Here is a 136,542-nt window from a genome sequence, read left to right as displayed (position 1 = left end):
CTATAATCCTTCCTACTGGGAGCAACAGCCATGTTAATAAAAGACAATGGTCTCCGGTGACATTGCTCCCCATAACTGAACTCCAACAGGGAGGCATTAACCTTTGCAGTGTGAGTCACCATTTCCCATTTAGCTGAGAGTTTTATGTGCTCTCAGCATGAACCACTGGCGATTTCCACAATGAGTGATTGCACATGCCTCCTTCAGTGCCATGCGCAACGTTATTCACAGAAAAGGCAATCATTCTCTTTAAAAATATATATATATAAGGCCAGGAGGAAGAAATATTATTCCGTGTCTGTGAGTGGGGGCATTGTGGGGAGCAGCTCCTGCAAAATGGAAGGTTTCACCAGGGTGTCAAAGGCGGGAGGGAAATGCTTCTCCCTCTTTTTGCTCGGGGAGCTTGTGCTTTGTTTGAGACAATGACGACGAAAGCTGAAATTTAATGGGTAAAGCCTGGATGTTGCTGTATGAGCTCTCAATCTGAACTCCAGACATAATTCAGAGAGCAAAAACGCCATAACCCATGAGACAGAAAGTGGTAGGATGGGGTGTTATGGGAAATGACAGCTCTGAAGACCAAAAATGGGCTCCATCTCATTCTGTTTGTTTCTGAGAATGTTCTATTTCTCAGATCAGTCTCTTTGCTTTTGAAAACGATCCCTTGGATTGAACTGGGGCTATTTTATGTCTTGACCAAAATAAAAACAAAAAATAGAGTTAGTCTATTGAGAAATCATACGAACAACCAAAAACCACCCAGCTCCCCTGCTTTGCACATTGCTGGACACGTGAGCTGTAGTTCCATGGTAAAGCAACAGCATTGCATGCAGAAAGCCCCTGGCTCAGTTCTCAGCATCTCCAGATAGGGCAGGGAGAGATCCCTGCCTGAAACCCTAGAGAGCCACTGTCAGTCAGTGTAGACAATACTTAGCTGGGTGGCCCAATGATCTAACTTGCATAAGGCAGCTCCCTATGTTCCTATGTGTGGGGAATCTGTGCTAGCAAGCCCAAAGAAATGAACAGAACTGGTGGGTGGCCCTCTCCCATTTTTTCTGTGTTGGTGCTTGCATTGAAGATGTACAAAGCAGCAGGAGGAGGAGGTGAAGTGGTGCACACTTTTTTATTACCATTGGGTGATAGTAAACTAAATTGTTGTCACAGTGAAAGGATTGGCACTAGTGCAATGGGATTTCCCCCCTTCCCTTTCCCCTTGTGCATACCCTCAACCCAGCCACAAAATTTCCTTTTGAGGCTGGGGGCGGGGGGCGAACCCAGAATAGGTTTAGGAGGTGTGCACAGGGGAGGAGAGAGGGAGATCATTCCATTGCACAAGGAAAAATCCTTGCACCAATGGAACAATCTGCTTAATGCTATGTTGAACACAACCCATTATCCTTAAAATCCTTCCTTCCTTCCTTCCTTTCTTCCTCCTTATAAACACCTAACCCTCCATTTTGTCCACTGTGAAGCACGCTTGAGGCATTTGCTTTGGCGGAAGTTTGTTATTACACAATTCCAATGGCAAAACATCCCCACAATGGAGTTTGGGTTTCTAGAATTGCTGGATACTCATTTTTAAATGAATGAATGAAGGTGTGCAGAAAAGGAATTGGAAGGTGGGGAAGTAATAATTGATGGGACAGGACAAGATTATACCATGTGAATACATCCCATCAAGCCCTATCCCCTAGTATAGACACAAAACATCAAGATGGATATAAAATTGAATGTTAACGTGGGTGGACAAAAGTGCAGAAGAGTCTACAGAAAAAATGGATCTGTGTACATACATATTAGCGCCCCATTATGGTCCCAGCTAGACAGACCTTCTGCACCAGTAAGAGTTGAATCAAAGAAAAAAACCCTGCCTAATATGGCTTATCCTATCATTGCAAAAGCTACACCTGGTGAAATTTTTCATTTCTGTGCAAAACTTTAAAAGACACACAAATCAACTTTGGGTCCAGAGCAAGGAACCTCACATGTTGACATCCAGACACTATTGTGCCAGGAGCTTTAAGAAAAGGAAGTTCAGGTCCTTCAACTTTGTAATTTTTAGGCTGTTAACGGTCAGCTGCAGGGAAACACACTATTGCGGGAGAGACCATAGACTGAAGTGGCTGAATTGTTTAAAGCCTTCAGCAGCAAAAACATTTTTGAAATACACACAGCTTCATTTTATGCGTCACCGATCGTGAGAAATGTGTGTGAGTCTCAGGCGCTGCTATGCACACAAGAGCGCGAGGCCAACATCTTCACAATCCAGAGGGCAGGACCTCATACGTAAATGCCTCCACTGTAACATTTAAACAGATGGATTAAAATTTCACACACCAGATGGTTTCAGATAGTCATTGTTAGGGAATAACGCTAACAGCCCTGTATCAGGTTTTTAACGTAATCTCTGTGCTAGGATAGATATTTAGCCATAAAGAAATCTACAAAGTTCACACCAGAAAAAATGTACCCTAGAACATTTACCCAGCAAGCAGAATTTCCTCTTATTTAATTGGTTTTAGTTTTGCTCTAATCATCCCTTAAGGATCCACTTACCTGGGAGTAACTCCCATTGAACTTAAGGGAGCTTACTTTTGAACAGACGTGTGTTAGATTGAGCAATGCAGTTCCAACTTCAGTTCTTGTAGTTTTCTATGTGAGGATACAAGAATATGAGGAATTGCTATTAATTTTTGTATCGCTTGTTGAAAAGCAACCCTATACATGAGTACCCCATCTTCCTTTGTTTATTGGGATCAGCAGCCTATCTAAAAAGAAACTTACCTGTGTAGGGTTACCTGTTAAATGGGTGTCATGTCCTAGTTCCCACACATGCAGCATTAAATATAATGTCTTAATATGATGCATTACACATTAATTATACCAGCAGAGGATGCACCCTGAGTATGGGTTCATAGTGTTCTAATCACTTTTTTTTTTTGCAAACCATACTCGCCTATCAATCAGATACAATGGGCTAGTGACAGCTGGTGTGCAGGACTTGGGGACTTCAAAGCATCATATCATCTGGTGTCATTGAGCTGCCAGGTGATTGACAGGTGAACAGCCCTGCCCACCTCTCAAATTTGGCCCACAAGGCCAATTCTGATAAGGTTCTTGGCCGTGGAGTCATCCCTGCTGTATGCACAGGGACCAATTTAAGTAGGATCATCTGACATTTTAATTCATGGAGTGTAAAATGTGTCTCCTGTAAAGGCTAGAACTACTGGGAATGGTATTCATGCAGACTAAGTCAAGGTGCAGTCAGAAAGCTCAGTGTCAGGACCATGGAAAGCTCCCTTGTAGAATAAGGTTCTGAATTTGGCTGAATGTAGATTCATCAGATGGTAACTAGGAATGTTGCTCCAGCACTAGTCAGGAGCTGACCCAACTTCATGAAGTCCTACAGACCTTGATGGATGTAAATTATAACCCGCTCTTATTGTTCACACAATCCCAGAGCAAGAAACAACATAAAAAATAAAACAAAACAAAATTTAATGTAATGCAACTTCATACAAAATCAAACAATGCGCTAACAACATAAGCCATGTGAGGGACACCCCTTAGGCCAAATACTTGGGTGAACAGCCATGTTTTTAATCTGGCATCAGAACCCTATTAGTATTGGTGCTGGTCACAGCTGAGAAAGGAGTTGAGGGGCCACTGTTGAGAATGCCCTCTGGCTAGTCACTACATGCTACATCTCAGAGAACTCCAGAACTGTGGGAATGGCATCCCCCAGTGACATCAAAGCCTGGGCAGACATATAAGGAAGCAGGCAATCTTTCAGCTACATGGGTTCCAAGCACTATTTCCCTTATAGGTGTTATAGCCTGGGATTCGGACTCGGAGGCTGAACCTGAGGAATCCCAGCCTGCACAGGATTCCCCGCCTCCAGAACCAGCTGAGCCGGGGCTGGGGCTTCAGCCTGAAGGGTCCTCACCTGTGCTGGATCCTCAGGTGCAGGCACCAGCTGAGTCTGCTCTGGCTCCTGAGGAGATGGAGGACCCATTGCCTGCAGGTGCTCCACTCTCAGCCCCGTCAGAGGAAGCTGAGGTTGCCTCTGGGTCCAGCCTTTCCTGAGCTGCAGAGACTCAGGGCAGAGAAGTGGAGGGAACTAAGTTGCAGGAGCAACATTGTTGGTAGCCAGTTCCTGCTTGCACCCTGTTCTGCCTTTCTGCTGGAGCTCCTGACCTCACCCGACTCCCTGCCTTGGACCCAGCTTCAGCTTTGATGGACTGCCTCCATACTGCACCCTTGACCTTGGACTGGACTCGGACCTTGCCTCACGGTTAACCCACAGGACCAGCACAATAGGCGAATACTCTGACAGTGCTGAAGTGCCTCCTGCAGCTTGTACATGGCAAGGTAAAGGAGGAAGCCATTCTGCTGCAGAAGGTGGTTCTGGGTCCAAGGACAGAGCTACATTATTGGGAGCCAGGGAAGGAGTTCTTCCCGACTACTAGGCCTTTACCTCCATTGAAGCCTCTATTGGGGTCATCATTTTGGAGCCTCCCTACTGGGGAGTTTCAGGGATCCAATCAAGTCCACCAAGGGAGTCTTTGGAGCTCTCCTCTGACCAAGAGTGGTCAGGATCTTACACCATGAAACTATGGATCTGGCTTCTACTGCCAGCTATGACAGATGGAGTTCCACACAGAGAATAATAAGAGTTGGAGTGGTTCTTGGAGGCCACCTAAGTCAACCTGAGATCTTGCAAGAAGCTCTTCCCCCCACCCCTGTGAAAGTCAGCAATGGGGGGGGTGTCCTTGCTTGGATTTAGCTATGATAATATATTTAAAGTTTTTCCTTTTTTAAAAAAGATACAGTGCAATAAATGAGAAGCTGTATATGCAGAACTAGGCCTAGAAGCTGTATATTAATTAACAGTGCAATTTGATTATCTGTGCAACAGAATGAAATTATGGCTCTTGTTAATGACATAAGGCTCTTGCTAATGGGATAATTCCAGATAAGTGAATCAGTATGCTCATCAAATTAACGCAGTGATGGACGACCTGTCCTTTCCCACAGCATGTTGTGAAACGTAGCACTGGCCTACAAACAAAGTGGCAAGGAAAAGAATGAATTATTATTATTATTATTATTATTATTAATTGAATTTACCTACCGCCCTATACCCGGGGGTCTCGGAGCAGTTCACAGAATAAAATCAAGATATAAAACCACAAAATACATAATAAAAACAAAAAAGCCCAATAGCCCCCCTATTGCAACACCAATTAACAACAATACCTGCTCACCTCAGTTCCCCTAGCGGTGAGAGGTTCCAGGGCAACCCTGCAAGGTTTGTTGATTGATTTGATTGATTGATTGATTGATTGATTCTACATATTATTTTTTCTTTTACAATCCTGGCAAATAGAAGGGGAAGAAATGGAGGCAGTGAGATATTTTACTTTCTTAGGCTCCATGATCACTGCAGATGGTGACAGCAGCCACAAAATTAAAAGGCGCCTGCTTCTTGGGAGAAAAGCAATGACAAACCTAGACAGCATCTTAAAAAGTAGAGACATCACTTTGCCAACAAAAGTCCGTATAGTAAAAGCTATGGTTTTCCCAGTAGTGATGTATGGAAGTGAGAGCTGGACCATAAAGAAGGCTGATAACCGAAGAATTGATGCTTTTGAATTATGGTGCTGGAGGAGACTCTTGAGAGTCCCATGGACTGCAAGAATATCAAACCTATCCATTCTTAAGGAAATCAGCCTTGAGTGCTCACTGGAAAGACAGATCCTGAAGCTGAGGCTCCAATACTTTGGCCACCTCATAAGAAGAGAAGTCTCCCTGGAAAAGACCCTGATGTTGGCAAAGATGGAGGGCACAAGGAGAAGGGGATGATAGAGGACGAGATGGTTGGATAGTGTTCTCAAAGCTACCAGCATGAGTTTGACCAAACTGCGGGAGGCAGTGGAAGACAGGAGTGCCTGGCATGCTCTGGTCCATGGGGTCACGAAGAGTCGGACATGACTAAACGACTAAACAACAACAACACAACAACAATCTCACAGCAACTTGCAATAGAACACATTCAAAACCAATGCTGTACCACTGTACCACTGACTGCTTTTCAAGCAAGAACACCAGCAAGGGAAAAGATAGACCTGGCCTAAAACTGGGGATAAATGCCCTCTTTATAGGTGATTGCAGCATAAGAGCATCCTGCCGGACCAGGTCAATGGTCCATCTAGTCCAGCATCCTGTTCTAAAATTGGCCAGCCAGATGCCTGTGAGAAGCTCTCAAGCAGGATCTGAACCCAACAGTACACTTTCACCTCCTGGGGTTTCCAGCAGTGAAGATGTCTTTGTCTTTGTCCTGAATGTTCCAATATCCAGGTTCACTGGATGGTCCCAGGTTCTAGTATTACGTAAGAGGGAGCAAAACGTATTTGTTCATTTTCTCCAAACCATGCATTGCTTTACACCCTTCTATTGTGTGTCCTTCCCCTTCCCCACCTTGCCTTTCTTCTAAACTAAAATGTCACGAATGTTGCAACCTTTCTGTTCATTTTGGCGGCTCCTTTCTGCAACTTTCTCAGTTTTGGAAGATTTCCAGGAGGTGCGTTTGACAATATATAGACCCTCCCCTCCCCACAGAAGCTGGCTGGATTCCTCTGGAACCTACCACCAATAGGGGTCTTGATGTTCTACAGATCCTCCCCACCAATCCTGCCTGGCTGTGAAGAAGGCTGTACCACTGTAGACTGTAGGTGATTAGAACTGTCTTTCTGAATGCTCCTCTTTGTTAATAATATTAAAAGAGGAGGAGGAGGAGGAGACAAAAAAGAAAATGAGCACAGCAGGGTGTGCCAGCTCTCTTGTTGCAGGAAACTTTAGCTTATACAGGAGAATTAGATGTGTGGTTTCCCCCTGCAGCCTGAAGTGTCTCTCCACCACCTCATTTCGCTGCATGTGTGACAATGAACTTTGCGAGCAATACTGTCGTAATGAACCACCACTATCATTTTGCTTTTGTTACATTAGAAAGGTCATCCCAGAATTCATAAACAAGCTGCACCATTTATCTGAATTTCAGCTAATCCAAATGTTGCCCTTCTTACTTCATATTTCAGAGTTTGCTTGGCAGAGTACTTTATCTAAATTTTTGACTGCTTAGGCCTTATTCATGCCAACCTGAACCTTTTAATGGGATCCACAGTCAGAGGCAGCAATGCTCCTGAATACTAGTTGCTGGAAACCACAGGAGGGCAGAGTGCTCTTGTCTTCGGGTTCTGCCTGAGCGTTTTCCATAGGCCACTGTGAGAACAGGATGCCAGACTAGATGGGCCATTGGCCTGATCCAGCAGGTGGTTCTTAGGTTCTTATGCTTTATTTTTTACTTCTGTTATCTTGTCTGGCTGTTATATGGGGCTGACTACTTCTCAGCTGGTGGGACATGGGTGGCGCTGTGGGTTAAACCACAGAGCCTAGGACTTGCCGATCAGAAGGTCGGCGGTTCGAATCCCCACGACGGGGTGAGCTCAGTCCCTGCTCCTGCCAACCTAGCAGTTTGAAAGCACATCAAAGTACAAGTAGATAAATAGGTACCGCTCCAGCGGGAAGGTAAATGGCATTTCCGTGCGCTGCTCTGGTTCGCCAGAAGCGGCTTAGTCATGCTGGCCACATGACCCAGAAGCTGTACGCCGGCTCTGTCGGCCAGTAAAGCGAGATGAGCGCCGCAACCCCAGAGTCGGCCACAACTGGACCTAATGGTCAGGGGTCCCTTTACCTTTACCTTACTTCTCAGCTGACTTCTACTGTTGTGCCTTTAATCTAGCAACCCCTGTAGCCAAGCTGGTGCCAAACGTATTGCTTTCCTTTCCTTTGGACCAGATCAATGAGGCCGAAAGGGGGGTGGGTAGGTCTTGTCGTCAAGGCAGCCCAGGACTTCCATGCACACTGCCCAAGGCTTGCGCCCTGGGGAGGTCACTTTTGTGCTGCTAACACAGCAAAAGTAATATGGGAGGCAGCAGTTGCAAGTTTCTGGTCTCTGCAGCCACAGCAGGAGCTGTGATTCTCCAGTGGTTTGACTTCACCCCCAGAGGTGCATGCCATTGTCTCTCGAGGCAGACAGAGGCCAACAACAGTAAATGTAGATAGCAACAAGCGGGATCTCCAATAAAATCCTGCTGTGCGGGGTGCTCCTATACACCGACAGATCAGATCAGCCATTGAGCCACTTTCGCTGTCTCCGCCACACCTATGCACCCTTAGGAGTTTTTCCCCTTAAGATTTTTCAGACTTCTGCTAATCTTGAAGATCTCCCAAGTCTACTGATGCATAATACAAAAAACAGTCTTGCAGTCAGGAGCCCCAAGTAAATCTCCTTTCAGCAAAGACATGGGGGGGGGTCACTCCATCCTCAGATGAACCTACGAGAGCTTAATGGGTCTGGCCAATGGCCCGTCTAGTCCAGCATCCTGTTCTCACAGTGGCCAATCAGGTGCCTACTGGATACCCACAAGCAGAACCTGAGAGCAACTGACCTTTGCCCTCCTATGGTCTCCAGCCACTAGCATTCAGAAACTTCTGACAATGGAGGCAGAACATAGCCATTGTGGTTAGTAGTCACAGGTAGCCTCATCTGCCATGAATTTTCTGATCTGAATTTAACAGCCATCCAAGTTGGTGGCCATTGCTGCCTCTCGCGAAAGCGAATTACATAGTTTAACTTTGCCACTGTGTAAATAAGGGCTTTGTCTCCTCTGAATCTTCCGACGTTCAACAAAATCTCTCTTGTGCACAGCCAGGGCTATGTTTTCGCTACTCATGCCAAAACATCGTAAATAAAGGTAACTTATATCTCTGTAAGGACACGGGTGGCGTTGTGGTCTAAACCACAGAGCCTAGGGCTTGCCGATCAGAAGGTCGGCGGTTCGAATCCCCGTAACGGGGTGAGCTCCCATTCCTCGGTCCCTGCTCCCGCGAACCTAGCAGTTTGAAAGCACATCAAAGTGCAAGTAGATAAATAGGTACTGCTCCGGCGGGAAGGTAAACGGCGTTTCCGTGCACTGCTCTGGTTTGCCAGAAGTGGCTTAGTCATGCTGGCCACATGACCCGGAAGCTGTACACTGGCTCCCTCGGCCAGTAAAGCAAGATGAGCCCAGCAACCCCAGAGTCGATCACAACTGGACCTAATGGTCAGTGGTCCCTTTACCTTTACCTTTATATAGCTAACTTTTTTTTTTAAGTTGCACCTGCTTTCTTCTGCATATCAAGCTTCTGTTTGAAGCACAACATCAGACAGCATGAGGGTTTTTTAAATGGTTGATGGGCAACCCTAGTTTGGAGAATGGTGATGTACGTAAACTAAAACCCAGTTTACCCATAGAGTTCCAATTACCATCACAAACTAGTGGGCAATTCTGCATCTTTCCCAGGCAGGGCCAAACTAAATCGTTGATTTTCAGAGTGACACCGGGTTTTGCACAAAGGTGTGCAAGGGTTTTCAGAATCAGTCCCCGATGTCCCTTTTCAGCCTCTAGCTAGAACTTCCATGGACATTTGCAACTGTCTGCTTCTAACCTACTTGAGCAGCCTCTCGGTTTCCCGCTGCCATGCAGAGTGATGGCTGTGCTTCTGCGCTATATTTAATATCTACCATGGTCATTTATTTTAATTGTTCCCATCTCTGTTCCCATTCCACTGGGCTGACTCCATTTAATTGGCTGCCATTTGTCTCAGCTTCCCACTGTCATGCTCATTTATCTGGTGCCATTAACCCACAGCGGCTGCAGCAGCTGCATTAACCCAGTTCTCTCACTTTGGACCTTCTCCTAGCCTGCCAGCTCTTCTGCTGGCTAGTGCCTCACCTTATAATGTGCAGCTCTCTCTTTCCTGGGGAAAAAAGGAAAGGCTATCCAGAGGGATTGTTCTATCTATTTCATTTATTGATATATTAAGGGGCACCCCGGGACGCAGGTGGTGCTGTGGGTTAAACCACAGAGCCTAGGGCTTGCTGATCAGAAGGTCGGTGGTTCGAATCCCCGCAATGGGGTGAGCTCCCGTTGTTCGGTCCCTGCTCCTGCGAACCTAGCAGTTCAAAAGCATGTCAAAGTGCAAGTAGATACATAGGTACCACTCTGGCGGGAAGGTAAAGCAAGATGAGCGCCGCAATCCCAGAGTCGGCCATGACTGGACCTAATGGTCAGGGGTCCCTTTACCTTTTTAAGGGGCACCCCAATAACTCAGACCTGGCAGCAATGTATGAATGATCTTGTACCCTATCCCAGCTTTGTCCCTGTTAAAAGCAAGAATGGTGACCCATGACTTTAGACCATCAACCCAGTTTCTCCTGAAGCCAGTAAGTCGGGGAGCCTGACTACTCCAATGAGGTGTTGTGCAGGCATCACTGAACTCCCAACTCCCATCACCCCTGAGTGTTGGCTATGCTAGCTGGGGCTGCTGGGACTTGTAGTCCAAAACTTCTGGAGGATACCAGGTTGGGAGAAGCTGACCTAAAAACTTGGAGGAACCTGGCATATGACTCAGATTCCCAGTACATGTTTAGCATCTGGGTGAAGAAGTTTCATTTTCAGCCAAGTGAAATAAGCTTATACAGTTTGCAAAATAAGAGCTCACAGCCTCCACTCCCGAACTCTTCAGGTTCTCTTCGAGTGCTTAAGAAAAGCTGAAGACAATCAAGCAAACAGTTTGGTTAATTCACATTAGCCCATCGTTTGCTTCACATCAGGGGAAAGCTGCCCAATGGAAATCAATGTCTGCATTTTAAAAACTGTTATTGCAAAGCTTTGTAAATATTATAAATTACAATAGTCACTATCCTCTGTTTGAACTCCTTAAATGATGTGCAATGATCAAGGAACATATTTCATGCATTACTTTTATTTTCATTTCTTGTCAGTAAAAAACACATATAATTTGTTCAAAAAGCTAAAAAAAATGCAATTAAAGAAGAGAAACCACAGAAAAATATTATAAACAATGCAGCTTTATTGCTGTTTTATCATTGCTTTCTTCCTGGAGGTACCTAACTGATCTATCTCTTCCCCTTCGTTCCTCCTTAGCTATCAACTGCACTTTCCTTGGGAGACCCCGCACAACATAAGTCCACTGACATTGCAGGGTAGGAAATACTTTTCATCCCTAGGGCATCTTACCTTTTTGGGCAAGGGACCCAAAAGGGGCCAAGGGCAGAGGGATCATGGTAAATTTTACCTTTTCACAGCTGCTTAGTTCCTGCACACCCTTACACAACTCTCTTATTCCCCAATGCAGACAAGCAAGTGGCATTATCGGAGTTCAAGGACAATATTCACCCAGTCAAAAACTAATACTCTACAGTCGTAACTCGCCATGAAAGCCTCCCTTGTTCTCTTAGAATGGCAATGGCGCCCACCTGAGAGGTGGCAGAATTGAGTTTCGGCAAGTTCCAGCTGGAAAAAAAGCCCTGTTTACTTGTGGTTTTACCTTATATTTTTATCCTGGGAACTGCCCCAAGGCAGTATATAAATCTAATAACAACAACCAACCCCAACACTAAATTAGGACTGGCACGAGGGTTGATTGGATGCATCTGGCCTGCAGAGACCCCCAAGGGCCTGATGGAAAGACCTAGGAGGCTGCATTTGGGCCTCAAATCTGAGGCTCCCCACTTCCGCCTGATTCCTCAGATGTGACAATAGTAAGGAGAAACAGCAGTGGGGCCAGGAGATTGTGGGGGTGCCCTGTGGGCCTTAGCAGATGCCTCATAAAGCTGACCCCTGATGGCAAGTCCTGAGGCTGTTCATTCTCGTGGATGAAATCAGTATTTCCTGAGATAAGGCAATACCTCACGATTCTAGGCCATTTGTGTTTGTTTGTTTGTTTGTTTGTTTGTTTGTTTGTTTGACTGACTGGATGTGTCCCTTCTCCCCCTGCCCCCCCGGCACATGCCTCCTTGAATTCTTTCATTTTTGGTGGCTCACGAGAGTGGAAACTTTCAAGGTGCTGAGAAGGCCGAAAGGTATTTTATTAGTCCCATATATATATATATATATATAATGATTTGTGTGTGTGTATCTACACAATTCCACATTACAGGCAAACTTAATGAGGATTCTGTGTGGCTACATTTGAAATTCAAACTATGCAGTGTCAGCAGCAGGGCCCTAATTTATTTCTGTTTTCTCAGAGAGACAAAACATGCAAGCATAATCTGTAGATAATTAGGGGGAAAGCATTATAGGAATTCTAGCAGGAGACATATATTTCTGAAATGCATGGTTGGCGCCGCCAGTTTCACCCTTTCTCCCTTCCCCTTTCATCCTGCCTATAAAGCCATTGTTTCGGCACCTGCAACCAAAAAGACCCACATAGATTATGATCCTTCGACCTGTGAAATCACGTCTTCTGGTTTAAGTTTCCACAGCATCCAAAAAACGTATTCTTAAGACCGCTCGCTGAAGAAATTTGCAAAAATTAAGTTTCACCCCGTAAAATGACACACCATATTATGTATTGGGATTGTGTTATCCATTGATACAACTTCGTTGGCTCCTTGGGGGGGCACCATGTGGGTGTCACCACCAACATGGCACCTGATTGGTGGACTTTGGTGGTGTTTCTGTGAAAGTTCCCCCACTGATTGAGGATTTTCCAGTTGTGTGTTTTTCCCCTCCCCTCCCAGAGTAGATATTGGATAGGCAGGCCATTCCACTGGTGTAGCAGCTGAGTATCTCCAGTGTGCCTACAGGATTGCTTGACCAGTGTGCTTTATATTGTCATTTGCATTGTGTTGTGGTTGAGTTGTCTGCTATGTCATTCTGGCAGTCTCGCTGGGCCTTGCAAATGCATTTGCAATAATGAAAGCAAATGCAAAGGAAAGTAATTGGTTATTGATTTACCCTCAGGGCTATAAGCGTGCAGTCTTAAAGCCAATGAGAATTCCTATCCACCCACGCATTCTCAGGGTTAAGAGAGAAAAAAATATTCTCCTCACCCCAACGTGAGACAGCATCAAAGAGCTGAGCTGAGGATTCTCAAGGTAGTTCAAGCTATCACATATTTCCTGCCAAGCGCTGGACATCTCCAAGACATCAGTTTCTCTTACTTTGGCACACAGATGTGTTTACACCTACACTTACAAACCTTAGCAGTTTATTCCCGTGTTAATGTCAGCAATAAAGCATCTGTTCGTTCACTTTAATTGGCAAGAGCCTGTGAGAATCATGGCAAAGAGATCCCCCAAGAGCACCACACATACCTCAGATGAGCCTTGTCAAGTAGTCTAAGAAGCTGTTAGGTGTTGACCTACTTTTGAGATGGGCTGCAGCTGGGGGTCCAGTTAGCTCCATGTAAAGGAAGACTAGAAAGCCAGCAGCTGGGGTAGAGGTCAGGCAGACGCGAGGAGCAAAGGGATCGGAGACAAGAAATGTGTTTGTAGAACAGCTAGAGGTCAGGTGCCAGAAGAGGTAGACCAAGACTGAAGGGTCAGAGTCAAGGACAGAGACATGCAAAAGGCTGAGTTTCAAGGAAGGATGACAGCACTAAAGGGACCAGAAGTGGATGTGAGGCCTCAGGCAGGCATTCGTCACAGTCTCAGCGAACTGTCAGGAAGAGGAAGCGGCAACATCTTTACAGTCAAGATGCTTAGGCTGAGGAGCTGGCTTTATAGCAACAGATGTGTCTAAGTGGACTTGGGAGGATCGGCTGACAGCATCTGGGCTAAAACTGCAGCCTAGAGGGCGCACGGGGACGCGGGTGGCGCTGTGGGTTAAACCACAGAGCCTAGGACTTGCTGATCAGAAGGTCGGCGGTTCAAATCCCCACGACGGGGTGAGCTCCCGTTGCTCGGTCCCTGCTCCTGCCAACCTAGCAGTTCGAAAGCACATCAAAGTGCAAGTAGATAAATAGGTACCGCTCCGGCGGGAAGGTAAACGGCATTTCCATGTGCTGCTCTGGTGCGCCAGAAGCGGCTTAGTCATGCTGGCCACATGACCCAGAAGCCAATAAAGCGAGATGAGCGCCGCAACCCCAGAGTCAGTCACGACTGGACCTAATGGTCAGGGGTCCCTTTACCTTTACCTTTAGAGGGCGCGCGCACACACAGCCTACTCTGCCTGGCCTCAGGAGGACTGGTGGTGCAAGAAGTAAGGAGCTGGAGAGCAGGGGCTGAAAATCATGGTTCGAGACCTGCTTGGTGCCTTACAGAAACCTTAGACCCCTGCCTCTTTTAACCCAGCCCTCAATCCATTGCGTTCCATCTAAAAAATAAAATGTCAGGCTTACAAAGAATGTGGAAGGTAATGGGAACATTGCTGAGGACCAGAGATGAAAATTAAATCACTGTAAAGAGTTGGGGAACATTTGTACATAAGGAAACTGAGGAAATGAGCCAATGACTGTGCTGAACATTATGGTCTCTTGTGATTCTGGATTAGTTTAAAGTTTATAAGTCTCTGCTTATATTGCCTTTTTAAATGGGTTCTTCTGTTTGTTTGTTTTCTACTTGCCAACGCTACTTAACTTTATATAATAAACTTTTACGTTCAGGACAAATATTTGCTCTTATGCTCTTAATTGTTCTTTCCATGTAACTTCACGATCCATTCTCTTCAACCTCCTCTAATTTCTTGAGCACCCATTCATTTATTTATGCAGTTCCAAAACCACCATTTTACTTTATTTTATTTTTACTGTCCTAGACAATCCTTCACTTTAGGCCCGTTTACTGTTATTCAGCATCTTGTCTTACTCCGCTGGTTGACTCAAGTTGCAGGTGCTGCATTTAGTGACAAGTCCTGATTCAACTGTGTGTCCATGCAGCCGCTGGGGCTGTCCTTGTTAAGGGGTGTAAACTACCTTGAGTACCTCAGTGTAGAAAGGCAGAATACCAAATTTAACAAGAGAAATGAAATATACTTGGTTGGTAAAGCCAGAGCTGGTAAGTAAAATAATCCCAGCAACACTGTAAAAACAATATTTATTTTATAAACATAAAGCCACGGCTAAAAGCCAGATGCCGCCCAAATACCATTTTGCAACCAAATATTTATGTCAAATACATTCCCGTTCCACTTTGGCAGCCTGCAAGGTTTTGTTGATAAGTTACCGCTTTTCAAGAACTACACACCAGTTCCCTTGGTCATAGTAACTCTCTTGCACCTCTACGCAATCTAGCCTCTTGCAGAGCGCTTCCAGTTCTCCTTTGGAGAAGACATGGTAATAACGGTGAAATATGGGACTAAGTTCCTGCGAGTCTGCAGAGCATCCCACAGGTCGGTGAGACTGGACATGCCTGGATTTCTTCTTCATGCCATCTTTCAGGTGCCAAGGGACCAGCAAGTCTTGGGAGCCAAAGGATGTTCTGTTGGTATGAACAGGCAGTTTAGCATGAACGGCCTGGTTTGCATTGCAACACCTGCTCTTGGGGTGCACTGAACTTTGGCAGTCACTGTCGACCGTTTCCTCTACTGGGTCACTGCCGAGCTCTTCCGACACACCACCACTGGCTCTTTTTTCTTTCAGGTATTTAGACTTCTGGTTCTTGTATTCCTGTTCCATAGCCCAGACATAAATGAGGGCTCTTCCACCTGACCTCAGCAGCCGGACTAATTCGCAGAGAGCAGCCAGCCTTCTCTCCTGGTCAAGGGGAAAGCAGATCAAGTCAGTCCGAAGGTTAACAGCAGCAGGACTGCAAGTGAGAGCAACGCCTCGAGTGCAGCAAAGGAAAACTGATGTGCTCTAGTGGTTTATATAATCAGGAACACCTGTACTGCTCTTTATCTGTTTATTTGGTAAAATAATTTTTTCCCTGCTCTGTAATACCCACGGCAATTATCAAGCTCCATTTAAACGTTGTTGTTTTTCTCTTAAAAGACTGCTTATGCTTGCCATTTTTATGATTGCTTGCTCAAATGAAAAAGGAGCAACCAACGTCACAGATGTAAGCACATTGTTGTAAGGTGTGCCCAAGTAAGAAAAAAAAGATAACAATTGGTGCCTAAATCTGGATGTTTCATAACAAGACAATCCATAATCTGGGCTCTGGCTCTTCTATGCAAGAAGGGTTTGCTCCTTCCACCTACCAATGGCATCTCAGATGGTGGTAGGATACAGAACAGGGCCTCCTCCGCTAAGAACTGGAGTGTGTGCACAGGTTCATATGGGCAGAAGTAGCCCTTCGGGTATCCAGCACCAAGCCTTGGGCACCATAGCTTTTCGTACACTAAACGTGTGTCTGTTGCAACCCTAGACACAAGACGCTGGAGTAAAGCAAGCTGGCATAAATTAAGCAGCTGTGACGTATGCCAGATTCAAATTCCTGCTTAGGAGTGGGACTACTGTTGAATGAGCCAGCCTAAGCCTGGCAGAGGGAAAACAAGTACTTAAGACAGTATTTGAGTGACACCACCTTTTCTGCTGGTTTAATTTATGCTAGGTGGCCGGGTCACATGACCATTCTGAACAGGCTTAGGAGTTAGGGCTGGGCAATCCAAAACTGGTTTGAAGTCCGTATCGGCTTCATAGTTTTTGACCTGGCAATATATCACAAATTATGGTGTGTGTGTGTGTGTGTGTGTGCTATGCAAAAATCACAATGTGGAAAAAACCTTGAAGCCAGCCTAGTGCCTCTACATAGTTCCATCCTTATTTCAGACGTTGTAATATATCAGTATATCACAATGTTTAGCTGGTGATATATTGTGATGTTGAAAACCAGATATCGCCCAGCCCTACTTAAGATCCAGCCTGAGTCGCCCCCTCCAGACATCCTTTTTAGGACTTACAATGGCTTAAGATCCAGCAGGCTCAACTCAGCCAGCTGGGCCCTAGCTAAGCCTGGATGGGGAAGGTACTCTGGCTGAGCGAAGAATGGGGTGTTATGCCAATGTAGCCTGGCTGCACCAGAAACCTCCCAGCTCAGCCAGAGACCCATTGGATGGATCCTAACCCTGCCCACCCTGGTTCAACTGGCTTTAGGATGGCTCTCTTAGCCAGCTAATTGCTGAGAAGTTAAACATGGGTGTCCTGATGGCCTAGCCCCACCCATCATCGGAAATGAAAGTGCAACAGAAACCAGCTCATATCGGCTCAGTCTTAGCCACTGAAAGCCAAAGTGGATGATGGGATTTGGCCCGAGACCCCTGGGAAGCTGCTGTCCTTTGGAAGAAACAATGCTGGGCTAGATGGACAAGCAATCTGACCCAGTACAGTCGTACCTTGGATCTCGAACGTAATCCGTTCCGGAAGTCCATTCGGCTTCCGAAAACATTCAAAAACCAAGGCACAGCTTCCGATTGGCTGCAGGAGCCTCCTGCACCCAATCAGAAGCCATGTCAGACATTTGGTTTCCAAAAAACATTCGCAAACCGGAACACACACTTCCAGGTTTTCAGCATTCGAGAGCCAAAATGTACGAGTACCAAGGCGTTCAAGAACCAAGTTACAACTGTATAAGACATCCAGTGCTGCTGTGTAAAGGATATGGCAACAAATCATAGGGAAGAGTTTTAACTTACCACTGTTGAAAAATGGTGGATGACAGCAATGGAGATACAGGCATCACATGAGCCACTTCGTACTGGTACTCTGAGCGCATCGCACACGAAGGCTTGAAATCCCTTCTCTCCACAAATGTCAACAAGAGTCATGCTACGGTCACAGCCAAACTGCAAGAGAAAATGGGAAGGATTTTGCACTCTTAACAAGATACATACAAAAGTTTCATGCGGATTTTGCAAAAGTCACCTACAGGCAGGAGATCTACTTTCCTTCAGACATTCCCCCCCCCCCCCCAACAAAGCCTGCAAGTATTTTGAATTTCTGGCACATTTTTTTCCTCTGCGGAAGAAATAATTGAGTATCTCAAGGTTGGATCTCACTTCTTCAAAATTTTAACCGCATACTTGCGTAGGAATTTGAAGAAAGGAGGAATAAAAGAGGACTGTCGAGATGTGACACGCTCAAATGGCACCTCTGGATTTCTCCAGCATGTGTGGTAGAAATGCCATCTCCTTTGAAATGCTGCACTGTGATGGCTGTCTTGTCTTCTGAGCCTCCTCTGTCCCACAATGTCCCAGTAAAGTAGTTCGTTATCATTTGGATTTTGCAGAGGGTGTCAAAAGCAAAGTGCTCCTTACTCCCAGAATAAAATAATTTGGTTTCCTTTCCTCAAAATGTCGTTGGCCTTTGGTAGAAGCTAACACCTATTTTTTATTTTTTAAAATGCAATTAAATAAAAAGACTTTAAAAAGCATTGCAAACAAGGCAAATTTTGACCAGCAGCCATTTCTACCAGGAAGCTGCCTTATATAGTCTATTTAGTTCAGAACTGTCTGTGTTGATTGCCAGCTGCTCTCCAGGATTTCAGACAGGGATATTCCATCCCAGGCCCAACTGGAGTTGCTGTGGATTGAAGCTGGTACCTTCTGCATGGACGCTAGATGCTCTACCAATGAGCTAGGACTCCCTCCCTGAAATCTTGAGAAAGATTAAAGAAATTTAAGGCACCACTCAACTTCAAACAGGCATTTTGGCCAATAAAGCCAAAGCAATTAAGAGTCCAATGAGGTTCAAAGGTTTAAGTAGCCTTATGGCTCAGCTGGTTAAAGCATGGTGCTGATAACACCAGGGCTGCAAGTTTGATCCCTGTATGGGACAACTGCCTATTCCTGCATTGCAAGGGCTTGGACTAAATGATGTTCAGGGTCCCTTCCACCTCTAGAAGTCTCTGAACAATTCTGTGAATGGGTCCCACATACAAACAAGCAGCTGAAAAGAGGAAAAAGTTAGTGCTTCATTGACTGTATCTGTATGACCACCTTTCATGATTAAAAAAAGAGGCACAATTCTTATGATTTCAATCACACTCTGTCCCAAATATGTACAGTATAAATTGACTGGGAAGCAGGAATTCAATCAAAAAGACAATACTGGAGTGACCTTGAAAAGAGGCAACACTGTACTCTGCTGAAATGTAATGAGCTGCAGCTAAGCTAACCAAGAGGAAGAAAGCCTACGACCGGCAGAATATGAGGTTCCTAATTTGCATCTAAATTATATCAAATAATTGTGAAGTCGGGCTTACTTGTAACATCCTATGTATTAAAGCGAATCCACTACTGCCCAAAACAAAAGATTAGATCTTGCACTGGGAGAGGGGGGAAGACCCAGGAGCATTGCTTACCTCAATTGAGATGCAGAGAAGAAACTGCAAAGGCTACACAGGCTTCAGATTAAATTTGCATTTGATATAAATAATACGATGGGAGCTGCAGGCATGCCCATAATGACTGGACACAGACAATTACGAGTTGCTAAGAAGGTGTAATGATCTTACTGGATTATCAGAGGCACTTTCATATTATTTTAATTAATTCATTCTCTCTTTCCCCCCATGCTTATGTGAACCAAGGTTTCATCTGGCTCAGCCCATCATCCCGTCTGAAATCCCAACGTTTAGCCTTGCAGCAGGTGAAATAACAAAGATGAACACTCCTGAGCATCTGCAGAGTGCCTTTGCCGCACATCCATAACCATACATTTGAAGCAAAATTTTGTTGATGTTTAGTCGTTTAGTTGTGCCCGACTCTTCGTGACCCCATGGACCAGAGCACGCCAGGCACTCCTGTCTTCCACTGCCTCCCACAGTTTGGTCAAACTCATGCTGGTAGCTTCGAGAACACTGTCCAACCATCTCGTCCTCTGTCATCCCCTTCTTCTTGTGCCCTCAATCTTTCCCAACATCAGGGTCTTTTCCAGGGAGTCTTCTCTTCTCATGAGGTGGCCAAGGTATTGGAGCCTCAGCTTCAGGATCTGTCCTTCCAGTGAGCACTCAGGGCTGATTTCCTTAAGAATGGAGAGGTTTGATCTTCTTGCAGCCCATGGGACTCTCAAGAGTTTCCTCCAGCACTATAATTGAAGAGCATCAATTCTTCGGTGATCAGCCTTCTTTATGGTCCAGCTCTCACTTCCATACATCACTACTGGGAAAACCATAGCTTTTACTATACGGACTTTTGTTGGCAAGGTGATGTCTCTACTTTTTAAGATGCTGAAGCAGTATTAAACAGTCATAGAATCATAGAATTGGAAGGGATCCAGACATGTCCAACCAGCTGACCACAATCAATAGGTAGATCCCCTGGTGATCCTGGTTGATCACGGGCTTAAGTAAACTGCAATCCTCTCCCCCAAAAGCTGAACAACTATTGCCTCTCCCAAAAAACTCTGGTCAATTTTCCCCCAAAAAAGCTCAACAACTCTGGTCAATCCTCAATGGCAATGGGTTGATCACTGTCAGTTTATTCATACTGGGAGTAGATCACAGTCTCTTGGGAGCTGAACGGGCCCGACCTAGTCCAACCCCCTGAGATGCAGGAATCTCAACACATGCTCCCCCATGGCTTTCCCCAAAGAATCTTAGGAGCTGTTCTGTTCTTCCGGTCCACATTTCTTGAGGCTGTGAAGGAAAGAAACCAAAGTGCCATGGTTTCACGCTAGAACAGAGCCTTATTTTTTGCAGTGGCCACATTTATTTCTATTACCAGGTTAGCGACGGAGATAGGAAGATGCAAAATATAATAATTATTAGGGAGCCTGCCATCCACAAGATGCTGATTATCTCCCCAAGCTCAGGGAACAAAAAGAACCACAGGATACTGTGGTCATTTTAGGTTTACCTCACAATAACTAACTCCTCCTGGTGGAATTAGATCATTTAAGTCCATTTGAAACCTGATTGATGCGACTCATCAGAAAGCTGATGGAGAGAGAACTACATCTAATTTTGAAATCCAGCCACCAAATGAAATTATGTGGCTCCCTAGAGAAACATCTCAGCTATAACTAATAGCATGAGAGTCTCGAGGAAGCAAATTAAATTCGGGCAAATTCATACAAACACAGCAAGAAAGATGACAGCATGCAGCCACAGTGCGAGACAGAGAAAGGAGAGAGAAATTCCCTTGCTTCACTTGTTCTGAGTCAGACCTTTAACATTTCTTTCACGTAGTGTTTTGTTTTCCCTCACAGAGAGCTGCTGCGTCACCTTTCAGAGAGAAGGGGCTGCGTCTAAAAACGAGAAGGCCATCTCTCGCCGCCACGAAAAGGAGAATTGTGTCATATACCCAGTGGGCTCCCTATTTTTATTTTTGGCTTTCTTTTCACCTGTCTGCTGTTTTGAGTCCTTCACCTGCAAGATATGTTCCCTTTTCATTAGCTAATAAAGCAATACTTTGACTGAAAGGATGTGCGAGGTTTCCCATCATCCCAAATCCACATTTGCCTTTTGGCCAGTGTAGCAAATCTATCACTCACTTCCAATCCCCAAGAGTCTCTCTCAAAAATCTCTTGGTAATTTCAATACTCCTTTGGCTATTTCTCACACACTCTGTCAAACAATTCAGACCCAAGCTAAAACCACACTAAAATTATGAAGTGAGCCGTTGTGATGTTGCTGGGTATGCTGCAATAATAGTGGAGCAACCTGATGTATGTTTATTATTAGCATCGTTATAACTGGCAGGCATGTTTATCTCCCTTCTTTCTGCTCACTGATAAAAGTTCCTATTATAATTCCCTGTCTGGAATTATAATGCATCTGCTTCAGGCAATTTATTTTTAACCAGAAGGAATCTACTGATTTATAAGTGGGCGTGTTTATGCCTGAATGTTGTAGCCTGAAAATAATTATTAGTTGATTTGGGATATTAACTACATTGCAGACGCCAGTTCCTGAATGAGAGAGCTTGCTGGAGAGACAAATCTTTTGCTGCGAAGAGGGAGAAAGTTAAGCAACAATAAAGCTTCTCTTGGCCTCTTCAGGAGCAAGTCAGCTTGGGGTCTGCTTACTGTCTAAAAGTGGCTTTCAAATTGTGTGCCAGAACATTTTATTACTCGTAGGGAGCAGTCTTAAGGCTAGGGTCTATCAGCTGAGATGTCATAGGATTTGGTAGAAGACCAGCTACACTGGCAGAAGCCAAATATGCCACCATCATAAGAGGTAGGCCAGTGGAAGACTTCAGATATGTCGACTGAACTTCAGAAGAGTCTGATGGATCAGGCCAATGGCCCGTCCAGTCCAGAACTGTATTCTGATAGTGGCTGACCAGATACCTATGAGAAACCCAAAAGCAGGATTCAAGCAGAAGACCTCTTCAAGCACAAGACTCTCTACTCTCTACTCCTGTGGTTTCCAGCAAGAAGCATTCAGAAGCATTGCTGCCTCTAACTGTGGAGGCAGAACACAGTCAAAATGGCAAGTAGCCCATTGATTACCCTTCCCTTCATGCATCTGTCCTTTAAAGCCATCTAGGTTAGTGGTCATCACTGTTTCCTGTGGGAGCAAGTTCCATAGTTTCACTATGTGCTGAGCTGATTAAAGTTCCTGGAATATTCCAAACTAAGGACACCCGAAAGAAGACCACAGAAACACATTTGTGCATGTAGGGTTTGTGCTCTAAAGCAGCGGTGGCCAGCTCACAACCCACAGGGCCATATCTGCCCTACAAAGCATTTTTAACTGGCCCCTGGCAATCTACCTACTTTCAGTCAGTGTGGGGTTAACATTTTGCCCCCAGTGCCGTAATGAAAGTGAGGGATTTTCTTCCACAATGTCATGTTTCACGTCTCTGAACTGTGCATGTAAATTCCTTGGCAATGTCTAAGCTCCTTTTTATTAGAGCTATGAAGCTCTTACCTGCCCACAGACTGTCTTGCCAGAGTGGTGTATGCTCTAGTTATCTCCCACTTGGAGTAGTGCAATGTGCTCTATGTGGGGCTACCTTTGAAGGTGACCCGGAAACTGCAATTAATCCAGAATATGGCAGCTAGACTGGTGACAGCCGAGACCACATAACACCGGTCTTGAAAGACCTACATTGGTTCCCAGTACATTTCCAAGCACAATTCAAAGTGTTGGTGTTGACCTTTAAAGCTCTAAACGGCCTTGGCCCAGTATACCTGAAGGAGCGTCTCCACCCCCCCCCCCATCATTCTGCCTGAGGTCCAGCGCCGAGGGCCTTCTGGCGGTTTCCTCACTGCGAGAAGCAAAGCTATACCCTGTGGAATCCATCCATCCATCCATCAGATGTCAAAGAGATAAACAACTACCTGACATTTAGAAAACAACTGAAGGCAGCCCTGTTCAGGGAAGTTTTTAATGTGTGACATTTTGATGTATTTTTAATCTTTGTTGGAAGCCGCCCAGAGTGGCGGAGTACAAATATTATTATTATTATTATTATTATTATTATTATTATTATTATTATTATTATTATTGTTGTTATTGACTTGACAATGGTTTGGAAGGCAATGTGGTTCCTCTGGTTGAGGTCCCCTGAAGGGCACAGGTTCCCTACCCCTGCTCCCAGAGCAAAGGTGACCAATTTCTGTTTTCTCAACAGAAATTGGTCATCTTTGCTCTGGGAGCAGGGGTAGGGAACCTGTGCCCTTCAGGGGACCTCAACCAGCGGCCAGGGATTATGGGGGTTGAAGTCCATCAAAATGTGAAAGGCCACAGATTGCCTACCCTTGCTCTACTTTGTCTCCCCCCCCCCCTCTGGCTTTGTACTTTGAACAGCAACTGTGAAAAGTACTCTACAGCTGAAGCAGCTCTCCTGGGGTTTTAATCTTCAAGCGCTGCCTGAAAGTGGGGGGATGGAACTTTGCTCTCTGTGTTATCACATTTTCTTGACTTTTCTTGGGAATATTACATATAACCTCAGGTATCATTATATGGTAATATAGCATGAATCCAGGCACAGTCGACCAAACCGGTTAGGCTCGTAATGGCAAAATTTAGTTGTCAAAATACAGACGCAGCAGTTTCAGGACACACTGGAGAGGGAAAACTTCAAGGCAGTGGAAAAGCCAAGATGGGACTTGGGGGCACAATTTCAGGGGGATCCCCAGCTGGAACCAAGAACTGCAGAAGTCTAGGTCTATGGCCAAGCCTAAGAAGCTACAACAATTGTTTCTGCACAGGCTTGATGGGCTTCTACGGAGAGCAGCGATGTGAAACACTGGTGGTAACAGCAGGCAGTATAAGTGTCCTGATCCATATCTCTGTCCCCACCAGGAGGCAAGATGCTACAGCTGCCCCTGCTGGCTTTGTGCTGGTGGACTCTGGACAAGAAAGAGAAGCCAGGAGTTTCAGCACCATGGAAAGCAGCCCTGCAATTCAAAGGAGGAGGAAGGAACGAGTTCACTCAAAGATAAAGGGATACTGTTCATTTTTATTCATCTCAAAAGCGAGTGACAATTTGCCTCTCCACATCCATAATTTGCAACCGAGTGCATTACAGCCAGTGCCAGGAACTGACAGCCAGGATCCCACCATGATGGCAAGCACATGCTCCAGGTTTCAGATTCAGCCACCCACAACCCTGGCCTGGTTCTGACACATGCCACAGTTGTTACAACAGCTTTATTGGGCTTTAGGAACTCTTTATCATTTTGAATGGCCTGTTTGAATATTGGCTCAACTCAGGTGACCTTCCAAAGCCAAATAAAAGTCAGAATCGCCATCTTAGGGATTGGAAACATTAGTCACAGGCTCCTCCCCCTGATTCCAGCCTATGTATTCGAAACTGAACTACTGTGTTGTAAGTCACTTTGTGGGACCTTTTTGGGAGGGAAGGGAAAGGAGGAGAAAGAAAAAGAAAAAGGGAGAGAAAGCTTTCCATGCAGGAAAAATGTCACAGGAGATGCAATTCTGATAGGTTAACTATCCCCTTCAAAGCAAGGAGGACTGAAACCACATAGTTCCTTACCATATGTAAGTCTTTGCGGACTCCTAAATACTTTCCATTGCCACAGCCGACATCAGCCACAACAGCCCCACACGGCAAAGTCCTCAGGAATTCAACGACTCGCGGCCATGGGCTGTGTCTTGTGCTACTGAAGTGCGTGGCAATCCCTTCATACACCTCGTGGACATACTTTTCTTCTAGCTTCGAGGCTTCACTCTCATTATCCGGGAAGGAGGGCTCCGTGTCCTTACGCTGACTGTCACACACAGAAGGATAAGCTACAGGGTAGGAAAGGATAAGGATTTATTTGTCCGTAAACAGAACACAGTGCTCCGAACCAGAGCGGTCCATTTTGGATTAACAGAGAATTCTGAAAACCGCAAACCAAATTGCACATTCTGAGTTTCAGTTTTAAAATTGAATTGAATTGAATTTATAATGGCACATTTATTACCTAGTTACAGATGGGTAGCCGTGTTGGTCTGCCATAGTCAAAATAAAAAAATTCCTTCCTGTAGCACCTTAAAGACCAACTAAGTTAGTTCTTGGTATAAGCTTTCGTGTGCATGCACACTTCTTCAGATACACTGAAACAGAAGTTGCCAGATCCTTCTATATATAGAGAAGGTGGGGAGGGGTATTACTCAGAAGGGTGGTGGGAATCGGAGATTGGCAGATAGCTGAGATGAGCCTGATGAGCCTGTTGACGAATTTCTGGTGAAAGGTGTCCAGGGTCTGTTGACCATGTGTCCAGATGATAAAAATATCGTCAATGTTTTGTAGGTACAAGAGAGGTTTGAGTGGGTAGGAGTTTAGGAAACGTTGTTCTAAATCTGCCATGAAGATGTTGGCATACTGTGGGGCCATGCGGGTGCCCATTGCTGTGCCGGCACAGACCCTGGACACCTTTCACCAGAAATTCAATGATTTTCACCCCACAATCAACCTTACAATGAATAATTCTATGCAAGAAATACATTTTTTGGACACTACTATAAAAATACAGGATGGACGCATAGACACCACCTTATACCGTAAACCAACTGACCGACAAACATATCTACATGCCTCTAGCTACCATCCCAAACATACCAAACAGTCCATTGTATATAGCCAGGCACTACGTTACAGCCGCATCTGTTCCAATTCTACAGACAGAGACTCTCACCTAAGAGATCTACAGCAAACCTTTTCAGAACTAAAATACCCAGCAGATGAAGTTAGACAACAGATCAACAGAGCCAGACTGATACCCAGAGAGAACTTGCTGCAAGACAGACCCAAAAAAGAAAATAACAGAACACCACTAGTCATCACATACAGCTCCCAAGTTAAAACAGTTCAACGCATCATCAGAGATCTACAACCTCTCCTGGACAATGACAGTTCTCTTTCTCAAGCTCTGGGAGGAAGACCTTTCATTGCCTACAGACAGCCACCCAATCTTAAACAACTCCTAACCCACAATAATACTACAACCAGACTTAACACGGACACTGGCACCAGAGCCTGCAATAAACCCAGATGCCAACTTTGCTGCCACATACACCCGGACAACACCATTACTGGCCCCAACAACATCACACATACCATCTCGGGACTATTTAATTGCTCATCGTCTAACATTGTGTATGCCATCAAATGCCAACAGTGTCCTTCAGCTCTCTATATTGGACAAACAGGCCAAACCTTACGCCAAAGAATAAACGGACATAAATCTGACATCAAGAATCACAAAACAGAGAAACCAGTAGGAGAACACTTCAATCTCCCAGGACATTCTATACAAGATCTCAAAGTAGCTGTTTTACTACAAAGGAATTTCAGAAATAGACTGGAAAGAGAAGCTGCTGAATTGCAACTCATTACCAAACTTAAAACAATGGAGAGACCTGGTCTGAACAGAGACATTGGATTCTTATCTCATTATACATGACTAAACCATTTCTCACCTTCCCACCCCTTGCCTTTTCCTGTAAGACCTATTACAGTCGTTAAGAGTCGTCAACAGGCTCATCAGGCTCATCTCAGCTATCTGCCAATCTCCGATTCCCACCACCCTTCTGAGTAATACCCCTCCCCACCTTCTCTATATATAGAAGGATCTGGCAACTTCTGTTTCAGTGTATCTGAAGAAGTGTGCATGCACACGAAAGCTTATACCAAGAACTAACTTAGTTGGTCTTTAAGGTGCTACAGGAAGGAATTTTTTTATTTTGACATTTATTACCTAGTTATTGATCTACACTAATCTATACATTTGATGAACTAAATTAGTGTTTCTCAAACTTGGATCTCCAGCTCTTTTTGGACTACAATGCCCATCATCCACTGGTCTTGCTAGCTAGCTGGAGACTCAAGTCTGGGAAGCACTGAACTAAAAGGTATATCTCTTTGTTTAAACTGTTTAAACAGTTTAAACTGAGATACTCTAAGAGGATCAGGGTACAAGAGTATGGTATGGGCAGAGTAGTTACTAGACCTAGGTTTACAACCTAGGAACTGTATCTGAAAAACACTATGGCTAGGATCCTAAACACTAGAAGTCTTCTACCCATGCATAGGGGCTTTCCAGATCCTACCCCTTGTACTTTGAGCCCCCTGTGCACCCTCCAAAATTCTGGGGATCTTTTGGAGTGCCATCTCTCAAGGCGTAAGGGGCTTCTACTGGAAGGGAAGATTAGCAACCCTATAAGCCTGATTACAAAGACTCACTTTGCATGTCTGCATGTAACTGTCAACATTAACCATGGTTTAAAGTTACATTGCACCGAAGTTAATGGTTCAAATGAAACCATAATACCAAATTCTGGCTCAAAAGAGAACCATGGTTAGAATACACTGTTGCGTAGTTAGCACCAGTGCACAAATAACTCTTCAAAACTTTTCATGTTGAGATAGGAAGGGAAGGAAGACTTCTCTTTGGGGAGAGGAGCAGGGGAGGAGAGTGAGTGTGTGCCCCTAGGCTGGGTCTCAATTTGCAAACCATGGTTTCCATGCTATATCTGCACCACATTGCATGCATAAATGGTACAACTGCATCGTACAAGTTTAAATAAGAGCGAAGACAGGATGCTTCAGGGTGTGGTGTAGCACCAGCAACAAAGAGCCCAAACTTGTATTGGGTGACTACATAGAACCACCCTCCCTAGGTGTGCCGATGTGGCAACAAACCTTAACAGCAATTCCCAAAGTTTACACCATAAGAAGCAAATCAAAAATATTATTTTTCTTTCTCAGAACACATCGATCAGATGGTTTTTGCAAAACTGTCTGAACTACTAGAGCTATGCTCCACTCAAAAGCCTTACTTTGATTAAGGTGCTCGTTCTGTTCTAAAGGGTGTTTTTTGGGCACAGGAATGCTTTCTGGAGGCTAAAAGGTGGGAAATATTGCTTACTTCTGCTGCACTTTCAAAGACAAATTTGTCGCTAGCCGAGAAGAAGGGGTAGTGGTTTGTTTTTAAAAGGAGACAACAAAGAAAAAAGGTTATTTCCGGGTGAAATCAATATTGTGTAGCAGCAGCAGACCAACCAAGGAATAAATGCCCAGACCCAGTCAAAAGGGCAGCAATCTAACTGCTCACCTACTGCTGCTGCTCCACCCATCCAATCAGAGAGGGTGGGCTTTGGAAGGGACAGCATTAAGGTTTGCAGAGGAAATGGATCAGCACTGGATGATCCATGACAAGTTGAAAGAGCCCCAGGAGAGTCCTGGGAGTGGGGAGGAGGATGGGACCAGTAGGAATGTAGTGGTCACCACTGGTCACGCCCTAGGGCATGGTTGGAAAGAATATCCAGAGAAGAGGGAAGAAGTGCCCCTCCTGCATGCAGGCTGTTAGCTCTCATAGACCTTCCACTCAGCCCTAGTTTATTCCTTTGGGGCTCCCATATTGCCAAGACAGCTTGCTCCACAACCGGAGGCCAGGAGAGCCCAGAGATGAGTGCCTGACCCTCCTGGGATACAGGAGGGATAGATTATATGGTGCCCTCCAGATGTTGCCGTACTACAACACCCATCAGCCCGGACAGCAGCATGGTCAATGGCGAGGAAGGCCAGAGTTGCAGTCCGCAATATCTGCAGGGTACCACGTTGGCTACTGCTGCAATACTTGGTAAGCGTCCCAAGATGCTGTAGCCTAAGCAAGGCATGTTGAAGCTTGCTTTTTTAAAATGCATTTCTTCTACAGAATTCACATGTTGCTTAACTGTAAAAACGGTTTGCATAAAATATACATTAATATTATTGATAAAAGTCAGAAGTTGAAAACAAGTTGACCCCAAATAATTTAAAAATTATAAATAAGATCTGCAGTTAAAATACTCACTCTAAAGTAAATCACTCATTAAAATATATGTTGACTTTACATAGCTGGCCAGACTTGCCTGAAGAAAAAGAAATTGTTTAGCAGGTGCCAAAAACAGTATGGTTAAGGTGCTGGTCTGGTATCAATGGGCAGGGAGTTCCACAGAGTCAGAACTGCCATGAGCATTTGATTCCGTACAAGTGTAGAATGAACATGGCACAAGGTTTAATGAGGAGCAGTTAATCCAGCCATGCCTTTAAGAGCTGAGGGCTAAGTGGGGGGAACTATAGCCTTAAAGGAGTGGGACCCAACGAGCTCCATTGTTTACATCTGAATAACTGGAACTTACAGCAATTGCAAGGGCTTCTCCTCACTTTTCTGAAAGTGAAAGATGTCCTTTCCCCTCTCTTATTCAAGGTTAAATCTCCAATGTCAGCAGTGACGGCTCCAATTTTCTGTCCTTCAGATGCTTGAACAATGTCAAACTTCCTAGGTGTGATGCTTTAAAACAAAACAGAAGCTAGGATTATTATTATTATTATTATTATTATTATTATTAACATGAGGAAGAAGAAGAGTTTGGATTTGATATCCCGCTTTATCACTACCCGAAGGAGTCTCAATGTGGCTAACATTCTCCTTTCCCTTCCTCCCCCACAGCAAACACTCTGTGAGGTGAGTGGGGCTGAGAGACTTCAAAGAAGTGTGACTGGCCCAAGGTCACCCAGCAGCTGCATGTGGAGGAGCGGGGACGCGAACCCAGTTCCCCAGATTACGAGACTACCGCTCTTAACCACTACACCACACTGGCTCACCACACATGACAAACATATTAGATGAAATGGTTCATGGAAACCTGTGAAATAATGAGACAAGGGTCTAAACGTCTATGTACCTGGGGGGAACGACCCATCTCAGGCTCTGCAGGTTTCGGGCCACCAGCTCTTGAAACACCAGCATGAGAAGCTTGGCCTGATTGCCCAGTTGGGGGTACAACAGCCCCCCAGAGACAGCTGGTTCCTCCTGCTCTTCAGAGTTCGAGACTATGACATTGCCGGGCTAAATTGAATTACTGTGCACTACAACATACAGTGGTGCCTCGCAAGACGAAAAGAATCTGTTCTGTGATTCTCTTCATCTAGCGGTTTTTTCGTCTTGCGAAGCAAGCCCATTGACGGATTAGTGGATTAGCGCTATTAGCGGCTTTTAGCGGCTTATCTGCTGATCGGATCAGCTGATAAGCGGCTTAGCGGCTTAGAAAAGGGGGGGGAGGGGAAAAACCAGCAGGAACTCGCAAGACATGGTCGTCTTGCAAAGCAAGCCCATAGGAAATTCGTTTTGCGAAGCACCTCTAAAACGGAAAACTCTTTCGTCTAGCGAGTTTTCCGTCTTGCGAGGCATTCGTCTTGCGGGGCACCACTGTATTGCTGCAGGTCCCTCTTGGATCTGCATACCTCATTTGCTGACATTATTTACGGACCTTGATATTGACAAAAGAAATGCCCACAATGCAGACCTTTCAGGGCAAGGGCAATGCCCTGGATAGTACCTCAAAGGAGCCTGGGTTCAAATCCCTGATCAGCCATGATGTTCTCTTTGGGCAAGAGGCTGCCTCTCTATTTAATCTCCCTCACACGGTGGCTGAGAGAATGAAAGTGGGAGGAAAGACCCATAAATACCATTCTCGAGCACCCGGGAGGATTGGTGGGATCGTAACATAATGAATAAATCTGTCTGGTACAGGAAAAGGAATCTTGGGAACTATGTTGCCCAAGTATCCCTCTGTACAGTCTGTTTGAGCTTCCTCAGGGAAAACTCCAAATCTTTCTCATGTCCAGCCTTTTCCCCCCTCAACTTGATAAACAAGCTTCATTAATGCAGAATTTGCCATGGAGAGGTGATATATCTGTCCAGGGGACCAGTTGAGAGCCCCTCAGAATTGCTGACTTGAAAAGTCATCAGCACTTGACTCCCAGCAAGACAAGCGCTCAGCCTGTTATTGACTTCTATGCTGCTGAGCCAAGTTCAGCCGTGGCAGAATAAACTGCAGCAAATCATATCATTGCTTTGCGAGTTTGAACAAAGCAGACCTAAAAACCACATACCCGTGCACACTACCTCACCATTTTTAGTTATCCTATAACATCTAGCCTGGTTTCTAAAGCCAACATAAATGGGCATATCTTCAAAGGGCCCACGTCCCTGCCTATCACCTCTATTCCTCATGAGTGGAGAACTTGTGGTATTCCAGCTGTTGTTGGACTCCGACTCCCATCAGCCCCTGCCAGCATGGCCAATGATCAGGGAGGATGGGAGTTGGAGTCCAGGATCATCTGGAAGACCACAGACTCCCTAGACCTGCTGTAAATAAACAAAAAACGGCAAATGGATTATCATCATTAACTGGTGACTGCTAAAGAAACAAGAAGGGAAGTCTGCCGCCAGTCTGCTCTGCCACTTTTATGCATGTAATATCATTAACTTGTGACTGTCAACACCTACCCATGGGTCCAGAGGTATCTAGATTCTCCAGACATTACCAGCAAGCTACGCTGAGGCAGCATAACTGCTGCGGCATGTCCATCCGGATGTTTGAAATCCATAACAATCTGTGGAAAAGAGGGGGAAATCATCTGTTATTTCTGAGAATTAACTGTAAGTAGGCAAGATTTGTAGTGATGTATGGAAGTGAGAGCTGGACCATAAAGAAGGCTGATCGCCGAAGAACTGATGCTTTTGAATTATGGTGCTGGAGGAGACTCTTGAGAGTCCCATGGACTGCAAGAAGATCAAACCTCTCCGTTCTTACAGAAATCAGCCCCGAGTGCTCACTGGAAGGACAGATCCTGAAGCTGAGGCTCCAATACCTGGCCACCTCATGAGAAGAAAAGACTCCCTGGAAAAGACCCTGATGTTGGCAAAGATGGAGGGAACAAGGAGAAGGGGACGACGGAGGAGGAGATGGTTGGACAGTGTTCTTGAAGCTACCAGCATGAGTTTGACCAAACTGTGGAAGGTAGTGGAAGACAGGAGTGCCTGGTGTGCTCTGGTCCATGGGGTCACAAAGAGTCGGACACGACGAAACAACAACAACAGGCAAGATTTGCCGCAGAAATCAGCATTTTGATTGTGTGTGTACGGACACAGTAGGCATTTGCACTCAGAATCACACAGTCTTTGGGAACACAGAAGCTGCCTTGTACAGAGTCAGGCCATTGGTCCACCAAGTTCAGTACTGCCTATACTGACTGGCAGTGGCTCTCCAGGTATTCAGGAATGGGACATTCCAAGGTGTACCTGGAGATGTTGGAGATTGAACCTGGGAACCTTCTGACTGCAAAGCAAAAGCTCTGCCACTAAGCTACTGCCCTACAATTTTACAAGGGGTTTTGTGATGGACTGGCTGGAGGCACCAGTTGGGAGAAGAGGGAGCAGACTGGAAGGAGGAGGCTGGCAGAAGATGAAGAAGCAACAGGGTTTAGTGAGCAGGAAGAGTCTGTGACAGAGAGCACTCCAGAACCAGAGGCTGGAGAGGAGTGGGGCCAAGAGGCAGCAACGTGTCAGGCTCATGAGGAGGCCGGGCTGTCCCCCACTTCTGCTACGACCAGCTCCCCTCCCCTCCGGTTTCCCAGAATCCAAAGAGGTATGATGATGGTGGAACAAAGACCGGTAAGACGAAGGAGCCTCAGATTGCTTGGGAAGGAATCGGGGAGGAGGAGACTTAGGGAGTAGTGGGAAGGCAGGGACCTTCAGTCCCCACAACTGCCTCATAGGAGCAAGTTTTATCGGGACGAGTTGCTTTGCTCACTAGGCCTGGCCTCCTGAGCTGTCTTGCTTCTTTGAATAAAGAGTTAACTGAAGCCGTGTGAGCTATTGCTGACGTGCTCCTGTCAGGTTTGGACAAATTCATACAACAGAATAAGGCTATCCATGGCTATTAGCCAAGACAATGATATACTACCTCCAGGATCAAAGCCAGTATGATTCTGAATACCAGTAGCTGGGGTACATCATGACAGAGCTATTGCCCTCGTGTCCTGCTTGTGGGCTTCCCAAAGACATCTAGTTGGCCATTCATTGACGTTTAGGGTGGCCTGCCAGGGCCTAGACATCAACCCTGGTTTTGCAGTCCAAGGCAGGCGGGGGGGGGGGGGACTTTAAGGACTTAGTAAAGGACTGCCATATCTGGCTGGTGGGGCTGTGCAAAACCTGGTGGGTTGCAGGTTGTATGGACAACACATGGAGCAAAATAGAAAATGAAATTACTGTATTTTTCCGTGTATAAGACTATATTTCCCCCCAAATTTTTTAAATTTAAAGTTGGGGGTCATTTTATACATGGAATGTTTAAAATACAGTGGTACCTCGGGTTAAGTACTTAATTTGTTCTGGAGGTCCGTTCTTAACCTGAAACTATTCTTAACCTGAGGTACCACTTTAGCTAATGGGGCCTCCTGCTGCCGCCATGCGATTTCTGTTCTCACCCTGAAGCAAAGTTCTTAACCCAAGGTACTATTTCTGGGTTAGTGGAGTCTGTAACCTGAAGCATCTGTAACCCGAGGTACCACTGTACACAGGAAGCTCCTTGATCAGGCCAGTGGCCCATCTAAGTCCAGCATTTTCTTCTCACAGCAGCCAACCAGATGCCTATGGGAAACCTGCAAGTAGGAACTGTGCGTAGTAGCAACTGGTATTTAGAAGCATTGGTGCCTCCAACAGTGGATACTATAGTGGCAATATGTGTAGAAGAATACATGGAAAAACATTGTTGCAAAACAAATTTATTGATATGCATCAACCAAACTTTGTAAAGGCAAAATATGGCTAGATGGCTTATGGGGGAAAATTAAAACCAATATTCACAACACAATAGAAACAGAGTGTTAAACAGAAGAAGCTGTTAGGTGGTGGAGGGAAGTCACAGGGTGAGGAATAAGGAAAAGCTATTTAGATACATACACATAGAATTGAAAATAGCTATAATTCGAAATGTACTGTAAAGTGTGTTATGAAGATGTCATGGAATGAAATAATTTAAAATAAAGAGTATCAAGTATACATCCACATTTTGCAAGAGGGTTTTGCCCTAGTTCCGCCTCCTCAAATGCCATCGTAGAAGCCTTCCAGAAAGTAATTTCTATCCCACTTTTAATAATAATAGCAATAATAATTATGATAATAATCCTTTTGCAGTCTCGAAGGCTTCTGTTCTGACTCCGCCTTGCCGAGGCCACTCACTGAAGGAGCCAGACAGCATCTCCCTGCCTCTTTGTAAGTCTTTATCCCAGCAGTGCAATCTAAGTCGCCACTTCTTTGTCTCGTCCCCCCCCCCACACCCACAGGCACAAAAGGAAAGGGAGGGAGGTGCATTAAGGCTCCTGGTCTTCTTTTTAATTCACTAAGGACTAGCAATCAATAGCGCTACTTCTGCCACTGCCAAATCAATCCGCCTCTCATGACAGCTTTCCTCCACAGGAGCGATTTCCAATTACTATTTTCGCTTCTACCCATTTTCTTTATTCTCGGAGGTGGCAAAGCCAATGAAGATCAAATTTCCAGCTTGCCCATTGTGCACCGCTAAGGACTGCAGTCAATAATACGTGTTATATATACAAATTTTTATATGTGTCTATATTATGGGAGGCAATGCTGGATATTTGATCTCGCACAATGCTTTCCAATGTTTCTTTCAAAGGGGGGGGGGGTCGGAATAGCGTGTCTTCACACCCAGCCCTTCCCTCAAAAGCGTGAGCGATACGCATGAAGCTAAGAATACCACTCTGCAGTGTAAACATGACGCTGGAGCAAGCGTTCGTGACGAGGGAATGCGTTGCAGAGCATGCAAAGATGCCTAGATAGACTTCAGAGCAGGCACTTGCATTCTGAAGGCTGCTCCCACTGCTAAAGGCATGGGCAAAATAATGCAAAGGGGGGGGAGCAGGGGAGGTGGGGTGGGGAGAGAGAATTCAAAGAGAAGAGCAGCTGGGAGAGACAGGGGCATTTCTTAGAGCTAGGAAAGTACCACAAGGCTGCTTGCACAGAGGTCAAATTGCATTTGGCAGGCCAAGTAGACAAAAAAAGAGAGAGAGAGAGGAGGAGGGGGAAATCATTGTTAAAGAGGCTATATAGAAAGTGAGTCATTGTTTGATAATGATAGCTATAACATTGGCATGGAGAATAAGGGATGCAATGTGATTTTTTTAACAAAGAAAGAAAGAAAGAGGAACAAAAGCCCTGCAAAGTGATACCTTTATTTGGATCAAATTCTGCAGCTGTAGGCCAACTTCCAGATTACACTTAACTCTTCATTCGGCAGATCTGAGGGACTCAACAGCTTGCAAACTCCTACCACAGGGGTTGAGCAGCAGCTCACCTATTTTAAACCTTTATTGAAATGGAACCTGCTTATCTATTACATCTCCTATGATAGATAGATGCTGAAGATAGAAGATTGAAGCTGAGGGTCCAATACCGTGGCCACCTCATGAGAAGAGAAGACTCCCTGGAAAAGACCCTGATGTTGGCAAAGATGGAGGGCAGAAGGAGAAGGGGACGACAGAGGACGAGATGGTTGGACAGTGTTCTCAAAGCTACCAGCATGAGTCTGACCAAACTGCGGGAGGCAGTGGAAGACAGAAGTGCCTGGCGTGCTCTGGTCCATGGGGTCACGAAGAGTTGGACACGACTAAACAACAACAACGATAGATAGATAGACAGACAGACAGACAGATAATAGGGAGATAGGTAGGTAGATGATATAGATAGATGTCTCTGCTCTTACACACTTCTTGAACACAGGAAGCTGTCTTATACTGGCATGATTTGTACACTACACTAAGCCAAACCATGACTAAGTGTGAACAAACAAGTGTGAGAGCACACTTAGTGCCTGCTGCTGCATTCTGCTGCATTCTGCACTTGTTAGAGCTTCCAAGTCCTCCTCGAGGGAAGTCTCATGTGCAGTGCATTGCAATAATGCAATACGGAGGTAACCAGGACATGGGACACCGTTGCCTGGTTACCTTTCTCTGCAGTAAGAACTGCAGCAAGTATGAATGAACTTTCAAATCGAAACCAGTGTATCATCCACCCATCAGATGGGAGCGAAGCAAGAGATGGGTCAGTAGCCGGTGTAGATTAGAGCAAGAAAGAGGAAACGGGATCTAAATCGGCTGACGTGCTGATGTCTTTCTTCTTCAGATACCAGGAGAGGGAAAGTGTTTGGGTTGTATCCAACTAAAGTCCTACTCGAAGCAGGCTCATTGAAATTAGTAAAACTTGTGGAGGATGAGGATAAACTATGGCCCAAACTCGAGTCCAACATGACAGATGCAACTACCACTACATGCTCTTTGGTTCTCTAAAAACAAATTTAGACCTTGGCCTAATTTTCAAAACAGATGAGGAGCTGGTGGCCAGCCAATTTGGAAGGCAGGCAAATCCCACCTGATGACATACAAATGACTTGACCTCACATGTCTTCAATACGCAACTTGCCATCTTATTGCTTGTCCGATAACGCCGATAACGATTTGCTTATTTGGAATTAGAGTCTGCCTGCCCTAAGCCACAAAGTATTTGCTGCTGAAAGTTTGCTGCCGGGAACATTTGGCTCCTGAGGCCAAGAGTTTAACAGTTTTCATTGCCTCTTGATCTCTCTCACGCTGACTGGTGTAGCGAGAACTTAATCCCCCCCAGGAAAAGTAATGCAGGCCTTGGGCACCTTGTGCGATTACAAAGCCAAGGATTCAAGCCAGGCTCCCAGCATAGCCTGGTTTATTAAATTTCACCAACTGCCCACGCTCAGCTTCTTACAAAAGGCTCCCACTGTTTCCTCAGCCGCCTTCCTTCTACGAACAAGAAGCATTTAATGCTGTTTAGTCTCTGTATTGTTTGCCTCTTTGAGAGGATTTCGCTACATTGGAATATGCCCGGAACCCATAAATTTAGCACTGATGCAGGCAAGTGCCGCCACCTCTGACGTGATCAAACCCTCTGGATGAATCAGAACATAAGGGCTGCCTTGCCGGATCCAGAGCAAGGTCTGTCTAGTCCACTATTCTCTTCTGAATGTCAGAACAGTGTGCTTACGAGCGGAGCATGACAATTATGTCCTTCTGCTTCTCTTTGTCCCAGCAGCGGGTGTCTACTCCTCCAAATCTACCATATGCACACCTAATCCCCCTCCTCCTTTGGGTACCACTCCTCGCTATACCTGCAGCACCATCCCAGGTGCATGTCCCTTCCGAGGCTCACAGCGGCTGCAGCTCAGGTTCAAAGCCCAGAGAGCTATTGCTAGTCAATGCAGAATCACAGACTTCAACCTTTTCAGACCTGGAATTCACTTTAATCCCAACATACATTTGGGGACCAATTTCTTAATTCCTCCCCCCCCACACACACACACTTTTATGTCCCTTTCAGCTCAGCACATATGCTCTGGAGTTAAGTCCCAGTGAGGGCTTCCTTCCACCTAAGAGCAAACACTTTCTTACATCTATTATTGTAAGGCCCCCAAACAACCACACAAAGTCACAATTGCTATGTTCCCTCTTTTCCTTCCTTCTTTCCTTATGGGTGGAATTTGGGTGTAGCATGAGGGGAAAGATGCTTCCAAGCAGGAATTTCCATGGCTTGGGGGGAAAAACCTAGACTGATAAGGGTCCCTGAAATTCCTGTTTGAAAGTATCATGGAGGATTCTCCAGGCCTGAAATACAAGAATATGTTTAAAGAAAAACTACTCTTTAGCAAGAAGACCCACAGACTTAATGAAAGCCATCACTTCGGTCAACGTTATCGTATAGGAAACATGTGGATTTAATTTCAACACAGCATGGCTTGCTTTTGAAATGGATTTGTAAAAACCCATTTGGGGAAACTGCTCTCTGAGATTGCAACACTCTTACAGTTGTGCTTAACTCCTAATGAAGAAAAATGGGGATTCGCAGAAACATATGAAATACCGCATTCTCAAAGACATACATTCTTATTTTATATGCAAAATAAAAGAAATATATTTAACTCGAAATAGGTAGATGAAACCTTTCGTATCCCTCCTCAGCAGGCTGGGGACAGGTAGCAGCAGTCAAACCAACGCACAGAACTCCTCAGGTTAATAAGCTGTGCCACACCTGCTCAATCCTGGGCCTTGAAGCATCAATGGTAGGTATTATTGAGCATATGGCTAGGCTCATTCGTGAGAAAGGGCCTCTCTCTGGCCCTTGCTCACCAGGCCTCTTTAAACATGCAAGCAGTGACAAGAGAAAGGAGATGCAGCAACACCCTCCATTTGCCTGGCGTACTGGTCGAGTGAACAGATTGCAGAGGCAGCAAAGAAGCCCATTCAGGCTGCGGCCTAGACTGCACCTTGCCCAAGCCCTATTGGAGGTTGCTTAACCACTACACCACACTGGAGAGCCAGTGTGGTGTAGTGGTTAAGAGCGGTAGTCACGTAATCTGGGAAACCGGGTTCGTGTCTCCGCTCCTCCACATGCAGCTGCTGGGTGACCTTGGGCCAGTCACACTTCTGTGAAGTCTCTCAGCCCCACTCACCTCACAGAGTGTTTGTTGTGGGGGAGGAAGGGAAAGGAGAATGTTAGCCGCTTTGAGACTCCTGAAGGGGAGTGAAAGGCGGGATATCAAATCCAAACTCTTCTTCTTCTTCTTCTTCTGCCCACACACTTCTACAGTCATACCTCATGTTACGTTTGATTCATGTTACGTTTTTTCAGGTTGTGTCCCGCGGTGACCCGGAAGTACCGGAAAGGGTTGCTTCCGGGTTTCGCCACTCACGCATGTGCAGACGTGCAAAATGACGTCACAGGCACACACAGAAGCGGTGAATCGCAACCCACACATGCGCAGACGCACTGCTTCGGGTTGCATTCCTTTCATGTTGCGAACGGGCCTCCGAAACAGATCCCGTTCGCAACCAGAGATACCACTGGACTGCGCTTGCTGCTGGTGTGGTGGCTCCTCTAGAAAACTGCTTTAAACAGCTTGTAGCAGAGTTTCTTCCTGGTGGCAGATGACAAGAGACTATAAGACTTGTGCAAAATAGTCATGAGTTACTTTATTTCTTGGCTGGTTCACAAGCGATTATATACAAAACTATTTACATACATCTTTGCACAACAGCATGTGGGTACTCTTTCCTCCTGCAGGCAACTGCAACCTGCAACATCCTTTTTTATTTTTATACCCAGCTGTAACCAATCAACCTAGATTGTCACTCCTAACGATTAATGAAAACTTCTTTAAAGCTACAAACACCTTTTTCTGTTTCTTTGCAGAATGACTTCCTAACAAGCCCCGCACTCAAAATTCCTGGAGCTGCCACTACAAAGAAGAACATCCTACAGAAGGAATTCGTTCTTTGATTGTTAACAGACCTCTAAGGAAAGGAAGTTCACAGTTGTGTTATCGCTGCTCTTCACGTTTGTTGCAACAGGTGGTACGGATCCAAATGATGTCTCCAGTTGCTTTTTAGCAGCTGCAGTGTTACTAAGAGGTCTCTGGAGGTATGTCCAACCCAAGCTTGTTAAGGGCTTTTAAAGATTCAAATCAGTGCTTTGAATTGTGCACCTTGCTCACCCACGTCTCTGTGGGTACACATGTACACACTTGTAGTTAGTGCTTGGCAAAACAGCATTCGCACTCAGCACTGTCCATGCTGAAGAATAACTTGCACATCCCACAGGGGAGATGCCCTAGACGTTGTAAGATAGTGCCCATGTCACCCTGTGGGCTCTACATTCCTTTCTCGGGCAGATATAAACAGATATTACACCGCATCAAAAGCAAAAGCAACGAGAATTTCCATCTGACAAACTATAGCGCTGGTATACAGATTCATAAATGTGGTTTTGCTAGTTATACAAATATTTGACATATTGTTCTAAAACCTCCCCTCAGGGCTCAAAAGGACACTGCTGTATATAGGACATTTTATCCCGGCATAGTAATGGAAGTATAAATCCCCGGGGCTACGGCTTTTGTGTTGAAGATATTATCCAAGTCCATTTTACATCCCGGAGGGACAATACCGCCAAACTAGTGATTGCCAATTTAAGTTCGCTTCGCTGCTCAAAAGACCAATTGTGCCTCCTTCTGGTTTTATCATTCCACAGCCTCCATCTGTATGCAGAAAACTTTTCCGACAAAATTTGCCACAGCCTTAAAATAGACTCTCGTAACAAAGGGGGAATGACGTCACAGGCTCGATGAAATTAGCCCTTCTTAGTCAATCCCTGAGCTGAATACTGCTGAAATGCAACAGCTACTTTCTAATGCTCCACAGTTCAGCTCAGCTGCTGCTCAATTCTGACAGGCATCAGTTGCAGCCAAGTTCATTTCATGCTCTGATCTTCCAAAAATAGCTCTGAAAGTTTGTTTGTTTGTTGTTGTTCTAAGTAGCCACCACTGGTAGAGCTCTTGCAGAAATTAAAACTATTATTGAGTGGGTTGGGGGGTTTAAGTCCTAGTGCGCTTGCAACTCCTTGAGGGTTTAAGGGAGGGAGAAAGAGATATAAATGCTGACCTGCATAATTAAGGATAACAGATACTGAAACCCTTTATAATTCATAATAAGAATGTAGCAAAAAGGGAACAGTAAGAATAGGGATGAGGATAACACAGGTTTAAAATGTCAAATATAATATAATAAAGGAAAGGCAAATGGGGACGGCTGGATGGGCAGAAGCATGCCAACAGCCCAACTGTTCAATTTAGAGGCCAGGTAACCTAGGAAACTGCCCCTCAGTCCCAGCCCTGAAGGCACAAAATGGAGCACTAAGATTGTACGGTCAGACACAAGCCTAGGATGAAAGGGAGAAAAACTGCATGGCGGTTGCTAGGCAACTTCTGCCACCCTCCTATCCTCTAGAAACAACAGTGGTTGCCTAGCAACTGAGACCTGCATTCTCCTACCTCAGTAGAGGCCTTGGTCAAAAAGAGCCTGGAGTCTTTTTGTAAACCTGCACCAACAGAGGCAATGGCAAAACAGGGGGAAGGGGAGGCAGAGTATTAATGTGTGTGAGGAAAAATATCTCAATATAAATAAGAACATAAGAAGAGCCATTGGATAAGGCCAATGGCCCATTCCGTCCTGCATCCTAGTCTCACAATGGCCAACCAGGTTCCTGTGGGAAACTTGAAAGCAGGACTTGAGCAAAAGAGCACGCTCCTCAATATCTGTGGGATTTCCCCTTCCTCCTCACTCCCGGCCTTCTCCGGAGGATGGAGCTTGCTCCAAGAGCCTTGCAGCGTATACACATTACACATAGTGGGCGGTATTTAATAAGAAGATTGTTATCTCACCGCCTAATATTACAAAAAGCTCTCTGTCAGAACAGTGGGGGCTAACCTTTGGCCCTCCAGGTGTCAGGCATAGGTCAGCGGTAAAACACCTGGTGTCAGTGGACTTAGTTCTTTATTCAAAAAAACAAAACAGCGCAGGCCTAGTGATCACAACAACTTTTCTCAGTAGGTCTTGCCCCAATGAGGCAGTTGCAACCACTGCTGCCTAAGGCTCCTCTCCCAGTTCCTTCCCAGGCAATCTGAGGCTCCTTCATCTTGCCTCTTTGTCTTTGCCCTGCTCCACCCTCGTAACTTCTGTGTGTGTTCTGGAATAACAGGGGAGACAGGCTGGTCGCAGGAGGAGGGGGAGACTCCCTGGATTCTTCAGCAGCCTGACTCATCACTGTCTCCTGTTCCCTCTCCTCTCCTGCCTCTGCTTCTGGGCTTCTCTCTGCCATAGACTCTCCCTGCTCACTAAACCCTGTCACCTCTTCAGCTTCCAACACCTCCTTCCTCCCAGTCTGCTCCCTCTTCTTCATCGGACCATTCATTGTCATTCCATCACTAGTCTGAGCCTCCTTCCCCTGGGGGTTCTCCAGTTTGATACCTCCCACCACTCCTCTGCATCCGGCCAGACCATAACTCCCAATATCCCTGATTATTATGGCCAGGGCGGTTTGGGATGTTGGGAGTTGGGAGTCCCACAACACCAGGAGGGCAACAGATTAGCCACTGCTGTGCTAAAGCAATTCCACAGCACGATCCACTGTCTTGTAGTAATGATGAGATTAAAAAAGGAGATACACAACAAAAACAAGACAGAAAGTCGAGAAAACGCAGACCAATTAATCTGGAAATGGTTGCTCTGGTTATGTACCTTGGGAAGGAGACATCCATCTGATTCACTGACTTCAATGGGGTTTACTTCTGGTGGAAGTGTATAGGATTTCACTACAATCTGACAAGTACTTGTATTGATTAGTGAAGTACAGAAGGGCTGAGCCTGATAACAGACAGTAAGAACATAAGGGCCCTGCTGGATCAGCCCATCCTGGCATCCTGTTATCACAGTAACCAACTAGATGCCTACGGGGAGGAACACGCAAGCAAGACCTTAAATTTGTAGCAACACTCTCTCCTCCTGACGTTTCCAGCAGCTGGAATTCAGAAGCATACTGCTCCCAATCATTTTCGCCTTGCAGTAAATGGACAATTGAAGGCGTCTGAAAGATGGACAGTGATTCCCCCATGGAGACACAATTTAAGCAGAAGTAGCATTTCTGGATTTTGCTGTGGCTGCGATTACCCTGCGGCAAAAAATGAACAATGATGTGGCAAAGTCAACAGAAATGTAATTCTGCAACTTTGCATTAAAAAAGAGAGAAAGAGAGCTTAACTCACTCTGCAATTTTCAGGATTTTTTTTTTAATAATAGTACAAAACACCCAATGAGAATCCTTCTACCAGAGTGCCAACTTGAATAAAATATTTTGGGGGGGGGACAGATAAGCCCCACCCTGCATAATCGGTCACATGACCCTCACATCATTTGAATGACAATGTCCATTAACGGGGGGCGGGGGTGGCCCCCTCAAATATTTTATGGGAGGACAAAGAGACCTCAGCCCCTATGAGTTGGTTCTTTGTATGCTTCCTACAAAGAACAAGTATCTGTGTCTCATTGAACATGCAGGTATCCATCAAAACAGAGCCCTTCAAAAGTAACTGCTTTAAAAATGATGGTTCTTTGAGGGGGTTTTTACAATCAACATTTTATGAAATATATAAATAGGCACATTATATTTTTGTCTCTTTGAGCGAAGATACCCGACTCTTTCATTACACAGATTCTAGTCTGTGCCACCCTTCTCACTGGCTGCCTGTAGTTTTAACTCTGGCTTTAAAAGAGAAGCTCACTTAGAAACAGGCATCACCATAGGAAGATGGAGGCAGGTATGTTTTTGTGTGTGAGGCTGATGAGCTGAGAAATTTTACAGCGTGGGGTTCCTTTTGAAGAATCAGAATGAAAGGTGAAACCATACCTTTCCAGGAGCCTTGCAATACATACATACATATGCATACATATATAAATATATACGGTGTGTATATATATACACACACACACACACACACACACACACACACATATATATATATATATATATATATATATATATATATATATATATATTGTAATGGGATGATTAGCTGCTTGTGCGTAAAATCGTGCTCCCTCAGAGTTTGTGCGACTCCACAAACCTCTGTGTGTGACAGAGCTCCACAAACATGTCTGCTCTTAGTCACTCGTAGAGTCTGACAGTGGCTGTCTGCGGAAGCGTTTCCAGCAAAGAAGCTCCTTAACGGAAACGCGTCTCCTGGACTCACGGCGTGACAGTTTCCGGCGAGGTGTGGGTCTCCCTATGGGAGACTCAGATACCTCCCCACTGTGCTCGCTGGAAGCGTCTCTGAGCCCTCCCTCCTGCTCGCATTCCCTCCGAGATTCACTCCTCCCCCTGCTGGTTCCTGCCTCAGCTGTTGAGTCTCTTTCTTCCTCCCTGAGACCCTCCACCGCCTGATGCTCCGATGGCAGTTCCCTGACATCCACCTCCCCTCCAGGGCCCCCCTCACCCCCTCCCATTTCCTCTTCCCTGGGAGGTGAAGGGTTAAAACCCCAAAAAGAATCTTCTTCATCTTCAGACGTCTCGAACAATTCCCTCCATCGATCGCCGTCCTGGCTCGCTGAATCCTCCTCCTCTTCGGAATCTGTGAACCCCTCCAACTCCTCTTCCTCGTCGGTGGTGGCAAAGTATTTCCTTCGGAACCTCGCTACAGGCTGAGGTTTGCGTGGGAACCTCTGATGAAAAGTTTCTATTAAAAATTCGTCATTGACATCCTCTGCCCTAACCCAGGTGTTTTCCGACTCCGGTTCCCCTTCCCACATTACCAAATACTCAACTTGATCTCCCTTCCACCTGGAATCGAGGATCTCCGCTACATGGTAGCTGTGTTCCTTCTCCTCCATTGCTGGTCCCCTAGTGACCCTCCCTTCACTGTTCCCTTTATACGGTGACAGCAATGACCTGTGGAAAACTGGGTGCAGCTTCATGTGGTTCGGTAACCGGAGTCTGAAAGCCACTGGGTTGACCTGCTGCATGACTTCAAATGGTCCCAGCCTTTTGGGTCTTAACTTCTTACAACCCCCTTTGAATGGCAACCCTTGGGTTGACAGCCACACCTGGTCCCCCACCCTGATGCTTTCACCTTCCCTTCTGTTTTTGTCTGCCTGCCTCTTATATTCCTCCTTAGCCCTGTTTAAGTTGAGTTGGAGCTGGCGATGGATCGCTTCCATTTCTTCAACGAACTGTTCTGCAGCTGGAACGCTCCAGTTCTCCCCTTCCCCCCCTGGGAAGGCTCTGGGATGGCACACGTGATTAGCCAAAAAGGGGCTCATCCCCGTGGACACGTTCTCTGCATTGTTGTAGGCAAATTCTGCCAACGCCAGCTTCTCCACCCAATCATTCTCTCTGTCATTCACATAACACCGCAAATATTGCTGGAGAACACCATTAGCTCTTTCCGCCTGCCCGTTGGTTTCTGGATGACGGGCCGTTGAGAAATTAACCTCAACATGCAGTAAGCTCATGAGCTTCCTCCAGAACCTGGAAGTAAATTGTTTCCCTCGGTCTGAAACCACCCTCAAGGGGGCGCCATGCAACCTAAACACATTTTCTACAAACAATTTGGCTGTTTCTTCTGCTGTGACCGCATGTGAGCAGGCTATAAAGTGGGCCATTTTAGTTAACAGGTCTACCACAACCATGATGGCTGTTTTCCCTCTAGACCTTGGCAGATCAGTCATAAAATCTATGGCCACTGCTTCCCACGGTCTTTCAGGTGTGGGTAGTGGTTCTAATAAACCTGCCGGTGCCCGCCTCTCCCCCTTGGCTCGTTGGCATTGTTCACACCCTCTCACATACTCCCGCACATCTTCCCTGACCTTGGGCCACCAAAATTCCCTGGTAACCAGCCACATGGTTTTGTGTTGCCCAAAATGCCCTGCTGTGGGGCTATCGTGCAGTTGCTTGAGTACCTTCTCCCTCAATTCCCCTTCGGGTATATATAACGCTCCCTTGTAGTACAATGCCCCGTTTCTCTCCTCAAAACCCCCGGGTTTGTCTCCCTCCCTCCTGAGACCCCTGAGTTTGTCCTGGGCGTATTCATCATGCACCGTACCCTCTACCAACTCCCTTTGCCCCACCAATGCCGCCCCACACACCCAACGGTCCTCTGGAATGACATGGGTCTCTTCGGGTGCTCCCTCCCCCTCCAAATATTCAGGTTTGCGTGAGAGAGCGTCCGCCCTAACGTTCTCTGGGCCTGGCACGTAACAAATCTCAAAGTTAAATTTGGAGAACTCCTGGGCCCATCTCAACTGCCGTTGGTTGAGCACTCGCGCAGTTCTCCAATACTCTAGATTCTTATGGTCCGTGCACACTTGCACCTTATGCTGTGCACCAATTAGCAGGTGCCTCCATTTCCGGAAAGCCTCATGAATAGCAAGAAGTTCCCGGTCGTACACCGTGTAGTTCCTCTCGGATTTGTTCAGCTTTCGCGAAAAGAAGGCACACGGTCGCCACTCTGACTCCTCCTTCCCCGACTGCAGAAGAAGCACCGCCCCTATGGCTCTGTCAGACGCGTCTGTTTCGACCCTCAGCTTCTTTTGTAAGTCCACATGCAGAAGTTGTTCTTCCGAGGCGAAGGCCCTTTTCAGTTCCTCAAACGCTCGCTCCGCCTCCGCCGTCCATACAAACTTCTTTTTACTGCTGAGACAGTCCGTAATGGGCGCCGTCAGGTGGGCGAAGTTTCGGATGAACTTACGATAAAAGTTTCCAAACCCTAGGAACCTCTGCACATCCTTCTTGGTTTTGGGTGTTTTCCAGTCCAGCACTGCCTGCACCTTACCGGGATCCATGGCCAATCCCTTGTCTGACAGGTGGTACCCCAGGAATTCCACCTCCTTGGTATGAAACTGACACTTCTCCAGTTTCACCCACAGCCTGTTGGCTTGCAGCCTGCTCAACACTTCTCTGACGTCTCTCACATGTTGCTCCTCATTCTCCGAATACACCAACACATCATCTAGGAAGGCAACGCAATTCTTGTAGAGCAAAGGACCCAGTACGTGGTTCATAAAAGATTGAAAGCACGCTGAGCCGGCTTGTAATCCAAAAGGCATAACGAGATATTCAAATGCCCCCAAAGGGGTAAACATGGTGGTTTTCCATTCATCCCCTTTCCTTATACGTATCAGGTTGTACGCCCCCCTTAGATCCAGCTTTGTAAAAATCTTTCCCTTCCTCACCCTGGTCAAAATATCATCAATCCTGGGCATAGGGAAAGTCACTGGTTCAGTCACTGCATTTAACCTCCTAAAATCACATACAAGTCTCGGCTTGTCCGTGTGCTTTTTATCCACAAAAAACACTGGGCTACCCCCCGCTGCTTTGGACTCTCTGATGAAGCCCCTCTTCAGGTTCTTGTCAATAAATTCTCGCAACTCCTGCATTTCTCTGTCTGACATGGCATACAACTTGCCCACAGGAAGCTGTGCTCCAGGGAGTAAATTGATCTGGCAATCAAAGGGCCTATGAGGGGGTAGTTGGTCAGCTTCCTTCTCGCTGAACACGTCGCTGAGATCTGCATACTGTGGTGGTACCTTCACCTTCTCCATTACTTCCGTCCCTGCTAGGGTGGCTTGGGCCCCTGCTGAACCCTTTTCCCCTTTGCAGTGTTCTAAGCAATGTGCTGAACCAAAGGAAACCACTCTTTGATGCCAGCCCACCAGCGGATCATGTAGCGCTAGCCAGCTCATTCCCAAAATAATGGGAGCGCCTCCCAAGGTGGCCACATTAAACGCTATCAGTTCTGTGTGCCTTGCCACCCTCATAATCATTGGGACGGTCTGCAAGCTGACTCCTCCTCCCAACAACTCCCTGCCATCGATCGTGGTCACCTGCAGGGGGTTGCTTAAAGGGATCGTCTGTATCTGGTGTTCAGCAGCAAACTCCTTGCTCATAAAATTGCAGGAGCTGCCTGAGTCCAACAGCGCCTTTATTTTTAGGGGGTGTCCATTTTGCAGCTCTAGCGACACATCAATAACTAGAGCAGGTTGAGGAGCTTCTGGCACGGGCACTTTCACTGCTCTTTGGCCTGGCTGCAGTGCCCCGACTGTGGCAACCAGGCGTTGGCTTTTACCTGCTCCGTTTCTCCCTGCCCTCCTCCCTCAACAGCTCCCACCATCCCTTGCCATTCCTTCCTCTGGGGGCAGACTCTGGCAAAGTGGCCTGGCTGTTGGCAGAGATAGCATTTCCGGGCGCCTTTTCCCTCCTTCTTAACCCCCTCACTGGGTTTTGAAAATGCGCGCGCGCGCGCTGTTCCGATTTCCATCGGCTCTGCCGGCGGGAAAGCTGGCTCAGGAATGTCTGGAATGCGGAACTCCTTCCAACGTTCCCCTCTCCCTTCCCGCCTCTCCAAGGCTCTTGCCTCCTGACGCGCTCCTATGGTCAGCGCAGATTTGGTCAGCTGATCCATAGACACCGCCCTGGGGCTCCGGGACAGCTCGTCTTTCACAGCCGAAGAAAGACCTTCTTCAAATAGCATCTGAATGGGTGCCGCCGATAAATCCCAACCTAATCTGTGAATCAGCATTGTAAACTCAGTCCAGTACTCACGGACAGATCGGCTTCCCTGCTTGCAAGCCATTAGCTGTCTGCGCACCACCCCTTCCTCAATATCGCTGGAAAACATGATATCCATTGCTCTAAAGAACTTCATCGTGTCCTTTAGGACGTCATTGTGCGTTGCCATTAGGGGTCGAACCCAGTCCCGCGCCCCTTTCTCAAGATGCCCAATTACGAAAGCAACTCGCGATTCCTCATCAGGGAACTCATCGAACTGCACATTAATGGCATATTGCATCTCTGTCCTAAAGGCATGGTAATCCTTGGGGTCCCCCCCAAACTTCTGCACCAATCCTGGTATCTTTCTGGGGAACTGAGTGGCTCTCCCCTTCTTGTCTGCATCCTGAGCCCTTCTCTCCTCAAGCCTCGCCGTCTGCAGCGCAAGTTGGACTTCCAACGCTCGGTACCTTTCTTCCAAGCTTGGACCAGCTCCAACTCCTGCTCCTCCGGTTCCGGCCGGTTCGCTCATGATGCTTTCTCCTGCACAGGCAGCGTACAGAGACTGTCAGACTGCTGTAATGGGATGATTAGCTGCTTGTGCGTAAAATCGTGCTCCCTCAGAGTTTGTGCGACTCCACAAACCTCTGTGTGTGACAGAGCTCCACAAACATGTCTGCTCTTAGTCACTCGTAGAGTCTGACAGTGGCTGTCTGCGGAAGCGTTTCCAGCAAAGAAGCTCCTTAACGGAAACGCGTCTCCTGGACTCACGGCGTGACAGTTTCCGGCGAGGTGTGGGTCTCCCTATGGGAGACTCAGATACCTCCCCACTGTGCTCGCTGGAAGCGTCTCTGAGCCCTCCCTCCTGCTCGCATTCCCTCCGAGATTCACTCCTCCCCCTGCTGGTTCCTGCCTCAGCTGTTGAGTATCTTTCTTCCTCCCTGAGACCCTCCACCGCCTGATGCTCCGATGGCAGTTCCCTGACATATATATATATATATATATATATATATATATATATATATATATATGGAAGAACCAACAGCAGGATGCAAGATTTGCGGGATGAGTCTTTGAGAGAAATGTGGGAATATAAAGAAGCCAGAGACAAAAGAAATAAACTAGGGCAAGTGTCTTAACAGAATAGCCTGTTTAATTTTTATTTTTAAAAAGGGGAGAGAGAATACAGGGACCCACATGCTGGGCTGAAGTGTGCTCTCATTGTGAGGCCACATTCGCCACTCGCTGAGCCTTTTGCATCAGTGGAAACTAGTTGCTGAAAAGCCCCATAAGGAGCCTTGAGAAGCCCCCTGGGATAGACTGGTACAGAATTACAAAATCACAAAGTTGGAAGCTTTTGTCTCAAGCAGGGAACAGAGGATGAAAAAGACCTTTCTCTGCCATGGACCCTGGAGAGGCACTTCTTGCAAGAACAGACAAAACTAGGCTAGACAGACAAACAGTTTGGCTTGCTGTGAGACAGCTTCCCATGCTCCTAAGTGATCTAGTGGCTGTGAATACAAGGCAGATACTTATCTAGGGGGGTCCTGTCTGGGAAGGGGATTTTGCTTGGTTGCAAGAAGGGTTTGGGGGCGGGAGTACCTGTGATGGTGCAGAGTGGAGGCAAGGAGGGATCAGGGTTCAATTCCTCTCGAAAACACCTTTTTACAAACAAAAAATTAGAGCCTCGTCCCTAAGGATGCTTAGCTCTACAAAACGTAGCTTCATCTGTCACATCTACTTTGGCAGTTTGCAAAATGGGACCCCGACTCTTTCCGTAGGCTCACGTCACTGAAATCTGTTTAGAGCTTGACAGAAGCTGAGCCTGAGTTGAAGCAATGCTCCCGCAACAAAGCAGGCATGCAGGCAGTTTGTGCATCTCTAGAGACACCATCCGGAAGCCATGAATACAACAGTCACACCTAACCAGGCAGCTTAAGAAAAGGCCATTTTGCAGGTCTGCCTCTTTGCATTTTCCAAGCAAATAGGTTATTTTCTTGGGGGAAGCAGCATGTACGCAATTGCTAGTGAGCTGCAACACAAGCATTTGTTTTATCAGGAACACATAAATCAGGAGGCTACTGCTTATTTAACTGACAGTAAGACAGAACAAGGGACGCGGGTGGCGCTGTGAGTTAAACCACAGAGCCTAGGGCTTGCGAATCAGAAGGTCAGCGGTTCAAATCCCCGTGACGGGGTGAGCTCCCGTTGCTCGGTCCCTGCTCCTGCCAACCTAGCAGTTCGAAAGCACGTCAAAGTGCAAGTAGATAAATAGGTGGGAAGGTAAACGGCGTTTCCGTGCGCTGCTCTGGTTTGCCAGAAGCGGCTTAGTCATGCTGGCCACATGACCCGGAAGCTGTACGCCGGCTCCCTCGGCCAATAAAGCAAGATGAGCGCCGCAACCCCAGAGTCGGCCATGACTGGACCTAATGGTCAGGGGTCCCTTTACCTTTAAGACAGAACAATTTGACAGTAGAATCATAGAAATGTAGAGTTGGAAGGGACTACAAAGGCCATCTAGCCTAACCCCTGGCAATGCCCAATGTGGGGCTCAAGCCCACAACCCTGAAATTAAGAGTCTCATGCTCTACCAACTGAGCTATCCTAGGCAAAGAAATTACTATAGCATCCTGGGAGCAGGGGAATCCCAAGTCTCTGATGTGCAGAAAGAAAATGAGGATTACAATTGTATTTATCACGACCAACTTATTGTGTTAGCTCCATGTAGGAATAGCTACAATCATTTGAGTATTTCTAGGTAGGAATCTGAATTTGGAACTTAAAGATCCCTGTATTCTGTGACCAGAAATCCCACTATTTTAGTCATTACCCAAGACTGAAAAATGCCCCCCTGACCAAATAGTTCCACCATTGTTCCTTTTCATGGAGCACCAAGAACGTTGAAGGCAGCCTGAGAGAAATGCCACACCTGTCTCAGGTAAGGGGATAGACCGAGTGTATCTTGGCTGAGGGTTCCCAAAATCCTAGAGCCAGCATAGTCTGGTTGATCACAGAGCAGTGATCAACCTGAACAGGCCTGGCCAGCACCCCATTTAAACGGACTGTGCCCAGAATGGTCATGTATCCTTCTTTACAGAGGACAGTTCTCTTATCTAAAGGGTTGCCTGGTCCCAGTCCAGTACTGGGATAAAGAACCATAACAAAGGAAAACAGAGGTCTTGGAATTTCCCATCGAGCATCAGACCACAGTTTATCTTTCCCACTATGATGAAATTTACTGCATTTCTATTTAAACTCTAGAAATTATTTCTGAACTCGCATCTAAACACATAAAGTTGCATATGCAAATTATATGCTAATATTTGCCATATATTTTTACCTGTTTTTGCTGGTGCATTTCGTGTGTGTGTGATGTGTAAGTAGCCCCCTGAACTCTACACCCCTTGGACAAGCCCCAGGAAGGTTCTTACACAAACACCCACAGGCAGACAGATTCCTCAGCAGATAAATCAATGTGCAAAGGTTTTCTTTCAGAAAGGAAGCTTTAAGTCCACTGGTTTAAAGCGGGTTTTTCTTAATGCTGCATTCTCCCTTTTTATTATGTTTTCTGGTTGTATCATAATCACCACCCACACAACCCTAGCTATAATACCCTACCTTTCTACAAAGTTCTCGAAAGGTGTTTAGCCACTGTGTTTTCTGTCTGCGACAGGAGAATAATTGCACTTCTCCACTTCACAGTAATGCAATAAACCGCAATAAACTTTCAAAGTGCTCATTTGCCTTCATGGTTGGAGGTCTGGTTAAAAACCTGAACTGCAGAAAAATCAAGTGAAATTTTAGACATTATGTACATGGTGGTTTTTTTTTAACCTTTTGGAAAGTACAATCCATTCCCCAGTTTTTATTACGTGATTTTCTTAATTATGAGTGCAAATTCAATGCAAGATGCAACAGAAGGATATAAAAAAGGGTAATAAATTACTTGCAAAATGAAGAAGGCCTAGGATTATTTTTTTTCAAGCAGAGCAAATACATTTTAAAGGATGGGCTAAGATGGTTTCCTACAGAGTATCTGCTTACAGTTGACTTACAGTCACACATAATTTCAGATGAGGATGTGCACATCACAATGTGAATCAAAGGATGTATCCAATTGTTCGGTGACGTTCCGATTAATAATAATTACTGTTATCTCATTTCCTCTTCTTCAAATATTTAGGTTTGTTGCTTATGCAGCCAAAACAGAACCACCCATGTAAAAATAAAAATAAAAAAGGTAAAGGACCCCTGGACGGTTAAGTCCAGTCAAAGGTGACTATGGGGTGCAATGCTCATCTTGTTTTCAGGCCAAGGGTGCTGGGTTTTGTCCGTAGACAGCTTCCTGGGTCATGACGAAACCACTTCTGGCGCAATGGGACACCGTGACAGAAACCAGAGTGCATGGAAACGCCGTTTACCTTTCCGCCGCAGCAGTACCTATTTATCTACTTGCACTGGTATGCTTTCAAACTGCTAGGTTGTTAGGAGCTGGGACCGAGCAACGGGAGCTCACCCCAATATTACAGATTCAAACTGCCGACCTTCTGATCAGCAAGTCCAAGAGTATCAGTAGTTTAGACCACAGCGCCACCCGCTCCCTGGAACCACCCATGTACAAGGGAGTGGTATCAGCAACTTGGTGTAATTTTGATATACACAGGACAAATTTCATTAATACGATGACTCCTATTATGGAAACAGGAAGTAAGGGAACCCCAAATGAAGGCGATTGTCATGAGTTCCCACTGAAATGTCATGTGAGTGGTCAGACTCGGAGGAGAAGGAGCTCAGAGAGTTAGACCTGGAGGACCCACCATGGTAGAGGTTACAGATTACAAACTCTTAGCAATGTCTGATCCCAGGGAGGACTGCAGCAGTTTAGGGGGGTGGGATTCTACCCTCCAAAGGAGGCTCAGGCAAACTCTCAGGACTGCCTCCCATAACCTCCCTTCCAAGCATGCCCCTCCGCCTCAGATTCTCCTCTGGCCCCTGCCCCATCGCACAGGGACCTCCTTCTTCAGGGAAGGTGGCTGGAGCAAATCTGATGCCAAGCCAGCACCCACTCCACCTCTGGCACCTAGGAGACCAAGATGTAAACACACACAACCCTCACTAGCTCACTACTCTGGCTGCTACTAATCACCAGTTACACAGCTTTTTAATCTGTAAAGACTTTTACAACCACACACCACTCTATGCCGGATGTTTTACAATGAATGCACCAATGTACAAAACATATTACAGAATCACCAGGAACAAGGATGTTGCCAGAAGCAAAGGCTGCCACAGCAGGAACTGATCCATCAGGCAATAACTGGGCTGTTGCAGCTGCCTTCACCAAAGCAGGGAATTAATATTCTGTTACAAAATGGCATGAAAGACCTGGACGGAGGAGCTTTAGGGCATTTTGTTGACGAGATTCATCTCTCGCAGTTACTTTTCAAGGCAAAGAATGTGGATGCTGGCTCTCTCTTTAAAAAAAACAACCAACCATGAATTCTGTTTTTACTTTACTGCCGGACACATGGCTGCGTTTGGGTGGAACTTACAAGGGTATCTCAGCAGTGAAACGAAGACCCGTCCTGCCGTCCTCAGTTTAGCAGCTGGCATGTGTCTCTGCCACTTCCCCAAATTCTTGCTATGTGAACTGGGCAGAAGAAGCAGACCGCCCCCATCCAGCTCTGTTTACAAAGCCCAATTCCCAACTTTTGCCTTTCTTAAGTGATCAAAACTGCTGTGAAATAAGTCTGGTTATAGGAACATAGAAAGTCTGACCACTGGCATTGTCTACACTGACTTGAAGCCACTCTCTGGGGTTTCAGGCAGGAAACACTCCTGTCAGGGCTTGGAGTCAGACACGGGTCAACATGAAAGACACAGGGCTCGGTTGTCAGTGAAGTTGACTCTGTATTCAAGGAAACAGCATGCAACTCAGCAACACTTCCCAGCAGGCCTTGGCCCTATGGAACACTTGCCAGGACTAAAGGCCTCTGCCTTCCACCCTCTCTAATGCTCATCCTCTCCCGGATGTTTCCCAAGCAGTCTCAAACTGTGCATGTGCATCAGGCTTAATCCCTGGCATCTTCAGTTAAGAAAGGGTCAGGTGATGGCAAAGGCCTCTGCCTGAGAACCTAGGCCTCATCTGCAATACACCTCTAAAGCTGTATCATAATCCTTTAAGGAGTCATGGCTACCCCCCAAAGAACCCTGGGAACTTCAGTTTATTGAGAGTCTTGAAAGTTGTGAGGAGCTACAATTCTGAGTGTGTTTTAACAATCAATCCCTCTTCCCTGAGAATTCTGGAAATTCTAGCTCAGTGAAGGCTCTAGGTTCCCTCATTGCGAGAAGCAAAGCTACAGTGAACCAGGCAGAGGGCCTTCTCGGTAGTGGCGCCCGCCCTGTGGAACACCCTCCCATCAGATGTCAAAGAGATAAACAACTACCTGACATTTAGAAGACATCTGAAGGCAGCCCTGTTTAGGGAAGTTTTTAATGTGTGACATTTTAATGTATTTTTAATCTTTCTTGGAAGCCACCCAGAGTGGCTGGGGAAACCCAGCCAGATGGGCAGGGTACAAATAATAAATTATTATTATTATTATTATTATTATTATTATTATTATTATTATTAGCCTCCTAACAACTCTCAGCACCCTTAACAAACTACACATCCCAGGATTCTTTTGATAGAATCCGTGACTGTTTAAAATGTATTGTAGAGTGCCGACAGGATCAGTGTAGATAATAAATGGGCTAGATGAACGAAGAATCGCTGCTTCCCATGTTTTGAACCCCCTGTTAAAGGTTTCAGCAAAACGCAATCAGCTGACAGACCCACTTCATTTAGAGCACTCTGCTTTAAAGAGCTTAGCTGCAGCATATGAACAACACAATCTCGGAAACGCACAGGTGTCCGTCCTGCTCAACCCCCCGCCTCTGCTTTTGTTGTCTCTTCTTAAGAAAAGGCTTCTGTACACCAATGTCAGCTTTCATAACTGACAATGGAAGATAAGAAGCATCCATTAGTTCCTGGATCAGGACGGACCAAGACAGACAAAAGTACTTCAAGGCCAGTACATCTCAAAAATAACCTATGAAACAGAGGGATTAAATATTATTATTTTTTATTCACAAAGGATTTTCAGGCAAAGCTCCCTGCAAGAATTCCACCGGCGGCACAGCTACTTCTAAGAAATCCTCATCTCATATTTTTTTTAAAATTCAACAGGTGTAGCTAAATAGCTTCAGGGTGAAGAAAAGAGATGGCCAAGTCTGTCTCAGTCCTCTAGGCAACTTATTTTTAAGACTAGGAGGGTTTTTTCCCCCATAACATGAAATTACAAGCGCTCAGAACATAGAAATACTTTTGTTGTCCTGAAAGCAACACTGAAAACTTGGATAGGGCACAGAGCTTAGTTCCTCACCCCAAGCAAGTTAAGGCATGAGTGCACTACAAGGAAGCTTGGCAGTATTGTCAAAGGAGACTGCATACTGGGCTCAGTTCAGCTGTGGTGCAAAACTACAGTAAACACACACTTTTTTCATCTCCCCATCCCTCAGCATCTGCTGCCTGAGGCAGTCCCCTCATTCTCCCTCATGGCTGGGAGGAACCCAACTTGCCTCTACTCAAAAAACCCAGAAAAAGATATACAAATTACCTCAGCTCCTAAACTTAGAGCTATGATTTCATCCTCAAAAGCAGAATGCGTATCTATGTGAGGAGGGATTCCTGCAACATAAAACAAAGCCGTGGTTCAGTACATGTGAGAATCTATTTTTCAACTTTTCCTCACCATCAGTCTTACTCTTGTAGGCCAAGAAACTTCCCTCATTCTCTACAGAAGTCTCATTCCACCTAGTGTCCTTCAGAAGTTTTGGACTGTAACTCCTAGCCGCCCAGCCCAGTTTATGACAGGTAATAAATCAAATTTAACAACAACAAAAGCCAAAGAAAAAAGAAATCTTGTTACAAGTGCTATGGATGCCTTAGGCTAGGACTAGAATTTACAGCAAATGCAAATTTGGCACCAAACACAGCACCACTGTCACTCCTCTTACTATTTCCCTATCTAAGGGATGCAAAATGTAGTACAGTGGTACCTCAGGTTACATACGCTTCAGGTTACATACGCTTCAGGTTACAGACTCCGCTAACCCAGAAATAGTACCTCAGGTTAAGAACTTTGCTTCAGGATGAGAACAGAAATCGTGCTCCGGCGGCGCGGCGGCAGCAGGAGGCCCCATTAGCTAAAGTGGTGCTTCAGGTTAAGAACAGTTTCAGGTTAAGAACGGACCTCCGGAACGAATTAAGTACTTAACCCGAGGTACCACTGTATATGATGCCTTGTAGCCATGCATTCCTCGACTATAAGCTTAAGTTGTAGGGAGAAGGGCAAGTCACTGCATGATGCTATCATTTCATATGTTTTGCATCACTAGGTGTTTTAGGAGAGAGGGGTTTTGCACAGCAGTAAAGTACACATTTTGCATACAAAAGGTCCCAGGTTCAATCCTTACATATATCTCTCAAAATTAATATACCGCTTGATTATAAGAGAACCTCTAAGCGGTTTACAAAAATATATAATAATACATTAAAACTATTGATAAAAACGGGTGGGGGGGGTTGGAAAGCTTATTACAATCTACAGTAGCTAAAAAAGAGATCACTCACATGTAACTAAGATAAAGGTAAAGGTAAAGGGACCCCTGACCATTAGGTCCAGTCATGACCAACTCTGGGGTTGCGGCGCTCATCTCGCTTTAGTGGCCAAGGGAGCCGGCGTTCAGCTTCTGGGTCATGTGGCCAGCATGACTAAGCCGCTTCTGGCGAACCAGAACAGCACACAGAAACGCCGTTTACCTTCCCGCCGGAGCGGTACCTATTTATCTACTTGCACTTGACGTGCTTTCGAACTGCTAGGTTGGCAGGAGCAGGGACCGAGCAACGGGAGCTCACCCCTTTGTGGGGATTCGAAATGCTGACCTTCTGATCGGCAAGCCTTAGGCTCTGTGGTTTAACCCACAGCACCACCCACGTCCCTGTAACTAAGATACCCAGCCTTATATAACCAACATGCTCAAGTTCAATTAATGCATGAAGGGGTTAACGCCAGAGAGTAAGCTGTCCTGCTAGGGCTTAGCACTTCCTCTCACCTTCCTTCCTCTCACCTTGGGAGGAAATAGGCAATCAAGTCCATTGTTGTACCCAGTCTACCTGAGATGCTCAGTGTGTGTGAAGAGCTTTAAACTGGTTGCTCCAGCTCAGCCGCATGGCTCTCACCAGACATTCTTGAGTTCCTATACCAATAATCCAAGAACTTTAACCACTTTGTAACTCAGAGAAATTTTACTACCTGAGCAACTTTTCTGGCTGATGTACAGGAAAGCACATAAACCTGACCTTGGCAGGGTTTGTAAGTACACCAATTTTTAACTAACCAAATGTGTGGTCTTTTCCTGTGCTGGGCGAACAGGGAAAATTTAGCACTCACTTGGAAAAGCATATTTTAAATGTCAAACAGCCTATATTTCCACGCTTTACTTTGCTGCATAGATTGTGACTTTAAATCTCTGCCAGGGTTCTCTCAACAAAGAGTACTTGCTCTTAACTTGGATGTTAACATCCAGGAATTTGCCTTTACAGTGGTGCCCTGCAAGACGAATGCCTCGCAAGACGGAAAACTCGCTAGACGAAAGAGTTTTCCGTTTTGGAGGTGCTTCGCAAAACGAATTTCCTATGGGCTTGCTTCGCAAGACGACAATGTCTTGCGAGTTCCTGCTGGTTTTTTTTCCTCCCCCCCCCCCTTTTTCTAAGCCGCTAAGCCGCTTATCAGCTGATCCGATCAGCAGATAAGCCGCTAAAAGCCGCTAAAAGCGCTAATCCGTCAATGGGCTTGCTTCGCAAGACGAAAAAAACGCTAGACGAAGAGAATCACAGAACGGATTCTTTTCGTCTTGCGAGGCACCACTGTACAGTGGTACCTCGGGTTAAGAACTTAATTCATTCTGGAGATCCGTTCTTAACCTGAAATTGTTCTTAACCTGAGGTACCACTTTAGCCAATGGGGCCTCCCGCTGCCGCCATGCCGCCAGAGCACAATTTCTGTTCTCATCCTGAAGTGAAGTTCTTAACCCGAGGTACTATTTCTGGGTTAGCGGAGTCTGTAATCTGAAGCGTATGTAACCCGAGGTACCACTGTATATACCGTATTTTTTGCACCATAACACTCACTTTTTTCCTCCTAGAAAGTAAGGGGAAATGTCTGTGCGTGTTATGGAGGGAATGCCTACGGGTGGCATGCCTACGGATTTTCCTCCTCTAAAAACTATGTGCGTGTTATGGTTGGGTGCGTGTTATAGATCGAAAAATACGGTATTTTTATTTGCACTAACAGTAACATGTCTAGATAGGTTTGCCTAAACAAAACACACACAAAGATCAATTTCTTCCCCCATCTTTAAGAAGGGCTGGGAAAAGACTCCTACCTAAAACTCTGACAAGCTGTTACCAATCAACTTTGTCAACGATGCCCAGCCAAATGAACCAATGGACTTGATAATATAAGACAGCTTTCAATGTTCCTAACAAGAGGCAAGACTGCGGTCTTCAGTTTCAACTGGGTATCAACTGGAGACCTTGGAGGGCTTGCCCCATATACCCAAGGAACTGACACCTCCCATATGTCCAATAATACTTCTGCATTTACCAAGGCATTTTGATTAAGGGGTGTTTGTGTCAGGTTAAAGATGTTAGTGCAACACGTGTACATACCCTGTCCAGGTTCATACTGATTTATAGTCAGTTGATCAGGTTTCTCCTTAATGTGCCCCATCTTCAACCATTTTGCAAGAAGCTTGTTACAGATATCTGGGAGACCTGAGGCGGTGAGAAAATATGAAAGCAGAAGGTTTTCTCTCTTTTCCCTCATCCACAACAAAACATTCCCACATCAGAAAACAAATAAAGCATACAATTAGGAAAGCTGCGAAGTTTCAACTCTTAAATTCTTCATACAGAATACACCACAAAAACGAAAACATGTCAGTTACATTTATATGGGGTTGTGTTGGGGTTTTTTGCCATTATGGCGTTGTAGCTAGAACGTTGGACAAGGACTACAGAGGTTTAAATCTGCACAACTATGACGCTCACTGAGTGACCTTAAGCCTCTCACGATTTGTCAGCCTAATTCTACCTCACAGGGCTGTTGTGCTGTTAAGAGGAGGAGGGAGAATGACAAGCCTGTGGCTTTGAGCTCCTTGGAGGAAAAGTAGGGTATAAATGTAATAATGAAACAAATGTAGGCATGGCTATTCACCTTGCACATTTCTGCTCCATAGCTGAAAACATTACACTCGATGCTATTGTAGAAGGAAGCAGCTTGGGATTTTCACAGGGACTGTTTTCATGTTTCTTAAATGCGCCAGCAGCATAAAGCAATTAGAAACAGGCTAATTGCAACTAAATGGTCTCGGCATCTTTATAAGCATGAGTTGGGGTGGGAGGGGGGCAGTGTTCCCTGGATCACAGCACGAGTTTGCTTACTGGCGTGCCCATTGGAGAAGGCAACTTTGAATTTATTTGCCAAATTAATGAATTTGAGATTATCCTACTGTGCCTCTCGCTTGGAGTGAGCTAATTCTGATGCGCAGGGAAAGGGATGAAGCGAACTGTAATGTATACTGTCTTAATGTGCAAACGATCAGGCTTCGCACGGCTACTTCTTGCTGTGAGTAAAATTTTCGTCTCCTAATAGAATGTGAGGGGAAAGTGCTTAGGAGTCGCTAACAACTCCATCCTCCTGCAGTTGTTCGCATCCGTCTGCCTCAAGAGGGAATGGAGTGCGCCTCCGAGGGTGAAGTTACACTACTGCATTAGCAGCACCGAAGTGACCTCTCTGGGGCGCAAGCGTGGGCAGTGTGCATGGAGGTCTTGGGCTGCCCATACGACAAGACCCCGCTCTCAGCCTCACTGTTGTGGTCTAAAGAAAATCAGAGCAATACGTTTGGCACCAGCTTGGCTGCAGGAGTTGCCAGATGGAGGCATGAAAGGTGCCATCCAACCACCTTAAGAGCTCCAGTCTGGATGTTGTTGTTTAGTCGTGTTCGACTCTTCGTGACCCCCTGGACCAGAACACACCAGGCACTCCTGTCTTCCACTGCCTCCCGCAGTTTGGTCAGACTCATGTTTGTAGCTTCGAGAACACAGTCCAACCATCTCGTCCTCTGTCATCCCCTTCTCCTTGTGCCCTCCATCTTTCCCAATATCAGGGTCTTTTCCAGGGAGTCTTCTCTTCTCATGAGGTGGCCAAAGTATTGGAGCCTCAGCTTCACAATCTGTCCTTCCAGTGAGCACTCAGGGCTGATTTCCTTCAGAATGGAGAGGTTTGATCTTCTTGCAGTCCATGGGACTCTCAAGAGTCTCCTCCAGCACCATAATTCAAAAGCATCAATTCTTCGGCGATCAGCCTTCTTTATGGGCCAGCTCTCACTCCACTCTGGATAGTGTAGGTTTTACTCCTTAGCCCTTTCTTCTCCTGAAGATATATTGCAAGGCAGTGGAGGTTTAGGATCAGACTTTTCTCTTTCCTAGATGGGCTACCTTCCCAGGTTGATGAGCCCCATCAGCCCCTCACTTCCCTCTACAGCACATGCAGAAACCGCTTTCTTGACCACTGGACCCACCATTGGTCTCACCTGCTCAATCCTGTCTTCGCATGCAGGGGAAGTCCCTAACTCACTGAGGATTTGAGACACATCGGCTACCCTCATCTGGTTAGGCAGCCAGTCGAAGCCGTTCCCAGGCTGTAATGTACCAGCTGTAATGTTGGATCTTCCAAAATGTTTTGGTCTTCAAAAACTCCTGCTACCTTCTTCAGGTTTTGTGCATCTCATATGCATGTCAGATTTTCAAAGCCACTCATTGTCAAGCATTTTCTGGACTCTTCCCTAAACATGTTAAAAGGAAATTGATTCAAACACATATCTAGGCCAAAGTCCTTTAAGACCCACTTACCTGGGAGTCAACCGCATGTTTAAGATTACAACCTAGGTGAATGGAAGCCTTGCGCTGCAAGCCCATTTCTATTGTATACTTGGAAGCAAGTTTCACAGATTTCAACAACAGTTACCCCCCAGTAAGCATATACAGAATTGCAACCACTACTAATCAGTGAAGAAAACTGTATTGATTATTCAACGGAAGACACACAAAACAGGCATTCCATTGGGATGCTCACCTCCAGATAAGGGTCTGTCTCTATCAACATTGTTGTTATCATATCGAAACTCGTATCCAAAATGTTTTACCCTCCTGTGTTTCAGAGACTTCTGAGCTGCGAAAATGGAAAGGAAGAAAAACAGAGCCATGTTTGGAAGGGCAGGAAAAAATTAAATAACCACAATATATATTTTGAGCTGCTGTTGCATAGTGGCTTAAGGACCAAGCCAAAATTCAGGAAGTTCTGAGTTTGAAAGTTTCCTGCGCCCTCAACTCACTCTGTGGTCTGTGATGATCCACATTTTCTCTCAGCCTCAGTCCCTCCCACCTTCAAGATCACTTTATAGGGTTGTTGTACAGATTACTAGATAATGCTTGTGAAGTACAGTGGAACCTCCGGTAGCAAACAGGATCCGTTCCAGAGGTCCAGCCAGATCCCAAGGTTTCCGCAACCGAAGGATCACTGTTCTGAGCATGCGCACACGGCGGTAGACCGCTTCTGCGCATGCGGAGAAACCCGGTTCGATACTTCTGGGTTTACTACTTTCGTAACATGAAGTTTACATAACCAGAAGGCTATGTAAGCCGAGGTGCTACTGTACTTTATTGAGTAATCCTGTTTTTCAACTAGAGTCATTTTCATTTCAATTCACTTTTAATTTGCACACTGCCTTTCTAGGCAGTTTACAAGTGGAAGAAGCAACAAAATATACAACAGGAATCACACATCTTACAACAATCCAAACAAAACATTATATATATATATATATATATATATATATATATACACACACACACACACACACACACACACACACACACATATTTATACATATACAGTGGTTCCTGAGGTTACATATACTTCAGCTTACAGACTCCGCTAACCCAGAAATAGTGCTTCAGGTTAAGAACTTTGCTTCAGGATGAGAACAGAAATCGTGCTCTGGCGGTGCGGAGGCAGCAGGAGGCCCCATTAGCTAAAGTGGTGCTTCAGGTTAAGAACAGTTTCAGGTTAAGAACAGACCTCCGGAACGAATTAAGTACTTAACCCAAGGTACCACTGTGTGTGTGTGTGTGTGTGTGTGTGTGTGTACACACACAATTTCCCACAAAAAGCTTTTTGGTTCTTACTATGGTTTTTGTTTTTACTACGGTTAAATAACATAAAGAGGTATTGGAAATAAATAGCAGCCTTCGAGACAACTTGGATGCTGCAATTGCTGCAATGAATACACAAACAACAGATGAAAGATTCGCTTCCACTGCACAGAGTGAGTCACTTGGTCAAATTCATGAATCCTCAAGCCTGTGTGTCTGGTCTCAGGTGTGTACCAGAGATCTGCACATCGCTTTATCAAAAAGGTTGCAGGTGGCACCAGTGAACTTCACATCTGCTGTCTATTGTAGTGCAGTTAAACCTCCAAACCAGCTCTTAAGTCACTGTTGTCTATGTAGATGATGGCAAGGGTGCTTGTTATAAACCAGTACCATGAGCAAGCAACTAAACTGATCAAACCACCAAGGCTGAAATGTTTTCCAAAACAATTCCAGATTTTGAACCATGGAAACTCAAGTTCCCCACCCATAACTAAGGAAGCTTACACAGATAAGATTAATATCCACGTTTATCTTTTGCTGTAAAACACCTCAAGCAGAATTTTCTTGGAATGGAATGATGCAAATCCTTAAAACAATTAATCATCTTTATTTTCACAGTTCCTGTCTCACAGCACTTGCAAGTATTTAGGCAAATAATTCATTGTCCAGCCCAAATTTCAGCACTGTTCAGTCCAAAACCATGACAGCAAGAAAAGGAAGAATTTGACACTCTGATGCGTTCGACTATATCCCCATTATATCTGATAACTGGCCATCATGGCTAGGAATGATGAGGATTCCCAGCCTGTCGACTAAAAAGTTAGCAAGATGGGAACATACAACTGTCAAAATTCCATGGATTAAGAACAAGCATGGCTCAAAACACCTTTACCTTGGTTGGATAGAATTAGAATCTTTCCTATCAAGACAGTATTTCCATTAACTGATTATTATTATTTTATTTATACCCCACCCATCTGGGTGGCTTACAGCATATATAAAAACAGAATAAATATCAAACATTAAAAACTTCCCGATACAGGGCTGCCTTCAGATGTCTTCTAAAAGTTGTGTAGTTCTTTATCTCCTTGACATCTGAAGGGAGGACGTTCCACAAGGAGGGTGCCACTACCAAGAAGGCCCTCTGCTTAGTTCCCTGTAACTTTGCTTCGCGCAGTGAGGGAGCCAGCAGAAAGAAACAAAGCTTTATTATTTTCTACTTCTGCAGAGTGCTTTCACTCCAAATGCTGAAAGATAGCTCTATGCAGCACTCAGGCTGGAACTGCCATTATAGCAGAACCTCAAATGTTGGCTCATCACCAGCCAGCCTCAAAGAGGACCTGCTTTATCTGAGTAACTACCGTACTTCTGCCTTTAGCATGAGGAGCCTCCTCATTTAAAAGGGCCAAGCCTACTTTCACGATCTTAGCTCCAATGGGGACAGGAGGAACCTGTGGATCCACTAGGACTTCCGAGGCTGAATCTCATGTGGGAAACAGCATTTCCTCAGGCCAGGAAAGTCCTGCCACAACAGGCCCCATTTGCACCAGTGTTTCTGGCATAAGCGGAGTACCTGGGAATAGCTCTGAGGAAAGTTATTTCTCTTGCTCCAAATCCCTGGCCTCATTCCCCAAAATTGGGGAGCTGAACCCGTTACCATAACAACAACAAAATCCCCTCAAAGAATGAGCAAATATGTGATTGGCAGTCATCCAAAATAACAGCCATTCTTAGGAAGCATTACTTACCAGTTGAGGTGACTTCATCCTCTGCCCAATCAATGCTTTCTAAAAGTTCCTTTTCTTCCTCAGGCAAAACCAACTCCTCAATTATCTTCAGGCCAGGAGGCAAGGCTGTAGGTGTCATGTTCTCCCAAGGAACTAGGAGTATAAAAAAAATTGAAGAACTCCCCATGCTGTTCTTTCAAGCTGCATAGACATACAGTTCTCGAACAACCAAGTTCTGTAATTATCTAGATGTGATGTTCAAATTTGCCAGTTTTTAAATGCTCTCTAGGCAGGTAGCAACATCAAAAATGACCAAGCAGTTAAATATAGGGCTTGGCTGGAAGCAACACTAAACCGTTGTTTATATTACCAGAAAGAGCCTAGCTACCCACTCCTACCCCTCCATGCTGCCTCATTCCCCTCTGAAGCAGCCAGCAGGTGTAGTTTATAAGCCTTTACTTCCATTTTTAGTTAACTGAAGCTTGCCTTATTATCCTCACTCAGACAAACTGTGGTTAATCTTAATTTTGGTAAGTGGAAACAGGGCAACTTCAAACCACAGTTTATAAAGCTGGCTTACTTTCACCAAACACAGTTATGATTAACCACAGTTTAGGGTCTGAATAATATGCTAACCGGTGTGTCCTCTATAAGGTAAAGGGGAAAGCTTCCAATCTCATCCTTGCAGCAGGAACAGTGAGAGGGGCTGCACAAGCCCAGAAGAGAGACTAGGCTTCTTCTTGTAATAACAAACCATGGTTGAGAATTGCATATAATATACTGACAGAAAGGTGCTGTAAGAAGTAGATGTAGGGGGAAACCTGCTCACCTCAAGCCCCTGCCTGACTAGAAAGATCTTGGAAAACCTCTTATAGAAAGCGCATTAGTGAATTAAGCGATAAAGCCAAAAACAAGCTTAATCGGAGACAGTAATCCTTCTAGTCATGCGCCACAGGCTTGGTCCCCACACATTGTGCCACGCAAACCCCCTTCTGTTTAGGACCAGAGAACCCGGCTGCTTTTCAGATTCAAACGCCTGACTGCTTTGTCAAAGGAAAAGGTCACCATTTCCCCCGGCTGTTCCAGGTGAGATGTCAGCAGCCTTCGATTGTCTCTTCCCAGGACTTCTCACGAGGATTGAGAGTTTGTTTGTGGCCAACAGGCGATGAATACAGAGCGGGGAAAGAAGACATGTCTAAATGCTACGTCCAGGATCAAAAGAACGACAAATCTTTGAGCCCAAAGGTGCGTGGAAGCGAGTTAGACATTTTTAGCAGCCCCCTCCCCAGCTGAAGGGAGTTTCAAAAGCCATTTAACACTACGGGAACAGGGTCAGTTGCTCAAAGTCACAAAATTTACTTCCTTTGGATCTTGGACTAGGGTTGCATATACACTATGTGTTTATAAACGCCATCTCCAACTCCTCAAAAAATTCCATCAACAGTGTCTCCGAAAAATTTCCTACATCACCTGGGAAGACAGGCAAACTAATGCCAGTGTACTGGAAGAAGCAAAGATCACCAGTGTCAAAGCAATGATTCTTCAAAATCAACTTCGCAGGACTGGTCATTGTTGTGTGGATGCCTGATTATCATCTTCCAAAGCAACTACAGTCGAACCTTGGTTTTCGAACAGCTTAGTTCTCAAACGTTTTGGCTCCCGAACTCTGCAAACTGCGTGTTCCAGTTTGTGAACTATTTTTGGAAGCCGAATGTCCGACGGGGCTTCCGATTGGCTGCAGGAACTTTCTGCAGCCAATCAGAAGCCGCACTTTGGTTTCCGAATGTTTTGGAAGTCGAACAGAATTCTGGAACGGATTCTGTTCAACTTCCAAGGTACCACTGTACTCTATTCCGAACTTAAAAATGGCAATCGTAATGCCGGTGGTCAACAAAAAAAGTTCAAAGGCTCTCTCAAGGCAAATCTTTTTTTAAAAAAGTAGTATAAACACCAACAACTGGGAAACACTAGTGTGCGAGTGCACCATTTGAAGAAGAGCCTTTACCAAAGGTATCATGGGTTTTGAAGACGCTCAAACTCAAGACGAAAGGGAGAAACGCGCTAAGAGGAAGGGACGCTTGGCAAATCCTCACCATGATCAACTCCCGCCCGGAAACCTATGTCCCCACTGTGGAAGGATGTGTGGATCCAGAATTGGCCTCCACAGTCACCTGTGGACTTACTGTTAAAACAATGTTTATGGAAGACAATCTTACTCGGCTACAAGTGATCGCCAAAGAAGAAGAAGATATGTTTAGAGCACATTTTGCTCCCCGTAGAAACCAGGGAAGTGTAGCTCCCAGCATCCTTAACAAACTACACTTCCTCATATTCTTTGGGGGTGCTTTAAATGCATGCAGCCTATGGCCCCAAACCCCCTAAGCAGTGCACCTGACCCTTCCAGTAAGCCCCCTTTCCCCTATCTGCCTGCCACAGATTATCAGCCGTGCAAAAAGAATGCAAGCCCACAAAATTATGGAATATATTAAAATAATATATTCAGAAGTTCGGCAGTTCGAATCCCCATGATGGGGTGAGCTCCCGTTGCTCGGTCCCTGCTCCTGCCAACCTAGCAGTTCGAAAGCACGTCAAAGTGCAAGTAGATAAATAGGTACCACTCTGGCAGGAAGGTAAATGGCGTTTCCATGTGCTGCTCTGAAGCGGCTTAGTCATGCTCAGAAGCGGCTTAGTCATGCTGGCCACATGACCTGGAAGCTGTACGCCGGCTCCCTCGGCCAATAAAGCAAGATGAGCGCCACAACCCCAGAGTCGGTCACAACTGGACCTAATGGTCAAGGGTCCCTTTACCTTCACCTTTAATGTTGATCAGTAACTCAAATAATAATCCAGAAATAATAAGTACCTGCACACATTTCACCTGTTGCATTGCTATATTCCTAAAAGCTGATCTTAAAATAAGATAGCATTCCCTCGATTTCTGATGTTTGGGCTTTCAATACCATCGCTTATGCAGCCAAAACGGCACCACCCACGCACAAGAGGGAGGCATCAGCCAGCGCGGATGAACCCCAGGGTTTACAGAGGTATGCAATGATGACAGGTGGGGAAGAAGGCGGAAAGACCAGCAGAAAATGGTGCCAGACAGGCAGTGCCATTCTCCTCCCTCCTGAGCTCTACAAGAGCAACACTGAGACCAAAGAGGAGGAAACAGGCAGGCAGATCAACTTCTTAGAGTGGTTGTGCTTAAGAAGGCAGGCAAAGATGGGGGGGGGGGGCAGCTGGCTGAGGACAGTCTGAGGTTTATGGGGCTGTGCCCCATTTGCCCTAATGGAGCAGCCTCCACTGGAAGTATGATGCATTTAACAGTGGAAGCCCTAGGTGGGTGGGCTGGCTCTATTTATTTATTAAACCTGCATTTATTTATCTATCTATCTACCTACCTATCTATCATCTATCCATCCTGTATACCTGAAGGAGCATCTACACCCCCATCATTCTGCCCAGACACTGAGGTCCAGCTCCGAGGGCCTTCTGGCGGTTCCCTCATTGCGAGAAGTGAGGTTACAGGGAACCAGACAGAGGGCCTTCTCGGTAGTGGCACCCGCCCTGTGGAATGCCCTCCCATCAAATGTCTAGGAAATAAGCAGCTATCCTATTTTTAAAAGACACCTGAAGGCAGCCCTGTTTAGGGAAGTTTTTAATATTTAACACTGTGTTGTTTTTAACACTCGATTGGGAGCCGCGCAGAGTGGCTGGGGAAACTCAGCCAGATGGGCGGGGTATAAATAATAAATTATTATTATTATTATTATTATTATCATCATCATCATCATCATAACAGCTAAATACAGCAGCAATACCTTTTCCCACAAAGTTGAAATAGAGAACGACAGTTTGGCCAGAGTCCTCCACCGTTATCTCCTTCCCGTTGAGGGAGTCATAGGCCTTTTTGGAGTCTTCTGTCCTTCCGTATTTCACAAACGAATATGGTTTACCGGGAGGCATTAGGAGAGCTTTCACCAGCCCACAATCCTGCACCACGCCGAGCAGTTGGCATCTGCTTACACCATTACCCAGACCTCCGTTGGCAACCACCAGGCTCTAATTATCGGGAGATAAAGAGGAGGGCGGTGGAAGGGGGGGGGAGGACAAGTGAGACCCAGACATGAGTAATCAACACTAATTTATTCATCTGAAAGCAACATTCCATAAACACATCGGAGAAATAAAAGAGGAAATTAGGCTCTTATCCCAGAATTGCTCTGTTTGAAAAACAAAATGAAATGTTTAGATTTGAAATAGCTAGAATTTTTTTTTGTTGTTGTTGTTGTTATGATTTTGATTTATATACAGTGGTACCTCAGGTTAAGTACTTAATTCGTTCCAGAGGTCCGTTCTTAACCTGAAACTGTTCTTAACCTGAAGCACCACTTTAGCTAATGGGGCCTCCTCCTGCTGCCGCGCCACCGGAGCCCAATTTCTGTTCTCATCCTGAAGCAAAGTTCTTAACCTGAAGCACTATTTCTGGGTTAGCGGAGACTGTAACCTGAAGCATATGTAACCTGAAGTGTATGTAACCTGAGGTACCACTGTACTGCCCTTTATAAAAAGATCTCAGGGCAGTGGACAACATTAAAAATATATTTTACAGTGCATAATAATAAAAACATAAAACAAAGCATGGTAATAGACAGCATAGCCATAAAAACTATCATAATAACAGTCATCCACACACATGCACACACCTTTAACAGGCCATAGATTATTTAATGGTCAAAAACCTGGCTAAAAAGGAATGTTTTCACCTGGCGCCTAAATACATTTAATGATAGTGCTAGGCGAGCCTCACTGGAGAGAGCATTCCACAGACGGGGAGCCACCACAGAAAAGGCCCCCTCTTGTTTTGCCACCCTCCAAACTTCTCAAGGTGGGGGGACATAGAGATGGGCCTCAGATGACAAGCACAGGGTCTGAGTCAGTTCGTATGGGAAGAGGCGGTCCTTAAGGTATTGAGATCCTGAGCTGTGTAAGGCTTTATAGGTCAACACCAGAACTTTGAACTGGGCCCAGAAAATAATTAGCAGCCAGTGCAGTTGGGTTGGGTCACGATTGGCATTATATGCTCAAACCATCTTGTTCTGGTGAGCAACCTGGCCACTGAATTTTGCACCATATATAATTATTGATAGCAGCTTTCATTTATGGAAAATCTACTCAAGACATATTAATCCAGGATGGGTAGTTGTCCATTTCACCAACAGCTTGGATTTCTGCCATGTGATCTGTTCCACACCAGCCTTCCCCATCTCCAACCTGCTGCCCTCCAGAGGTTGCTGAACTCCAAATCCCATTAGCCACAGCAAGCCTGGCCAATGAGCCCCATTAAGATCAGTGGGAACGATCTCTTAGTAAACCTACTTAAAACACAATTCACATTCAACTAGGAGCAACTTCAACTCCCAAATCACCTTGGTGGGGTACGACACACACTCAATCCCCTCGTGCCTTAGCAGGGTATGCCTGGCCTTCATCTGTTTTTGCCGCAGCTTTTTCTCTGCTTTACTGAGTCTCTGTTGACCGATGCCGTCTGTTTCCATGATGAAAAGGTCAACGGAGAAGATGCCATCTGGGGGAAAGAAAGGACCAGGTTTTAAATCCCTTGAACGGAACAAAAACAGTCAGCAACAAATCCTGGTTTTGACCTATAAAGCTCTTTATAGAACACCCAATATGGCATTAAATCCTCAGTCTGAAGATACAAACCAGTGTAACTTGCTCACCCCAGGGGCATGGTGGGAGCATTCAGCTCGGTCACGTGACCTGGCAACCCTGCATAGAACCCAGTTTTAATGGCTTGTTTTCCCTCTGCCAGGGTTAGGCAGAGCAGCAGCCGCACTGCTGACCAGGGTTTGGATCTGGTGTGACTTTACACCAGATTCTTGCGCATAGGACTGCTCCCTAATCCTTATAACAACCCTGTGAAATTGGCTGATATTATTCTCATATGTCTCATGAAGTTAGAGATGAGCGCCATGAGATTTCCCCTGAGCCCTTTATGTTTGTTTGCTTTTCTGTTTTATTGTTGTAGCTTATTTGCAATCCACTGTAGGAGCCCTCTGGTTGTGGGAGCAGGATATAAACACAGCACCTAAAAGCAAAATAAGGCTGCTGAAACTGCAACAGAGTCCAACACTGACTGCCCTCCTGCAAATACTTACTGGGAAGTAATTTCCAGTGAACACAATTTCTTTCCTCAACAAAAAAATTTTGGGTTGAGCTCCACAATTAGAGATGGAACAAGCTGATTCAGCCCCTTTGGGGCTATTTCTCACTGTACTGACAAAAGAGAGAGTCTCCTTTGCACCAGTAGATGGTGCACTCTGCCCATTTATAACTCCCCACGGTCTTGAACGTTATTCTCCTTTTATTTCTGGTCATTCCTAGCTTACAGAATCACAGGAGTAAAAAATTGACTTTGCTGTAATCTTAATGCAAGTGAAAAACTTGAGGCCTTCTGAAAAGGTTGGTATTAGCTAGCAAATGCCCTGGAGGTGCCATTAAAACAAAGCAAAGAGGTAAAGTAGCAGAGCATTTAGCAGCAACCTGTGGGTTAAACCACAGAGCCTAGGGCTTGCTGATCAGAAGGTTGGTGATTTGAATCCCAATGACGGGGTGAGCTCCCGTTGCTCAGTCCCTGCTCCTGCCAGCCTAGCAGTTCGAAAGCACGAAGTGAAAGTAGATAAATAGGTACCGCTCCGGCGGGAAGGTAAAAGGCATTTCCCATGCGCTGCTCTGGTTTGCCAGAAGCAGCTTGGTCATGCTGGCCACATGACCCTGAAGCTGTACACCAGCTCCCTCGGTTAATAAAGTGAGATGAGCGCCAAAACCCCAGAGTTGTCCGCAGCTGGACCTAACAGTCAGGGGTCCCTTTACCTTTAAGCTATTATAGCAAGCTGTTCTAAAGCAGGTTCTTAGAAGTGGCCTCTTCTGACTCAGTGGCAGAAGACGTGTCCTGCATCTAGTAAGCCATTTAGGTACCCCTATTTTGGAAAGGAAAAGCTGGACAGAAATTTATTTTATAAATAAACATAAACAAATCTGAAAGGTCCTAGTATGAACCTGTGGCATGTTCACTGGTACCCATAAAGATCCCCCAAGCTGAGGAAGATGCCAGCATGGAAAAGCATTTGACACAGTAGACAGTCATTATCTCCTGGATCAGTTGTTGGATTCAGTATAAGAACAGCTCCTTGGTCAATGAGCGTGGTTAGCACAACCAAATGCAAAGAGAAATTGTACAGAAGTGGGAACTTTGACCGATGCAACTTTTCTTAAATCTGCACGAGAAGCTGTATCTGCAGCAATTTTCTCTTCTACCTAGCTATCGAAAGCACATAAGACCTGTTCTCACGCCCATTGGTCACCCTAGGGCTGCAATCCTTTGCACACTTACTTGAGAACAATACTGCAACCCTGCACACACTTACTTGGGAGTAAGTTCCTCTGAACTCAATGGAGCTTACTTCTGGGAAGGCATACAGAAAACTGTGCTTCCAAGTCTTCTTGATATATATCTCTCACACTCGTATAGCTATTGCTTTTAGAAATTTAAAAATATAAGACCATAGTAAGAGTCTTGCTGGATCAGATTCAGTTCTCATAGTGGCCAGCCAGATGTGTATAGAAAGCATGCAAGAGATCACAAGGAAAACAGCTGTCTCCCTACCTGCAGGTCCCTAAATGCACATAGAGACATTTTTATTGCAGAGAGAGAGAGAATTTTTAGGGCAGTATTTCTGGTTTTGTTGTATGCTACTGTGTGTACATTTAAGTAGAAGAGCAGGATATTAAAAAACCAAAAACATTATCATCATTATCATGGTCGAGTTTCTTGAATTCAGCAGACCGTTCTATACAGCATAGGATCTGACCACAAATGAAGCAACCCATTGAAATGACACAAACCACTGACTCAGTAATGAGCCCCATTCAGCTCAATGGAACTTACTTTGAGTGAGTTGGCATGAAATGGGAGGCCCTTTGCTTCTCTCGATCTTTGAACAGAATTACTCCAACTGCTCTCACACGTGGCTAAACGTAGCATAGAAGCAGTAAGATAAAGGTAAAGGGACCCCTGACCATTAGGTCCAGTCATGACCGACTCCAGGGTTGCGGCACTCATCTCGCTTTACTGGCCGAGGGAGCCGGCGTACAGCTTCCGGGTCATGTGGCCAGCATGGCCAAGCCGCTTCTGGCGAACCAGAGCAGCGCACGGAAACACCGTTTACCTTCCCGCCAGAGCGGTACCTATTTATCTACTTGCACTTTGACGTGCTTTCGAACTGCTAGGTTGGCAGGAGCAGGGACCGAGCAACGGGAGCTCACCCCGTCGCGGGGATTCGAACCGCCGACCTTCTGATCGGCAAGTCCTAGGCTCTGCGGTTTAACCCACAGCGCCACCTGCGTCCCTTCATGGAAGCGGTACTGATGGATAAATAAACATGCTCAAGGTTGCTGTTGTTTTCATAGAATTATGGAATTACAGAATTGGAGAGCTGGAAGGGTCATCTACTACAACCCCATTGCAGTGCAGGAATCTCAACTAGATTTTACACGGGATCAAAGCCAGGACTGTGGTGTCTATTTTTGCTGCCTTTGCTCCACCACCACCACCCCCATGCCTCAAAAAAAGGAGTGCACTGCAAACAGCAGCTGTTATGTCTGGACAGGAATTTTAGGCTACGATCCTTACAACACTCTTTCCAAAACTGAGTTAGCATGACCACATCCTGTTAATAAAGTGCTGATTCAGTGTCTCGGGAGCAGGAGACGCCACGCAAGTCTGAAATCAGGAGAGGAATCCGTCCTGTCTTGGGTTCGAATTTGCAGCCTGGTTAAAAGATGTTGCCATTTGCCTTTCTGCAAAGCAGAGAAAAGCAGAGAAAAGAAACTGGCTTACCTTACAGGAGGGCAGCCATGCTGAAGGAAACAGCCCAACTACAATTCCCATGAAGCTCTTCGCCTACAACTCCCGTCATGCCTTGCAAACTCCCGGCTTTCTTTTAACCCCTTCATTACACGCATGCGGTATCACGTTGCAGAGTTCTTTTTTCATTTCTCCAAACTACGTTGTGTCTCGATGGGATAAAGATTAAGTAAAGCTAACACTGCTTTGTTTTTCAGAGCCCTGAGCGTGATGAAGGGGAAGGAAGGTTAGGTTTTGGTGGAAATCATGCAGCATTATTCCGCACCCTTCTCTGCATTTTAAGTTTCTAAGTGTTTGCAGCCAATATGTGTGGCTTTAAAAAAAATGGGGGGGGGGACTGCAATTTCGTTATAGGCTTAATGTGTAATAAGTCCCACTGAGTTCAATGAGGCTTTCCTCCAGGCAAAAATGTGCAACTGGCTTCAACATTAAACTTAGAAGATAACTCTTGCATTTTATTTTTAAATCAGCAAAAGGGTAGTGGGAATGGATGAGCAATTAATTAAACAGACATGTATACATGCAGTTTTGTAGTGGTGAATTCTGGAGTGCAAGCTTTCCTCATGATCACCCCCAGAAGTCTAGTTACAGGTAGGTAGCCGTGTTGGTCTGCTGTAGTCGAAACAAAATAAAAAAAATCCTTCCAGTAGCACCAACTAAGTTTGTTATTGGTATGAGCTTTCGTGTACATGCACACTTCTTCAGATACCTAAGCTCATACCAATAACAACCCCCCATAAGTGTTTCATTATTTCATAAAATGTATTGGCCACTTGATTGTAAGAAAAACCTCAAAGCGATTTACAAAAAAAAAATAATTAAAAAATACAGCCCTGCTTTAAAACATGCAAAAGTTAAAATACTAAAGCAGATTAAAATTACCTCAACTTTCTAAGCATCTGGCTAAAGCATCCTATCTATAAACAGGAATGCTTTTAGCAGGTGCCGAAAAGAGTACAGTAAAGGTGCCTGCTTGATCTCAATATGCAGGGAGTTCCAAAGGGGTAGGTGCTGCCACGCTAAACTAGGGTACCAGGAGCACCCCAGACCCTGAGATTTCAGGGCCCAAACATGAGACCTGGTTAATGTCGTGGGTGGAGGCTGCCTGAGAGAGCATGTCATTATCACCAAGCCCCTTCTGAGAGTTGCCTCTTTTGTTTCTGCAGTTTGCAAGTGGTACTTCCCTCTCTCCTGGTTCCCCTCCGTGTGACGAGCATGTTCCTATCGTCGTTGTGAACTATTGGAGGCCATGCTTCATTTTATTATTATTACATTTACAGCGGTACCGGGGTTAAGAACTTAATTCGTTCTGGAGGTCCGTTCTTAAGCCGAAACTGTTCTTAAGCTGAGGTACCACTTTAGCTAATGGGGCCTCCCGCTGCCGCCGCCACGCAATTTCTGTTTTCATCCTGAAGTAAAGTTCTTAACCCGAGGTATTATTTCTGGGTTAGCTGAGTCTGTAACCTGAAGCGTCTGTAACCTGAAGCGTCTGTAACCCGAGGTACCACTGTATATACCACTTTTTCTTCCTTTTCTGTTTTTAGACTACAATCCCCATCATCCACTGGTCTTGCTAGCTAAGGATGATGGGAGTTGTAGTCCAAAAAGAAGTGGAGGTCCAAGTTTGGGAAACCCTGAGCTAGATGAACCAACAGTCTGACTTGGCATAAGGCAACTTCCTATATTCCTGCTTTAAAGCAAAACCTTAAGAAGTAATTCTTTTGTAAATGCTTTTTAAAAAAAATAATATAAGAAAAAAGTAAAAACATAAACGAGATCACGTCGCATCCTGGCCAATACAATAAATATACAATTCCCGCCCCCCCAACAACAAAAAAATCTGATTTATTTTCTCATTTATTTATTATCAGTGGTATTTTTCTAGAAATAGAGGTGCCAGAAATCACCACGAATGCCTCTCTTGTTCTCTTATAATGGCATTGCCATTATAAGACGTGCCGGAACCAAGTTCTGGCTGGGGAAAAACCCTGATTATCATCACCATCATTTTTCTGGGGTTTCAGGCAGGTTCTCAGTCAAAGTTAATCGGCAGCTGCTCTCAGATTCAAACCATATATTGCCTTTTGGTAGAGCCCTTCAATTTCTCTTTTGTTCTCCACTCTTTCTCCCCTGCCTCAAAACAGTCCCTGTGGATTCAAGACACAACTCCAAGAGCACGTCTGCTTGCCCACTGGCTTATTGGAGATTCTCTCCATCTTTTTTCTGCTTGCTGCTCCGCAAATAATTCTGAGGCCGGGGGTTGCCAGCCCAGCATCTGTGACCACATCTGTACCTATAGAGGCCCTTTCCTGGCACCCACAGGGTCCCCTCCCCCCACTGAAATTTGGCTTGAAAGAGACATTCTGTTGTAGCTAATGGATCGGTTGTGGTGTGTACTGTGTGTGTGTGTGTGTGTGTGTGTGTGTGTGTGCGCACGTGCGTGTGTTGTGTCAGGAGTCGAGCTTACACTCGAGTAGGACCCTGGCAGAGACACATGCCCGACTGGCATGTTCTCTCCCTCCTGGTCAATTGTTCAGGGGCTTCAAAAGCTTTCTTCTGCCCAAACATCACAGCAACTGATGCCAACCGACACCGGCACACTTAGAGAGCTGCAGAGTCTTCACAGCTTTGCATGACAGACCTCAGCAACATTTTGGCTAATTACTTTATTTACATATAAACACACACGGAGCACTGCAACATGGCTCCCTCTCTCTCTCTAGCATCGGAGATCAGAGAGGAAAAGAACAAAGGACAATAGTCCCACTTCACAGAACACAGTAACACAAACATCCTGTCTCCGTCACTTCCCACTCTGTGGAGTCAAAACATACACCGTCATGTGAAAGACAACAATCCCATGACTGCAATCATGGAGCAGGAATTCTAACATGACAGTTTCTCCAGTGTGCAAATTGGCCCGTGGGGCGGGGAAGTTGGCAACACCTGAGCTAAGTTAAGCATATGTTCTGCTCTCCCTCACTGAAATCACTGGGACTCTGCCATTACGTTGGGCCGGATTGTTCCCTATTGTATGTAAATAATGGGACGGCAGCAGAATGTTTCGTAGCCACATTTAAGTGCATGGCAGGAAAGAGATCTGACAAAATACACATTGACCTAAATTCAAATCAGAGTCCCGCTTCCAGGCAGGGAAGACCAATTCTCTATTGTAACTGCGCTGAGGCTTGAGCTATCCCTCTTTAGAAAGTTACCCAGAGAAGCCTTGCACTGTGTGTCAGGTCGATTTTACATCTGAGCATTTCAGTCAGGTTTTCATATTGTGACTGGTATTATCTAACGCCTGCAGGGAGGGCTAGCTTTTCTATATAAAAACATCCCCCGTTTTGCAAGGAGAAAGCCAAATTGTATTAAAAAGATTCGGCATTGCATTTACCTTATATTAATAACTAATTGTTCAGGTGCTCTTTCTGATTTCTCAGAACTCCTCAGATTTCAGTCCGTAGCCATGAGAGCTAGAAATTTGGTTGTGTAATGCCACAACCAGATTTTGAAATGGATCCTTCATTTTGTTTCAGTATTGCTTCAACCATCTTTGACTTGAGATGTCAATGGGACAGAACGTATGACAAAAGCAATATTAAAATCACTATTATCTCCAGTCCTGATAAAACTGCTGGTTCTGAAAGTCCATGCTTATCTATATTTGCTCTTCCTACATTTCAACTTTCAAGGTGGTGCAAGTGCAAGATTTTAAGAAAGGGCTCATTCATTCTGTCTTTTAATGTGGATGGTAAGCTGCTTCTCCAAATTACTGCCTTCCCACAATTTCCCCTCCCTTGATCCAGATTTTCTTATACCAGGGATACTCTGAGAAAGGAGAGGGTATGTGAAAATCCAGATTGAGGGAAGCAGAGATACCAACTTGAATAAAATATGGGGGGGGGTGCGGACAAGGACAGTGATATTGGAGGTAGGGGGACAAGGACATAGGAGGGATGGCAGAAAAGAAGTTTGAAAGTAAATGGCAAAGCTCTTGACAATGTCCTCCTCCCTTGGCTCTTAAAGCATGTCTTGAATTTAATTTTTAAAAATGACAAGCAACCAGGGAGCTGCTTCCTCTTTTGTCCTAGCAGAGCTCCATGAATCTGTCCCATGGAGCGCACAGTTTCATTTTCTCTTCCTGTCTGTCTCCAATTGCAAGGGCTGTAAGAAATGAGGTTTTCCCCCGATCCCAGCTCTCTTGCATCCAGCAACCCTTTTACAAGTTATTTTACAGGGCTCGATGGGAAATGAAGGCCAAACGTGGAAAAAAGGAGGGGAGGCAGCAATGGCAATCAACTTTGGGGGCCCCTGGCCTCCTCAGATATTTTATGGGGGGCTTGTGGGGGGCAAAGGGACCTGGGCCCCTAGGAGTTGGAGCCTATGGAGGGAAGGGAAAGTGTGGGAAGACAGTGATTTAGAGGAGAATGTCATAGAGTATGGGTAGGCAAACTAAGGCCCGGGGGCCAGATCCACCCAATTGCCTTCTAAATCCAGCCCGCGGACAGTCCGGGAATCAGTGTGGTTTTTTACATGAGTAGAATGTGTGCTTTTATTTAAAATGCATCTTGGGTTTATTTGTGGGGCATAGGAATTCGTTCTTTTTCTTCTTCTTCAAAATATAGTCCAGCACCCCACAAGGTCTGAGGGACAGTGGACCGGCTCCCTGCTGAAAAAGTTTGCTGACCCCTGTCATAGAGCAAGGGATAATTAATGGAGGTATATTAAATGACAGTACAGATGAGCCCCAAATCTCTCACCTAATAAAGCTTAGAAGTTATGGAATCAGATGTCAGGTTCCCTTATAGAACAGTCTCATGGGCCAAATTAGGACCCCTGCTGGGCCCGCAATTAGTTTTGGGCAGACAACTAATGACCCACATGGTAGACATTTATACAATTATAAATAGTGTGGAGATGGTGAACACACATTATTCCAGTTTGGCATGGCTTACTAAATTGCTGTTTGGGCCCATAACCAAGAACCCATTGTATGACTTTGCATTGTCATGCTAGAATTGAAGAAGGTGGTTAAAAGGCCAGCCCAAATAAAAATAAGTATCTGGCTGTTAGCCTAAGGCTGGCTATGGTAGAACAGAAATGCCTTTTTGAAATTTTCAGTGGCTTTTTGTTTCCTAGTCCAATATTCCTCTTTGGCTGGATAAGCTTTTATCTTTAGGCAGAATCAGTACATGTGCAGCTCAGTCCTATTCACGTTGAGTTGGGATGTAAACATACTGCATTTATATGTCAAAATTATTTTTCAAAAACCCTTTTGCTGGCACATCAAAGTCTGCAAATTGTTGCCAGTTCTTCAAAGAGAATGATCCTACAGGTTAAAAGAAAAGAATAACTTAAAAGCTTTTTGCAGTTACGAAAATAGTCTCTCCTTTCAGCGGGGAGAGACGAGGCCAATATTTTGCAAAACTTCTCTGGTTTAAGTTAATATCACAGAATACTCTTCCACCCCTAAGGAAAATTGTGACATTAACCTGAGAAAAAAACCCAGTTCTGTCACAAACAATTAGGATTCGGTGGGCAGCTGGAAGGCTGTGCAACTTTAGCTGGTTATTCTCATGCTAGCTGTGCTAAAGAAGCCATCTTTTTGGCATTTTCTCTCTCTTTAGGGCACAATCCCATCCCTTGTCAAGGAGGCTGTGAGCAGGAGCTTACACATAAGCAGCGGTTCTATCAGAACAGACATTCAGAAAGATGCCCAGAATGAGCAGGAAGGCAGGAGGGGGTGTGGGGAGAGGTGCATATTTTGCTGTCTATACTGGCTTGTTGTGTGACTCTTGTAACGGTCCTGTGATGCACCGAACACGCCAAAATCCGGATTGATGCTTATGTCTATGGTGTGGCTTCAGTCCAGTAAAGGATTCAAGGCCCTCCTTGTAATCTTAAGAATGTAACTAATCCTGGATTACTCACTCCACTGGGGTGGTAACCTGGTTGACTCATCCTTGAATTCTTCCTTGGCACAAGCCTGGCAAAACTGAGCAAGGTTTGCATTCCTGGAGCTCTTAAAAGGACCAGGACATCCCCACTTCAACGCTGTGGGAAAAAAGCCACACACCTTGTTGATTCAGAAGGCAAATGCTAGTGGGGAACTTTCCAGACTGAATAAAGGGTAATCCTTGCATTGGGTAAATTGGAGCCACAGCATTCAGCGAAGTAAGGCAGTTGGTTAAGAAAGACTCCCTGATCCACTGGGGACATTTGCAACGACCTGTAACAGGGCCTTCTCGGTGGTGGTTTCAATTTGTGGAATGCCCTCCGTCGTGAGGTGTGTCAGCCTTCCTCATTACTTACTTTCAAGAGAAATTAAAAAACTGGAAATGTTTTTAAATGTATGGGAAGCAGCAGCACCTTGACCTGCTGTGAGGACACATGATGCTGCCAGCTTGCAAAGGAATCGGGACTTGAGAGAGGTGGCACCTATCCTCTGGCTTTCCCTCCTACTAGGCAGGTGCTGTCTCTGTTGTCTTTTCCACTTTCGACAAGCCTTTTAAGCGGAGATATTTATCCCATTTATCTGTACCAGAACTAGTTTTAACCGTTTACATGCATGGCTTTGTTTTTATATGTTCGCCTTATTTTCAAATATGGATTGTTTTTCATTGTTTTCTCTAAGGAACTGTTTCTGTTTCATGGTGTTTGTTATTGAAATATACTCAGAGTCGCAAAGTGATTTCATGCTCTTTATTCAGCTCATAGTGGTGAGGAGGAATGAATGAATGTCCCCTCAAAGTATCTGCTTTATATACATTATTTACACAATGGGCTGCACATGATTGGCTAATTCCGGAATTCTACTGTAAGCCAATCAGGTTGTGGATTCGCTTCTATCTGGATAATGATTGGGTGGTTCCTGCCAACCAATCATACTGCTGCATTGTTCTAGGATCAATCAGACTGCTGCATTCTGAATCCTATTGTTCTAGGACCAATCAGACTGATGCGTTTTGGATCCTATTGTTCTAGGACCAATCAGACTGCTGCAGTTTGGATCCTATTCAACTCAGTACATATCTGGTCCACAGGAGCCACCCAATCCAGCTCCAGGTGGAAATGAATCCGTGACCTGATTGGCCTACAGGAGAATCTTGGAATTAGCCAATCACATGGGGCCCATTGTGTAAATAATGTATATAAAGCAGACATTCTGGGGGAACTTCTATTCCTCCTCACCACTATAAGCTTAATAAAGAGCATGAAATCCACTCTTGACTCCAAGTATATTTCAGTTTTGTTTTTATAACTTGTGCATTATTTTATTACTTTGGCACCGGTGACAGGCCAGCGTCATCCGCTGCTGAGGAAGCAGGCTAGCTTAGGGGGCCCACACTGCTGCGCCACACAAAGCTCTGTCATTCGGCAGAAGGAAACATCTGCAAGGCTCAGGCGGAATGACTGGGGGACTGCTCCTCACAGCCCACTTCACCTGCCACCTGAGGCCTCATTCTGCCCACCGGTGCCCGTATACTGCCTAGGCACTTCCTACCAAAATCCTTGGTACAATGGTACCTTAATCCATTCCAGAAATCCATTCCAAAACCAAAGCGTTCCAAAACCAAGGCATGCTTTCCCATAGAAAGTAATGCAAAATGGATTAATCCGTTCCAGACTTTTAAAAACAACCCCTAAAACAGCAATTTAAACGGTGTTTCCGTGCGCTGCGCTGCTTTCACCAGAAGCGGCTCAGTCATGCTGGCCACATGACCCAAAAAAACTGTCTGCGGACAAAGGCCGGCTCCCTCTGCCTGTAAAGCAAGATGAGCGCTGCAACGCCAGAGTTGTCTGCGACTGGACTTAACTGTCAGGGTTCCTTTACCTTTACCTTTACCTTTACCTTACTATCTAACGAGAGCATTGATCCATAAAATGAAAGCAATAAACAATATACTGCAGTCACACAATCAATCAGTAGCTGAACTGGGTTCCACACAGTCGCAAGAACAAAAACAAAAAGAGCCGCAAAAACAAAAACGCAAAATAAATAGCAAAAACAGACAGACCTCAGCATAACACTCAAAACGGAAGCGTGGCACTCAAATTGGAAGCATAACACTCAAATCAGAAGCGTAACACTCAAAACGGAGCACGTTTGGCTTCTGAAAAAAGTTTGCAAACCGGAACACTTACTTCCGGGTTTGCAGTGTTTGGGTTCCAAGTTGTTTGAGTACCAAGGTGTTTGAGAACCAAGGTACCACTGTATTGCCCAGGCCCAGGGTTGCCCTTTAGCCTCCCACTTCTCAGCAAAAGCTCTCACCAGGGTCCTCAGAGATAAAGCAGTGGTGTGGAGCATCATCTCGGAACTCACTCAGCCCATGATGGAGGCAGGTCTTCCCGTTTCTGACCGTTGGCAGGAAACAGGTCCCATGGATGTCCTCTTGAGGCCATGGAGTGAGGCTGGGAAGCAGCTTGGAAGTTGCTCTGCCCGCCATGGAGCTGAGGCTTCTTTCCCAAGGATGGTTTATTTGTTTAAATATGTATAGGCTGCAGCTTCATAAAATGGTGGAACATCTCAACATCAATAAAAGCACCAGTAAATGCCGGTTGGTAAAAAGAGATTCACATGGCAAAGGAATGTCTGAATAACACAGTTTTCAGAAAGCATGTCAAAGAAAGTGGGGATGATTCCTGCCGAACTTCTACTGGCAGGGAGTCCCACAGGGCTAGGTCCATATTATTATTATTATTATTATTATTATTATTATTATTATTATTCTGCCCTATAGATCTCAGGGCAGTTTACAGCATAAAATCACAATATAAAAAACAGAAAATGCATAATAAAAGCAAAAGCAAAGACAACCCAACAATCTCCCCTTCCACAACAGGCTTTAAAGGCTCAATCTCTAGCAAAAGCTGAAAGAGCCACAGACACATGGGGGAATCATCAGAAGTGCCCCCATCAGAGGATCCCTAATGTTCTGTTTTTATTTCCTTTGTGGTGAACCATGAGGAAAAAACACTCTGCATATAACTGGATGAATCGCCTCCACTATCCCAAGGGTGAGAACAAATTTTGAGGCTTAAGCTCTAGTTATCTTCTTGGCCACAAAGGCTGTTGGAGTTGGGAGAATCTCCCGGCTGTTGGGAAAATCTGAAGTCAGCCTCACAGCAGCCCTGAGTGATGATTTGTATAATGGGCTATCACAGATACACACATGGTAGCGAGAACTGTTGCGTCTCCTCACATCACTTCAAACCCAAAGGCATTTCATTAGGCGCAGGGGTTGACATTCAGCTGCCAATCATCAAGGCCTAGGTCTCCCCAGGACTTGTACTACTTCAGACTAATGAGGGGGGTTGTGTGTGGAAGAGAACAAACAATGCTCCTCTGTACTGTACTAGGAACTTGGCAAAAATTCCCTGTGCATAGAAAACTAGCAAGTCAGGAAGAAGGCTAGGCTAGCACCCTGACAAACTACCTGTCCACGTGCAGGTATTTTTTTTGGGGGGGGAGGTATGAGGAACATCCAACTATGCCAGGTCAAATACAGGTTGACCACCTCAGTAGGAAATAGGCAGGAATTACACACCAAGCAAAAAAAGAAAAAGGAATTAACCATTGCACAAATTGCAAGGGGTCTGTGTGTCCTACTTCACAGAGGGCACTCCTCTATTTGAGTGGCTGTCTGGTCCAAGTCCAGTTTAAAGATAAAGGACCATAAAATAATAAAGGGCAGGAGCTTTGAAGTTGCTGATCAACCCCTAGTCAGCCGAATGAGCATGCATACAGGCTACAGCACAGAATCCCCCAATATGGTGAGATCATACCCTCCAGCATTTCTCTGATGAATATAGGGGTGTCCCATTCCATAATCACAACTTTACTATTTATACGCCACACATCTGACTGGGTTGCCCCAGCCACTCTGGGCAGCTTTCAACGTATATAGAAACATGATAAAACACTAAACATTTTTTAAAAACTTCCCTATACAGTGGTACCTTGGTTCTCAAACGCCTTGGTACTCAAACAACTTGGAACCGAAACACTGCAAACCCAGAAGTAAGTGTTCCGGTTTGCGAACTTTTTTCGGAAGCCGAACATGCTCCGTTTTGAGTGTTATGCTTCTGATTTGAGTGCCACACTTCTGTTTTGAGTATTACGCTGAGATCTGTCTGTTTTTGCTATTTATTTTGCGTTTTTGTGGCTCTTTTTCTTTCTTTTTTGTGACTGTGTGGAACCCAGTTCAGCTACTGATTGATTGATTGATTGCGTGACTGCACTACATTGTTTACCGCTTTCATTTTATGGATCAATGGTCTCGTTAGATAGTAAAATTCATGTTAAATTGCTGTTTTAGGGGTTGTTCTTAAAAGTGTGGAACGCATTAATCCATTTTGCATTACTTTCTATGGGAAAGTGCGCCTCGGTTTTGGAACACTTTGGTTTTGGAACGGACTTCCGGAAAGGATTAATTTTGAGAACCAAGGTACCACTGTACAGGATTGCCTTCAGGCGGCTCGGATAACTCCACACCCTTCAACATTCAAACCAGGATGGCTTCTATAAATCAGGGACGTCCCTGGAAAATAGGGACACTTGGAGGATCCATAGCTGTCAACCTTCCCTTTTTTTGCAGGAAATTCCCTTATTCCAGCGCCGTTTCCCGCTGCTTCCTGCTGCTATCCCGGATTGTTAGATATCCCATAGACTGTCCCCGGGACAGGCGAGGCTGCTGATCCCTTATTTTCAAATCTGAAAGTTGACAGCTATGGGAGGATCTGTGAGACGCATTGCAATTTTTAAAAAAGTAGTGATTATTTCTAAATTCACATCTATACATATAACTCAGCACATGCATATTTTACGTCCTTTTGGGGGGGTATGTATATTCCCCGCTCTTTTAAAGTGCCTTAGTAGTCACCTATAACAAAGTGAGGGGCGAACAACAGGCCTCAATAGAGCGGGCCTGACCCTGGAACGACGGGCGGCAGCGCGCATCTCCCCCCACGGCTCCCTCGCCTCGCACTTCGCAGTCCTCGCCAGTAGGATGCGCCACGAGCGCAGTGTCCCTTTCCCTCCATTCAAGCTCGCCGAGGCTGCTGCGCCTCACCTTCCCGGGGCTCGGCGGCGGCGGCGGCGGCTCTGCCTCTTGCGCGCTCCCTTCTCCTTTGATACCTCCGGCGACCCACATTGCCGGAGCTCCGCCGCAGCTCGCTCCAGGGAGGGAAGCTTCGCCAGCTTGCCTGGCGGCGCGATGGTACTGTGAGAGAGCCCACGGCGAGGAGGTAAGCCAGCCAGCCAGGGGTGGGCAGGGCAGGGCAGGCTTTCCTAACCACAGCACCCCACCTCCGTTCCTCAGTGCAACTCTCTGCAAAATCTAGAGCCTCGCCGCCATCCCGCTTCCTCGCCCACTGCAACCCCTTGCAAATTTTTTGCATTGCTCCCAGTGCTGCATAAATACGCTTGCTTGCATTTATTTATTTTTTTGCATTGCTCCCAGTGCTGCATAGATACCCTTGCATGCATGCATGCGTTGCCTGGGCGGCGCGATTTGACCCCGCATCCTTCGCTTTGGGGTTGGCGGGGGCAGCGGCTGCTGGTGGTGCTGCTCTTTGCAAAAGCCTCGAGCCCGGCGCGGGGTCGCCTAGCGACCAGCAATCAATTAATCATGGCGAGCGGCGCGAGCTCCCGGGGCGCCGCGCTCGCCCTGCACCCAGGTCCGCCATCTGCACCAGCCGAGCCGAGCAGATGGGCGGAGAGGAGGGAGCAGTTGGCGTGGCCGAGTCGCGGCTATTGATCGTGGCTTCTGGCATCCGGGCTGGTGGTGGGGTCTGTTTTCATTGATGGTTCCTGGTTCGTTTGCCGGCGAGGCGCTTTGGGTGTTACTTTCTGGCAAGCTGCAAAATACTCCTGGCGTTTCCTTTCAGTTGAGGGTGGGCGGGCGAAGAAGGTAAGCATTAGTGGCGGGGGGGTTGCTTTCTTTGCATGCTTTTATTTTATCATTGGCCGGTTAACAGGGCATTAAAGAGGTGCCGTGCAATGTCTTCTTTGCTGGGGGAGGAATTAAAACGCCTTTTTTGCCTTCTGAGTTGGCGCGTGCAAGAGCGTGCCTTTCACCTCAGCCCATTCATTCGACCTCAGGCTACAGTCCTATGCAAGCTTACATGCGAGTAAGCCCGCTTGAGATCCGTGGGCCTTGCTTGGATGTAGGGTTGTGCAGCATCGCTTTGGGGACCTTTGCCGCTTGGTTCCAATGGGCCTTCAAGTGACTTGCGGAACAATTAACAGTATGATTTTAAAAATCGCCTTAAAACCCGAATGAAATAATGGGGGGGGGGAATGTAGGAGTTTTAACCTGCCTATCTTTAAAAAAAACTGCAGAACACCAAAGAGCAGCAAAATAGCAAAGCAGTAAGGGAGGACAATTTCAAGTGGTGCAGGAATGGTGGCTGGTTTTAGCTTCAGCAGGGGAGACCCCCAATAATTCATAGCTGGCTCCAGAGGATTTATGTTTTTCCCTCCTCCCCCCTACACTTTCCTGCTCAGCCCCCACCCACAGGTATAGTCTCTTGAGCAAAATCTAACTTGGGAATGGTGTGTGGTCTCAGCTTAAAAGTGACTTCAGAAGAGGTCTCCTTGGAAGTAAGTGGTGGTGCAGCCCCCAATCTCATCCACACACTTTCTCGGAAGTAAGTCCCGCTATGTCCAGTGCAGCCTCCTCCTTCATAAGGTTGCCTGATACTGCAGCCCAGTCCTGTGCATGTCTACTCAGAAGCAAGTCCCCCTTTGCTCATGTGACTTACTTCCCTGTAAGTGTGCGCAGGATTGCGGCCTGGATCTGAGTCCCCTCCATCCCTAAAGTTAATGTGGCTTAAGTTGGTATGGAAACCTGTAGTTTTACAGTGGTTCGTAGATCACTCAGTGATTCCTTTGGTTGCGTGGTCAGGGATATCTTTGACTCAGGACCACAGAGATGCTGTAGCATCCTTGCTCCCAAGGCAGTAATTGAACAATAAGGTAAATAAAGCCCACCACATTTGTTCAGCAAAGGGTTGAAAAACAAAAATTAGGATCCGGGCTGGTATCCCAGGTGCCTTGCTCTGCAGTGTGTGTTTGTGTGTTGTGCTGATGGCTTGACAAGCTTTCAGCACAAGTGGAGCAGCCAATATGGTGGGAAGCAGGTAACAAAAGCTACTGTAAGGAGGAAGCAACACCTGATTGCTTCTAATTTGGATTATAGCAACATACTATATGAGGTGATCTAGGAAGAGGTTTTGGTCCTGAGAGGGAGAAGGGGACCTGTATGAGCAGGATACAGAAATTTCTGTTTTCACAGGCAGCGCCTCCAACCTGTTAGGAATTAGGTTTTGCAGTGGGGAATCATTAGGGTGCCTAAGCTTGTTGCAGCTCTAGATAACAGTCCTGCCAGCCTGTATTGTCCCTTTAAAATAGGTTAGTGAAGATGGGGGAACCTATAAAGACTGACACCATGATAGTTGCTGGATCCTTTTTTATTGTAGGTCACCCATCTCCATTTCTCACAACAAAGGGAGACTTTCTTGTATAAAAGGGGGTTGGAAAAATTCACCTGCACGCTTAAATATAACCCTGTTTGCTGCTTGTTTTTGTAATTGGTATTTGCAAAATTATTGAATCATATAAGTTTATGGCCTCAAAGACTTTGCTTTGCTTGTTGCGTGTATGTGTGTGTGTGCGCGCACAGGTCCTTCTTCCCCTCCCCCAAATAGATTTGCATGCACGGGACATTTCACTTGTCTTTTGTTAGTTTATGATACAGCTAAATGGAAAATATATTCAGAGTGGCTGCAGTGTCACTTAGCTATGGCCTGATTCCATCAGAAGCAAAAAATCTGCTGCTTGCAATAAATATATGAGCAGTGTCTCCTGCCTCCTTCTCATTCTACTACGCAGTGATAAATAACTCGTGTCGTGTAAGCAACACTACAGGAAGATGAAATCTCCTAGCCTGATAACCTTTTAATATTTCGAGAGTAAATTTCTGAAGCTGTGATCAGCTTAAATCTCCAAACTACATGGTGTTTTTTCCCTCATGTTATAGCTTTGCATACTTACATGGTGCTGAAAATACAACTTTGCACGTTTTTAAATCGAAACACATTCTGCAGCTTCTTTGACCTGTGGTTTCCTATTTTACTTCGTTTCTATAAAACTCTGCATCCAGATTGGTTGTAAACCTTTTGTGTTTGTTTGTAATCGTATTTCAAAACCCTGCATTTGTTTGGTTGCCCACTTGATGGTAATAACTACAAACGTACCCTTTTCCAGAAAATATTCTGGAAGCATGCTGTGAGGGTTGCGTTGGGCTAGATTGCTAGCCACACAATCTAGAATGCCATCAAAGGATTTTGACACTTTAATGTGTGTTTAATTTAGCTTAGGCAGTCATCAGGCTCTATAGGATAAAAGCTGCATTAAATAATGATGCACCCAACTAAAGTATTCCTCTGAGCTGTAGTGTCTGTTGAATGACAAAATATATTTTCTATGTTGCCTTTGCCTGGGGATCCTAACCTATTGGGGCTGGCAGATCTAACAGAACTAGGCAGCTAAGCCACATTCCTGTTACAAAAACACCAAGGTGGTGCTACATAGGCTGATTATACTTTCCTTTACACACACACACACACACACACACACACACACACACTGCTGGTGATAGTCCCAGCAGTGGGAGTGTGAATATACACATAGCTCCAGATGGTAGCTGATGTCTTAAAACAGGTAATCTAAAATCTGCTTCTTGGCGTCGTTCCTGCTATTTGCAGAGCCATGAGTTGTTAGTGAGCATAGCAAGTAGCTTTGCTTGCTGTGTATATAATATATAGACCCTGCAGCACACTTAGCTTGCCAAGTGCTCAAGTAAGCCTGTAGATTTGAGGCCGGAACTGCATTTTTGGTGGTGGAATCTGGGTCTCTTGTCAAAAGGTTGGTGATGGATTGGCGGTGGGGAATGATTTTCCGGAGGGAAGCAGTGGGAGGGAAGCTCAGCACCGAACTGGAGTTCCAGAGATTTGTTTCGCTAGAACAGGGTCCACCTCCCTCAGGTGATATAAAGGGGATATCGGAAGTGATTTAAGAGCAAGTGTGGCATAGTGGCGAAATTCAGGTTCAAACCTCCACTCGACCATCAAGATCACTAGCTGACCCTGGATTAAGCTGCGGTTGTTCCTCTGGTGGTAGGTTTAGATCGGGCAGAGGTGTCCCTCTGCCCAGCCCTGCTGGGCCTCCACTGGCACAGCTCGTCATTCCACCTGCCAAAGGTGCAGGTGAGTGCAGTCGCTGCTTGCAGCATTCCTGCCAGCAGTAGCTTGCAGCAAGGCCTGGGAGGAGAAGGCATTCTTGGGAGGGATTGAGTCAAGTTGGGGGCGCTGGCCCTGCTACCATCATGTCACAGCATTGGGCCCTATCACTGTGCCAGGCTGGCACAGCGGTTTGCCTACTCCCACCCTTGCGCTGTGGTTGGATGCGGGTGGCGCTGTGGTCTAAACCACTGAGCCTCTTGGGCTTGCTGATCAGAAGGTCGGCAGTTCTAATCCCCGCGACGGGGTGAGCTCCTGTTGCTCTGTCCCAGCTCCTGCCAACTTAGCAGTTTGAAAGCATACCAGCGCAAGTAGATAAATAAGTACCGCTGCGGCGGGAAGGTAAACAGTGTTTCTGTGCACTCTGGTTTTCGTCACGGTGTTCCGTTGCACCAGAAGTGGGTTAGTCATTCTGACCACATGACCCAGAAAGCTGTCTGTGGACAAACGCTGGCTCCCTTGGCCTGAAAGCGAGATGAGCGGCGCAACTCCATAGTCGACTTTGACTGGACTTAACCGTCCAGGGGTCCTTTACCTTTACCTTTTACCTGTCATGTGTGGCTGCACTGTGGAGGAAGCAGTGGTTCTGCCACTCCCTTAAGATGCACTGCTACCCAGCGAGGGTTTGGCTTGCAGTGCCAGTTGCTATCTCTCAGCCTAACCTACATCAAAGGGTTGTTGTGAAAATAAAATGGGGCAAACCAGAGGTGCCAGAGGTGGACGTGCTGTTTTGGTGAAGGGCCACATTCCATCAAGCAGAATCTGCCCAGGACCAGATAACTGATGGAGCCCAGAGTGAGTGGAGCCTATCCCCATTTTTCCGTCTTGTTGCCACCTCCTTTTCTCTCTCCATCTCTTTTTTTACACACCCGGCATCTCCCCACCCCCCTTTCACAAAATTAAATAGAGGGCCACCTGCAGCCTACTCTGTACATACTGTCTAGAACTCCCTGGAGGGAAAAGTGGGCTTGTAACATAGATACAAATAAATTGTGTGTCTTTGTTAGAGGAATCCCCAAATGTCAAGGGTAATATTTATTTCATTCTGGAATGCACCTGCCCCAGATTGAAGTGAGACATGTTCAGTGTGAGTCTTTGTAGGCTGGCTGCTTCTGATTGCCTCTGAAATTCAGGCCAACATCAGAGGCAAGGCCCAGAGCCTTCCCTGAGGCGGCGTTAGTGGTGGTTGCAAATTTTGGCCAGATACAAAGACCAGCCAAAAGCTGTGCATCCCTGTTCCTGTATTCCCAGTGATTTGTGGTGCTACCTGTTCCGTATCCCAGTGCTAGCTCCTTATCTGCAAAGCCCACAGCACTCACTCTGGTTTCTTAAAAATTAGCTGTCGTAACAGAAGAGTCATTGTAAGGGTAGAGGGCTGGGCCAGGATGTGGGAGACCAGGGTTCAAATTCCACCCTCAAGCTGCGTGCTCTCTCTCAGCTCTGCCTCACCTACCTCTCAGGGTCATTGTGGGAAGGGAAAAACATGTATGCCTCCTTGAGCATCTTGGAGGAAAGGTGTGGTATAAACACCATGACAAAATAAAAGCTTTGTAAGTTTTCCACTGGCTGTCTTTTGGACGCCAGCAGTCTGTAGTGAAACAGACGCTGCTAAATAATTAGTGCTTTCTGCCGAAGGAGCTCAGCAATGGACGAGAGACGTCACCCCTTGAGTTGAGATACCATCATTGTGGCTCACTTTACCAACTTACTGTAGCCTGAGTCTTGCGGTCCTGGACACCGCGCGCCAGATTTTGCAACACAAGCACTGAAGGAGGATTTTCTTGGACTCTGCTGATTCTGCCATTTCCTCTTCTTTTTGGAGTATGTGTTGAGGAGCGTTGCCATTTAACAGCTGTATAGGAAGAACTTCCATGAGAAGTTCACAGGTTTTGGGTAGCCACTATTTGTTGTTGTTATAATAATAATAATAACCATTTATTATTTATACCCCGCCTATCTGGCTGGGTTTCCCCAGCCACTCTGGGCGGCTTCCAGCAGAATATTAAAATACAATAATCTATTAACCATTAAAAGTTTCCCTCGTTAGCCTTGTTCCTTCCCTGAGTGCTGACGGAGAACTTGGGGAAGGGTCTCATCTCTGGCTTGGTGCTGTGCTTTGGGGGCCCTTGGAATGCTCTTTAATACACAGCATGATACATACACAGGGGGTGGCGATGTGGGTTAAACCACAGAGCCTAGGGCTCGCCGATCAGAAGGTCGGCGTTTCGAATCCCCGCGACGGGGTGAGCTCCCGTTGCTCGGTCCCAGCTCCTGCCAACCTAGCAGTTCAAAAGCATGTCAAAGTGCAAGTAGATAAATAGGTGCCACTCTGGCGGGAAGGTAAACAGCGTTTCCGTGTGCTGCTCTGGTTCGCCAGAAGCTGCTTAGTCATGCTGGCCACATGACCCGGAAGTGTACGCCGGCTCCCTCGGCCAGTAAAGCGAGATGAGCGCCGCAGACCTAGAGTCATCTGCGAATGGACCTAATGGTCGGGGGTCCATTTACCTTTACCTTATGAAGTCTGGATCTACATTAAAAGTAGCACCATGTCTCTTTAAAAAACCATGGTGAAAGGGTCCTGGGAACTACAGTTCGTTGAGAGTGCTGACAGATGTTGGGAGACTCCTATTCCCCTCAGAGAGCTATGGTTTGCAGAGGGTGCTAACAGCCAATCCCTTTCATGAAATTGTGTGAATTATGGCTCTGTGAGGGGAATAGGTAGTACGGGTGCCAAACTCGAATCAACTGGGATGGCCAAATTTCTCGCCCACAAGTTGTCCACGAGTTTTAAAGGGCGGGGGGGGGGCTTATTTATCTATTTTTTTTTCACTTGCACAGCAATTCATTCTGCTTTGTATTGTTTCTGGTTTATCAAGTAATTGGAAGGATATTGACACTGAGAAAATAATTACAGCTAGCCCTGAAGATAGTTCAGTCATTCGTGTGGAAGAAGTGCTGTGAGCTGCACTGGAATCTCGGAAAGGGTTTGATAAGGCCCTTGAGCTTAATCTTTCATGCCCCTCTGCTCTGTAACAAACTAGATACTGTAATGGCAGTCATTGGATGAATAGGTCTCTCTCTCATGTGTGTTCGCTTCATATTGTTTTTAAATTCAGCTGACCTTTTTTTGGTATTGGTTTAAACCGTGTTTTAGCTGTTTTGCTTGATTTTGTACCTTGAGACATGTGTGGAAGGCAGTTAATAAATAATATTGAGGTCCGGGAGAACTGTGGCTCAGTGATAGAGCTGGAAGTCTTGAGTTCGAGTCCTGGCCACTCCAAGTTGGGCTGGGAAAATATTGTGTCTGAAAACTCAGAAAATAAATACAGTGGTGCCCCGCAAGACGAATGCCTCGCAAGACGGAAAACTCGCTAGACGAAAGAGTTTTCCGTTTTGGAGGTGCTTCGCAAAACGAATCTCCTATGGGCTTGCTTCGCAAGACGACAATGTCTTGCGAGTTTCTGCTGGTTCTTCTGGTTTCCCTTTCCCCCCCTTTTTCTAAGCCGCTAAGCCGCTTATCAGCTGATCCGATCAGCAGATAAGCCTCTAAAGGCCTCTAGTAGCGCAAATCCGCTAATCCTTCAATGGGCTTGCTTCGCAAGATGAAAAAAACCGCTAGACGAAGAGAATCACAGAACGGATTCTTTTCGTCTTGCGACGCACCACTGTACAAAGGGGTGGGAGAGCAGGAAAAAACAAACCCCGGAAGGGCCATCTGACATCTCTCATTGGGGGGGGGGCTTAAAAAGACCACCTCCTTGTGTGGCGGGGGCAGGGACCACTCTGCACCAGCTTTGGACAGGTGGAGATGGTTGTGTGTGGCCGTTCTGGCCTTGTATGATTTTGCTTCTACATGCGATAGCCGGGAACTCAACCCCTGTGTCTCCTCAGAGATCTACCTGTATATGTGTAAAGGCATCACGGTACAAACATTTGTATACATGGACTTTATGAGGAAGAGGGTTGGTGACTCCTTGCCACAGCTCATCACTTGGTCCTGTTTTGTTCAACCCAGGAGGCCCAAGCAGGGCTTTTCTTGTCTCTTAGGAACGGGCAGGATAAAATGTGATCAGGTCAATAATGCCTACAACTCATTCCAGGAGCTGCTATTAATTTTCTTCTGACATCTCTTTGATCAGAAAACAGGAAGACAGATGTCTCTGTTTGTTGGCTCTGAATTCTGTTGATTTAATTGCAAATAAAGCCAAGGAATTCAGCTGCAAATTAATTTTTTTAAATAAGCAGCAATAAAATAAAATCCCACATTACTTCTGTTGACAAACACTCTTGAAAATGCACATCAGGAAGCGGAATGACTCAATTTACACCTTACCTTTCCTTGCTGTTTTTTTTCTGTTTTCATCTTTTATCTTCCTCTAGATCTCCCCCTCTTTAGCATATTTTTTAACCTTGCATTTTTTAAAAAAACACGCCCCTCCTAGTTAAGCATCTTGCCAGGATGAAGGATCTGCTCTTTTCTTGATTGCGCCAAAAGGACCTCTTTTAGCTTCCTCCTTGTGCTTTGGCAGAGGTTGAATTGTCCTACCAAGATGCAACAGAGGCAGGATTCATCTCTGAAGCGGTTGTGTGAGTGTACATTGGAGGCACATTTTGTATTTTAAAAATGCATCTGGACCTACGGTGTGCTGCCAGTGAATGGTGCCTTAACCCACTGCCTGCCACATCCATCTTCATCCTGATTTCTGCCAGAGTCACCTCCTCGGCTTCCAGCCACACAATAAACCCAATGCTTTCATCTCTCCTTCTCTGACATCAGGTGCCATTTTGAAACTATTTTGGGTGGGGGGAGGCACTTAAGGAGCTTCGAGGGGCATCACTGGAAAAGTGATGTTTGGAATACTAAGTTGCTGGAAACCACAGGAGGGGGGAGAGTGCTCGTGTGTTCGAATCCTGCTGGTCAGCCACTGTGAGAACAGAATGCCAGACTAGATGGGTCATTGGCCTGATCCAGCAGGCTCTTCTTACGTTCTTATGCTGAGGTAAAATAAAGAGTCAGGACACCTTTGGTCCCCCAGGTGTTTCTGAACTGCAACTCCCATCAGCCTTAACAAACATGGCTGATGATCTGGGATGATGGGAGTTTTAGGTTAGCAGCACCTGGAGGTCTCCAACACATGAGGTAAAACACTTGAACATACCTTCCACTGCCACTTTTAATTCTCACCTTCCAGAGCTGCTTTTCCTTGTCTTAAACATAATCTAGAAGTGTCAGAATCAGGGGTCAACAAACTTTTTCAGCAGGGGGCCAGTCCACTGTCCCTCAGACCTTGTGGGGGGCCGGACTGTATTTTTTTTAGGGGGGGGGATGAATGAATTCCTATGTCCCAAAAATAACCCAGAGATGCATTTTAAATAAAAACACACATTCTACTCATGTACAAACACCAGGCAGGCCTCACAAATAACCCAGAGATGCATTTTAAATAAAAGCACACATTCTACTCATGTAAAAACACGCTGATTTCCGGACCGTCCATGGGCCAGATTTAGAAGGTTTTTACCTTAGTTTGCCTACCCATGGTCAGGATGATAATGCTAGACTAGGCCACAGGTGAAGCCACTAGTCCATGCAGCATAACAAGCTTTTGAAACAGCTTCTGTCTGGCTCCTGGTCATGTGTGTTCATCCTAAGAGTTGGTCCTGAGGAATGTGCCTTTGCTGGTGGTGCCTGCAAAGCCCCTTTCATCCACACCCCCAGCTTTACCTGCCCCTCACCTGATGTCATATATGATGCTGGGATCTGGGGCAGGTGGGCATGGCTGGACTGGAACAGTCTTGCAGGCCAAATGGGGAGGCTGGCAGACCAAATTTGGGCCAAGCACTCCCCACCCCAATTTAAGGATGTAAAGCTAAAGACATAAGTACTATAAATTGGGCCCCTGAAAATGCACCAGCAACCAGGGCAACTGGTTTGATATTTGGGTAAGCTGTTCCTACTGCCTCACCCCTACAAGTGTCAAGGTGATGGCATTTTGCACCTGTTGACTTTTCAGTTCTTTGGTTGGAGAAACGCACAGCAAGTTTCAAACAGCTGTGAATTTCGGAGGATTGCCTTGTTTCGGTTCTCGTACCGTTCCAGAAACTGCGAATTTGATCCATTTGGCAAACTAAATTGAATCTCACCCCCTGACTCTTAACAATTGGCCATGCAGGATGAGATAACACAGCAGCCTCTGGAGGGCATCAGGTTGGGGAAGGCTGCTTCAGACCAAAGGCCAAACCTATTTAACCTTTCACCCTGCCAAGTAATTGCAAATCACATTCCGGGCACTTAAAGAATTGGATGGCTGGCTCAATCAGGAATGTCTGCAGATGCTGAGTAAATCTATGGAAGCAGCTGTTAATTAGACTGCATGTCCCAAGAGAGAAAAAGTGAACACTGATGTACATGGTTGTTTTCAACTTAAGGTCGCTGTCAAATTAGAGAAGAGGGGCAGGCAGCTTTCCCTCTTGTTTTTACCTTTCCTTTTTTGCTTTTCTACTCCTCTCCCCACCTCCCGTCTTGGTACAACATAAGGAACATCAAAGGCATCTTCAGGGAGTGTTAGAAGCCAAGCTTGCCTGCCAAGGCATTAATGAAATCAGTTTGCTGTTAGCCATTCTTTCTCTTCTCCTCCTCGTTGTCCTCAAGCAGGTGCCACTGCTGTCAGTAGTAATTGCAGCTAAATTCAGGGACAGCAGCAGGAACCAGGCAGTCAAAAGCAGTCTTGATGAAAGAGGCTTTTGCCGGCTGGGGCTCGCGTAGTTTTGCAGCGAGCACTCACATGATATCCAACAGGAAAGTTGCTTTAGAGTGCTTTCCCTTTTAGCAGGTGACATTATAATTTATTCACAGATCTTTCTGAAAGAAGAAGAAAGGGGAGAGATCAGTAGGCAGGATAAAAGGATTGCATTCAAACGAAAACAAAAACCTCACTGCCTCTCTGGGTTGTATGGTACAATTGGCCATGTTTTTATCCCAAGTGTGCTCAAAATGTTGGGAAGGAGGGTCAGTAGACATGGGTGCATGTCTGCCCTTTTACAGTCTTTTCATGTGCAGAATCCTTAGTGATTGAGTGTCATACTATGATGTGGTCACATAACAGTGAACCCAAGCGTCCCTCTCCAACAGGTGAACTGAAATTTTAATACTTTCCTGATGGCTCCAAAACGCCTTTGCAGTAGCATGATGAAATGTCCGCCTGTGCTAAAAATACAGTGGTACCTCGGGTTATATACGCTTCAGCTTACGTACGCTTCAGGTTACAGATTCCACTAACCCAGAAATAGTACCTCGGGATAAGAACTTTGCTTCAGGATGAGAACAGAAATCGTGCTCCAGAGGCAGGAGGCCCCACTAGCTAAAGTGGTGCTTCAGGTTAAGAACAGTTTCAGGTTAAGAACAGACCTCCGGAATGAATTAAGTACTTAACCCGAGGTACCACTACTGGATTTGGTTGGAACCACATTCATGCTATTCCCAGCTGCTTCACAGTTAGCGAGAGGCAGAACTTCTTGATTCTGCTGCATAGAGTTTTGGAAGAGCCCCAAATCAATCCATCACAAGTGCTTTTGGAGTTAGGTCAGGAAATGGAGCCTCATTGGATCTGGGGGTTTAGCCCAGCACAAAAACTTTCTATTCTCCTAAATGAAAACTGTGTCTGGGAGGAAAGTCTACCTGCTTCTTTTTTCTAACGAAGATTTGCAATGCATCGATTTGAAGTTCTGTTTGGATTTCCAGTTACTTGGTTTAGTGCCTACGCCACTGTAACATATGTACACGCCCTCTCTGAAAGCAGTCGTGAAGAAAAACTTTTACTAGCATCTTCCAAATAGCAGCAGGGAGTTCCACAACTGTGGGGTGCAACAAAGAAGGCGAAACCCCTATTGCTCTTAAATCACTGACAATGTTCACCAGGATGTTACTCAGATAGTCTTTGCATGTAAGTCGCACACTTTGGGTTGCATCCAAAGTAGTGCTAAGTCGCAAGTCATTTAACAGTATACTTCTGTTGTGATGAAATGTTTTGCACCAGCAGCACATCGTGTGGCAGAATGGATAAACTGGTGCAATTCCGTTGCACCACAAATTGGACAATCTCTTGTGCAACGGTTTTCTGCTAGCATAGCCGTTGCCTCGGATCCCTGTGTTGCGCATCGTTAAAATTCACCCGCCTTCCCGCTAGCACAAAAGTCCTTGCATAGGATGCACTCATAGATCTCCCTTTTGATATTTGCTACACTGACATTCTGTTAGAATGAGACTTTAAAAAAGGAATGCATAGCAACAAAAATTATAACATCAAGAAAGCCTGAAGGAGACTTCTTGCTCCATTACGGAGAGGAAATGGTGAAGCTGTTCAGTGTCATTTATTTCACGACATGAACAGATTCACCTTTCCCTCATTAGCAGGCTTCCTTATAACAGAAGGCCTGGAAACGATGCCTTATGAGGAACGGCTAAGGGAGCTGGGCATGTTTAGCCTGGAGAAGAGGAGGTTAAGGGGTGATATGATAGCCATGTTCAAATATATAAAAGGATGTCACATAGAGGAGGGAGAAAGGTTGTTTTCTGCTGCTCCAGAGAAGCGGACACGGAGCAATGGATCCAAACTACAAGAAAGAAGATTCCACCTAAACATTAGGAAGAACTTCCTGACAGTAAGAGCTGTTCGACAGTGGAATTTGCTGCCAAGGAGTGTGGTGGAGTCTCCTACTTTGGAGGTCTTTAAGCAGAGGCTTGACAACCATATGTCAGGAGTGCTCTGATGGTGTTTCCTGCTTGGCAGGGGGTTGGACTCGATGGCCCTTAAAAACTTCCCTGAACTAGAAGTGTCAGAATCAGGGGTCAACAGACTTTTTCAGCAGGGGGCCAGTCCACTGTCCCTCAGACCTTGTGGGGGGCCGGACTGTATTTTTTTGGGGGGGGGAATGAATGAATTCCTGTGTCCCAAAAATAACGCAGAGGTGCATTTTAAATAAAAACACACATTCTACTCATGTACAAACACCAGGCAGGCCCCACAAATAACCCAGAGTTGCATTTTAAATAAAAGCACACATTCTACTCATGTAAAAACACGCTGATTTCCGGACCGTCCATGGGCCAGATTTAGAAGGTTTTTACCTTAGTTTGCCTACCCATGGTCAGGATGGTAATGCTAGACTAGTCCACAGGTGAAGCCACCGGTCCATGCAGCATAACAAGCTTTTGAAACAGCTTCTGTCTGGCTCCTGGTCATGTGTGTTCATCCTAAGATAAAATGTTGACAACCATATGTCAGGAGTGCTCTGATGGTGTTTCCTGCTTGGCAGGGGGTTGGACTCGATGGCCCTTGTGGTCTCTTCCAACTCTATGATTCTATGATTCTATGACCTACAAGATGTGCACTACAAGTCCTGCCCTCAGGAACTCCATAGTAGGGACCCAGATAATCTCAAATCAGAACCTCATAATGATGGTATAGTTTTGGATAAAAGTTGCACCTTTTATTCAAGTATCTCTGAATTATTTACAGACGTTAGTTACATGCACGCTATCAAAGATAGTCCCCCTCACAAAGCTACAATTCCCAGGCTGGTTTAGCAGTCAGCCCGCTTCCTTGAGAACTCTGGGAATTTTAACTCTGTGAGGGGACTAGGCATCTCCTAATATTAGCGCCCTTAACAAACTGTAGTTCCCAGGATTCTTTGAGGGAAGCCATGACTGTTTAGTAAAATACTGCTTTAAATGTAGGGTACGGGTGGGGCCATTGTCTAACCTCCTTACGAACAGATCAGGATGAATGTTCAGTAAATGAGTTTGTCTGAAGCACCCACAATAAACTTTAAATAGATAAAACGAACAACAGGTTAATTCAGTGGCGGCAGCAAGCAAACATTTTGTCACCTTTCACCTGGCTGCCTACTTACCTGTACTTTATTTTATTTTATTTGAAGCAATATGTAATTCAATGCTTAGTTGACCCATTGTAATTTAAAAAAAAAGAACTTTGAAAAATAGGTATATATTTGCTTGCTTGGATCGGATCTGTGTAGCAGTGTCACAAGAACTAGCCAACTTTTTCTCATTTAAACTGTAACACTCAGGAAAACAAAGCCATTTTACAGTTTGTTTTTACCTTCTGAACGAGAAAGGGATTCATTTAACATGAATGTGTTGAGGGTCACCCATTCTACTCTGCAAATGCTGAATCTGACCTCGAGTGCTTAGATGCATCTTTTGGCTTTGATTATATCCCACCACACACACGTTAAAGACATTTGTAAAGACCACCCAACTAGAATAGAATCATAGAGTTGGAATAGACCACAAGGGCCATCGAGTCCAACCCCCTGCCAAGCAGGAAACACCACCAGAGCACTCCTGACATATGGTTGTCAAGCCTCTGCTTAAAGACCTCCAAAGAAGGAGACTCCACCACACTCCTTGGCAGCAAATTCCACTGTCGAACAGCTCTTACTGTCAGGAAGTTCTTCCTAATGTTTAGGTGGAATCTACCTTTCTCCCTCCTCTATGTGACATCCTTTTATATATTTGAACATGGCTATCATATCACCCCTTAACCTCCTCTTCTCCAGGCTAAACATGCCCAGCTCCCTTAGCCGTTCCTCATAAGGCATTGTTTCCAGGCCTTTGACCATTTTGGTTGCCCTCCTCTGGACACGTTCTAGTTTGTCAGTGTCCTTCTTGAACTGTGGTGCCCAGAACTGGACACAGTACTCCAGGTGAGGTCTGACCAGAGCAGAATACAGTGGCACTACTACTTCCCTTGATCTAGATGCTATACTCCTATTGATGCAGCCCAGAATGGCATTGGCTTTTTTAGCTGCCGCGTCACACTGTTGGCTCATGTCAAGTTTGTGGTCAACCAAGACTCCTAGATCCTTTTCACATGTACTGCTCTCAAGCCAGGTGTCCCCCATCTTGTATTTGTGCCTCTCATTTTTTTTTGCCCAAGTGCAATACTTTACATTTCTCCCTGTTAAAGTTCATCTTGTTTGTTTTGGCCCAGTTCTCTAATCTGTCAAGGTCGTTTTGAAGTGTGATCCTGTCCTCTGGGGTGTTAGCCACCCCTCCCAGTTTGGTGTCATCTGCAAATTTGATCAGGATGCCCTTGAGTCCATCATCCAAGTCGTTGATAAAGATGTTGAATAAGACCGGGCCCAAGACAGAACCCTGTGGCACCCCACTAGTCACTCTTCTCCAGGATGAAGAGGAACCATTGATGAGCACCCTTTGGGTTCGGTCAGTCAGCCAGTTACAAATCCACTGAGTGGTAGCATAGTCAAGACCGCATTTTACCAGCTGCTTTACAAGAATATCATGGGGCACCTTGTCAAATGCCTTGCTGAAATCAAGGTAGGCTACATCCACTGTGTTCCCTTCATCTACCAGGCTTGTAATTCTGTCAAAAAACGAGATCAGGTTAGTCTGGCAAGACTTATTTTTCAGAAATCCATGTTGACTATTGGTGATCACAGCATTTCTTTCTAGGTGCTCACAGACTGTTTGCTTAATGATCTGCTCCAGAATCTTCCCTGGTATTGATGTCAGACTGACTGGGAGATAATTATTTGGGTCCTCTCTTTCCCCCTTTTTGAAAATAGGGACAACATTTGCCCTCCTCCAGTCTGCCGGGACTTCGCCTGTTCTCCAGGAATTCTCAAAGATGACTGCCAGTGGTTCTGAGATCACATCTGCCAGTTCTTTTACTTGCACCCTATTTACTTCTATAACTATATTTGCTCCCTGTTTACTTCTCTTTCACCAAATGTGTTCAACTTGCTTTTGCAGCATATTTAACTTCTGGAGAAAACATTGCTTCTGATCAGCTGAGGATAGTTCCCGAAAGTGAAAGAAGTGAAGAACAAAAACACCAAAATGAAGCACTTTCTGAGGTAACACTCCTATATTTTTGCTTGCATAGTAATTATCTTACTCTGTCTATTATAGAGCCAAGGTAATATTTCTGCGTCGAGAATAGCTCCCATCTTGTGATCGGTTGAAAGTATAAATGGTCTCATTGTCTGTGCAGGGTACTGACACACCAATTTCACCGGATGTCCTGCCTAGCACCTTCATTAACTGCCCTCAGTAGGCATTGGTTGTTCAGCCTTTCAAACCTGATTGGCAGCCTTAAGGACTGGGAGCATGAAAACTCAGAACAGAAGCCACAAGTCTCTGAAGTGCTAAATTTACGTGTCAAATGGAGAGGGCGTCATTTTGTGTATGTGTGTATGTGTTTTAGGGACTGTTGCTAATTGGGATGAAAATGTACAGCCGTTGAAAAAACATTGCCCTGGATAGTTTTTTGTTTGACCTTGGAGACATCATCTCATGCAGTTTGTGATTCATGACACACAGGATGGATGTGAACAGCCCAGGAAGAATTGCTCTCATTCTAAACTGGTTTTGTTTACCATTGGTGATACCATCATGTAGCCAAATTCAATTGGCTATGCAACATGACATCATAACGACCACCTCCCCCGTTACAGAGCAAGATGGTCTTTAAGAGCTTCTGAGGGATGGGTGTCTACTGGTTATTCCATGGCCAGCAGATTGTCACTTGCTGACTGCAAAAACAGGCCTTCTTGGTTATAGCACCCACCATCTGAAATGGCCTCCCTTGGGTAATTTGTGAGTTGAAGAGAATAATGACTTCTATATGCCTCTTTAAAATTTGTGTGCTTATCCAAGCTTCCCCAAACTCTTGACTCTTTGTTTTGTTTCGTACTGCTCTGCGGTGGGTTGTGGGTTTTTTTGCACTTGTGTTTTGTTTTTATCTATTTTTTTAGGAAACTTTCTTGAATGCTGTTGCATTGTTGTTTTCGTATAAACCTCTTAGATATTTTTTATTAAATTAAAATGTATGAACCTGAACAGTATGAAGTACTCTACGATTTGAAAACAGACATGCTGAAAGTACTTCTGTTGCTCATGAAAAATCTTTAAATAAAAACATAAAAAGATCTATGAACCATTTTATAAATTAATAAATTAGATTATCACTGATTGCCTGTGGCTAGCTCTAGAAGGAAGCCCCAACCAGGTTTTGAAAATGGTGTTGATGCAGCAGCTGGGAAAATAATGGCACTGAACTTTCACACATTTAAAAGGCAATTGGGGACATATTTCTGCCCATTCCTTTAAAAGCACTACAGAAAACAGAAAAACTCTGAAAGGAAGGTTTCTCTGGATGTTTGATGGAAACATGTTGACAGGTGTCCATTCACCCAGCTGTCCGGAAGCAGGTCTCCCTGGCCACCTTGCAAGCAAGGTACCGAGAAGTACACAGGGTGAGACCTGCTTTGCACCACTCCTTGAAGAAAAGAAATAGCAGGAGACGCTAGTCATTGCTTATCTTCTCCAAGCTGCAATAGGGATGAGAGCAGATCTTCCTCTCTCCCAGACCCAAGTCTCTTGGCACTTGCAGTTGGCGGTGGCAACCACAGATAATGGCTGGCAGGTAAGCCAAGTCATCATTTGTGGACCTCCTCCAAATGGTACCCTTCATAAGCTTTGTTCTGCAAGAATTAAGCGCCTACGTTAATAGCAGACTGAGAGAGTTGCCCACTTTGCTGGTGTAAATAATCCTGATGTACATGGATCAGTGGTCTGAGTCTGCATGAGACAGCCTCCTTTGTTCTTCCTAAGCAGGCGTCTGATCACGCTCTAGCAGTTCTTATATAATTTTTGAATGTTTGTTTGATAACACCTTGTGCACAGTTTTTGTCTTTGACCAGGGTAATGGCGGGGGGTTTTAGTTATCAGTATTTTTAGGAGCTAATTTGAAACAGTAAGCAGTTGATTTCGAGCCATATAGAAAGATCTGAGGCGTTCCTAAGCTAAATCTCAGTACGGCATGCAGCAGCTTGTAGATCTCTATGGACCAGTCTCCCAGGCGCTCTCCATGGTGCTGCTTGGCTGTTCATCTGCCTGAGTTATAAACTGTTACACAGGCATACATAGGAGATATTGCTGGTTCGGCACCAGACCATCTCAATCAAATGAATATCACAATACAGCAAGTCCCGCTTCTTGTTTGTTTGTTTCCCAGTGCATATAAAAGTTTTGTTTACACTATACCGTAGTCTTATTACCTAAAGGAACGTTTCCACCCCCATCGTTCAACCCAGACGCCGAAGTCCAGGTCCAAGGGCCTTCTGGCAGTTCCCTCACTGCGAGAAGTAAGGTTACAGGGAATCAGGCTGAGGGCCTTCTTGGTAGTGGCGCCTGCCCTGTGGAACACCCTCCCGTTAGATGTCAAGGAAATAAACAACTATCTGGCTTTTAGAAGATATCTGAAGGCAGCCCTTTTTAGGAAAGTTTTTAATGTTTGATGTTTTATCATGCTTTTAATATTCTGTTGGGAGCCAGGTGGGTGGGGTATAAGTAATTATTATTATTATTATTATTATTATTATTATTATTATTATTATTAGGCCAGGCCTCGCTGGCTGCAGGAACTGGAGGGGAGAAACCCGGCTCCAGGCCTAGCCAGCTCCACTTGCATGATGAGAAGAGGATATGACTGCACATGTTCTTGATTACAGTCTCATCCACACCATACATTTAAAGTACATCGTTTCCCCCAAAGAATCCTAGGAACCATAGTTCACACTACACCAGTGTGGTGTAGTGGTTAAGAGCAGTAGTCTCGTAATCTGGGGAACCGGGTTCGCGTCTCCGCTCCTCCACATGCAGCTGCTGGGTGACTTTGGGCCAGTCACACTTCTCTGAAGTCTCTCAGCCCCACTCACCTCACAGAGTGTTTGTTGTGGGGGAGGAAGGGAAAGGAGATTGTTAGCCGCTTTGAGACTCCTTAAGGGGAGTGAAAGGCAGGATATCAAGTCCAAACTCTTCTCTTCTTCTTCTTCTAAGGATGCTGGGGGTTGTAGCTTTGTGAGTTTCCAAGTGTGGAGGTGACCTCTTTACTTGGGTAGACCAAAGTAAAGAGAATTTGGGGTGGCGGCAGAGTATAAAAACATCAAAGGGTCATTTGGCACATTAAAGACACACAAATTGATTTTGGCACAAGCTTCCATGGATTACAGTCCACTTCAGCAGATGCATGAGGTTGCAACTGAGTTGCAGTTTCTTGGTTTGAGAGGCAAGGAGATGACATTGTAAACTGTGAGGTTAGTAGGAAAAGGGATGCAGAAAAGCAAAGGTGGTGATGGTTATGACATGAAAAGTCGTTGATAAAATGTTGATAGCACAGACATCCCGGTAACTGGTAAACCAATCAGCACATGTTGTGTGGTTAATGAGTGATAATACATAAACAAGCAGATTGCATTTAAGTGGGGTTAAATCCTTCACACAGGTAATGGGAAAGGTGAGTTGCACTGACTTCAGTCAAAATTGTTTGTGGTTGTTGCCTGACTGTTTATGTGTATGCAAAAAGTATATTTGCCCTGCTTTTTGGTCCAGAAGCATTCAGAGAGGATTACAACTAAAAGCCATAAATAAAACCCATAATTGGTAACTTTTTTTAAAAGGAACATAAAATATTGTGTGTAACAGCGTTTGTGCTATGGGGGCAACTCTTGGAAACATTGTGTGCTGCAGTGGGATGTTTGGAGCCTGCAAGTATGACAGAACAGGATTTTATCAGCTACATTTTTTAAAAGAACAGACTGAGGTAATTTATAGTTCTCACTCTGTGTATGTATCTGTGCCTTATTTGTTTAGTTAAACAGTTTATATACTGTTTAGCATCTCAAGTCTCTAAACAGTGCAGAGTGAGGTTAAGAAGATGCAATAAAGATAAAAACAGTGGAACGTGAAAACAGTTAAAAATAACTGCGAGATCAGAAAACTTAATTAAAAGGGCTGCTGATTTATTTATTTTTAATGACTTCACCAGGCACTGGAAGTTCAGCAGAGAGGGAGCTATTCTGATTTCAGCCCGGAGGGAGTTCCATAGAATTAGGCCCACAATACTGAACACTGCTCCTGGTGAATATGAACCAGGCACCAAGCCACAGGGGACCCCTGACTCCCCTGAAGACCTCCATGATCATGTGGGGATATGTGGATTAAGGTGTCCTGAACCAAGTTGTTGATGGCCTTGCAAATTAATCCAAGAACTGTGAACCTGGCCAAGTAGCCTATGAGAAATTAGTACACGCTTTTAGGCCAACTGAGTTATGTGCTGGCTCTACTCCATCCCCACCAACTGTGTGTGAGAGAGAAAGAAGAACTTATTATGACTACAGTCGTACCTTGGATCCTGAACACCTTGCGAGTCGAACGTTTTGCAAACCCGGAAGTGAGTGCTCCAGTTTGCGAACATTCCTTGGAACCCAAATGTCCAATGCGGCTTCTGCAGCTTCTGACTGGCTGCAGGAGTTTCCTGCAGCCAATCGAAAGCCGTGCGTTGGTTTCCGAATGTTTTGGAAGTCGAGCAGACTTCCGGAATGGATTCTTTTCGACTTCCGAGGTACCACTGTATATTCAGGTATAGCTTCCTTCCAATAAATCTGTTCTGAACGAGTGATGACCCAGAACTCCATATGGCTGATCATGCAGTACTAATTACACAACCACTATTTGGTGTGTGTTTTGCTGCTGTTTTTAGACTTTATTTTCCTTGCTCTTGGAAAGAAGATGAGGATAGTCTCTATCTCTGCATGATAGACAGAGCCATGGGATAAAGCCATCTTGGAGTTGGAGTTCCTGGCTGCTGCTCCGACTGGCCTTGGTTGTTGTCCTGGCAACAGTGCTTTCGCTGGCCTTCCTGGTTCATGCAGAGGTCTAGTTAGGACTCTGCTGCAGATCTAGGCTTGACTAGTTTCTGCTATCTCCATTCCCCTCCCTCTGTTGTATTTTACTACAGCCTGCAAGAGGGACTCTGGAGGCTTCTTTTATTCATTATTCATTTCAACATTTCCTTCTTTGCTGTTCAGCTAAAAAAAGGCTCCCAGAGTAACTTACAGATCACTTTTTTTTTTAAGGCAGTCTGTGCCCATAGGCTTACCAGCTTAAAAAGACACCACGCAAAAGTAAAATGGATTGGGAGGAAAGATGAGAATAAGCCAAGTCTTTTCCACACTTTGTCTCCACTCTTCAGAGCTGAGTCAGAGCAAACAGCCGTTTGGGTTTTCCCCAGATTGACATTTGCTCTGGTTTAGAACTAAAGAGCGGGTTTTCCATGGGAAAGGAGCAAGGGAAAGCTAGAGCACCCAGGACAAGTAGAACTATGAAGCAGCTCTTAGTTACAAGTTCTTCCAATGGCCAGCTTGAGGTAGAAGCAATTTGAGGAGAGGGGATGCCAAAAATTGCTGGTCTCTTGGTGGTATGGATCTCTTCCTCCAATCTGGTGGAATGGCTGTGACCAGTTGATGGAAGGAGGAGTCTGGCTTCTCAGCAGAGCGAGAAGCTTCAGCATCCCTTCTCTTCCCTCCTGTACTATAGGATCATGGAGTCTTGCTCTGTGGTGGAAATAAGGCAGCCACCTTCAATTTTGTTTGCCAAACACATTTTTATCCTCCTCCTTGTCTCAGGACACTAAGATAGGAAAACATGGGGTAAGGAAATACAGATAAAGAGGTAGAGATGATGTTGATTTATTATTATTATTATTATTATTATTATTATTATTATTATTATTATTATTCCCTAAACAGGGCTGCCTTCAGATGTCTTCTAAAAGTTAGATAGTTGTTTATTTCCTTGACATCTGATGGGAGGGCGGGCGCCACTACAGTGGTACCTCGGGTCAAGTACTTAATTTGTTCCGGAGGTCCGTTCTTAACCTGAAACTGTTCTTAACCTGAAGCACCACTTTAGCTAATGGGTCCTCCTGCTGCTGCCACACCGCCAGAGCACGATTTCTGTTTTCATCCTGAAGCAAAGTTCTTAACCTGAAGCACTATTTCTGAGTTAGCGGAGTCTGTAACCTGAAGTGTATGTAACCTGAAGCATATGTAACCTGAGGTACCACTGTACTGAGAAGGCCCTCTCCTTGGTTCCCTGTAACCTCAGTGTCTGGGCAGAATGGTGGGGGTGGAGAGGCTCCTTCAAGTATACTGGGCCCAAGGCCAATAAAGTAGGAAAGTGAGAGAGGCTGAGAGACAAGCCAGTCAGTGATGTTCAGGTAAAGCAAGTATGGGAAGGAAGTCTTTGAGCCTCCAGATGTCGCTGAACTACAACTCTCACCAACCCCAGCAAGTATTGCCAATGGGCATGGATGATGGGAGTTGTAGTTCAGCAACATTTGGAGGGACAGAATTTCCTCACCTCTGCTCTATAAAGAGAAAAGTCAAGCAAGCCTCTTTTTCTAGTAATGTTTACCTCAGCTGATGGGGCCTTTCCTTTCACAAAGGTATGTCCGCAGGTGGGTCCAGGTTTGCATTCCTGCATTCTACCCACATATACAGCCTCACACATGAATCTGGCATACTCAGATATGCTCATTTGAGTGTGTGTTTTTCTTAGACGGAAGGATTGTGGGAATGGACTTGGCGTGCAGGTTGTTCTGTTAGTCATCCTGTGGCTTTTGTTAACATACATGATTTCAGAGTGCCCAAAACAGGTTTCTTCTCTTAGAATCTGCTGTGACTGTTGGTTGTGGCATTTCTGAAAACCTGCGTTGCACGTTGCCAAGCAGTTTTTTTGGTGCCGGCTGATCTCTCGATGTATGTAGCAGCTCTCATATGTAGTCTGCTCACATCTAGAGAAATAAATCATTGAGGCAGCTGCATCATGAGGACGATCCGCAGAGTATGTAATGTTTTTGAACGACTTTGCTCTGCTATGAACTCCGGTTGCCATAGTGCCTTTCCATATCTAAACAGATGGATAAACAGAAAAATCACTCATCTCTGTATCTGAGAATCTGGCTACTACTTAGTACAATATTGAGGGAAACAAAGAAACATGCAGAAGGAGGTCATCTGAGAAAGGTAGCCCGTTCTTCATAATACCCAGTGCAGGTTTTTAGCAGACTCCTTCACTGACAATCTTATATAAAGCCTGTAAAAGCCATTGGATCTGGTCATATCTGCATATTCATTTACTCTGAAATTTATAAGAGGTTTCTGAAAGCAGGGAAGCTCCTGCTTTCTATCTGAAGCATAAATGAAGCTAATCGGAGTGTCATAATGAATGTGTGCGGTTCAGCAAACTTTATTACACCAGTCCTTAGCAGCGAAAATTATTGCCTTCTCTGTCGCTTCCTGTTTAAGCCTAAAGCTTGGCTTTCCTAGAGCTGTGTTCATAATATCTGTGGTGGATGAAAGAGTTGTGTCAAGGCATATTATATGTTGTGAGCCATTCCTTCACCTTTATATTTTGACAGCCCCAATCTGTGAGAGCCAGCAGCAAGGGACCCAACTAACTGTGGACTTTGCTCACACAGCTGCCATTGCTTGGAGGAGTAGTGGCTCACTCTCTCGGGGCAAGAAGAAGCTATACTACCGATTTGTGTGAAAGGGGTGTACAGGAGTGTTAGTGGAGGGGTAGTACCTCTGGTAGGGGACACATCCTTCCGGGGTTGTTTGTCCACCTTTGGTCCCCACCCTGCCCTCAGCTCTCACCTGTGGCTCCTAGAACAGGCATAGGCAAACTCCGGTCCTCCAGATGTTTGGGACTACAGTTCCCATCATCCCTAGCTAACAGGCCCAGTGGTCAGGGATGATGGGAATTGTAGTCCCAAACATCTGGAGGGCTGGAGTTTGCCTATGCCTGTCCTAGAAGCTGTCAGCATGTGACAGCAGCCACACCCCAGGAACGGCTTCAACTGGCTGGCCAAACTTGGTGAGGGTAGCATGTGGGTCTCAAATGTGAGTTAAGGACTTCCCCTGCATGCAAAGGCAGGCTCTGGCAGCTTAAGATTAATAGTGGGCCCAATGGTAAAGAAGGTGGTTTGTGCACATGCTGTAGAGGGAACTGAGTGGCAGATGAGGCACATCAACCTGGGAAAGTAGCCCATCTAGGAGAAGGAAAACTCTGATCCTAAACCTCCGCTGCTTTGTGGGATATCTTATGGAGAAGAAAAGGCTAATGATGAAGCCCTACAGAAATGGTCCCTAAGTGGAGTCCCTAAGATGGTTGGATGGCGTCTTGTACACCTCCTTCCAGCAACTCCTGCAGCCAAGCTGAGTTTGTGCTGAAGAGGGAAAGTGCTGGGTCAAGGGCTGACCCACTTTCTAATTTCTTAAAAATATTAAGTCCTCTTTCTGAAAACGCCGTGCCATGTTAAAACGCTTCTTCTTCTTTTGTTTTCTTTTAAAAAGGCATTAATTTGTGATCTTAGTGGAATTAGGAAAGTCAGCTCATCTTAAAGTGTAATCCATTTCATGAATAGTGTGCTTTCATTGCAGGATTTCTACAAGCAAGAATTATTTTTTGTAAAACAAAACAAAAGATTCCATACTTTTAACTCTCCATTCTTGTTCCTAAAGAAGATCTCCAATGTCATAAGTTTAAGATGGACGAGTAGTGTGTCATTTAAAGGTACCCACCAAATGAATATTATCTTACTTTAGATATCTGGCTATAATATAGTGCTTTCTAAGTAGTATCCACTGTGAGCTGTGTTCTGTAATAGCTTTTTTTGTGCTGCAGAAACAATGTGATATATCTTACTGGCTCCACTTTGACTGATGTTGGTACTTAAGATAAGCTGATCGGACAATGCAGGCTCCCAGAGATGTCATCTGGGCCGCTGTTCTTCTTCTCCACTTCTGCTCTGCCATGGGTTGGCTTAGCATATTATCTGAACCTGGGCCCGTGGTTTATCTTCTCTTGACAAACTATGAGTGTTAAGCCACAGAACAGACTTTGGCTACAGCTCGTGGTTTGTGTGAAGCAAGACAGACCATGAACCTGAGTTTGAATATGCTACACCAAACCCATGGCTCAGTTCAAAGCAACAAAGCAGGGGTTCAGACCTGCTCCTTTTAGGGTTTGGGTGCATGAGAGAGTTCCATATGAGGAACTCTGTCAGGCAACTGAACCAAGCAGGATTGAACTCACACATCAGCTCATGTGCCGGTGGTTCAGTCCTGCTATCTACAGGAGAAGCAGCCACATCTCTACCTGCCCCATGCCTGGTGTCAAATGGGAAGTCTTGACGGGCCATATATGGACTGCAGGCCAGAGGTTACCCAGCCCTGGACCAGATGTCCAGTGTACCTCTGATTAGTGCAATCTTCATTGTGCTGGTATCTATGACACACCACCATCTGCAGGCAGGACTGGGTGCTGTGTCAGCCAAGTTGTAGAATCGACATAGGGTGGTTGTGTGTATTGTGTACTATGCTGTTACTTGTTGGTTTAAGAACAGTTCCTGTTTGGTGGCTCTCTTGGCTTCAGCTGAAACTACATCAAGTGTGCAGTTTGGACAAGGTCCTTGACATTCCCTGAGGGGCACCATTTTCTTCTGCCAACCTAAGAGGCCAAAATTCATTCCAGACCCTACGGACTGAAGCTCTTGATTAGAAGCTCTAATGAACTTGCATCCAAACCAACTTAGCATTCCTGCCCTTCAGCCCTTTTCACATAGACTACGTCCTTTTCAGAACCTCACACATTCTTGCCGTTTTCCAGCGCAGTCTGTCTCTCATCATCCATTCTCATTTCTCAACATTCCACTCCCTCCACTTAACCTTCTCTCAGAACAGGTTTGTACTGAGCATGTGCGGGCCACGCTCTTATGAAATCCCGCTGACTATCATTAGCCTCGGCAACGGCTTTTTAATAAAAGCTGCGAAACGTTTACGCTTTGTTAGAGGAAAGCATGTTCCAGGTGTTCCTGTTGACATGTCACAACAACCCATTTCTGCAAACACACCGTACAAATGGAGAAATGTTTCTGGCAAAAGCCACCCCAAACACACACTTCCTGTCCATCTGCAGAAGTCTCTCATCAAACGGTTGTTTAGAATAAGTCATTTCTTATCCTTTCGACCCTAAGTTCAGGATTGATCACCCTCAAACTTACCTCTCATGCAGTGCCAAATTTCAAATCGGCCCATTGAACCATTTTCTAACTATAAACTGTAGTTCCTCCTCCTGCCCCCCACCCCAATTTCTAATAGCAGTGGGGTGTGAATAACCCTAGATGTACAACTGCAGCAGCATGCCTTTTGTCCGAGAATGGCTGGCAGGCTCTCATTTACTAAACGGAACCTTAATTATTTTGTTTTTGAACATTCCTACTCCTGCCAGTAGGCCCCAGTAGTATGGTGTGTGTTAGAAATCTTCTTAAAGATAACTTTGAATAATGGAACTCTTTCAGGGGGACTTTGCTTCACCTCAGGAGCTTTCCTTGAGTTCTCACTCTAAGGATTCTTTTGACAGAATGCTTGTCCAGGTTTGCCTGTACTTCTATTGCAAATGCTTATGGCGCTGCCTGAAATTCGTGGCGAGGAAACTGACGGGACGCTGCGAGTTGCAAAGGATCTGCTACAGCACAAAGCCTGGCGCCCGCAGAACTATGAAAATCGGTAAGTGGTTTTGAAACCATTGCTCTGGTAGTTAATGTTGTTCTGTGCCGTAATTGCTGTGTGTATGAGAGAGCGAGATTACACTGCAGTATATAGCTTTAAAATTAGCTTAGGTCTCAACTTGCATTTTAAACTGTAGCCTTGAGCATAATGTCAACATACCCAGTCAATTGCAAACGCATTTTACGTTACTGAACCAATATAGCTTGCCTTTTCGTTGGTATCAGTATGAGAAGCTTCTTCACTGTTTGTGGGGATTTGGCTACACATTTTTATAACTGCATAAGAAAAGAGGAAAGTTGGGAAGGAGAGAATTACAAAGGTTTGTGATAGTATTTTCATTGTTGGCTGTGTTGTTGAAGATGCAAAAAGTCTAATAGAAGTTAAAGTTTAAAAAATGTTTTCTTGACAGAATCGTCACTGAGAAGTTCAAAAAACAAGGTAAGTAAATGTTTGTGTTTTAGTCTCCATGTTGGGCCGATTGTATTAGCAGCTTACACAGGCTTAAAAGCAAGAAAACCTCCTTGCCAACATACGAGGCCACATTAGGCCATTCCATGCAGCCTTGCATTTAACTACTTGCCTGGTTGCCAGAGGCAACTAGGAGTACCTTGCAGGCGAGTGCATTGAATTCCATCTAGGCAAGTAAGCAGGCTGTGGGAGGAGGAGCTGATATTTGTATTGTTCCCTCCTCTGGCAACCTGCTTGGCTTTCATGTGGGCTGCAGAGTGCTCAACAAGTCCCAAAGTCAGCTGGTTGTCAGGTTTTGAGAAGCCCCTTTAAGAACTCTTATCATGCACAGCACTCTGAAAGCGACTAAGCAACACTCAACCACCAACTGATTGTTGGGTCTTGCTAAGCCCTATTCAAAGCACTGTCTGTGAGCATAATTGAGCGAGTAATTGGCAGAATGTTTTGTACGCTGAACAGTGGTATAAAATTCAGGAGAACATTAGTCAGTCTTTATCCAAGCATATGTTAGCGAGATATCATACAGAATAATCTACGCAGATTTCAAGACCATCAAGGAATATTGCTAAGTTTTGTACCTCAGTTTCTAAGATGCCAGGCATTTTGCAACTTTCCACATTTTTCCTCCCAACACCCTTTTGAGTTAGGACACTGCTCAGGCCAGGAGACAATTTTGTATCTTTCGTATTTTAATGCAGACATATAAAATTTGCGTTTCCCTAACCAATATTTGAATCAAACACAACTGTCCTTCAAAACTCATACTTCTCCAAATTTGCAGTGCAGGCCCAAAAATGCTTTGAGTAGTTAAAGCAATGTACAAAAATGCATTCTTTCATGGGAAAATTGTGGGAATGCAATGGTTCTTGTATTGGGAGAGAGATGTACGCAATATTGCATGCCAATTTCCAAACAGACTTTCATTTTGTAAAAAATTTACAAACACGAGTAAACCTACTTAAGACTGCAGAAATAAGAATTGGAAGGAAACAGAAATGGAAAGATTGACTTTCCTCTACAACTCTCTACTTACCTCATTTAGCAGATGGAAGGAAAGACAGAGGAACCGTGACTTGTCCAAGGCACTGATTGAGATGGTGCCAATTTACTTGTTTACTTGGTTTATTTCATGAGATTTATACACCCCTCAATTGCAAAAACAAACAAACAAACCTCAATGCAGCTTGCGGAAAAGTAGACTTGGTGGTGGAGGGATGAGGTGTACATATTGATACAGTTGACCATGTTCAGTATGGCGCATGCATAAAAAGAAGACTAGATCTGTGGCATCACCACTGCTGGAGGGCACCACATTGGCTGTGATACTTCTCACAAAGTTGCATTCTGTTGTTCCTGTAGTGCTTCACTTCCTGTGGCAGTGACCAATGTGCGTTAAAAAACATTTTTTCCAGTTGCTCCAGAATTCAGTCAGTGTTCATCCAGATGCTATTGAAAAAACTATAGATGCCATCATGGAACTGAAAAGGATTAATCCAGATGTAAACCCGCAGTAAGTTCGTGTGAATGGAGTGGGATGGCAAAAGTTATTTTGTGTGCTTAAATGATTGTGTGCTTCATCTCTTTGGGGGTCTGTCTTCCCACATAAGTTCACAGTATTGTCTGCTTTGATTCTTTAGTTGTGCCCGCTGATGATCACAGGTGACTTGGTCTGGTTTCATTTTCTGTCTGTTCAGCCCTTTCATGTCTATGGTACAACTGGATCTGGAGGCAAAGCACCACCTGTAACAACCACATTATCAATCAAGACATTGCACCTTCTTGAACCATGGCTTGTAAAAGGTGGAAATGAGCCAGTATGTAAACGTATATACACACAGGCCAGACACAGACACTGACACCCAGATTTCTGACCATGCTTTAGTTACCTGACCCACATCATCCCAAGTTTCCAGCATATATCCATGATGTGATGCTGTGGTCTAAACCACTGAGGTTCTTGGGCTTGCTGATCAGAAGGTCAGCGGTTCGAATCCCCGCAAGCAGGTGAGCTCCTGTTGCTCTGTCCCAGCTCCTGCCAACCTAACAGTTTGAAAGCATGCCAGTGCAAGTAGATAAATAGGTACCGCTGTGGCAGGAAGGTAAACGATATTTCCATGCACTCTGGCACTCATCACAGTCCTCCGTGCGCCAGTAGCGGTTTAGTCATGCTGGCCACATGACCCAGAAAACTGTCTGTGGACAAACACCGACTCCCTCAGCCTGAAAGCAAGATGAGCACCGCCACCCCATAGTTGCTTTGACTGGACTTAACCGTCCAGGGGTCGGGTTTTTTTACCTTGCTACAGAACTACTCCTGTTCCTAGGTTGTGTGTGAAGTTCTCCTTCAGCCTACGTTCTCACCGGCCATCTTTATGTTGCCTGTGTCATTTCTTCATGTGCACAGGGATGGTAAACATGCGTATTTTTTGTATTTACAATCTCAACCCAGACCCACCCACCTCAAAATAGTGCCCTACTCAGGGCTTCACTTATTAGAAAGATGATTGGTATCTGTTTCCAATACTAGGCCTGGCTCCTAGATTATGTGAAGAAAAGTGTGCTCTGCACATGCTCAGAAGCATTTTCCTCATCATTAAACTATTACTGTTCATCTTCCCCAGAATTAAGGATCCAGGCTTCTAAAGCATATGGTGTGGGTTTCCCCCCCCCCCCATGTAGACCTGAGCCACAACTGTGGGGCAGCATGTCCCCCTTCCACACACAAAAATCCACACCAGGTTTTCCATTGCCACTTGGCAGAGAGCAAATCAGGTCTGCTGGAAGTGAAGGCTTATGGGAGAGCAGCAAAGAGCATAGTTGTCAAAGGGAGCTTTGAAAATGATGTGACCTTGGGGGAAGCAATGTCGTTAGTCTCTTTCGCTTTTCTCCCTGCCCTAGGCATCACCAGTGGCAAAGCTTCTTGGCTATCAGTGCAGGCAGCGCAACATAGGTTCAGAGTTGCTGTTCCGTTGCCTCAGTGAGCATGCCTTTTCGCATTCATGAATGGCAGAAAGGATAAAAGTGTAGCTCCACACTGAGGTAATGTCAATCATGCAAAGCTAAATTACTGAGCGTAGTGTTCTTACCGTTTGTCATCTTTTCACTCTAGGCTAGGTGTCTCTCTGCAGGCCTGCCTCCTACAGATTGTAGGGTACAGGAATTTGATTGCAGAGGTGGAAAAACTGCGTAGAGAGCCCTATGATTCTGAGGATCCCCAGCATGAAGAAATGCTTCTGAAGGTAAGCCGTGGAGGTGCACTTCCAAAGAGCTCTTTACATTCCGAGAGACTGTTAACTGAAACCAGTCTCCACAAAAGCTTGACCGCACAATTGTCTGTACTGAGAACAGCTTGTTACCTCCAATTTATTTATTAGCATGATCTAGGCTAAGCATAGAGGGACGCGGATGGCGCTGTGGGTTAAACCACAGAGCCTAGGACTTGCCAATCAGAAGGTCGGCGGTTCGAATCCCGTGACGGGATGAGCTCCTGTTACTCGGTCCCTGCTCCTGCCCACCTAGCAGTTCGAAAGCACGTCAACGTGCAAGTAGATAAATAGGTACCGCTCCGGTGGGAAGGTAAACAGTGTTTCCGTGCGCTGCTCTGGTTTGCCAGAAGTGGCTTAGTCATGCTGGCCACATGACCTGGAAGCTGTACGCCGGCTCCCTCGGCCAATAAAGCGAGATGAGCGCCGCAACCCCAGAGTCGGCCACGACTAGACCTAATGGTCAGGGGTCCCTTTACCTAAGCGTGGGTAACCTTTTCTTTTGTCGAGGGCCACATTCCCTCTGAATTAATCTGCCGGGGGACATATGCCCTTAAGTAGATTCTGAGACAAAAATGTTCTGGAGAAGCTAACTCAGAATAAAGATTCTCCTGTTCAGAATATCGGCTCATTTCTGTGTTTACCTCTCTCCTGCTTCTGATTCTGATTCTTCTCTTTGCCACAGACTCCCCCCACTCACTAAGCCCTGTTACCTCTTCAGCTTCTGATATCTCCTCCTGGTCGCCTCCCTCTGACCACTTACCATCACACCACCACCAATGCCCTGGCCCTGAGCCTTCTTCCCTTGGGGTTCCCCAGTTGTTGTTTCCTCCTCCCCCCTCCTCTGCATCCAACCAGTCCATGACACAGATGCACCTCACCCAAGGCAGGTGTTTCATAAATGGGTAGCTACCACCAAGATGGCCCTGCCATCTGTGCAGCCCCCAGGGGTGGCGTCACCAACAAGGCTTCTCCTGATGAGCCCACATGCCAGTGTTGGGAAGGCAAAACAGGGCAGAGCAACAAATATAATTTTTTACCTTGACATATTTGGCACACCCCTCACACCACAGGGAGCCAGTGTGGGGAACCGGGTTCGCGTCTCCGCTCCTCCACATGCAGCTGCTGGGTGACCTTGGGCCAGTCACACTTCTCTGAAGTCTCACAGCCCCACTCACCTCACAGAGTGTTTGTTGTGGGGGAGGAAGGGAAAAGAGAATGTTAGCCGCTTTGAGACTCCTGAAGGGGAGTGATAAAGCGGGATATCAAATCCAAACTCTTCTATGCTCCATCCAGACAAGCAAAGGCCTTATCAAGGACACTTTCCACCCATGCAAAAACATAGTGGGTGTGAAGCAGGGCCAATGAGGATGCGGCCTGGAGACAGACTTCGGAGGGCCGGATTTGGTTCCCTTGTCCCAGGTTCCCTACATCTCCTATAGGGGATGTTTGGGTAAAATGATGCAGGCTGTTTGAGACCTGCGATCAGGTTTTCTGACACTGTTTACTTTTAAAACAGCCATAGGGAAGAGGAGTGTTGGAGAATGAAGGTGTTAATCTTTCTTTTCCTCAGAATGAGGGAATGACAGGAATGAAAAGCCACAGCGGTGGGCCAAAGGAGAGGGGAAAGTATTGGGCTTTTGGTGTCCTGTCAGCAGAGAGTGTTTGGCCAGAGGTGGTAAGGGGGGCAGTTAGTGGGGGACAGTAGTAGGTAGATGGAGGTGACAAGCAACACAAGCAGGGGCACAGCCCCTAATAAAAAATAATAGTAAAGAATAAGGTTTAAATATTACTAATATTACTAAGGTCACCCCTTCATTTCTTGCTTTGCATCTCTTAGGGTAGCATGAATTTTTACTTGGGGGTAGAGCTGTGAAACTGAAGGGCCCTGAATCTGCTCTCCTTCCTGAAAGCACTTGTATATCTCTCTTTTATTTCCTTGTTTGTTTGTGCCCTTGTGAAATTGGCTTAAGGGGGGGGGGGATCTCTCAAGCCTTGGAGAATCAAGAAGGCTAATCGCCTTAGTGCTTTGAAACTGCACTGAGATTTGCAACCAAATAAACTTGAGGGTCCCCCCCCCATATTTATGCAGAGGCAGTGAATATGCCCAGTGAGCCCTTGTCAATGTTTTTACACCATTTCTACATTAGGCCAAAAGATTGGGGGGGGTGGGTTTTTCCAGGAGGCAGTATTTCAAATGTCTGCTATGTCTAAGGAATACTTCTTACTCAATCTTATTTGCTCCAGGCTCTTCCGAATGCTGTGCATAACAATGAAGGCAAAATCCCATAGAGAACTACTAGTTTCAGAAATGTCAATCCATTGAAGGTCTGAGTTGTAACATACCTGTGATTTTTCCCTCCCCCTCCCCCTCCTGTAGCTATGGAAATGCTTGAAACCTGATTTCCCATTGGAAGCCCGGATTTCCAAGCAGTGGTGTGAAATTGGTTTCCAAGGCGATGATCCTAAAACAGATTTCAGAGGAATGGGCCTCCTGGGGCTGTATAACTTATTGTAAGTATATTTCTGTTTCTCTTAAAGGTTGAACCTAAAGGTATAAATTATCCTCCTGCTTATATGTTTCAGGCTTTATTAAGGCAATTGTCATTCTAGATAGCTTGTAGGTTCCTACCACAGTTGCTGCAATTTTTCATCCCTCTTGATGAGAAGTAATTTCTTTTTCTTTTCTAGGAACAATTTATTTCACATTCTCCACATCCCAGTTATTTCCAGTGCTTCATGAGCAGACATTCTGCATGCCCAGCAATTGGGCTTTCCTTCTCCTCATGGGTGGCACTGTGGTCTAAATCACAGAACCTAGGGCTTGCCGATCAGAAGGTCGGCAGTTCGAATCCCCGCGACTGGGTGAGCTCCCGTTGCTCGGTCCCTGCTCCTGCCAACCTAGTCATGACTAAGCGGCTTAGTCATGCTGGCGACATGACCCGGAAGATGTACGCCGGCTCCCTCGGCCAATAAAGCGAGATGAGCGCCACAACCCGAGTCATCTGCGACTGGACCTAACAGTCAGGGGTCCCTTTACCTTTCTCCTCACCCATCTCAGAATCTGTTCCAGAGGTTCCCCCAATCCTGTATATTTAAAAACAATATTCATTAAGGCATCCAGTTTTTAAGAAAGCAATTCAATTTCAGTCTCTCATCACTCTCGTTTTCTCTCTCTCGCATAGCTGGTTAATTTTGCCATTGATCTGTGACACCCCACCCCACCCCACCCCATAATTTCTCAAACAAATGCGCTCACTGATGGAGCTTTTCTTTGTCCCTAGCATGCGTGAATGCATTTATTTAGATCATTTTTAATAGGAGTCTATTGCACACACTGCAGTATGTAAGATAAAGAGTGTAGCAGCACATGGCAGCTTCACAGCCACGGAAAGAAGACTGACTGTCTTGCTTAAGTGTACAGATTACATATTCTTTATTATTGGTCATGGACCCACACAGAACAAAACCAACATTTGTACAGGTAGAATTTCATAGCATGCAAAAGACCTGAAAGTGAGTTGTAAAACATAAATGATATAAAATATCAGGAATATCTGAAACATGTTTAAAGTAAGATGTACAATATGATGACTTAAAATATAGAAGTTAAGAGTCAGTTGAAAAGCTCACCCCCCAAAAAAACATGTTTGCCAAACCTGGTTCATACGGTACATTTTAAATGTACAAACCAGGTATCTGCGTATAGTTTGAGGAAATGTACCCACAGATGTTTGGAGCGATGTTGTAAAACTCTGAAATGTGTTTTTCTCCTCCAGATATTTTGCTGAATGTGATGCTGCTGCAGCTCAGCAAATCCTCTCTGACTCCCTTCAACCAAAATACAGGTAACATTTTGAAGCTGGAAATAGCAGCCACCTCGAATGAATAAATCCTATTTGTAATAATTCAGCATCTCTTTTACTGTTAACATAAAAGATTGTCTGTGTTTCTCGAACTGTTACTTAAGATTAGAGAGATAAAATGCCTCATTTCCATGTGTTCTACAGTCTGATTTTACTGTTAAATACATAAAATTTAATCCAAGTTTATATTGATTTTTAAGCTATTTATTTTTCCTTTCCCTTTCGCCCCCATCTTTCACAATGAAGGGAAGTCACTAAAGAGGAGCTCAGGTATTTTTTTTTCCTTTTGCCTTTTATAATCCTTTCAAAACTTAAAGCAGAAAAATATATATTCTAGGACAGCCTTTGCCAGCCTGGTGTCCTCCAGATGTTTCAGACTTCCATCAGCCCTAGCCAGAGCATGCTGATGTAGAAAAAAGGCCCCATTGATTCCAGAATATAATAATGTCTATGCAGAGCCTTAGTGGGAAGACAAGGCAAAGTGAGAAAGGGCAAAGACTTTCTCTGCTTTCCACCCGAAGACTAGGTCAGGCATAGGCAAACTCCAGCCCTCCAGATGTTTGGGACTACAATTCCCATCATCCCTGACCACTGGTCCTGTTAGCTGGGGATTATGGGAACTGTAGTCCCAAACATCTGGAGGGCCAGAGTTTGCCTATGCCTGGACTAGATGTATCAGGATTAGGTTACAGGAGAGTAGATCTCGTCTGAGCACTGGGTGAAACCTTTGGACATTAAGAGCAATATGACAACTGGACCAATGAGGCAGAAGGGTGGTGGGCTTTTCCTTCCTGGGGGTCTTGAAGCAGAGGCAAGGACAGCCACCTCTTAAGGATGTATCTGTGGAATTCCTGCATCAGGCAGAGGGTTGAACCAGTTGACCTCCTGGACCACCTCCATCTCTACTAGCAACCAATAGGTTGGCCTCCTCCTTATAGGACCGTGATATATTTTTCACACATGGGACACTTCAAAGTACCTTTCTGACCGGCTGACCTTACTATGAAAAAGGGAGAACACATGATCAAAGCATAATTGAATCTCTGGGTGTCACTGTTGCAAAGTGCTGCAATGGCCACATGCTTAGATGGTTTCAAAATAGGAACATCATGGAGGATAAAGCTAGCAAGAGCTACTAGTAGTCACAGTGGCCCAACAGAACCTTCAGGTTGGCCTTTCTTTTCCAGTTGCTGGTGAACAATAGCGAGAAAGGACTATAAGGGCCATGCAGTAGGCTGAGGTGTGTGCATTCTGTAGCGTGTCACTGATGCAATAATAACACCTTAGTGGTGTATTTATACTGAGTCATCCACACACAGTTCTGCTTTATCGGTTGTTCTGCAGTGCTTTCCAAACGTTACAGCATTATTGCTGTGCACTATAGCACAACAGAAGCAGGACAAAACAACAACAACAACCCTGGAAATACTATGACATAAAAGGTTGTGTGCACTGATTGGAAACAGAGCAGAATGCCCACCCTGTAACCTTTGCAGGTCAAACAGTACAGTGGTACCTCGCAAGACGAAAAACGCGCAAGACGAAAGAGTTTTCCATTTTTTGAGTCGTTCCGCAAGACGAATTTCCCTATGGGCTTGCTTCGCAAGATGAAACGTCTTGCGAGTTCTTGCAAGTTTGTTTCCTTTTTCTTAAAGCCGCTAAGCCGTTAATAGCCGTTAAAAGCCGCTAATAGCCATGCTTCGCAAGACGAAAAAACCGCAAGACGAAGAGACTCGCGGAACGGATTAATTTCGTCTTGCGAGGCACCACTGTATTGAAAGTTTGAGTTGCATATAGCTAGCATGAGCATAAATAATCAAGAATGCACAGTAAAAAGGATGTGTGGAGGGTCTCTCTGTATATATCACTACTATGCCTTGCTTCTGAGCTTCCCAAAAGCATCTAGTTGGTCGCTTTTGGAAATACAGAACTGAACTACATCAGTCTGGCCTGATTCTGCAAGGCTCTTTTTATGTTACTGTTTTCTTTTTTTTTTTTAAATAGATTTTTATTGGTTTTACAACATTTTTAAGAAAAACAAACAAACACAAAAAATGACAAACATACAGAATAGTTTCAAAGATATTTTCATAAACCTCTTTTCTTGGACTTCCCCATACCCCCCCTCTCTGCATCCCAATGTCCATATTTGAACTAGCAACTCCCAATTGTTACTTTCTAATCTCTGTCATCTTAGTCCTCTTTTATTGTCTAACCTTGTATCCCTGTACCCTATTGCTTCTGGCAACCACAACATTTTAACATTCATTCAGTTTATAGTAGTCCTTAAGATAGCTTTTAAATTTTTTCCATTCTTCTTCCACCGTCTCTTTGCGTTGGTCACGGATTCTGCCTGTCATCTCAGCCATTGTCATATAGTCCATCACTTTCATCTGCCATTCTTCCAGAGTAGGTAAATCTTGTGTCTTCCAATACTTTGCGATGAGTATTCTTGCTGCTGTTGTGGCATACATAAAGAAATTTCTATCTTTCTTTGTCACCAATTGGCCGACAATGCCCAAGAGAAAGGCCTCTGGTTTTTTAGGAAATGTACATTTAAGTACCTTTTTCATTTCATTATAGATCATTTCCCAGAAGGCCTTTATCTTCGGGCATGTCCACCAAAGGTGATAGAAAGTACCTTCAGTCTCTTTACACTTCCAACATTTATTATCGGGCAAATGGTAGATTTTTGCCAGTTTGACTGGGGTCATGTACCACCTGTAAACCATTTTCATAATGTTTTCCTTTAAGGCATTACATGCCGTAAATTTGATACCGGTGTTCCATAACCATTCCCAGTCATCTGACATAATGTTGTGTCCAACATCCTGCGCCCACTTAATCATAGCCGATTTAACTGTTTCATCCTGTGTGTTCCATTTCAACAGCAAGTTATACATTCTAGATAAATTCTTAGTATTGGGTTCTAACAGTTCGGTCTCTAGTTTTGATTTCTCCACCTGGAAACCGATTTTCCTATCCTGTTTAAAAAATTCCATTATTTGGCGATATTGAAACCAATTTTCTACTTTGTACTTCAATTTCTCCTGACTTTGTAGTTTAAACTTGTCTCCATCCTGTTCTAAGATTTCCCAATACTTCGGCCATCCGACCTCCATATTGAGTTTCTTCACTGCTTTAGCCTCCACTGGTGACACCCATCTAGGGGTTTTATTTTCCAATAGGTCTTTATATCTTATCCAGACATTAAATAATGCTTTTCTAACAATGTGATTTTTAAAAGTACTGTTAACTTTGTCATACCAAAGATATGCATGCCAACCAAAAGCATTATTAAAACCTTCCAGATCCAAGATGTCCGTGTTCTCGAGGAGCATCCATTCTTTCAGCCAGCAAAAAGCTGCTGCCTCATAGTACAATTTTAGGTCCGGCAGGGCAAAACCCCCTCTTTCTTTAGCGTCAGTCAGTATTTTGAATTTAATTCGGGGCTTTTTGCCCTGCCAGACAAATTTCGAAATGTCTTTGTGCCACCTCTTAAAACATTCCATCTTGTCAAGAATCTGCAAGGTCTGAAACAAAAATAACATTCTAGGCAATACATTCATTTTAATTACTGCAATTCGGCCTAACATTGACAGTTTCAGATTTGACCATATTTCTAAATCTTTTTTAATCTCTGACCAACATTTTTCATAATTGTCCTTATACAAATTGACATTCTTAGGTGTTAAATAAACCCCTAGGTATTTCACCTTCTTGACCACTGTCAAACCTGTTTCCTCCTGAAATTTCTCCTTTTCCATATCTGTTAGGTTTTTCCCTAAAACTTTAGTTTTTTGCTTATTCAACTTAAATCCAGCTACCTGGCCAAATTGTTGTATTATTTCTAAGACCCTTTTCGTACTAGTGTTTGGCTCTTGCAAAGTCAATACTAGGTCATCTGCATACGCTCTTAACTTATAATGTTTAGCTCCGACCTGCACACCTTTGACCTGCTGGTCATTTCTTATCATATTCAGCAACACCTCCAGAACCGAAATGAAAAGTAATGGGGAAATTGGGCACCCCTGTCGTGTTCCTTTTTCTATCTTAAGTTCCTCAGTCACAACATTATTTACAATCAGTTTAGCTTTTTGTTCAGAATATATTGCAGCCATACCATTCTCAAAACCCTGGCCTACCCCCATCCCATGAAGATTCTTCCTCATAAAACTCCAAGAGATGTTATCAAAGGCTTTCTCCGCATCCACAAAGATCAATACTGCTTTAGTGTTTATATTCACCTCCAGCTTTTCCAAGATGTCTATTACATTCCTTACATTGTCTGCTAGGTGTCTTTTAGGGAGAAAGCCTGCTTGGTCTTTATGAATCTTCTCCATCAAAACTCTTTTAAATCTTTTTGCCAAAATGTCTGCAAAAATTTTGTAATCCACATTAAGGAGTGATATTGGGCGGTAGTTCTTGAGTTGGGTCTTTTCAGTCTCTGACTTTGGTATGAGTGAAATATATGCCTCTTTCCACGATTCAGGTGCCCTTTTTCCCTCAAGAATCTCATTACAAACTTCTCTTAGTGGTTGAATCAGCCATTCCTTCAGCGATTTGTAGTATCTAGAAGTCAGTCCATCTGGTCCCGGAGATTTGCCCAGTTGCATATTCTGAATGGCAGCCTCTATCTCTTGTTCTGAGATTATGTTACTGTTTTCAGTGTAGTCAAGTAGTCTGTCTTAAAGCAACAAAACCAAATGTTGCTATCTTAAATTTGAAAGAGGAAAAAAAGTTGCTTAAAAACCAGCAGCAAGCACCAGGAAAAAGTACAGAAAATCGTTATATTATCTAATGCCAGATAGCACCTCTGTTATTTTCTGTGGAATAGGGAATCCAAGGGCACAGTAATTATACGTGAATCCCTCACGTGCAATTTCATCATCCACACACCCAGCCAGAAGAAGCGCACATTGTCTTCGTTCCAAGAGTACCACCGAAACGTTTGAGCAGCACTATGTTCGTACCAAGGTCACATGAATAGGCAGGTGGCATAGAACCAGTTAGAATATTCTGGAGAGCTGGAGAGAATGTCGACAGCCTCCTGAAGGGCTTATGCCTTCAAACAGACAGTGGCTGAGGGCAGTTCCAGATGTGATATTTTACGGTGCAGTGATAATTTCTACACCGCAGCTTCTAGACGTGTCTGATAGCAGCAGGAGAATTTATGACACTTAGGGTGTTTCCCCCCCAAAGGGGTTACTCGGTAACATGAATGACTGTGCAGAGGGGTTCAATCCAGGTGCCCAAAGTACAGCGCTCTGACCATTAAGCCATACTGTCTGTCGCTGTGTGGAAGATTAATAGATTACCTCTATTAACAGATGCTTAAGACAACACTGCATTCTATGAAGCTGAGTCAGTACAGAAGCATCTTTATTTTTAGAATTTTCACCTAGCAATGCCAAGCAACAACAAATACACCACAAGCTATTGGTGTTTGCAATGTGCTCTTTTTTCTTTCTTTTTTAAGTGACATTTCTTCCAGTCTAGTTTAAACACTCAAAGAATCATTAGTTTTATATAATCTGGGGGAGGAGGAGAGAGAGAGAGAGAGAGGTGAGGGTTGTATATGTTTTTCCTTGAAGAATGCAATTCTCTTTTTCACTTCTTAGTTCTTTAAATAGGCCAAAGTAGAAAGGCAAGCCTCAAAAATCACACAGAAGTCCAAACCTGGACTAAACTAAATAAATAAATTCAGCACAGGGGGGGAAGGAAATGGTGGCTAAAGGCGTAGGCTTTGATGACAGAATAGATTTAGAATTCAGGACTGTGTGTATTACTGTGTTTCTGCACTGTTAGATAAAACCATATTCCATTTTCTGTGTGGCAAAGTTGTGGTGCAGCAAATCCCCCGTCGTTCTTTGTGTGCATGTCTGTGCATGCAGTTTTCCAATAAAATGCATCTACCAGACCCAGAAATAATTTTAGAGACACGTATCTTCTAGAGTGCCTTTTTGTTGCTGTTGAGATGTTGTTGGCGGTAATGAAAAATATAATGTGTCGATATTTTATTAATCTGTGAAGTGGGATTCGTGCTTTGGGGTGGGGTGGGGCTTTAATTATTGCTGTCAGGTGTGTTTTGTACTGTTTGGTGCTTTCTAGTGTGTCTGAAAAAAATATACACAGCCCCTGCTGTAGCAGCTGTAATAGCAAAAGCACCAAAGAAAGAGGAAAACTCCAAGGCTGTGTATTAGCCAAAATGATGGTAATGCCCTATCTAGCCTTTGCAAGTGTGCCAGGTATATCATATTTACACTTATAAACCATATCTGTGCATGTATTTAATTAAAATATTATGCCTGACCTTAGACTTTCTAGGAGACGACCTGTATTAAGAAGTAGTATGTGTAGTGCCTTTTGATGAACTGATCACGCTCTTGATGAAGAGCAGGAGGCGGAATCAGTCTGTTGTTGCTCATAGAGTATTGGGCTTGGGTTCAAATCCTGCTCTGCCATAAAGCTCACTGGGTGGGCAAGTGAAACAGGTACAGTGGTACCTCTGGTTATGAACTTAATTTGTTCCGGAGGTCCGTTCTTAAACTGAAACCGTTCTTAATCGGAGGTACCACTTTAGCTAATGGGGCCTCCTCCTGCTGCTGCTACACTGCCGGTGCGCAATTTCTGTTCTCATCCTGAGGTAAAGTTCTTACCCCGAGGTACTACTTCCGGGTTAGCGGAGTCTGTAACCTGAGGTGTTTGTAACCCAAGGTACCACTGTATTAGTTTCTGGTTACTCAGCAGACTCCCCAGGGATGCAGAAACATATTTGTAAGTTAGTAGAAGGGATTAAAACAAACCTTCCAGAAATAGCTTGATAAGGTCTGAGTATGCAGAGGGCCCAGTAGATTCAGTGGCAAATCCCTGCTTAGAATACAGTTGAAATACAATGAGAATAATATAAGCAATTTGAAAAACCACTAAGCAGAAACCAACAGGTACCCAGATAGATGTGGCCGGGGCAGCCATGTTTCTGCCCCATTCAGACACAAACAGAGAGGGAGTGTGGAGATTCTCCCCAACCCCACAAAATTGTGAGGATGAAATGAGTTAGCCCCATCTTAAGCCACTCTGAAGGTCTTGTGGGAAATACCAAATACAATTACATTTTATATTTACACAGTGTGTGTTATTTTAACCATCATTTTGGATATTAAATACACGCTTTTGCAACTCTGTGGTGTGCTGAACCCTATTGACTTTTCCTGTATGCTATCTCTTGTGTGATGTACTCAAGTTTGTGGAAGCCAACATGTATGTTTAAAAGTGTGTGTTTGCTTTCATCCTGGTTTTAAGTTAAAAGGGGGGGGGGGAAATGAGGCTAACAAAATCTCTGTTAAAGCCGGCAACAAAATTTAGAAGAAGCCTCTAGATCATTGCTCTCCCCAAACACATAAATATAACCATTTTTGATCATTTCCCCAAATGTTGGAGTGGGGAAACTAGCTTAATGTACCACCCTGAATTTGGAAGTCTGAGAGGCTGAAATTTCCAACATGTCTTGGGTCAACGAGAAGCATCTGAAATACATCAGGTCACCTCGCTTTATAACTTATCAAGTTTTTCCTTCCACACCAGCACCACCTTAAAAAATAAACTACTACAGCAGAATAAAAAGCCAGCTAGACACACACTTTCTCATTGTGCAGAAAGGCATTGGGTGACATTCAGACAATGCACTTGTACACAATAGTGTAATAACGTAACTTAAGAACGTGAGAGAAAACTTTGTTATGAAACTTTGATCACTGACTGCCCTCTTGGAAGAGGAATGGACCTTTGGGGGCAGTTCAGGAATGCAGCGATGCCTCTGCATATCACAGATGTGTTGAATGGTTTAAACTGAGCCTACTGAGGGCCAGCTCACATACATCCCTAACATTAGAAACACCTTAGCAGTGAAGCATAGGTGACCTCTGATTTGTGTCCACCACCAGACAGGGAATATCCAAGGCATAGAACTCTTTTAGACTGCACTGATGAGCATGTGATTGGGGCACAAGGCAAGCAGGTCAGATTGGCTATACAGTGGTGCCTCGCAAGACAAAAAGAATCCGTTCTGTGAGTCTCTTCGTCTAGCGGTTTTTTCGTCTTGCGAAGCAAGCCCATTGACGGATTAGTGGATTAGCGCTATTAGCGGCTTTTAGCGGATAAGCGGCTTAGCGGCTTAGAAAAAGGGGGGGAAAGGGGAAAAAACCCGCAGGAACTCGCAAGACATTTTCGTCTTGCGAAGCAAGCCCATAGGAGATTCGTTTTGCGAAGCACCTCCAAAACGGAAAACTCTTTCGTCTAGCGAGTTTTCCGTCTTGCGAGGCATTCGTCTTGCGGGGCACCACTGTAGAAGTTTACATCTTCTGGAGCTTAAAAGAATACAAAAACCTGCAACACCAAGAATAAAATGATACCAAGTTGATAGACCTTTTCACGATTACCATGCAGAGAGAGAAAACCATTTCCGATTTGAACAGCAACTTCCGTTTTTTATTTTTCAGCAAATTCAGCAAGGCTGAATGGGAGAAGAAAAAGTTTGATAAGGCCATTGGGTAAGTATGCAATTCCAAGGTCAAAAAATCATGGTTATACTGTCGTTACCATGTTGATTATTTTGTTTTACTTACGGTACTTTCATTTCATTCATGTGCTTCCCAGAGGCATTTGGTTGGCCCTGGTGAGATGCTGGACTTGATGGACCATTGGCCTGTTCCAGCAGGCTGTTCTGAAGTTCTTATTTGACCTCCCCCCCTCCCACTTTCCATATGCCCAACCTTCATGCTCGCTGGCATCAGTTATTCTTAACTACGGGGAGGGACAACCTGTGGCCCTCCAGATGTTGCTGTAAAGCATCTCCCACCGTCCCTGACGATGAGCAACATCTAGAGGGCCACGCATTCCTCACCCCATGCTTATCATTGAAGTGGAGGAATAAGGGATTGGGGGTATTACCGTCAAGCAACTCTTGGTTAAGCTTAATGGCTGGGATTCACCTAACGAACCCTGTCAAGGGAAGCTCTGCAGAAGAGCTTCCACTTGTGTAGCAGGGCTTCCCCCTCCTCTCCTCCTTCAAGCCCCCCCCCCCTGAAATTGGTTTGGGAGAGGGCGTTAGGAGAATCCCCAAAACAGCAGCAGCACACTGGTGGTGAATCACTTTGCTCCGTCTCTCCTCAAGAAGACTTTGAGCCCAAACATCTGGAAAGTTCAAAGGACCATAGAGCTTTGTGGGCAGAAGGTCCCTGGTCAAACCCCCAACATCCTCAGGGCTGAGAAGAACCTATTCCTGAAACCACTGCAGGCTCTATGGGTGGGGGAACTAGATCTGGCTGGTAGGCCAGCCTATAGCATCAGGCATAGGGCAGGTGGGTGTGGTTTGTGAGGAGCAGCCTCGCAGTCCAAATTGGGATCATTGGGGAGGGTTTTTTTTGTTAATTATGTTGCGTATTTTTGTGTGTTTATGCTGTAAACTGCCCTGTGACCCTCCCCCCAAAGGGTGGTACATCAGTCCATCAATCAATCCATCAGCCTTCTAATATCTACCACTAGTGTAGATATTACTGAACTAGGTGACTCTGTGTAAGGCAACTTCGTGTGTTGGGGACTGTCAGTCAGGACCGCCTGTAGTTGGTATTTCCGTGCCGTCATTTTCCTGGATGTGACTGTTTGGTTACCGCCAAATCTTTTAATCTTCGCCCCCTGTTTCTTGCAGCTACTCTTTTGCTATTGTTGGCATTAATATCACAGACCTTGCGTACAACCTGCTTGTGAGCGGTGCTCTGAAAACACACTTTTACAATGTTGCTCCAGAGGCTCCAACGTTATCCCATTTCCAACAGACGTTCTGTAAGTGTGTGTGTAAGAGAGAGAGAGAGAATAATTGTGTTTGTTGTGTTGGTAGCGTCCTTCCTTAATTGCTTCATGTGATCAATTATACAAAGCATCGCTGGCATTCCTTTGGTTAGATTATGTCCTTACAATAAGAATGACATTTGTCTGGGGAATGATCCATTTTGTGGGACAACTGGTAATCTCAAACCAAAGAAACTTTTTCCATATTTCCGTTGCAAGCTTTGACTGTGTCCTAACAACCACAAAGTAATTGGAAACAAAATTCCTTTCAACAAAATTACTGTACCGTGTCATAATCTGTTTCTCTTCCTTCCTGATACTGTCATTTATCTTGTCTTATTGATTTGTTTTCCTTTTGAAGTTATTTCATTTCATTTTTCTCGTTTGTATACCGCCTTTCTATATTACCATGCTTGAGATCTGTGGATAAAGGGTGGTATGCAAATTTAACTTCTTCTTCTTCTTCCTATTATTATTATTATTATTACTGTACACAAGGCGTTTTGTAAGCTGAAGGAAAAAACAAAATATACAACAAAGATTGTACACCTTATAACAATCTGGTCCAATACAAAAAAGTCACAATAAAAACATAACATTAAAATAAATGGCTTATATCAAATTAAGTAATATTCAATAATCCATCAGAATATAATGGACAATAAAACTAACTCTCAAAATATCAGCAAATAATAAGTAAACAGAAATTCACTTTTAACAATGACAGTATATTTTCCCTACTTGAATGCCGGCATAATCCCCAATCCCAAGGACTCTCTTCCACTATGAATCTCTATGTGACTTTGAGGCAGAGAGAGAACTGTCTGGGGGCCCCAGTCCCTGAAGAGCAACGTGGATTTTGCAGAACCCTCCCCGGTAGAGATTAAAGGAGCCTGTGTTCAATTTAAAATGCAGCCCCAGATTAAAAATCATTTATTAAAGAAGCAAGATGGAAACATCCAAAGGCGCCATAGAAAACTCTTTCTTATTTATTTCAAAGTTTAATGAACACATTTGTTATTTTTCAAGAACACTACAATATAAAGGCATGAAGGCATATTTAAGATAAAGGGGGGAAATTAATGAATCCAAAATAATGTCTGCATTGTCTAATTAATGTTTATAAAATGCAGTGTCCTTCAGAGGACCTATTTATTGAGCATTTGTCTTGATTTGCTTGCACATAGCTTACATGGAGGTTAGATTATATCCCGTCTTCATTGAGCATTTGCTCTGAATTATTTGTGGGGCGGTTATATGAAAACGAGCATTCATTGTGTTTTCCCTGTCCTGTGTTTATACATCTTGTTCATTCCCTACTTTTCAATACATTTTCCTCCCAACTGCAGAAATGTTACTTCTTTATTAAAGTGGATTTGTTGTGTTGGGGCAGCAGAGTGCTTTAATCCACTTTAATTACAGCAGACCTAAATTTCCCAGGTGCTACAGTATGGGTATAAAAGCAAATAAATAAATAAATGATGCTGCATAAAAAAGAAAAAAGCTGCACCCCTACAACCGGTGCTTTTTTCCTGGGGGGACGCAGGGGTACGCAATACCCCTTAAACATTTTGTGAATCTTAATATTCCTACTCAATATGAGTAGGAAAATGAGAGTCCCCCTAAACAGTTTTTTATAGAAAAAACGCATTGCCTACTACAGCCATCACAGCTGCTCCATCCCATACGCCCTTCCTTCACTGTGATTCTCATGCGGAGCCAAGTGAGAACTTGCAGCTTGTGTTTTGGCAACAGCAGCGGTGAAAGGAGCACCAGACTTTCCCCCGCCCCCCAGGTGTCCCCACCAGAAGTAGAGAGAGGTGCTCTTTCGGCACTATTGAACCTTGGAAGCCCCCTCTCCCCCAATTCCCCCCTCCCAGATTGCTGAGCACCATTTCAACTGGGGCAATGAAGCAATTTCCATTCATCACAGCTTCCTCTAACATGGAGATCAGCACCAATAGTGAAGAAATGGCGTGTATGCACACCTACGGACAAGTTTTCTGTTTGTTTCTTATCGGAACGAATCATTTCTGAACCTTAGAGAATTCAAAACTCGTTTGTGGCATTGGAACACTTGAGTTTTGACTGGCCAGTGACACATCTCACCCACGAGGTGGTGCTCCTCTATTTGCACAGGCAATAAATGCTGCTTGATTTGAGTCTTCGTACACTGTATGTTCCCCTATTCTGTTCCCTGCTCCTTCTTGCAGTGACATGACCCTTATTAGTTGCAGAGCACCTGGGCTCAGAAGGGGCAAGCAGCACAGAGGGATCCAACATTATTTTTTAGGGTGTTCTCAAAAATTATATCCTAGCACGACAAAGCACTTCATAGCCATATGTGTGATATATCCTCCCAGTCATTCTCTAAATTCTTCAGAAGGCAAGTTCATTGTTAGGGTTAAAAGATACCCCAGGCAATCTCTTGAGGTTGTGAATGAGCAGGAACTTTAAGCCAGGAAATAGTCTTATTGAGGCCATTGCTCAATACAGCAGTTCTGTTGCTGCTTAATGGATACTGATTATTAGTGCTGCCCGTTGTGTGATATGCTGCTGCTTCCAATTGCGTAATTTGTTTTGCAACGGTTGGATTTTTGTGTTTATTTTTTATTTTATATCTGTAAGCTGCTTTCCGCAACTTCTTAGTCAAGAGGGAAAGTGGGGAATGATTTTTTAAAAACAAGCAATAAAATACCCACTTTGCCAACCAAACACAGGTGGCTCTGTGGTCTAAACTGAGCCTCTTGGGCTTGCTGATCAGAAGGTCGGAGGTTCGAATTCCTGCGACAGGTTGAGCTCCCGTGGCTCTGTCCCATCTCCTGGCAGCCTAGCAGTTCAGAAGCACACCAGTGCAAGTAGATAAATAGGTACCACTGTGGCAGGAAAGTAAACGGAATTTCTGTGCACTCTGGCTTCCGTCACAATGTTCCGTTGCACCAGAAGCGGCTTAGTCATGCTGGTCACATGACCTGGAAAGCTGTCTGCGGACAATCGCCGGCTCCCTCGGCCTGAAAGCAAGATGAGCGCTGCAACCCCTTAGTCACCTTTGACTGGACTTAACCATCCAGGGGTCCTTTATCCATTAATTTATTCACAGTGTTCCTACATTACTTGAACACTGCTGTGTACTTGTTCCTCAGTTTCCACTCGCTGAGTTCAGCTGAGGAGATAAGCCACGGATTTTACATTTTTTTAAAAAAAGACTTCCCCAGGCAACGTGTCAGAATTGCAGCGAGCTCTTGTTTGTGTGGCAATGATAGCTGGACTCATTTGGCCTTGCAATTATTAGGTCAAATTCAGGCTGTCTTTGCACTTGCCCGTTTCCCCTTGGCTTTTATTGTGCCTGATCGTGTGGAACTCAGCCACCCTCCTCTGTACAGAAGCAGCATTTCTGACACTCCAGGCAATGTAGACTGCTCTTCCCTATTTATCTGAAACTAATTGATATGCAAGGCTGGTGCACAACTCCAAAATGGAATACGCACAAGCTTTACGAGAGTCAGAAATATATTCACCAATTTCCGGAAACATCAGTTTCCTTCTTGCCTATACCTGGATATTTGTTTGCAGTTTGGAATATCATGTTCTGGATCCACTGGAAAATGTATTGGCAGGTTAATTGTATTTCCCTCCCCCCCCCCCCAATTCATCCTTCGGACATTTTAGTTATATGGAGAATGGTAGCTGATGTAGAAGTAAAATAAGAGGCTGCACCCCCAGGTTTTGTCCCACTTTTTGAAAAGATGCTCTTCCACACTGTATTTTAAACTCCACATCTTCAAAAAGCACGGTGGGGATTGCAAGAAAAGCAGTTTAGGATACTGCTGTGGATTTTCCCAATTGGGTTTTCTTTTAAGCGTCTCTTGTGCTATTTGAGAGGGCACTATTTGAGGACAGCTTTTGATTGCAAGCTCTATACTTGGGAATTTATTTTGAAAATCGCAAGGAAGCATATTTTGACTAAACATTGGGATCTGGTGGAAGGCAGAAGAGACCAGCCTTGAGAGGAGATATGCTCTTCTTTCGCTGGAGGTATTTTAGCCAAGCTGTAAGGGATGTTGGAGCTGAATTGTGCTTTGCGTGCCCCTCGCCGAGCAATGTTATTTAAGTTTCTAAGTGTCTTAAATTATTGTTAATTTTTATTAGCAATAATTTTTATAGTTTTCAGCTTTTTTGTAAACCGCTCGCACTTTGTAAACTGCGCTCGAGCGGCTTATAAATTTTTATGAAATAAATAAGGAAGCAGGTGCCAAAAGTTAAGGAAGACAGGAGAGGACCAGCCATAGGCTGGCCTAGAAATTGGGACTGAAGAAGGCTTCAAAGGCAGATTGTATCAACTGATGCAGTGGGCAGAAAATGAATGGGGACCCTGTGAGATGAATGGGGCTGTGAAACCAAGAGGAGAGGAGTGAGGACTGTGGTAGGAGAAGGGAGGCTGGGTTTGCTCTGATTTCTAACCATTTGACTCGGGTATCCTTTGCTCTCTCAGGCTATCTGATGCACGAATTCCATAAATTCTGGATTGAGGAGGACCCCCTGGACATCATGGAGTTCAACCGCGTGCGAGAGAAGTTCCACAAGCGCATTCTCAAACAGCTCCAGAATCCGAATATGGCCCTCTGCCCTCACTTTGCTGCCTCAGAAAGCCTGATCAACCTGTAGCCGTGAAACTTGGTTTGCTTTTTTGAAAACACTGCCTCATTCTTGTGTTATGCCACCATCCTAGAGATAAATCGCTAATGTATTGAATGACCATAGCGATGGTATGCATGCTTCTTGGTGCAGTATTCATCTCTCTCGCGCGCTCTCTCTTTTTCCAGCCAGCTCCTCATACTGCTTCTGAGGGGGGTGGTTTTGTAATAAAGTTATGAGAGCTCATATTGCGGCATTTTGCAGTGTTAAGACATTATGAATTGATGTCCTGTATGAAGAAGTTTGGTTTTCCCCCCTGGTTTTTTTAGACTTTCCCCACCACTCTCCTTGTGCCACCCCATAATTCAGCATTTAATTAAAGAATGGCATTTCTCTAGCTGTTGGGGGTGTTTTGTATATGTGGAATATTTGAGTTGAAAATTTGTATTTGTGGACTGCTTTTGTTCTATGATAGCTAAGAACGTTTTTTGGTTTTTTAATTAAAAAAAACACACATTATGATGCAGCTAAAGGGGAGTACTTTTAACGGTCCCATTCCCAGTGAAATCAGTGAGGCTGAAAAGCACTGAATTTCAGCTGAATTGTGTCCTGTTTTTGTACAATATTTAGAAGGCAGTGTATGTGACTTACACCTCATGCCAACATAGTACATTGAAGGCGAAGACTTTTTCTCTCTCTTTCTCTCTCTCCAAGCAACCATGCATATTTCATGCAGTTTTTTAAAAATAAAGTTTATGATTAAAATGTGGAGATACAGTTGGCATACGCAGGACATGGGATGAATTCTGGGAAACTGTGTGTTGAGCAAGTTTGAGAACACTGACCACATTGTGATAGCAAAGACCAAAAAATAAATAAATACACCAGTTATTATATGAGTATCCAAGGAGGGTTTGTTTTCTCACAAGTTTGCATTAGCCTACAGTTCAGCCTACTCCTGTTATCATGGCCAAATTGAAATAGCACTGCTTTGAAAACGCAGAGCTAATAACATGCATTTCTAGGTGACAGAATGTGACACAAATTGATCATGTGTCTGCTTGATTGCTTTAGGGGGGACCAAAAACACACACACACACAAATCTATGTTTTCTTCATTTTTGAAGTATTGAATTTTAGGCCAAGAGGAAAAAATTAACAAAGAGGCATCGAAGAAAGCAAAGTAACTGGCGGTTAAGCATTGGACAATGCGACTTTTTTTTAAAAAAAAGCAAACATGCACTTTCTGTACGGAACATTCTCATGTCAACCCTGTTGGAACAGTTAGTTAATGTACATATGTATACAACAGTGCTCATGCGCACATTTGGTTTGGGTGGGTAGCGGGGCCTGCAGAGGAGCATTCCCTGTCGGATTGTGACCAGCACCTCTGACACCATGTGTAGCCTGTCTCAAATCGTATTTACCATGGCACTTCATACCCATGGTAGCTTTTTACCTTCTGAAGTTTAGTATTCCGGGTAGTTTGTGAAGTTGCTTGCCTAGCAAGATTAAATTTGAGGTATTGCCTAATTATTTGTGGATTATATGAATAAATTACGTCACTCCAAACAGGAAGCTCTCTTGTGTATGTGGTTTATTCCTCAAGAACTTCAGTGATATGTTTTTATTGCCCAGGTGCATTCATGAAAGGTGTTGGGTTGGGGGGGGCAGGATGAAGCACAATAATTCAGCTATGCTTTCTCTGAAGAAGCAATAGGTATAAAGGTAAAGGGACCCCTGACCATTAGGTCCAGTCGTGACCGACTCTGGGGTTGCAGCGCTCATCTCACTTTATTGGCCGAGGGAACCGACGTACAGCTTCCGGGTTATGTGGCCAGCATGACTAAGCTGCTTCTGGCGAACCAGAGCAGCACACGGAAACGCCGTTTACCTTCCCGCCGGAGCGGTACCTATTTATCTACTTGCACTTTGACGTGCTTTCAAACTGCTAGGTTGGCAGGAGCAGGGACTGAGCAATGGGAGCTCACCCCGTTGTGGGGATTCGAAACGCCGACCTGATCTGCAAGTCCTAGGCTCTGTGGTTTAACCTACAGCGCCACCCGCGTCCAGCAATAGGTATATTTCCCCCTAATAGTGAGGTAGCATCTCGGCTTGCACCACCCATCACATCCTGGGTGACGACTTTAATTGGCTTTGCTCAAGAGCTTTTGTGAAGTCTCTGGATTCTCACTCATTCCAGGTTTTCGCTATCCACCTAAAAGTAGGGTGGGAACGTGACAAATGATGAGGTTGAAAGCACCTGTGATTATAAAGGTGCAATCTGAGTGTCTGGATCGACTGACGCTCCCTATTGCAATAAACACTATTTGCCACAGAATCGTGTAAAATGCCAAGCTCGAAAATGTGTTGACAATGCTTGGTTTAAGTTTTTCAGGGAGAAGGGACATCAGTGCCTCGCATAGCTGTTTGGCTTTTTCTGTTCACTAGCAGAAGCATTGCAGCTGCAACATCAAATGCAGATATACTTAAGCCTTACTGTGTAAACTGCCCCAGTTCCCCCTCCCACTTTTTTTTAACAAGCTGCCTTCTGACTAACCATCCCAAAATGTAATTTGGAACTAGATTTGGGTCAGAATGTTCAGTGGGAATTTGTACTAATGAGGCCCAGGGGCTATTATTCGTAATGCTTGCTGAGGCTTTTGACTATCTCTTTGCCACTTGTGCCTAATAAAATAGCATGAATTATTTAAAAACAGACACTGTTTTGTTGGAAACAGTCCCGACGTCAATGAATTATTCATTTTCCTTTCACCCTTCTCCCAACAGGTATGTGACAGCTTAGATTTCACAGAAGGTCTGCAAAATGCAGTGTTATTCCAACAATAGAATACTGTTGTAGTCCACTGTTACAATAATTCTACATTGCCATGCTGCAACGTAGAATCGTAGACTTTCCTGCAGCATAGAATTGTAAGGTTGGAAGGGACCGCTAGGATCATTATTCCAACCTCCTGCAATGCAGGAAACGTTTGTACAATGTGGGGCTCAAACCCACAGCCATGAGATTGAGTCTCATGCCCTAATGGCTATCCCAGCTGACATGCTGTACCACTATCATTTAGGACTGGGAATTTCCATCTGTTCATGGGCTGAACGCAGCCTTTAGTTACCTACATGTGGTTTGAGGAACCAAACACATACGCTCATCATCCTCATCAAAGCCCCATCTGTCCATGCCCTCAGGGCTGGCTTAAGGCATTTTGCTACCTGAGGTAAAGGATAAGTTGGTGGCCCCTCCACCATTCCATGTATACAAGCTGACCTGGGCTGCCATTTTGAGTCTTACCACAACGTCAGTGATGAGACAGCACCCACCATGCTTGAAGGCAGTGTCCTAATTTAAGGGGTGAGGGCAGACTGTGAAGAGGGCCCACCACTCTGCCTTCCACGCCCTATCCCTTAGCATCCACGATCTGAGGCAGACAACCCACTTTGGCTAAAGGTAGGACCAGGCTGTCTGCCCGCACATTCTGCTGTGAGGCAAATGATGACGAGAGAGAAGCCATTTTGTTTCTGGCATCCTGCCCATGGAGTGTGCACACCAGGGAAGTTCTATATAACTATACATGTCTCTTTGATGCCAGGCAAAAATCTTTAGGAAGGAGAAAAGCATGAGAGGGGGAAGAAGGAGAAACGGAAAAGGGAGGATGTGCTCAACAAGTGCATTGCTGCG

At 45.0% G+C, this 136,542-nt stretch overlaps 2 protein-coding genes and 1 long non-coding RNA gene across 13 annotated transcripts; 1 reads left to right on the top strand and 2 right to left on the bottom strand.

Annotated features, from left to right (window-relative positions):
* Positions 1-14,928: 14,928 nt before the first annotated feature.
* On the bottom strand, positions 14,929-84,570 carry ALKBH8 (alkB homolog 8, tRNA methyltransferase; the record flags this gene model as incomplete). 5 transcript variants are annotated; one of them, XM_081197645.1, is made up of 12 exons in its annotated part: positions 14,929-15,606; positions 17,487-17,636; positions 24,741-24,997; positions 29,375-29,526; positions 31,528-31,634; positions 55,662-55,732; positions 58,778-58,882; positions 61,245-61,340; positions 64,072-64,203; positions 67,872-68,112; positions 69,480-69,637; positions 84,477-84,570. In XM_081197645.1, 12 exons carry the CDS (start codon positions 84,523-84,525, stop codon positions 15,073-15,075), a joined length of 2,052 nt encoding a protein of 683 aa, XP_081053771.1. In that variant the 3' UTR covers positions 14,929-15,072. The 5 variants fall into 5 exon arrangements, with proteins under 5 accessions (XP_081053771.1, XP_081053770.1, XP_081053772.1 ...); XM_081197644.1 differs by lacking the exon at positions 84,477-84,570 and adding an exon at positions 83,907-84,153; XM_081197646.1 differs by lacking the exon at positions 84,477-84,570 and adding an exon at positions 72,971-73,021.
* LOC308588997 lies at positions 25,006-28,014 on the bottom strand. Its single transcript, XR_014009008.1, has 3 exons — positions 27,133-28,014; positions 26,950-27,091; positions 25,006-25,173 (listed from the first exon to the last, which is right to left on the bottom strand). It is a non-coding gene; the product is annotated as an uncharacterized lncRNA (long non-coding RNA).
* Positions 84,112-134,423, top strand: ELMOD1 (ELMO domain containing 1). Of its 7 annotated transcripts, XM_081197710.1 has the most exons (13): positions 85,898-85,979; positions 100,101-100,204; positions 108,719-108,770; positions 110,619-110,764; positions 111,177-111,205; positions 112,648-112,745; positions 114,345-114,474; positions 116,879-117,012; positions 118,278-118,346; positions 118,611-118,634; positions 126,863-126,913; positions 128,071-128,204; positions 132,703-134,423. In XM_081197710.1, exons 4-13 carry the CDS (start codon positions 110,620-110,622, stop codon positions 132,873-132,875), a joined length of 987 nt encoding a protein of 328 aa, XP_081053836.1. In that variant the 5' UTR covers positions 85,898-85,979; positions 100,101-100,204; positions 108,719-108,770; position 110,619; the 3' UTR covers positions 132,876-134,423. The 7 variants fall into 7 exon arrangements, with proteins under 7 accessions (XP_081053831.1, XP_081053837.1, XP_081053832.1 ...); XM_081197705.1 differs by lacking the exons at positions 85,898-85,979; positions 108,719-108,770 and adding an exon at positions 84,112-84,247; XM_081197706.1 differs by lacking the exons at positions 85,898-85,979; positions 108,719-108,770 and adding an exon at positions 84,732-84,912.
* The last annotated feature ends 2,119 nt before the right edge of the window (positions 134,424-136,542 follow it).

This window comes from Podarcis bocagei, assembly GCF_964188305.1.
Source record: "Podarcis bocagei genome assembly, chromosome: 6".
Lineage (NCBI taxonomy): Eukaryota > Metazoa > Chordata > Lepidosauria > Squamata > Lacertidae > Podarcis > Podarcis bocagei.
This window is presented reverse-complemented; position numbering and strand designations above follow the sequence as displayed.

Coding starts and splice junctions, on each gene's coding strand:
- ELMOD1 (XM_081197705.1), top strand. Junction 126,914..128,070: donor AAGTTTGATAAGGCCATTGG/GTAAGTATGCAA, acceptor TGTTTCTTGCAG/CTACTCTTTTGCTATTGTTG. Junction 128,205..132,702: donor CCATTTCCAACAGACGTTCT/GTAAGTGTGTGT, acceptor TTGCTCTCTCAG/GCTATCTGATGCACGAATTC.